This window comes from Cyprinodon tularosa, unplaced genomic scaffold (genome assembly GCF_016077235.1).
Source record: "Cyprinodon tularosa strain WSP-4 unplaced genomic scaffold, ASM1607723v1 ctg6, whole genome shotgun sequence".
In the NCBI taxonomy this organism is placed as follows: domain Eukaryota; kingdom Metazoa; phylum Chordata; class Actinopteri; order Cyprinodontiformes; family Cyprinodontidae; genus Cyprinodon; species Cyprinodon tularosa.
This window is the reverse complement of record NW_024039340.1, coordinates 940001-1041836: the sequence shown is the minus strand read 5'-3', so window position 1 is coordinate 1041836 and position 101836 is coordinate 940001. Positions and strand designations below refer to the sequence as shown.

Sequence of the window (101836 nt, the reverse complement as noted above, 5' to 3'; positions counted from 1 at the left end):
TTGAAGTTGGTGATTGAAAGTGGTAAAAATGTGAAAGGGTTAAACAGGTCCCAAAACATTTGCAAGGCACCAGAAACACCATTAAATAATATAACTAAATAAGAAAAACGCACATGAGAGAATTAATGGGCGCTGCGGTTTACTTTTTTTAACAGAATATCATTTATGAATGCACCGTTTGAAATGTCCAAATGCACCTTTCTTTTAACCGACTCAGGACTCATCTTCAGCAAATAAAAAAATAATAATAATTAAAAAAAATTGGTTTTAATAACGGTTTTGACTTTCCTTTGCCGTTTTTAATACAAATAGTCATCCATTAAAAGCTGGCAGGCTCACTCCAATTAACGCTGCTAATTAACATTTGCTAATATTTCCAGGAGGAATTGACACCACACATCAACAGGTTTGTGTCTAAATTAGGAGCGCGTACAGCTCCACTCACGGTCACAATTTATCACACAGCACTCATCTTTAAAGGGCAATCCCACTTAAAGAGACTTAATGAGACTGAGACTCCATAGACGACCAAAAATAGAAGCTGCAGAGTGAATTCGATTGATCTGAGGGAGCCCTTGTGGAGCTGTCTCCGTTGTGAGTCATGGACGGGAGTTTTGTGCCTTGATGACGTGGGGGTAGGACGGGGGACGCGTGGCTGACACTTATGGAAGAGTGGGCGGCTGAGAGCAGCAGATGCAGCTCTTGTGTTTCCCCTCAGGACCCTTGTCATCCACATTGTATTCAGCTTGTTGTTGCTACGATACACTGAGGAAGATGGTCGTTACACTGAACATCCAAACACAGAAAAGCTGTTTTAGGTTTTTGAACACAGCATGTTTCTTTCCATTTCACTCACAACTTAATTAACAAATAGCTCAGCTGCTAGCATCCGACACATACAAGAATGTAATCCTGGCTACTTTAGTCCTGCAACTGGTATTTTATCCCTTATCTGCATCTCTTTTGGGTCTTCATACATTATTAATGAGGAAAACAGATTGACTTAGATGGCTGTTATGATCATTAGGGAACTCAAAGTTCCATTCTTCTGGTATTTCCTGTGGATTTTCAAAAACAGAAGCTCGTTCACTAAAGCAAAAACATATTTTACAGTTAAAAAAATAAATTAAAAGAGACTATAAAGTCCAGAAGTCACTCAGATGTAATTGAGAAAAAGAACTTGCAATTAAAATTCTAGTAAAGTAGCTTTGCAATGTGTTAACTCTAAATGTAAATGCATGCCACACTTCTAAGATCTTTTTTTTTTTGCAATACCCATCTTCTCTCCTCTCAGGTTTTTCCAGCTACTAGATCTTTCTTTGGAAAAGAAAACCTTTTTTTTTTTTAGTTTACTTAACATTATTATGTCGACACACCATGCAAAAATCTGAAACATCCCAACTATGGAGAGTAAACTTCCAAATGAATAAGAGATACAACTTTAAAAGGCCGTGGGAAATTTTTATACAGGAAAGCGCGGTCAAGTAAAAAAAAAACTTCTTCAAGAAGATAAAAAAAAATGATTACAAAAACATAAAGTTATCAAAAATAATCACAGCAGAGAAACAGAATAAAATCTAAACACACAAACAATTTCAGAAGCAAAATAGGAAGATTCTAGTGAGACCCTGCAGCCTTCAGAAAGTAGACAACCAAACAGAGACATAAAGCAACTGCCAAAGATAATAAAAAATGAAGCAACAATAGAAGAAAAAACAGAGACAAGCCAAAACAAACCAGAAAGTAAATCACAGAACGCTTATTTTTTGTTGGTCTCATGCATTTTTTCCGGTTTCTGTAGTTTTCTCTCTCTCTAAAGACATGGTGGAAAAATCATCAATTCTGTATTTTTTTTAAATTCAGGATCACATTTGAAAGAACATCCTAAAGATAAAATGTTTTTATTTTTTAAAAAGCAAACTGAACTTGATCATCATAATTTAAACTTTCCCTTTTACTTCACCAAAGCTGCAACTTCACAAAATAAGAATTGATCCTTACCAAGATGATTCAGTGCATACATACTTTTACATTTTATTGAATATATTGTTAAACAATAAAATGTTGAGATTAAAATAGACTCAAATGGATGTATGAGTTTTCCGAGCATTAACAGTCTGAAAGGTCATGGAAGAATGAATCAACTCTCCCACTGACTGCACACCCTACCACTTCTCTACAGCAGCAGCATCTCTGACTGCTCTGCTGTTAATAACTGTTTTTTTTCTTGTCTTCCTTCATCTTTATGTTGTGGCCGTAATTATGTCAGTCAGCTTCCATCGCTCAACAGTTTAATAATAAGCAGTGTTACACTATATTTTGTTAGCCATCATATATTGTGAATAAAGTTGTGAATAAAGGATTTTTTGGCCCTGATGCCAATACCCAATCCCTGGCTGTGCAGTATTGGTCAATACCGATACCATCTGTCTGAAATTTGATGTGTGTGTGAATATATGAAGAAGTACATACTACTTGAATGTAAAAATATTTCCATCATGGCTTTGTCTAGCTGCTGCCTACATTTGTGAAGCAGGAAAAAGACTAAAACAAAGTGAATCCAGCAGAACTTTTTATTGCCTACCTGGAATGGGTGACAATAGTTGAAGAAACCTTTGGCTCTCACAATGGTATCAGTGCCCTATTTGTTGGTACTTGCCGATACCAATACCACCATTTTAGTGCTGGATCGGGGCCCCGCCTGATACTTCTATCAGTATCGGTGCAACAGTAATTAGAAAATGGTTTAACACTTACATCCATTGTCCTTTTTATTTTTATTTTCAGCTAAGCTTTATTTAACTTTTTGTGGTGACAGTCACATCTATTATTCTGTAAACTTTGTGCTGCTGGGTTGTTCAGAAAGAAATTAATGACAGAAACCTTTTAATTGTAGCATGAACAATAACAACATAATAATAACAATTAGTATAAAATATATAAATAATGATAAAAAAAAAGAATAAAATCAGGTTTTAACAAAAAATCAGAACTGAGCATCAAGACCTGCTTTGTGACAATAGCTTTAAAGCTACCTTTTGTGTCTCTGCTTCTGTCTCTTTGAACCCCAGCCGGCCTCAGCAGATGGCCGCTCACACTGAGCCTGGTTCTGCTGGAGGTTTCTTCCTGTTAAAAGGGAGTTTTTCCTCTCCACTGTCGCTACAAGCATGCTTAGTGTGAGGGATTGCATCCGAGTCAATTAGTCGATACAATCAACTGGTTTTCCTTAGATAGAAATCTTTGAATCAGTTTGACTGTATGATCTTGTGAACTGTAAAAAGCCTTGAGATGACATGTTGTGAATTGGTGCTATAGAAATAAACTGAAATGAATTGTTGAATTAAAAGTAAAAGGCGAGGGTGTAATGGTGGTGCAGGGGTAAAACATGTGAGCAGTGATTTGGTCCTTTACACTGCAGTCATAGTTTCAGCCCTAGCCTGTTGACCTTTGCTACACGTCACTCTCTTCTCTCAAATCCCATTTCCTGTCTGCCTCCTTTCAAAAAAATAACTAAATAAAGGCACAATTCCAGGCCACACTTTTCAGATTTGTATTTGTCTCATATCAAAATATTGAAAGGTTTAGGTGTGATGAAATGTTTGTATCACAAACAGGAGAATTTAATCTGTTATATCTGGAAACAGGCATAATATTAAAATGTTTTCATTGTTTTACCTCTCAGATATGTGTTGGTTGGTGTAACTCCTGTCCTTCTTGTTTCCTCTATAATGCAGATGCTACATTCCTTCCTTGCCGCAATTTGCTGAAGCACTGCAATCATTGTCCATCTGACCAAACCTTATAATCTTAGATTTGGTCAGAAAGTCTTTGTGGTTAATATACTGAGAGAGAGCAGATTCTGCAACATCATTATTCTTCTTGAGAACAAAAATAAGTGCACTAATAAGTGCACTAATCTCCCACTGCATTGAGACAATTGCAGTTGGTAAGGCCTCGTTTTGAGAATAAATCATTATTTCAAGAACCTTTTGGCTTGATCTAAGATTGTGAGACGTTTTGCAATCAAAGCAAAGACTGAAAGAATTTTCCTGTAAAGACATTTCCAGGGAAAGAAACATTTCTCTAGGGACACAAGAAAGCAGCTAAATCTTTGGAAAACTGTTTCTGTTTCCAGTGAAAGAGCCTCTGCACCAATGTAGCCACAATGTCAGCCAGTCAGATGGTAACTGTTGCTAATTTGCTGTTTTACTGCCACGTGAATTTCATTGGATCACCTGGTCTTTACTTAAAATGAATAATTCCTGCCGAGTTTCTACTGACGTAAAAAGGTCCAGCAGACCGACATTTAAAAACGATATGAAACATTAAATGAATTAGTCTTTGTCCAAATAAATGTATATGGGAAAAGATTTTAAATATAATTCAGAAGAAGATAAAAATTGTATCATAGTAAACACCTAAAAGATGTGGAAAAATATGAAGTTACAAACTTTACCTCCACCAGTTAGGTTCTATTTTGCAGATTCCTGAGGATTCCAAGTTCATTGATCAATTTATATGCCAGAATAAACATCATAGGAATGTCCAGGAGATGGATTATATGTCCCAGGGATGAATGACTGTGACGTGTGCATATGAACTGCAGAACAAAAGAATAAAAGACCTTGTAAAGACCAGAGGTGGAAAGAGTACTAAAAAATTGTAATTGAGTAAAAGTATCTTTACTTTGCCTAAATTATACTAAGTAAAATTACCCATCTCAAAATTTACTCAAGTAAAAGTACAAAATTACTTCATTTAAAATGTAATTTGAGTAAAAGTTACTTAGTTACTTTGAGTTATTCAATGCAAAAAAGGATGAGTCATGAATCGAATTGAGCACAAGGTGTTTTAATTGATTTTTAGGCATATTTCAGTGGACATCCACACTTGCAAAAGATCAGCTGGCTAAAAAACATACTTCCTCACAGCACAAGGACAGTCACAACCTGCGCATAAAGTGCAAACAATTTTCAATCCTACTGTCCAACAGACAACACCATGATAGGAATAAAGAAATTTAAACTACGTTTTAAAGTTTTCAAAATGCACACAAAATTAAATGCCCAAAAGATACCAGAAATCAAACTAAAACACAACAGGATCCCACTGTTATTAACAAGCTCCTCATTTAATGATTTTAACTGACACTTGTTTTACTTTAATAGTGATTTTTAACTGACACTTGTTTTTACATCAATTGCTTTTATGTTTGAATTGTGTAAATAAAGTGCTGTTAAAAGTCAAAAGTCTATTTTTTAATGGCGATTAAGTGTCGGTTCCGTGACACAGGGGTTTAAATTTCCGGCCGCATTTAATTTTTTCACCATCAGTAGTTTTTTTTTTTTTTACTTAGTAACGTGAGGTGGTTTAAAATGTAGCGAAGTAAAACTACTTAGGTTAAAATTTACTCAAGTAAAAGTAAAAATAACATATTTAAAAAACAACTCAGAAAATTACAAATTACTCATAAAAAGTACTCAATTACAGTAACGTGAGTAAATGTAAGAGGGCTGCTCAGTGGCGCAGTGGTTAGCACTGCTGCCTTGCAGCAAGAAGGTTCTGGGTTCAATTCCTGGCCCAGGGTCTTTCTGCATGGAGTTTGCATGTTCTCCCTGGGCATGCGTGGGTTCTCTCTGGGTACTCCGGCTTCCTCCCACGGTCCAAAAAACATGACTGTTAGGTTAATTGGCTTCTCTAAATTGTCCTTAGGTGTGAGTGTGTGTGTGAATGGTTGTTTGTCCTGTGTGTCTCTGTGTTGCCCTGCGATGGACTGGCAACCTGTCCAGGGTGTACCCCGCCTCTCGCCCATTGACTGCTGGAGATAGGCACCAGCACCCCTCGCGACCCCAATTGGGACAAGCGTGTAAGATAATGGATGGATGGATGGATGGATGGATGGAGTAAATGTAATTCGTTACTTTCCACCCCTGGTAAAGACACTTGCTGAATATTGGACTCCTGTAGCAATATGTGACACCAAAGTGGCCACAGATTATTTTAGAGGCGTTTTACTGCAACAGGCACTTTTAAACATCACAGAAATTAGTGCTATCACTATGTACATAAGTAGACATCAATCAGAAAGTTAAAGTTTGGGCTCCCAATTTGTGATCCAACTGGACAATGAGAATCGTACTTCTGATTTAGCTTCAGGACTAAATCAGAATAAAGAGGCCAGAGCTGAAAAGGTGTTTAAGCAAGATGACCAACAAATCTGACCCAGTTACACCGGTTCTGTCGACAGGTCTTTATAGCAAAAACACAAATAATTTCTGACCTAAAAGAAGAAAAGTTTTGTCTAATTTTGTCTGAAGTTCAGTGGGATGCAGTACAAGAAATGATTTGGTTCTAACTGGACGTTTTAACTAAATTGGAACCATGACATTAATGTATCATTTTAAAGGGAGTTGCTGTTTTGACATGAAGAGATTGCTGTTTTGCATCAACATTCCTAAACTTTGTGATTTCATAAATGTCACTGAGATCTTTCTCCAGATTCAGAATTGAAATACGTTTGATTTAAGTAATTTCAGTGTCTTCTTTCAAATGTTTCAAGTCTTTTAGGATAGTTTATCTATAACAGCACATTCCAGTAGCAACACAATTCATAGAAAAGAAAGGGCAGAAATTGAACTTTATTGATCACAACAATAGGGCAGCAGGAAGGTTCTGGGTTTGATTCCCCGCCCGGGCTCTTTCTGCATGTTCTTACTGAGCATGCATGGGTTCTCTCCAGGTACTCCGTCTTCCTCCCACAGTCCAAAAACGTGACTATTAGGTTAAATTGCTTCTCCTCAGGTGTGAGTGTGTGTGTGAATGTTTGTTTGTCCTGTTTGTCTCTGTGTTGCCCTGTGATGGACTGGGGACCTGTCCAGGGTGGACTGCCCGTAGACAGCTGGAGATAGGCACCAGCACCCCTCATGACCCTGCTTGGTATAAGCATGATGGAAAATAGATGGATGGATGATCTCACAATAGAGAAATTAACTCTCTGCATTTAACCCATCGCCTTGGGGAGCAGTGGGCTGCCATTGTGCAGCACCCAGGGATCAGTGTGGGGTTAAAGGTCTTGCTCAGAGACCCGGGGTGCAGGCTATTTGGGATTGAACCGGATACATGCAACCTTCTCAGAGCACAACCACTATGCCAACACTCCCCCTAATTGTGCTGCACATAAAAAACGATAACAGGAAAACACCATGAAAAGTCCATTGCAGTGGCATAGACATAATACAAGAATATTAATTATTTAATTAAAATTATAAAATATCAGGACTAAAATTGCTGATGATAAAATGAAAGTTCGGCTACAAAGTTAATTATGTTTAGACAGCTCAGTCAAGTGCATTTATAAACAAAGACGTTTCAGCATGTTGGGAGTTTTTTCCAGATTAGTGGAACAATAGGAACTAAAAGCTTATTCTTCTTGTTCGGTTCTGCAAAGCAGAATAGAGCCAGAAGACCTGAGAGGTCCGAGAGGTTAGTCCACTGACAGCAGGTCTGTGTTGTATTTTCGAAAAATGCCATTCAGTGATTTATTGACTAACAGAAGGATTTAAAAGTCTATTCTCTGATACTAAGGGAGCCAGTAGAAGGACTTTATAACTGGGCTGAAGTTCTTCACTTTCTTGGTTCTAGTGAGGACGCAGGCAGCAGCAATCTGAATCACCTGCAGTTTTCTGATCCACTTTTTAGGCAGACAGTGAAGAAACCTCTGCAGGGATCAGTTCTGCTAAAGATTAATATATGATTTTTTTTTATGGTCCTGCTGAGACATTAGTCCTTTAATCCTGGAGATTATCTTTAGGTGATAGAAGGCTGATTTTGTTATTTCTTTATGAGCCTCTGAAGGTCCAGGTCTGAGTTTAGAAGTTTGCCCCTGAAGGCTCAGATCTGGTTGGATGTTGAGGTCCCATTACAGTTGGGATCACCTCCTCTAACAGAGCCATAAACCTGTTTTCTGAACTTCCAGTGCCAGTGTCACTTTGAAGTGAAAGCCTGTATTTATCAGCTTAACAAATCCTCATTCTGACACAAAGTCCCATTAAGCTGCGAAGACCTCATCTCACATCTATAATTGGTTGTTGAATCCATCCCTCCTCACCTCCACAATGGAGGTGACCAGAGACAAAGTGGGCCAAGGACTCTGAGAGAAAATAGGCTGTGAATCACAGAGAGGCTGGATCGTCCTGGGAAGGAATGTGGGTTATCAGAGATCCTCTGCACAGCACATGTAGACATCAAGTAGAGAGCTAGCACATGATTTGGCTGATTGTAAGCTTTTTTTTAATGCAGGAAATCCGCAAGGAAGATTTAATTTTGTTGCTTTATTATGTTGAATTGATCCTTTTAAGATTTTGCAGGACTAAACTGAATATTCTGGCATCGGACATTAATTCAATCCAGCTCAAGCCAATTTATATAACCCCCAATTTACAACAAAAGCTGTCTTAGGAAACATTACTGAGACAGTAAACAAGTAAATTTAATATTTTTTAGCAGAAACAATGTAACTTCTGCATTCATACTGTAACACGTAATGGGCTACATGGTTTTAGTTATATTAGGGAGTATCTATATAAAAATGCAACAATTTGATGGAGAGTTTGACCATAAATAAATCACATAAGGGAAAATAAATAACAAAAACTTTATTTTAAGTTTGACTGCACTGAAGGAGGATTCAGGGCTTCAGATAAGAGCCAGAACCGGCTTTGCTTAGGGGTCTAAAGAAGAATCTTAAAGCCACGTCCATAGAGCTTCTGTAACAGTGAGAGCAGGAGGGTTTAAGTGGGGAGTGTTCAAACTGCAGCCCACAGTTCATGGCTAGCAGTAAGCGTTTTTGACAAAAAAAAAAAAAAAAAAACATATCCTGTTGTTGAGCAAAGCTTATAAAAAGGAAACCCAACATTTTCAGAAATGACCCGTCTTTCAACTAGACCTTTTTTTTTCTTTCATATCTCAGATCTCCCAGACTTCATGTGGATAACATTTTCATTTCTGCAGGCGTTTCTAAAATGTTTAGGTTTTTGGCCCCATTAATATTTTCAATCTTGGCCTACATTTTAAGAGGTTTGGAGGTCCCTGGTTTAAGTGAATCTAACCCCACATTGATGCAAAGCCGTTGTGTACAGACTCACCTATGGCTGAGAAAAAAAAAATAGAGACTGGAACTTTGTGGGAAGTTTAAAGAAGGAAAATATTGAGTCATGCCAACAGTGAAACATCCTGATGCTCAGAGGTTGTCTCATCTAAGAAAGCAGTGACGATGATCCCAAAATACTAAAATTCCTCTGGCCTTGCCTTCCACTCAAAGGGAACACCTTTCTCTGGGTGAGCTCCTTCCTCTGAGGATGAGATGGTCCATCCCGACTGCAAACATGACTTGTTCCTGTGTTCAGCAATGTGTCAGAGATGCAGGGCCTTTTACATCATTTGTTCTGCTCATTTTGTTGAACTGTTTAAAGTAAAGACTTTCTTTTGGTCAGCTGTAGTCTTGGGCTTAGAGGTCGCCCATAGAGGCCTGTAGAAAATTATCAAGACCCATGATCTCTTGGCCACTCTATTTTTTTTACTATGTTTCACTGGGTTCCTAAACCTTAGAAATGATTTTCCAGTAAAATATTTGAAAATTGCTCTTGCTCTGATGATCTGAGTGAGGATCTGAAAAAAAACTGTAATGTACCAATGGATGTTCAGTTAGTCCTGATAGCTCCTTGTGTCCATCTCAATTGTTCTGATGGAAGCAGTGCTGAGATTAACTTTCAGTTATGTGATCTGGATGTTAGACTGTAAGAGGAGTGATAAAGTTAAGAATTTAAAAATAAAATGCATTTTGTTTTAATTATTTTGTGCTTCCGTGGCCTTGTTTTTTAAGGTATTTTTCTTGCTTTATTGATATATGTATTAGTTTTCTGTCTTTACTTCTGTTTTGAGTTTTATGGGCAGGAAAGGTATAAGGATTTGTTTGGGTTGGCACTGCCCCCATGTGGTTATATTTTGTTACTACATCAATCACAAAAAGACTCATTTTGAAAACAGTCGCACAACCTTTATTTACAGTCACCTGCATAAAGAAAAAAACAAAAAAAAAACAATAACAAATTAAACAAACTGTGATGACATGGCATCAATGGCCCAGAGGTACAACAGTTAAACCCTCGTACTGCAAAATAAAACAGGAAATTCTCTTGATTAATCAGGACAAGAGAGGCAGATAAAGGAGCATGCTGTGGAAGGTTTACGACACACCCAGAAAAAAAAAAAAATCTGCCTGCAGTTAGATTTTCACTTCAGTCGTTTGTCCAATGAGAGAATGAACGCATTTCCTCTTTAACTAAAACATTTCACTGAGTTCTCTGCTTTTCTACACAGCTAAAGAGAAACCAAGTATGATTTAACACACATGCTAAAAGCTGTAGTGTCAAGAAAGCAGGGATTTCTACTGGGGCTTTCGTTGAAATAGACAGAAATAACTGATAGAGAGGCTTTATTTAGAGAAAGTTAGAGATGGAGGACACCTTTAGGAGAATGTAGGAATAAAAATGGGCTAATGATCTGCAATAAGGCTTCTGAAAAATCTGAGTAGTTAAGTCCTGACCTGTTATATAGCACTCACAATGATGTAAACACAAGTTGTTGCGTAGAATTGCTCGTTTGCTTACATTTTTCACATATGACTTCAAATATCAGTTAGAAGCTTCAACAGGCAGGGAGAGCAAATCTGTTCAGGTTCCTTTCTTCTGCAGTTCAGACTAAAGGATCCATTAATTTATTTTACACACATAGAACACCGCTAACTTCACTTCACTGCTAACGTATGATCAGGCCTCAGGTCAGGTTTCCATCTGTGGTTCGCCAACCGTCAGGAATCTGAATATCAGGTAAAGTTCTCTCAGTAATTCAGCTCCAACAAATGAAACTCATTAATTTATCACACCGAGTGGTTAAGATTAAGATTTTAGATTATCTGAAAATGCAAATACATCAAAGTCTCTTTTAATTCAGGGTTGTGTTTGGGTTCACTTTGTCATGGAGAAGACTGCTGACCTGACAGCCATTGCCATGGGTGTTCACAAAGTACCAAATTATAGAAGCGGAAAGTTGAGTGGAGGGAAAAAGTCTCCTGAGCAACTTTAATAAACATCAAATTTGGGATTTCTGTTGAACATAAGTTCTATTTCATCCCTACTGACCGCCAGAGGGCGGTGCTGAAAGCACTGAATGTTCCCTTCGGGCATGCGCAGTTCGAGTAATTATACCAACAGAGTCACACCTGTGACACCGGATGACCACTCAGAAGCTATATAGCCTGGTGTCATCCTTTGCTCTGCTCCTTTTTTCTTCTCGCAAGCGGTTCGCTAACTTCCCCGTTGTCTGAAGCCCCTGTCTCTTGACCGGAGTTGCGGTTATTCTCCGCCCTCCCAGGGCTGCAACGGGTCGATTCTGAGGATTACGGAAGGTAAGTGAGTTGTTTGCTGGTGATGGTAGCGTCTGCGCCCCCTCTCCCAGCTCACGACTTTAGCTTTTTACCTACAGCTTCGTGCTGTTTTGTTTCGAACTGGTGACGGCAGCGTTTTCGCCCCTACTCCCAGTGTGAATAACTTCACTGCCGAAGTTATATACGGCTAACGTAGTTAGCTTCTTTAGTTTGTTGGTGTTATACCTGGTGACGGCAGCGGTTTTCGCCCCCTCTCCCAGTATATTCCCTACTTTTGCATCCTTTTTTTCACCGGTCTGCGCTGCTATAATTACTGACGGCCGCGGTTTTCGCCCCCTCTCCCAACCAAGTGTGGTCTACTTCGTTGCCGAAGTTGGAGACGGCTAACGTTGTTAGCCTTTTTTGGTTTGTTTGCAGCCTTCTTCATCGGTCTGCTTAGTTATAAATGGTGACGGCAGCGTTTTCGCCCCCTCTCCCAATATCAACCTTTTTTGCAGCCTTTTCGTTGGTCTGCTCTCTTAATTGGTGACGGCAGCGTTGTTCGCTCCTACTCCCAACTTAAGTTTCCATACAGCTAACGTTGTTAGCTTTTTTGGTTTATTGGTTTTATACCTGGTGACGGTAGCGGTTCTCGCCCCCTCTCCCAGTATCGGCTGCCTTGTGCTCGCAACCTCTTTCGTTTCTCTGCTGTAATTGGTGACGGCTGCGTTTGCGCCCCCTCTCCCGATTTTCGATAACTTTCTGTTCTTTAAGCCTTGTCGGCCTTTGACATGGATGGCTCTCACAGCTGCATGGATTGTGGGGCTGCCCTGCAGGCAGAGGATGGCCACGACCTGTGCCCTACCTGCCTTGGACATGAGCACCTTTTGGAGGCGCTGTCTGAGAACCCCTGTATGAACTGCAGCTTTATGCCCCATGCAGTGAGGGCGGCCCGGTTGGCCCAGTTGTGCCCCCAGGAGGGCTCGGACCTTCCGCCCTCTGGGCAGGTGGTTCCCCCCAAGCGTTCTAAGCGCCGCGGTGGGACCACAGCATCTGTGCCCCTCCCCCGGAGGAAGCGGGCCAAACCTGACCAGGGCCTGTCCACAAGGGTGGAGCAGTTGTCAGCAGAGCTGACAGAGATGAAGTCCTTGTTGCAGACACGGCAATCTGATCCCTCGCTCCCAGTGGTTGGGCTCTCTTCCCCACCAATGCCTGAGCTGGTTGTAGAGGATGACGTTATCTCTCTGGCAGCTTCCGCTTCTCATTTTAGAGATGAGGAGGAGGCAGGGTCCTCTCAAGCCTCTGAGGCTGGTTCATTTTCATCTCAGAGTGCGGTTGGAGAGGCCGGTGACGGTTCCATGCGGGAGGTCATGTCTATGGCCCTGAAGCAGCTGCAGCTGGAACTCCCACAAGGAGAGGCATCCAGCTCCGGCAGTGCCTTTTTCAGACGTGGAAGGGCTCCTACTCCTTTTTCTGTACCTCCATCAGAGGAGTACTTGAAGGAGTTACACGCCTGTTGGCGGGAACCGAGAGCGCTGTCGCGTCTCTCATCGGATGGTCGTGTATTAGCTGCCATGCATGAGTCGGTGAAGGCCGGCCTGGACCGTATGCCAGCAATTGAACCAGCTGTTGCTTCACTGATTGTGTCACCAGATGAAGCCCTGCGTCCTGATGTCCGGTGCCCGCGGACTCAATGTCGGGTTACAGATGACCTCCTCTGTAAGGCGTACAATGCAGGAGCGCGTGCTGGCCGCCTTGGCAATTCTCTGGCGCACCTCATGTTTGCCCTGTCTGCATCTGTTCAGGACACTGGTGGTGCAAGTGCGGCGGTTGGTTACAGTGACGCAGTGCTACAGGCCTTCGCGCTGATGACCAGAGAGCTTGGACGGGTCATGTCTTTCCTTGTCCAAGCTCATAGACAGGTCTGGCACAATCTCCTCTGACTGAATCCTGCCGTAGGACCCTCAGGGGTGTCCCGGTTGTACCAGGGGAGCTGTTTGGATCAGCTGCCTTGGAGGCGCTGGAACGGACTGCTCAAGCACGTCAGACTAGCCAGCAGCTTTCCGGCCTTCGCAGGAGCATACCTGCCTTTCCCCAGCGTTCGGGCCGCCCTGCCACTACCCCCAGTGTTCAGCCACGACCTCAGACTGGTGTCAGACCTATTGGTTCCTATCCCCATGATGTGCGGCACAGACCGAGGAGGGACTTTCGTGAGCCAGTCTGCCGCCCTGTTAGACAGACCCGGGCCTCAAATCCTGGACGCCCTCCCCCCAGAGCCCCCAGGGGCTGTGGGGATAGAAGATGATGCCACCGGGCCAGCAGTCGGACATTTTTCCCATCAGCAGCTGAATTTCTGGGCTGCTCATGCCGTAGATCAATGGGTGGTTGCCACCTTGACCAATGGCTACAGGCTCCAGTTCCGACGGCGGCCCCCCCTCTCACACGGGGTCAAGATGACTGTCATCACAGACCCGGTGAAATCTCAGGCACTAGACCAGGAGCTTTCCGCCCTCCTGGGCAAGGGGGCAATCGAGTCTGTAGATCCTCTGTAGTAGTAGCCTCTGGGTTGCCAGAGGCTACTACTACAGAGGACTCCACATACTCCACATACTTCCTTGTGGCCAAGAAGACCGGCGGTTTTCGCCCCATTTTAGATCTAAGGGGACTGAATCGGTACCTGAAGGTCCTTCCCTTCCACATGCTCACCATAACAGAGGTCCTTCAGACCATTGTGGCGGGAGATTGGTTTACATCAGTAGATCTGACAGAAGCCTACTTTCATGTGCCTATTGCTGCAGAACATCGCCGTTTTCTCAGGTTCGCCTATTGGGGGCGCCATTGGCAATTCCGGGTGCTCCCATTCGGGCTCTCCCTTTCCCTGAGGGTGTTTACTCGATGCGTGAAAGCAGCCCTCTCTCCTCTACAGGCCTCCGGAGTCAGGATTCTGCCATACCTGGACGATTGGCTTCTTTGTGCTCCCTCTCAGGTAGCTGCCTCTCGGGATACGTCCCAGCTTCTACTTCATGTGTCACTGTTAGGCCTCAAAGTCAACTTGGCAAAGAGTTGTCTTGTTCCATCTCAGACAACCACCTTTCTTGGGATGCATCTGGACTCTGCTACCATGATGGCCCGTCCATCTGTTCACAGGGTGGACGACATACTCCAGCTTGTCCGTCGATTCAGACTGGGCAGGGAGTTTCCCTACATCATCTTCCTGCGAATGCTGGGCAAACTGACATCAGTCACTCGTGTCGTGCCCTTAGGGCTGCTCCTTCTGCGTCCTTTGCAGCGATGGCTCAACAGCTTTCGCCTAGACGCCAGGCTGCACAGGCATCGCAGGCTAATGGTGACAAGGAGCTGCCTCCATGCCCTAGCTCCTTGGCGAGACGGGACCCTTTTGTCCAGTGGTGTTCCAATGGGGCTAGTAGTGTGTCGAAGGGAGGTGGTCACCACGGATGCCAGCCTCATGGGCTTGGGTGCCGTGTGGCAACACAGAGCTGTCCTGGGTCTTTGGGACCCAAGGGAGCGCACCGAACACATAAATGTGCTGGAGCTGCGGGCTGTGCACATGGCCCTCAGGTGCCTTCTGCCCCACCTAGAGGGAAGGCACGTGCTGATTCGGACAGACAACACCTCTGTTGTTTATCATATAAACCACCAAGGTGGCACCAGGTCAGCACGTCTCTTGAAGGTGTCGAGGGATCTCCTGGAATGGGCGTTTCCCCGTCTGTGTACCCTGCGCGCAGCGTATCTGCCAGGACGGCAGAACCAGGTTGCGGACTCTCTATCCCGCCAGGCACCTGCTCCGGGAGAGTGGTCTCTTCACCGCGACGTAGTGTGCATAATCTGGAACCTCTTTGGGCAGGCAGAGGTAGATGTTTTCGCCACAGAGGAGTCGACCCATTGCCCCCTATGATATTCCCTAACCGGGATGGCGGGCGCACTGGGCCAGGATGCACTGGCTCATCCATGGCCGCAGGTTCTCCTGTATTCCTTTCCACCCCTCTCACTGATTTGGCCGACTCTACGGAGGGTTCTCGAGCAGGGCCACAGAGTGTTGCTGGTAGCTCCGTTCTGGCCAGCGCGGCCGTGGTTCCCGCTGCTTTGGAGTCTGTGTCACGGTACTCCATGGCGTCTTCCAGCAAGGAGGGATCTGCTGTCTCAGTTGGGGGGACAGATATGGCACCCCAACCCTCAACGTCTCCAGCTGTGGGCATGGCCCCTGGGAGGCTGACTGGGTGTTCAGACACCGTGAGACACACCGTATTGAGTGCTAGGGCTTCCTCCACTCGGCTGCAGTATGCTAACAGATGGCGCCTCTTTTCTCAGTGGTGCTCTGCCCACAATGAGAACCCAGTTTCCTGCTCGGTGCCCACTATTTTGGAGTTCCTCCAGTCTCTCCTTGATAAGGGCCGCTCTCCTTCGACCCTTAAAGTGTATGTTGCAGCAATTTCATGTCTTCACCGAACTGTTGACAACCGTACAGTGGGGCGCCATGAACTGGTTTCACTTTTTTTGCGTGGTGCTCGTAGGTTGTGCCAGCAGCCAGCCCAACGAGCCCCAGATTGGGATCTGCCGTTGGTTCTCACAGCTCTGTGCCACCCTCCATTCGAGCCTTTGGCACAAGCAGAACTCAAGTGGCTTTCCTGCAAGACTGCTTTCCTGATGGCTATCGTCTCAGCTAAGAGGGTCAGCGAGCTACATGCTCTTTCTGTCAGCCCTAGGTGTATCAGGTGGAATCCAGATGGCTCTGGTGTTACCCTGTGGCCTAATACTGCGTTTGTGCCTAAGGTGTTGTCTCCTTTTCACCGTAACCAGCCATTGCGGCTGGCTCGGTTTCAGCCTCAATCTGGTACAACTGAGAATGAGTCTGAGTTGTTGTGCCCAGTAAGAGCGTTGGAGGCATACATTGCAGCCACCGCCAATCTGAGACGCTCGGACCAGCTTTTCCTATGCTATGGGGGTCCAAGGTTAGGCTGTCCTCTTTCTAAACAGCGTCTGTCCCATTGGATTGTGAGTGTCATCTGCCACGCCTACGCTGCAGGTCACTGCTCCCTGCCAGTCGGTGTGAGAGCACATTCCACCAGGAGCGTCACCGCTTCCTGGGCTGCTTTGAGAGGGGTTCCGCTGGAAGCTATATGTGCTGCTGCTTCATGGGCTTCCCCAACCACCTTCACCAGGTTCTACAGTGTCAATGTGGCTGCCCCTCATCCCCTGGGTCAGGTCCTTTTACAAGGTTCTGCTGGGCCTCCTCTGTGAGGTATGTGCTCAGGATTCCTTGTGACATCGTTGGCATTAGTCATTCAGTGCTTTCAGCACCGCCCTCTGGCGGTCAGTAGGGATGAAATAGAACAAAAGTTACGTATGTAACTACGGTTCTATGAATCCCGGATGACCGCCAGAGCTTCTCTGTCACTCAGAATCCTTGCTTTTGCGAGAAGATTCTGTAGGAGCAGAGCAAAGGATGACACCAGGCTATATAGCTTCTGAGTGGTCATCCGGTGTCACAGGTTTGACTCTGTTGGTATAATTACTCGAACTGCGCATGCCCGAAGGGAACATTCAGTGCTTTCAGCACCGCCCTCTGGCGGTCATCCGGGATTCATAGAACCGTAGTTACATACGTAACTTTCGTTTTCATTCCTCGAAGAGAAAAGTTTTCAATTTGATTTCACTGTGGGTAATAAATCTTTATGAGTTTCACTTTTTTTTTGCTGAAATAAATGAACTTTTCAATCATATTCTAATAGGAAGAGATGAACATGTATGTGGAATCAATAAAAATGTGCATCATCCTGCAAACTTTGGACCAAAATAATAATAAAAAAAAGCCTCACTTGGAAACTAGAGCTGTTATTTACGACGGAGTATTAGGGCCACACATGAAAAGAAAAAATATTTTTGCCATGACGAGATTAAACTCGACATGTCGACTTTAAAGTCGACATGTCGACATTAAACTCAACATTTTGAGAATAAAGTTGAAATGTCATGTTGAGTTTAATCTCGACGTGTCGACTTTAAACTCGCCATTTCGAGAATAAAGTTGATATATCGTGGCGACTTTAATCTCGACATTCCAAAGTTTGGAGAAAAGAGCAACCGCGCTCCACAGCTGCAGTCTGCGTTTTAAGAGTGAAGGTAGTCTTTGACGTGCTGCAACTGTATAGGATTCTGTGCATGTATCCTGTGCAGCGGTTGGCTCTCTTGAACTAATTTAAACTTTATTGTAGACACGTCGAGATGAAACTCAACATGACATTTCAACTTTATTCTCGAAATGGCGAGTTTGAAGTCGACAGGGCGAGATTAAACTCAATATGACATTTTAACTTTATTCTCGAAATGTTGAGTTTAATGTCGACATGTCGAGTTTAATCTCGTCATGGCAAAAATATTTTTTCTCTTCATGTATGGCCCTAATACTCCGTCGTAGTTATTCAAACATGTTCTAAAAAAGTTCTTTAAACATCTGACATAATATTTGAATCTTTCATAATGAAAATTAACAGCAAAGTCTCCTCACTCGATGATTACAGGCTGGATAATCATCTGTAAAGTAAGCACATTAAGTGGAAAAAAAAGAGGGATCTAACCCGTTGAGTTGTTTAACTGCAGGTAAGATCTTCACTGTAAAACGTAATGAAGTTCCCAGAGGAACAGCAGCAGCTTGGCTTTTTTTCTGACTGGGAGATGGGCGGGATTTCAATCCGTGGGCATAAACTGTACCGGCAAAGGCCTAAAACTGAACATTTATAAAGCTAACGGGAAAAACAAAATGTTCGATAAATATATAAAACGCTCATCCTGTCAGCTTTATCCTGACTTACATTGGAGCAGCAGGATTTGGTTAAATTGACTACTTCCTTTTCACAGCAGCAGAATCTTCATCTTTCAGGACGAACTTTTTCCTCAGAGCTTCTGATATCAGCGTGGCCGAGTCCTCCTCTCTGAGGGAGGTGCAGCCTCTGTTGTACCTAAACAAGGCAACACATCCTGTCAGTAAAAACAGCAAACTAAACATGAACTTCCACCGTTTCTCCACCCCTCACCTGTCTTTACTCATCTTCATTTTGTTCATGTCCTTCAGGATGTCCATGACGTCGGCAAAGCTGGTGGACTTGGACAGGGACACCGTGTCTTCCTCCGCCTCCCGGAAATCCATGCTGGGCCTGTCCAGATCGAAGGTGGCCGACGCCGTCATGGAAACGGGAGGCAGAGGATCGGGAAGGAGCTCAGAGACGATGGAGACTACGTCTTTCTCATCTTCCTCCACCAGTTCTTCGTCTTCTGCCTCCTCCTCTTCCTCCTCAGTGACGTCGCTAATGACGAAGGAAGCGGGAGCCACGGTCGCCGGCTGGAGGGACGCAGTCTCGAATGGGGCCATGGAAAACCCCATGCTGGTGTCATCAGGGGAGAGCAGCTCGGGGGTCAGGGGGTTAGAGTCTGGAGAAAAAGAAACTGTTCATTCATTTACTGAATGTAACCAGGATCATTTGTTTCCATTTTTGTTAAATTCAGTTTTATTTTTCTTATTTCAATTAAAGATTTATTTAAAAATAAAATCCTCTTCTCCATAAATTCTTTAACACAAAGAAAAAGCCAAACGAGATCATTTTGTTCTCACATGGTTGTATGGTTAGCTGCAGCTTATATGGCTGATGAGTGGCAGCCCAGGTAGGAGACTGTGTGACGTTGATGCAGGCATGCTTCTAGTCGATCGTACGCCTCTAACAACTGTCTACAATACTGTCTTCCACTCATATGCCTCTCAACTTTTAGATGCATCCTTGTGGATTAAAACCTTCATCAGATCACAAGGTTTGACAAGAGGGAACTAGTGAGTATTTGTGTTTTGTTCCGGAGCTAACATGCTAGCACTAGCCTCCCAGCAATCGTTCGGGCTCGGTCATTTCCTCACCCGGGTTTAAGCATTTAAACTGGAGGTATTTCAAATTGTAAAACACTATCATTGTATGCTTAAATGGGGCGACAGTGGCGTCGGATGTAGGAGTTTGCCCTGAAATCGAAGGATTGACGGTTCTAGCCCCAGTGTACGGCAGCCTTGCTTCTGTCAGTGAGCCCCAGGGCAGCTGTGGCTACAATGTAGCTTGCCACCATAAGTGTGTGAATGTGTGCGTGAATGACTGAATGTAGAGTAAAGCCTGTACTATATAAGTACAGGCCATTCACCATTTAAATGAAATGATTGAATACTCACTTGAGTTTAATGTTATAATGTGAACTTATTTCACTGCAGTGATATTTTGATGGACAAAACCAAAGATTGATCAATCAGGCCTGCTTTATACGGGCAAGGATTCCATTTCAGAATTTTGTTCTAGGATCTCATTCCAGAATCAGTCCCCAGGACTCTGAATGTCTGGTGGATCAGACTGACGAGCTAGACCCATATAACGCACCAAAGGAAACGGCACTTTCTACCTCCCAACATGGACTGGTTGGATTTCTTGGATAAGGAACAAACCTTGCAATTCATGAACTGTCATGACTGATTTGTCTGTAAATAATGTAAATATTAATACACATCACTCATTTTGCTCCATTCTGTTGTCTGTCAGTGTGTTTATACAATAAAGAATTAAATCTGATTTAATTTTGTTTTTCTTCAATCGTGCTAATATTCATATAAGTAATATAGGTTTCTTGAATAATCAGAGGAACTCATCAGTAGACAGAGAACATTAGACACCTATGGTAGGAATTTTTTTTTTTAAGGTTCGGTGACGCCGGTGCGTGGTGGTTTAAAATCCCCCAAGCTATCAGAGAAAGGCTCCACTGTAGCTACACAGCTGCTCCTGAAGGCAGACGGCTCACTTTTTTAGGAAATATTATCATCCTTCAGTTTCTATAATTCCTACTTTCTTTGACCACTTCACATAAAAAAAGCTCATAAGTTGTGTGATTTAGATGTCAATGGTGGTAAACAGTAACGTCAGTTTGACTGGAGGAGGCTCAATGTTTAATTGAGAGGCATTACAATAAGGTTTTTATTTGCTCTGTCCATAACAAGCAGTCAAGACTTTTTGGAATTATTTCTCAAAAACTCTGAGTCACAGCTTTAAGAATAAGATGTAACATATAAAAGACACTAAACGAGCAAAAAACAATAAAAATATAAGAATTAAAAATCAAATCAAGGGACCCTACTAGTTTAATGAATATAAAAAAATGGGTTCTGGGAATTGGGACTGAAGTGCTGGTTATCCTCCTGCAGCAGTGTGTCGCAGTGAGCTTCTCACAGGTATGACGCAGATATTTTTGCGGGTCCCCGACGGGTCACCCGCTAAAATGCTCTTTTGCGGGTGAAAAATACATAAATAAAAATAAACGGGTCGGGCGGATATTTTTTTAGTGCGGGCTGGTAGTTGGTTATTTTTTTTTTATGCGTGTGTGTTGTTATGGACCTCAGAAATGTTATATTAATCAGGCACTGTCTGGGGTCACCCTTGTTGTAGCTTAAAGCCCTGCCGGCAGTGTGGGCTTCCCTCCAAAAAGGCCACAGTCAGTGCATACACGTCTGCTGCAGTGTTAATGGCGCTGTTCTGCAGCGCAGCGTACTATAGCCTAATAATTGATGTGTTAACGGGTCGGGTTGCGGGTTAAATATCAACGGGTCGGGTCGGGTTCGGATTTGAATTGACGATATCCGCGAGTGACGGGTCGGGTTCGGGTGGGTGCGGGTTGGTAAAACTCGACCCGTGCAGGACTCTACATGAGGGCGAAAAAGAGCGGGGATCCAGTTGGAAAAAAGGTCCCAGCGTTCTTGCGCACCTCGCTCTCCTAGCTGGTCCATCTTCACCAGACGTTTTCCACAATGGTCATACAAACAAAACAAGCCGGTAAGGTACCAAGCAGGAAATAAGCATAGTGTAGAGCACCAATAAGAGGCCTCCTGTCTGCGGTCAACTAAGGTTTTGGAGTGGTGCACCAGAGCGTCTCTGTAAGGGGCGGGGCATATCTGCATTAACAGCAACACACATGCAGATGACCCGGATTCTGAGCATAAACCGGCCTTGAGATGTAATTAGGCGAGGTAGTGTCTGGTTGTTTTTCACAGTTTCTAGTCATTTTGATTTGCCATCCATCAGACTGTGGCTGGGAAGAAGCTGCTAAAAAAAGCGAGTTCTGTGGTTCCTAATACCTTCCGCCCTGCTGCGTCTCAGGTTATACGTGCAGCGTATGATCAGAGGGCGGGCAGGGTGGAGGGAGTCTTTGATGATCCCCCCTGCTTTTTTTTTCCGACAGCGCTTTACGAACAACCTGTCAAAGGAGGGGGAAGTTCTGACCCAACAATCCCTTCCGCAGTCTTCATAACTCTCTGCAGAGCCTTCCTCTCTGCCTGTGGGGTATTCTTATAGAATACAATAACCGACATTTAGAGGCTTTTCTAAACTGTAGCTTGTGCACACTAACACCTTTTCACATGAAAAACAATCAGCAGCCTCTCATAACCAGCTCAGTTTGGGTTATATACAGGAAAGAACCATGAAACTGTACCCAAAAATATTGAAATTATTAGAAACAGTACCAATAAACTAATCTAAGGTCAATCACCAAAAAAAAAACATAACATTTACAATAATTCAACCCAAAGCTACTCTCCTGTTTACTTTGGTATGTTCCACCAGCTTTTAAACTCCACCTGGAGCACTTTCTCCAAACCAGGAAGAACTAGTCGCCTCGATCAAAAATTGCAATTTCTCAAAGTAATGTAAAAAAGAAAAAAAAAAGAAGAAAAAAACTAAGCAGAAATATGAAATGAATACATATGTATATGAATGATACAAGCATAACATCCCAATTAAAGTTGCTTTCAAGGAGCCCTTTGCTCACAATGACTGATTTAGAAATAAAAAAATATATATTTATTTAGAAAATGTGTTTCCATACATTTCCAGACCTGGAAATATGAATCAAATCTCCAGAGTTTTTCAGGCTGTATGGAAACATTTAAAGAAATTTATACGAAATCCTCCAAAGCCTGAATTTTAAACTATCCATCATGTGATGAGCAGCTCCCATAAAACAGCAGGGATAATCTTCCATCATTGACCTACAAATTGGTGCCAAGTCACCTTACTAACAGCTTACAGGGAATCAGGGCAGCTGGATGAGTCACATTAAGACACCAGCTCTGCCATATACTCTTTAGTGTGAGCAACATGAAACCTGCATCGCTCTGAAATGTTTGATGATTCGTTGATAATAAAAAAAAACCCAACAGGTTTTATCAAGCTATATTACTTTCAAACTGCCTCCAGTAACAGAAGTTACAGACAAAAGAGCGTCTCTCATCACAGTGAGCTACTGACCTGAATCGCTTGCAACAATCTTTGCGATCTGAGCTCTCAGTCTGCTGAGCTCTTCCTGCAGGGCTGTGGTTCGGTTCAGCGCCGTCACCCCAGGCTTCCTCAGGCCCTCCATCCTTTTGCCTTCCCGACGGAAATTGGGCACAGATGAGTTCCTGTGGAGAACTAGGAGGGGTGTGGGCCGCCATTCGTGTTTCAGAGGGCGTGTGTCACTTCTGCAAAGAAAACACTGATAAGTGTCAATCGAAAGAAAGAAATAAAAAACATGTTTACCATTTAAAACCTCCAACTTAGTAGAGGTGAAACCACAATGCAATTGAATGGTTAACGATTCAATTACGAAAATGCAAAATAAAAACTGATCTATACGTTTATCTACATGAAATGTCTACTTTAAAATTCCAAAAAGTAGAAAACCATATTGTTTTATATATATATATATATACACTCACCGGCCACTTTATTAGGTACACCATGCTAGTAACGGGTTGGACCCCCTTTTGCCTTCAGAACTGCCTCAATTCTTCGTGGCATAGATTCAACAAGGTGCTGGAAGCATTCCTCAGGGAGTTTGGTCCATATTGACATGATGGCATCACACAGTTGCCGCAGATTTGTCGGCTGCACATCCATGATGCGAATCTCCCGTTCCACCACATCCCAAAGATGCTCTATTGGATTGAGATCTGGTGACTGTGGAGGCCATTTGAGTACAGTGAACTCATTGTCATGTTCAAGAAACCAGTCTGAGATGATTCCAGCTTTATGACATGGCGCATTATCCTGCTGAAAGTAGCCATCAGAAGTTGGGTACATTGTGGTCATACAGGGATGGACATGGTCAGCAACAATACTCAGGTAGGCTGTGGCGTTGCAACGATGCTCAATTGGTACCAAGGGGCCCAAAGAGTGCCAAGAAAATATTCCTCACACCATGACACCACCACCACCAGCCTGAACCGTTGATACAAGGCAGGATGGATCCATGCTTTCATGTTGTAGACGCCAAATTCTGACCCTACCATCCGAATGTCGCAGCAGAAATCGAGACTCATCAGACCAGGCAACGTTTTTCCAATCTCCTATTGTCCAATTTTGATGAGCTTGTGCAAATTGTAGCCTCAGTTTCCTGTTCTTAGCTGAAAGGAGTGGCACCCGGTGTGGTCTTCTGCTGCTGTAGCCCATCTGCCTCAAAGTTTGACGTACTGTGCATTCAGAGATGCTCTTCTGCCCACCTTGGTTGTAACGGGTGGTTGTATGAGTCACTGTTGCCCTTCTATCAGCTCGAACCAGTCTGGCCATTCTCCTCTGACCTCTGGCATCAACAAGGCATTTCTGCCCACAGAACTGCCGCTCACTGGATGTTTTTTCTTTTTCATACCATTCTCTGTAAACCCTAGAGATGGTTGTGCGTGAAAATCCCAGTAGATCAGCAGTTTCTGAAATACTCAGACCAGCCCTTCTGGCACCAACAATCATGCCACGTTCAAAGTCACTCAAATCACCTTTCTTCCCCATACTGATGCTCGGTTTGAACTGCAGGAGATTGTCTTGACCATGTCTACATGCCTAAATGCACTGAGTTGCCGCCATGTGATTGGCTGCTTAGAAATTAAGTGTTAACGAGCAGTTGGACAGGTGTACCTAATAAAGTCGCAAGTGAGTGTATATATATATTAGGGGTGGAACGGTTCACAAAATCAACGGTTCGGTTCACGGTTTCGTGGTCACGGTTTTCAGTTCGGATTGGTATAAGTTGATGGTTAGGAAAATCTATTATGTCTTGTATTGCAGAGTATAACACGTGTCGCACAATGTTTTTTTTTTTATTAAGTCAACATTTACATGAAAAAAAACTCTCAGAGAGGATAGCAAAGGTGAACATGAACAGATAAAGATCAATTACAATAAAAGAAAAACAAAGAAGTAAAACAACTAACGGGATTTATCTTAGCAAACATTTAAAACAAACATAGACAGATGAGAAGAAAAATAGATTTTAAAGTCATTCATAAACCAATGAAAGGAAGGTTTGGAATTTCTCCATTTAGCACAGTGGATATGATATTTACCCAACAGCAGGAAGACATTAATAGTATAAGAAACAGGTTGGGGAAGATGGTCCATATAAAAAAAATGACATCATTAAGTGCAAAAGGGATGTTGCACAATGCTTGCACACTGTTGCACTTTTATCCACAACTTTCTTTCCGCCGTCATCGTAGGTCACTCTAAATGCAAAGTGGTCCCATACAGCAGACCTATTAAGTGCTGCTGGCGCGTCTTCCAACTCCTGTTCTTTCCCACTCGCCATACCCACACAATTCTCCACAACAACTGATTTTTTTCTGCTACACCCGGCTAAGCTGCTTCACTTCTTCTTCTTCTTGTTTACTAATGGTGGTTGGCTTTGGTCGCAGCACTGCCACCTTCTGCTCTGGAGTGTAAACGGTTCACCTATGAGAAAAAGGAACCGCGCATGAACCGAACGCAACACACACGAATCGAACCGGTCTTCATAAACCGTTCCATCCCAAATATATATATATATATATATATATATATATATATATATATATAATGAAATGGAAGCTGTTTTTGCTCTAAATGTCTGTAAGAGCATAAGCATACAATGTTTACATTTAGGTTTTCATGACTTGACACTAAATAAATGTCAGATATTAAATGTCAAATGTAGATTTGTAAATTAAACTGAATGGAAATGGTACTTTGATGTGCTTTGTGATATGAGCAACAAACATTGTATCGTAATCTGAAGAAACTGATATAATAATAATAATAAACTAGTCATTTAAACCACTATACGTTTCTGCGTCTCCGTTTACCTCGCAGCCCCCAAAAAACGTTCAACTTCAAATTCAAGAATAATAAAGCTCCATCGTATATATTAGAGATTTGAGTGTTCCTGATGTCCTTAATAGGATAGGTTGAGGTTAGGGAAGACAATCAGTCCTTGAAAAGGTGGGTATTCCCCTTCAGGTTGGAGGAGAGTTCCTGCCTCAGGTGGAGGATTTCTGGTGTCCTGTTCACAAGCTGTAGCAGGACATCCATCAGTGTTGCTGTTGCTATAATGCAAACACTATATCAGTCTGTTACGGTGAAGAAAGAGCTGAGTGAAAAGGCAAAGCTTGCGATTTACAGTTATATTCCTACCCTAACTGATGGTCTTGATATCTGGATCATGACCAAAAGAACGAGATCCTGGATACAAGTAGCTGAAATGAGCTTTCTCTACAGGGGGTATGCACTCCCTTAGAGAACAGGTGAGAAGCTGAGAGAGGATCTGAGTGGCTAAGACCGTAGTGGATGCCCCCTGGACTTCTCCTAGTGAAATGGGTTAGCATTGAGTGCCTGTCTACTCTTAGGACTAGGCTTAAAACTTTTATCTTCGCTAAGCTTAGTTAGTCTCTACGGTAATCCAGAAACTCCATAGTTATGCTGCTATAGGCTTAGGCTGCTGGAGGATATTGGGATAACTTTTTTTAAGCCAATTTATGCTTCTGACGCATAGCTTCTTCAACGGTCAAATCCGTCTCCGTTGTCGGGCACCTCAAAAAATCCTGACTACGAGTCGGACATTTGCAAACCCGCGCAGACCTCAAGCGGAGGTGCGCAGACAAAAAGCAGCTGTGATTATCCTTGGTATGCCTTTCCGGCTGTCTGTGTGGTCGTCCTTCTCGATTCGGTGCCGGGGCGTGCCATTTTTAAAAACCGGAGAACAATGAGCAACTACGAAGGTTAATCAAGGACGTTTGGAAGTTCAACCACTTGTACGATGCCGCAGACAAATTATATAAATAAATATATCCTCTTTGATGTCTAGCAACTCTAGATCCATGTCAGTGACCGTGATATCTTGCAGACGCGCCATTGTTGTTTTGGAACACTCCTGCCGGCGCCACAGAAGTTCTTGCGAGTTCTCCAATAGGCCCCCCATTGCGCTTTGGCGGGAAACTGCTGTGATCCCTAGAAATTCCCAACCGACGGTGCAGAAGCATACCAGCAAAACCGGTTCGCGACCCAAGCAACATTTAATGTATCCGGTTGCAGGAGTCTAATCTGCCCTTTACTCTGCTACACTCAACTTATATTTCCAATATTTCATTATTTTTTTCTTTTCCTTGTCATAACAGCTACATCTGGGAAGCTGTAACATCCTACAGAGAAGCATCAGCAAGGCAGCTGGCGTTAACTTTAATTACAGATGATTGACCTAGGTCTGTTGGTTAACGTTTAGTCCTGTTTCTCTCATAGGCAAAGCTACAGGCTCAGCTTTTACTGGATGTGTTCTCTTTCACCCTTTAAAAAATGAAAACTAGTTTAGAGATCATCTGCTTAACTGTCTTCCAAGAAAAAGTATCTTATGGAGCTAGTTTAGATTTACCAACCCTTAGAATAGCAAGTATTCCTTGATCAGTGCTTCTGCCTGCCTTCTGTGTCTACTCAAGCCACATTTGGTCACTCACACTGAGACTGTTTCTGGTGGAGGGTTCTTCCCATTAAAGGGGAATATTTCTCCCCACTGTTTTTTCATGAACGCTCTGTGTGAGGGATTGTTGAAAGCCAATGGCACAATGCAATTTTTCCTGTTTGTACATATTGGAGAATGCAAATTTACTAAGTCAATGACTTAAGGAAATCTGCAAAATTTGTTGAAATGGAAAACCTCCAACCACTCTGTCTGGATGATTTGATTGAATTGAATCTGTAAACTGTTTTGAGTAGCTGTGCTTTACATTGGTACTATATAAAAACAAAAATGGAACTTTCAGAAATATTAAAGTGTTGTAAAGCTAAGATTTATAAAAGTAAATCTGTGTCGCTGGGATTTGAATTAAAAATGCTACTGAAATTTAAATGTATGTTTGTACTTACTGTTTCAGTGTTAAAATATATTCAGAACACATTTTTTGAAATTCAGTGTAAAAAGGGAAGGGTTACTTCAGGTCACAGACATTAGCAATGGATTGTGGCTTCCAACACCCAGCCAATCCCGTTACGTTTTCTTAGTCACGTGACGTGACGCTTGTGGCGCTCATATGGAAGGAAAACCAGCATGACGGAGCCAGTCATGCAAGCTAACGCTAACTCAACTACAGAAAAATGAAAGTAATAAACTCACTTTTTACATTGAATTTAGTCGCCGAATTTAAAATGGTGAAATAGAGCCAGTTGAATCTCAGGAGGCTGAAAATATTGACATTGAATTTTGAAAGGTTGAATTTTTTTATATGCAGATTTTTTAACACTCAAAAATTAAACTGAAAAATAAGTATTGAAAATGTGAATTTTTAGCTTGAAGAGAAAATAACTAATGAAATTTCAACTGTGTAGAAATAATGACAATGAATTTTTTTTTAGGTCAAAAATGTGTTCTGGATATATTTTAACACTGAAACAGTAAGTTCAAACATACAACATTTAAAATTCAGTGGCATAATTCAAATCCCAGCGACACAGATTTACTTCCATAAAGATTGAGCATCACAATTTAATCAAATGTGACATCACTAATACACACAGGGCTTTCTTTATCTTTTTCCCTTAACATCCTACATAATTTTTTAGTTTTCATTCCAAAAAAATGAGTGTGTATACCGTATTTTCACGACCATAAGGCGCACCGGACTAAAAGGCGCACTCTCAGTTATGTGTCCCATTTCTGTATTTAACACACACATAAGGCGCACCGGACTATAGGGCGCGTTTTTTATATACAGGTACAAGTCCTCTACTACCTTTAAATACCTCTACTGCGTATTTATAAATACAGCGGGGGCAAAACTGAGTATGACTGTGCTTTATTCATGTATTTATTACAAAGTATTAATCAAACCTGGCAGCTGGCCGTGAGACAGAGACATCGCAGATGACACAGCGCTGTGATCACTCCTAAATTAACTTAAAATCCTGAAACCTGCTGACGGAATATGTTCGCTTTTATTGCCGGTATCCTGGTGCCTGCAGCTAAAATTATTTAGATGAAAAACACCTGCCAGCAGCCGCGGTGAACCCCAGGCTGCCCAGCCTACAGGCTGCTGATGAAGAGATTTCTGCTGTCAGCGCACCGCTGGTATGTGGGGGTCTGAGCGCCTCCGACAGAAATAGATAATCTGGATGAACTGACTGCAATTATTAAGTTTTCAGGTGGACTTTCTCACTTAAAAACATATTAAAACTACTTTATTCCCACTGATCACAGCAAATATAGCTGCAAGATTTAGATTATTTAGATGAAAAACACCTGCAAGCAGCCGCGGTGAACAAAAGGATTTCTCCTGTCGGCGCACCGCTGGTATGTGGGGGTCTGAGCGCCTCCGACAGAAATAGATAATCTGGATGAACTGACTGCAATTATTAAGTTTTCAGGTGGACTTTCTCACTTAAAAACATATTAAAACTACGTTATTCCCACTGATTACAGCAAATATAGCTGCAAGATTTAGATTATTTAGATGAAAAAACACCTGCCAGCCACCGCGATGAAGAGGAGGAGACGTGCCGGGGATGCTGTTGAATTAAGTTTTCAGGGAGAAAAATAGAGCGGGAGCAAAACTGAGTATGATTGTGCTTTATTCATGTATTTATTACAAAGTATTAATCAAACCCATCAAAGTCATCATCCTCTGTTTCTGAATAAAACAGCTGCGCTAAATCAGACATGCCAGTTTCCCCTTCTTTGCTGTCAGTCACTTTCCGTGCAGCGCAGCTCCTCAGAAATAATGCCGGCTTTTGCGAAAGCTTGAACAACAGAGCCAGCAGACACTTTAGTCCAAGCATCTACAATCCATCCGCAAACGGTGGCGTAACTTGCCCGGCGCTGCCTTCTTATCCTGAAACTGTGGTCTCCGTCGGTCATCCATCGCTCCCACGCCGCTTGCAGCCTTACTTCGAACGGCTGCTTCACACCGATGTCGAGCGGTTGAAGCTCCTTTGTCAGACCCCCGGGATAACGGCGAGCACAGCGTTCATTTGATTCACCTTTTTTTCACATCGGCTGTGAGATGGGCACGCAGCGATGGTGATGCGTGGAAAAAACCACCTAGTCTTCTCACATACACCTGCCTCAGCCACGCATCCATCCAGCCTTTTCCATTTGCGTTAATATCATATGTCATCAGAGCGCTGTCTGTCTCGCTGGCAGCTCCCAGATCAGCTTCTCTGATTGGTTGATGCGGCGCGTCCAGCAGCAAAACTTCCATTTTTCCATCTCGAGCAGCAGAAGCGCGGCGCTTCAGATGCTTAAACGCTCCCGACCTGCTGCACCAAAATGCGCTGCGGGACCTTTTGCTGCACCTATATGCGCGTCAACCATTGACTTTGCATGTAAACTCGCTGCTTCTGCTGCACCTGCTGGGTCCGGTTCACACCGATGTCGAGCAGCGTTAATTTGTTTCCCCATGTTTTTCACATCAGCTGTGAGATGGGCACGCATGGAGTTACATATTAACAGCGATGGTGAGGGGTGGAAAAAAAACACCTGGTCTCCTTACATTCAGCCACTCTTTCATCATCTCCTCAATGAGGTGGTCTCAAAAGTCGCAGTTACAACACACATAAGGCGCACCGCACCATAGGGCGCACCGCACATTTTGAGGAAAAAAAAAGACGTTTAAGTGCGCCTTATAGTCGTGAAAATACGGTAATAGTGAAACGTATCTTGCCAACAAAACCCATGTCTTTTTATGGGAAAACAGCAATTTTAGGAAATATTTTTCACAACTGTAGAATTGTAAAAAAAAAATAAAAAAAAATTTTTGTTAGAGCAAAGAACGGGGTTATAATTTATAGTGGTTGCTTAGATCCAGACTTTAGACAAACCTGACTCTGGCATATGTCTCCTCTTCATCTGCAACGATCCAGGCTATGTCTGCCAAGGTGGGAACTGCAGGGCCGTCAAAAGCACGAAGAGGGGGCAGACCTGGGAGCTCCTTTGGTAGAGAGATATGCAATTATAACTCCTCTAGAAGTACATTTATTGGTTTAAAAAAGAACCTTGAAAAAGAAGTGTAGCACAGGATGGGAAATGTACCTGAAAACATGCCCTCTGCGGAGGTTTGAGTGGAAGAGTGGAACCTATTCTTCTAACAACACTACGTGCAGCTCCGTGAGGCTTGTTCTGCCAGATGGGAATCATTTCCTAAAGAAGACATAAAAACACTCCTGGGTTCTCCTAAAAACATAAAGCTGCTGTCTGTCCAATTTTCCCATAGAGTCGGAGTAAAGTCAGGTACAAGAGAGCAGATTATCGACAACTAGAGCGTTAGCTTACTGTTTCTGTCTCCATGATGACGTTGGGTCAGCCTCATTCGCTGCACACCAAAGCTTGTGTGCAAGTACTCTCTTAAGATGCAACAGCTCAGTGAACAGATGTCATGCTCTTGAATGCGCCACTTCCTGGGATTAAAAAAAAAAGCTTTGAGGTCAAATAAACTGAATCAAATCACTGCTTGCCAAATTAAAATGTACTATTTTCAGTTTTAGATTTTATTAATGATTCGTTATCCATACTTTAAAACCCTGCGAACTTGGGCATAACATTTTTTAATATTATATTATATGAAAGACAAATTATTATATTGAAATACATGACAATTACTGAAAATAAAAATTTGAAGTTTTTAAATATTCTTCATAAGATATTTACTTTTGTGGCAAGTGTTAAGATAATGAAAAGAGCATGTTGTTTATGAAAAGTTTTATTAATGTAACAACTTTAATGGGCTCAAAGTATCAAAAACTATTTGTTTCGAACCCAAACCAAGCCACGATTTTACAGTTTTAAATGTACACCAGCTAAATATCCAAATTCTCTTAATAAAATGACACGTCCAGTTGAAACTTCACAAAGAAACTCATAGCATGCATGTGTATTACACCGGTTACTCCGATGTTAAAAGCATGTGTGCAATAGTTTATATTAATAAAACAACATATGTTGATGCTATAGTTTTTTTTTTTTTTTTTTGTATAGAATAGGTTCATGTGGCACATTGTGTCAAATATCTATAAAAATGTGCCAATTTTGTCATAAGCATTTGACCATTTATTGGACAAAAAAAAAAAAATTGCAAAACAAAATTGCTTTTTTTTTAGCTTAAACTTTGTTATCAAGATCTTTTTTTCTATGATGGGGACAAAAGCAAGTGCGTCATATTACAGGTTGTGAGCTGATGTCTCACCCTCAATTGGCTCTCATGACACACAGCCACATCTAGCCAAAAGCTCTTCCATTTGGCAGCCACTTCATATAAATCATTTTAGGAAGCATCATTGCATCAGAACATAAGGCCAGTGAGAAGAGAAGTGGGCATGTGCAAACTGGATGGAAGACCTTTCCAACAACACATTGTACGCCTATTTCTGACACGGTCAGGAGTCACAATTTCAGTCAAAATAGAAGTAACTTTAATGACCTTCATGCTTTATGTACTCCTCTGAACACAGTTGATGATATACAGCAGAAATGCAATGAAAAAAAGGCTCGGTTATAAGCAGGATATAAGCTTTTTACAAGGCAACTCTGCCTGGCACATTGAGAAGTCTATGTTCTGTTGTTCCACCAAAGCAACTAAATACTTCCCCCCAAAAAACCCTGGAGAGCCTTCAGAAAGGGGGATAGAATAACTGTAAGGAATATAGGCCAAATAAGAGAATGACAGGCGGCATACAGGAAGAAACTGGAAAGCAAACTTGAGGAGAACAATATCAGAGTTGTGATGTCAGAGACGATCAGAAGATCACAGGCTGAGTGTGGGGTCATCTGTGTAATAAACCAGCAGCCCCGGACATGTTGCAAAGGTTAATCGTGCAACCCATCAACAGAGGCTTTGGTCCTTGTCGTGGCCGTCACAGGTTGAAGTCTCGGTCCTTTGACCTTTGCCGCATGTCTTTTCTTCTTGTCTAACTACTTACAAGAATAGCAAAAAATAAAGGCACCCAGAGCCTAAAAATAAAGATTTAAAACCAGCACCCAGTAAAGGCCTCAGAGGTTCAGTAGAGAACTTTAAGCAACAAACAGGATCAATGAACAGGGATTGCCGTTTTGGAAGAAGTTGTGGAGCAGCTTAATGTAGAATTGGGTTATAAAAAACATATTTCAAACTTGGAACAAATCACTGAGCTCTGTTCAATCCATCACCTAAAAATAGACTTTGGCACAGCTGCACACTACTAAGATAAACAAACTGGATCAGACAAGAAGGTCAATCAGTGGAGCAGCTAAAGATAAAATGAAAAGAGGCAGAGGTTTATCTTTCATCAAGACAGTGAACCCTAATAATAAAGATGCAGCTCTACAGAATAGTATAGATCAGACCATGTTATGTTATTAGTTACATCTGAACAGCAGATGCATAATTTTGCACCAACTCTTTGAAGACTATTGTAGCTAGGTGGATTTTTATTTAAGCATTTTATATGTTTATTTGTGTGCCTTACATTATTTCCTTAAAAAACTACAATTAGAACAATCTCTGAGATTCTTTTTTCCATTTATAAGTTTTTATTTTTGAAGTCATTGATTTTATTCCTTTATTTGTTTTGTAACAATGTGACAATAATCTATGTACGTGATCTGATAACAAATATGTTCCAAGTCGAAATCAACACCTAAATGCAGGTGAGAAAATGGAGACACTTGAACATAGATGTTTACAGATTCTCTCCATACAGACTGAGACACAAATATAAGCCACACTTTTCAGCTTTTTATTTCTAAAACATTTTCCATGAAATCCTAGCATCTATCACATGAAATGTCTCAAGGTTTAAGGTTATAACATAATCAACCATGTAAAGGTATCCATCAAATTACTTCAAGGTCAGACTATAATTTGTCATTTTGTTTTACTTTCAGTCCATTTTAGACCCAATTTACAATAAAATCTAAATATATTGCACCTACTAACACTGAACTGAACTGAGACACCCAAAGATATAAGAACATCCATACTAATACTGATGCAATTGCATCATGAAGTCATGTCAAACATTATGACAATAAATGATGGTTGTGTAAAATTTTAAATATTTGTAAAATTAATTAAAATGAAAGCAGATCTGGACCCTAAATCACAAAAATAGCCCAAAACTTACAAAGTACTCTCTGAAAATGAAAGTACTGAGGATCTGGGTCCAGATATTGATCCCATTGCTTTAAGTGCATGAAGGTGCATAAACCCCCACAAATATCTCTCAGCAGAGAGAGAGAGGAGAGGCTAAAACTGGTATAAAAAAGGGCTATAAAATCAGTGTCACTGAAGAAATTAGAAATCAAAGTTGGTGGGACAAGGACAGGATAGGCTGTCCTTAATTTTACCAAGAAAATATATTTGTATATATTTTGCTTAATGAGGAAGCTGCACTTTTAATTCTTAGATGTATGACAATCGCTTTACTACTCCAGACATTCATTTAAAAGGATACCATGTTATCATGGGTACATTTCCAATAAAAATATATTTTTTTGGATACCTTAATTTTTCACATGGAAGGGTTACATGTAATAAGGTAAATATAATTGTTATAATAATGAGAACAAAGTAGATTCGAGTCCATTGAAAACAGTAACGCTGCATTATATAATGGGTAGATTTTTGGCAGTGTGAATAAAAGATGTTCAGCACAAAATTATCTACTTTAAACAAGATTCGTTGGACCAGTTTCCACCGGCCGGGGTGGCTATGGTATGCTAGCGTTAGCTGCACCGAGAGCTAACGCGACCACCCGGCTAACCCTAAAATGTCCCTTTACAAAAACTAATGGGTCAATCTGTAAAGTACCCTAAAACATTGCATTGTAAATCAAGACAACAACGTACCGGATATTATTGCAGAATCGTAGAAGGGAAAAACATAACACCGCTGAGAGTAACCGCTTCTTCCCTTCGTCGTTCTTCTTCTTCTTCTTCTTCTATTGAGTTTTCTGGCAGTTTGCATCCTGTGTCCATTACCGCCATCAACTGGACGGAGATGTAATTCAGAAATATAATGTCTATATATCTTTATATCTTCATGAAACTAAATTCTATCTATACTTACACACACGCACATACACACACTAAATTCTCCCAGCTAATTCTGTATCTTTTAAATATTTAATAAGTGCTTTAATTATCTTATCTGATTGATGCTTCCCTAATAAATCTGCCATCTTTACTGAACTCCCCATTACCCTTTCCAGTTCTTTCCTCTCTTTTATATATTTGCTACAATAGATCAACACATGTTCTACTCCTTCGATTTCTCCACAATAACAACAATTACCCGTTGGATGTTTCCCTATTATTTTTAGACCTGCATTTAAACTAGTATGCCCAATCCTTAACCTGTTTATCTTTATGTATTTTATATAAATGTGTTCCTTTTTTTTCTAAATTCCATCTCTTCTGCCATACCTTATTTATTTTATCTTTAATAATTACTTTTATTTCTGTTCTACTTAGCGGGACATCATATTCAATTTCTCCTACTTTAACTGCTTCTTTAGCTAACTTATCTACTTTTTCATTACCTAAGATTCCTTTGTGTGCTGGAACCCATGTGAATTGAATACTTATATTTTGTTGCCTTATACCATACATTAAATAACTGACTTCATCTAAAAGATCTTGACGGCTTTCAGATTTTCCACTTTTAAAACTAGTCAGGCAAGACATTGAATCTGAACAGATAACTACATTTCTAGGCTTCACCTCCAGCACCCATTGCAATGCTAAAATAATTGCCAACATCTCTGCTGAAAAAATTGATAAATTATCTGTTGTTCTTCTCTTGATAGAAATATTTTCTTTTGGAATATATACTGCTACTCCTGTTTTACCATTTTCCTCTTTTGATACATCTGTATATATTTGTGTCATATTTTCATACCTTACTTCTAAATGCTGCTGAATAATTTGATACGAACCTCCACAAGACTCTTCTATTTTTTTAGTTTCTAAATTTACTATTGGCATTTCGAAAAACCATGGAGCAATTTTAGATGTACTTACAGTTTTACAGTGTGTTATATTACTTATCCCAGAATACTCTGCATAAATATTTCCTTCCCATCCAAAACTCCTTATATTATGGCCATATTCCCAACATTCTCTGAATATCTGTTTAGTAGGGTGATTTTCCTCATGCCCTTGTAAATTTAAGCAGTAATTTATTGACAGTTTCATCCTCCTTAAGTCCAGTGGCATTTCTCCAGTAATCACTTGAAGAGCAGGAACTGGAGATGTTCGAAAAGCACCACTACATATCCTAAGCGCTTTGGCTTGGATTCTATCTAAATCTAACAACAAAGAATTTGCAGCTGATTTATAAACAATACATCCATAGTCCAACACAGATCGAATTAAAACATCATATATTCTTTTCAAGGATGAGCTAGTTGCCCCCCAGTCATTCCCTGACAAACATTTCAATATATTAATACCTTTTTTACATTTATCAATAATCTTCTGCATATGTATCTTAAATGAAAGTTTTCCATCAAACCATACACCATATTTACCTGTTTCAATTCATGCCCATATAATCTAAGATCTACTGTTGGATTATCCCTTTTCCTTGAAAAACATAATACTTGTGTCTTCTCAACAGACAAACGAAACCCCCATTCGTGTGACCATCTTTCTACCGTTTTAATTGCTGATTGCATTCTATTTTTTAAATAACTAAGATTTCCTCCTCTCACCCATAATGCCCCATCATCTGCATATAATGCTTTATTAATTCTAAAATCTATATTATCAAAAATATCATTAATCATTATATTAAAAAGCACTGGACTACATACACTACCTTGTGGAGTTCCATTTTGTATATCATAAATGTTTGAATAATTTACCCCAACTCTTACTTCTATTTTTCTATTCTTTAAAAAATCCTTAATCCAATTAAACATTTTTCCTTTGATTCCCATTTTATTCATCTTAATTAATAAACCCTCCTTCCAAAGCATATCATATGCTTTTTCAATATCAAAAAATGTAGCCAAGAGAATTTCTTTATTTACCTGAGCCTTTCTTATTTCATTTTCTAAACAAGCAATTGGATCTACTGTTGTCCGTCCACTTCTAAAACCACTCTGATAAGGGGATAAAAGATCTCTTTTTTCTATTTCATACATTAATCTCCTAGTTATCATTCTCTCCATCAATTTACATAAATTAGAAGTAAGAGCTATAGGCCTATAACTTTTAACCTCTCCTTTATCCTTACCTGGCTTTAATATTGGTACAATGATTGAATGCTTCCAGCTTAAGGGCAATTCACCTTGTTTCCATACTTTATTGTATAACTTTAAAATTATTCCTTTAGCATCATCTGATAAATGTTCAATCATCCTATAACATATGCCATCTTTACCTGGAGATGTATTTTTAACTCCTATCAATGCTCTATTCATTTCAAACAATGTAAATTCTTTATCTAAAATACTTCCATCAATCTCTTTTCTATTTAAAATTTCTCTATTATCTTCAATCATTTCCAATCTCCATGATAATTCTTCATTTGATAAATTTTTTGAACTATGCACCTTCACAAAGGACCTTGCAAACATCTCTGCTTTTTCCTTGTTTGTTATAGCTTCACACTGATCATCTTTAATTATAGGTAAAGAAAAATCCCTTCTAATTCCTCCCATCTTTCTAATCATTCCCCAGATCTCATTTATTTTAACGTCCATTCCAATTGTACTACAAAAACTTCTCCAATAATTCTTTTTTGATAGTTTAACTGTTCTCCTAACTTTAGATTGTGCTTTTTTGTATAATATTAAATTATCAAATGAATGATTTATTTTTAACTTTTTAAATGCTTTATTCCTAACTTTAATAGCTTCTTTACATTCATTGTTCCACCAAGGAACCATTTTCTTTTTCTTCAATCCAGTAGATTTGCAAATGGCCTTTTCTGCAGATTCGTATATTATATTTGTAATCATTGAATTTAATTCTTCAATATTATTGCTTAAATTTGGCATAATCTCCATAAACATGTCACTTGCTATCTTTTTGTACATTTCCCAATTAGCTTCCCTCATTCTCCATTTAGGATACCAATTTTCTTCAACTGCTACTTTAAAATTATTCAATTTAAGCAGAATAGGATAATGATCACTTCCAAGGGAGTTATCATTCATTACTTCCCATTGACTTATTCCTGCTATCTGATCTGAGACTATAGTAAGATCAATTGCAGATTCTACTCCATGCCCTACATCAAATCTAGTACCTCTTCCATCATTTAGACAAGTTAAGTTATAATCATCCATAAATTCCTCAATTATGTTTCCATTTTCATCATTCCTTTTACTTCCCCATAAGGTATTATGAGCATTAAAATCTCCACATAAAATATTTTTAACATTTTCCTTCACATAAATACTATCCAGTATTTCTCTACTTATTTTTTTACATGGATTATAATAATTTATTATATTAAATTTTGATTTACTAATCCATACCTCAATCCCTATTACTTCTATTTCTTCATTTATATTTAAAACTTTATAATTAATTCCCTGCTGAACAAATATGGCAACACCTCCTCCTACATTTGGGTTTCTATCTTTACGTAGTTCAATATATCCACTAAGAATAAAATCAAGTGATGGTTTTAACCAGGTTTCTTGAATACATACTATATTTGGTTTAACATTCTGTCTTTCAATAAAATATTTTAATTCTTGGCCATTAGCAATTAAGCTTCTTGCATTCCACTGTAATATGGATAAGACCATCAATTGTCACCACTCCTGGACTGTTGACTTTCATTAATCCCTGTTAAAACTGCACTGATTGACTCAAAAGACAGGTCTTCCATCTCAAGGTATTTTTCTGCTGCTTTGATTATTATTTTAATTCGCTCTGTTCTACTATCTGTCTGAGCTGAACAATTTATTACTTCCACAATAAATGCAACAAATTTATTTTTATCCACAATCATTGTATTTCCTGAGGTATTCAGGCTCTGGGTTTGCTCTGTTTTTTGAGGTGGAGTGTGAGGCACAGAAATACTTTTAGCATTAACATTTGAGTTACTTACCTTTTTAACTGCATCTGCATAGGTAACTTTTTCTTTGACACGTATATTTTGTACCTGTACTGCTCTTTTATGAGCTTCACATCCTTTAAATGCAGCACTGTGTTCCCCACCACAGTTACAGCACCTTAACTTAGTTCCTTCAGAACATTTCCCATATTCATGCTCCCCTCCACACTTGGAACACCTGGCCTTAGCTCTGCAAGCAGCAGCAATATGTCCGAACCTCTGACATTTGTAACACCTGGTTGGTGGAGGAATGTATTGCCTAACTGTATAGCTGACAAACCCAATCATCATTTTTTCAGGTAATCTATCTTCTTCTAGTACTAACATAACTGATTTACTAGGACTTTTAACTCCTTCTCTTGTAGCAAACAGACGTTTCACTTTAATCACTCGAGCTCCTTTTATATTACCTTTAATCTCTTCCTCCGTCAAATCAGTTGATACTCCATATATTACTCCCATTACTTTTCCTCTTTCCTGCCATATTTGCGGCTTGATTGTTTTTCCCAACAACGTCTTGCTTCTCATTAGTCCCTGCACCTGATCTCTATCTCTGCATAATACCAATAGATTGCCATCTCTTAGCGTTTTGACTGTATTCACTTCACCTACTATTTTATATATTGCCTCACTTATCTTTAACGGATTCAATGCACATGGGTTCTGGAATCTAAGAATCACTTTCATTTCATTTGTATTTTCCTCTCTTTTTTCTTCATCAGATTCAAAGCCTTTCCTTTTCTTATTTCCTCGACTCACTGTTTGCCAGTTTCCTGTTTTACCACTTCTATTACAATAGTCACTACTCAAACTACAATTATCCGAGTCATCTAATTCTTCGCATTCTTCCATCTTACTTCCTTATTTAAAGTTATCTACAACTAACTCCAAATTACACCTCCGTCACTTTAACTTCAACAAAACAAATTTTTGCTCCCCCAGCGTCTGCCGCTAACAGCCTCTCTCACTGTAGACCACGACCTCTTATCAAATGAATGATTTAGTTTTAACTTTTTAAATGCTTTATTCCTAACTTCGTCTTTCACTCTGTTGTTGACGTTTAACAGGCCGGAAACCTGCGCCTCCCTGTCATGTAATCTGATTGGCTGCTGCATCATCACGTGATTCCTTCATAAACCGGAGAGCTCCACCTGCAGACGGGAATGGGTACTTCTTCTGGGTTCTCCAAATAATGTTTATTATGAGCCCATACACTCACCGGCCACTTTATTAGGTACACCTGTCCAACTGCTCATTAACACTTAATTTCTAAGCAGCCAATCACATGACGGCAACTCAGTGCATTTAGGCATGTAGACATGGTCAAGACAATCTCCTGCAGTTCAAACCGAGCTTCAGTATGGGGAAGAAAGGTGATTTGAGTGACTTTGAACGTGGCATGATTGTTGGTGCCAGAAGGGCTGGTCTGAGTATTTCAGAAACTGCTGATCTACTGGGATTTTCACGCACAACGATCTCTAGGGTTTACAGAGAATGGTCTGAAAAAGAAAAAACATCCAGTGAGCGGCAGTTCTGTGGGCGGAAATGCCTTGTTGTTGCCAGAGGTCAGAGGAGAATGGCCAGACTGGTTCGAGCTGATAGAAGGGCAACAGTGACTCAAATAACCACCCGTTACAACCAAGGTGGGCAGAAGAGCATCTCTGAACGCACAGTACGTCGAACTTTGAGGCAGATGGGCTACAGCAGCAGAAGATCAGACCGGGTGCCACTCCTTTTAGCTAAGAACAGGAAACTGAGGATACAATTTGCATAAGGTCATCGAAATTGGACAATAGAAGATTGGAAAAACGTTGCCTGGTCTGTTGAGTCTCGATTTCTGCTGCGACATTCGGATGGTAGGGTCAGAATTTGGCGTCTACAACATGAAAGCATGGATCCATTCTGCCTTGTATCAACGGTTCAGGCTGGTGGTGGTGGTGTCATGGTGTGGGGTATATTTTCTTGGCACTCTTTGGGCCCCTTGGTACCAATTGAGCATCGTTACAACGCCACAGCCTACCTGAGTATTGTTGCTGACCATGTCCATCCCTTTATGACCACAATGTACCCAACTTCTGATGGCTACTTTCAGCAGGATAATGCGCCATGTCATAAAGCTGGAATCATCTCAGACTGGTTTCTTGAACATGACAATGTGTTCACTGTACTCAAATGGCCTCCACAGTCACCAGATCTCAATCCAATAGAGCATCTTTGGGATGTGGTGGAACGGGAGATTCGCATCATGGATGTGCAGCCGACAAATCTGCGGCAACTGTGTGATGCCATCATGTCAATATGAACCAAACTCCCTGAGGAATGCTTCCAGCACCTTGTTGAATCTATGCCACCAAGAATTGAGACAGTTCTGAAGGCAAAAGTGGGTCCAACCAGTTACTATCATGGGGTACCTAATAAAGTGGCCGGTGAGTGTATAATGTAACTATAAGCTGAAAAAAAGTCATAACTGTCAACAATGAATCTGTAAAAAATTAGGATAATTATTCAAAGTCCCTTTCCTCTTCCATATGCAGCTTGCTAATCAAAACAAAATAATAAAATAGAATGGAATAGATAGAATAGAAAATCCCTATATTGTCCCACAATGGGGAAATTCTGGTGTTTACTGCAGCAAAAGGATTCTAGAAAAAATCGTCACTATATATATATATATATATATATATATATATATATATATATATATATATATATATATATATATATATATATATATGGATGCACTGTATATACTGTATCCCATTGGCACCTTCTTCTTCGTTTTGACTATTGAGCCGACGTATGGAGTAAATTTTCTCCACTGTGAGCTCAATAAAGCCAATCAATAAATCAGTCAATCAATTATTTTAGATAGAAAGAATGTTATTTAAGATATCTGGAAGTAAAAGTCCTATACACATGAATGAAAACGTGACGTCATTTGTACTAGTAAGAATCACATTTCAGATATCTGAAATGTTTATTTTCAGACAGGAAGAATGTTATTTTAGATATCTAATATTGAGTCTAATAAATGTCAAAACGGCCTGCCATATATGGCTAGGAGTTTGGGGAGGAGGGGAATTATCTTGACATGGCGGAGACGGCGCGTCTGACAGGGAGGAGCTTTAATAATAAACTTGTTCTGTTGTCTGCAGTGATATCATAACCCCGCAGCATGAAGGTGCGCTCATGTGACAGCTGCTCATCCTCGTCCTCTGGCAGAACTCAGGTCAGTAAGGATGCAGCCCAGTCTTCCTCTTTGATTCCCTGTTATTTATCATCTGCTGCTCGCTGTCGTTTGCTTCTGCCATAGCTGCTCGCTAGATCCCTCTGCGTTATGTCGCCTGAAAAGCTTCCTTCCTTCACAACGATGATGTTAACCCCAGCATTTACAGGAAGCAACTTCTTGCATGATCTTGCTTCTGAATTATGGAAGGAAATTACTAAGCAAACTGAGGTTCTCTTTAACGTCTCTTGCAAATAAACCAGCAGACAGTGAGATCAGCTGGAATACATTTCAGGGCTGTAATATAATGTCATTACATTGTTGTTATTGCTGCATATAAGCCTGGGTTTCATCTGTATTATTTGCTAAATGTGATGATCAGACATAATATTAGGACTACCTGCTTATTACCTACAAGTTGGTCCTCCTTTTGCTGTCAAAACAACCTGGACCAATCCAAGCATCATCCTTACGCCTTGACTGGCTGCAGCACATCCCACAGATTCTACAGAACTGAGATCTGGGAATCAGGAGGCCAAGTCAGCATCTTAAAGTCATAATTGATCTCCACCGATTGTTGCTGAGGCTGTTAGATTTTAGGTGTTTGTATGAAAACTACATGGTGTGCAGCTGTGCTTGTGGAGTATAGAAACTTTTACATTAATTGGCAGAAACTAAGGAACATTAGCAGAAGATGGCCAAAAGCATCACCTCCTCTCAGAGGCATAGCCAGAAATTTTTAATAAGGGTGGCCAGGCAATAACAAATGTAAACTGAGGGAGGGCAGAAACTAGATAGGCACAAAAACCTAAGGGTCAGTCTAAACTGTTCCAAATGGAAAATTAAAGAGAAAAACATCCATATTTTCTAAATAAAGACAAGCTATATTTTCCTACAGCCTTTGCTAACAAATAGAGGAATATATATTTAAATATCCGTGCTTTCTACATAAAAGGCATAGGTTTATAGGTTTTGGGCAAACATCTCTTCCGTCGGCATTACTTACCTACTTTTATCAGTGTTATTCTGCATAAAATTGATATTTACAAGTACTAATATCTACATAAATTGATGATTTAACAAGTTTTTATTTTTCATACTGTAGACTCCCAGATGACTTGCAAAGACACATCATTTTTGTCTTTACCCCATAAAACACAAAATCTATTTCTGAAAAGAGTATGAATTCTGTATTTCTTATCTTTAATGTTAGTATATCGATGTGCAGAATTAACCACGGTGTTTTTTGTTGTCAATTAATTGTTAAAATATGAAAAATTTAAATGCTTAGCCACCATCTGTATTAAAGGGAAATAAATGGTAGGGGTGGCTAATGATTGGCTAAGGAGGCCATGGCCACCCCTGCCCCCCCATCTAGCTCCGCCCCTGCCTCCTCTGGGATTACTTTACTTCTGTAGCACAGTTAGGCGAAATATTCCTGTGATCCATCAAAACTTCTTCCATCCCTCTTTGCAGCGATTAACAGACAATATAGTTTTCCTCTTAGATCGGATCTGACATCTTTCCAACCATGACCCTAAATACTTTTACTTTACAGTTATTGCAGCTCTTAACAGATCCGCCTTTAATAAAAAAAAATTCCTTTTCTTATTAATTCTAACTATTTAGACTACACCCTCTCCCTCCCCCATTCAGGACCTACAAGCTACACCAGCGTAGCATCTCCAGAACTTTTGCGTTACATTAATGCACAGTCTACTGTGTATAAAGTATATAGCTATGTGGAACTGCTTCCGGTTGATCGCAAAGCTGTATGTTCATAAAAGTAGCTTGAGTCAGAGAAAAAGCTAGAGAATGGGGGGAAAAAGGCACATTTCTGTCATGATCTGGCCTGTTTGCTCCTCCTTAATTAGTAATTCCTTTCACCTGTCGTTTTCCCTCCCTGCCTCAATTATAATTTATTCCTCTCACCTGTTTCCTCTTGGTTATATTCAGTTCAGCCTGAGCATTCAGTGCCAGATCATTATTTGTTTTCTGTGAGTCTGTCTGTTCAGTTTTATTTCATGGTTCATGTCCTGGATCCTGGCGGCCAGTGGAAAGAGGTTTTTATGTTTGTCTCATCTCCTGATTGTCCACAGTTCCTCCCCGCGGAGTCCTCTGGGTTTTTGGCTCTATATTTGGGGAGGTTCAGTTTTTATCTCAGTAAGCCTGGCTCCGGGGAGGAGACCAGTTTAAAGTCCTGCATCAAGTTCTGGTTCCACGTCCTGTCTCAGCTACCCTCTTCCACTGAGCCTGCTCAGCTGCACCTGATCCGTTCTGCTCCTGTGCGTGACCACCTGGTCATGCTTTCGGAGCCTGTCAGACTCTGAACCCGCCTGGGAGCTCTATGATACCTGGAAGTCTGGATCCTGCCACCTGTTCTGTTCCTGCCCGATCTGGATCCTGTTCCTGTCTGTTCTTAATCCCTGACCAGGATCGGCTTCCAGCATGTCCTCTAGGACTGCAGCACTTGGGGACATTCTTGGACTGGACTGTTAAACCAGAGTGTCTGTGATTGGGCGGTGCCCTGCTCCCCATCCTGCAGTGTCCGCGAGCCACAGCTCCACTTTAGTTTTTGTTTTATTTAATAAACTTTTTGAACTTTCCTACTGATTGTCTCTCCTTGAATACTGGGTCCATCTGTCCGCGTTCATGACAATTTCAACAAAAGTGGCTGGAAAACGAGGAACTTGGGACATGGCTGCAGCCTGTCGACAGGTGCCTTTTGGTGAAATTAAAATGATTTCTAAGAGCATTAAAAAGCATCAAATTTGAGTTATTCATTCCTGTATAAACCCTTTATATGTATTTTGTCTGTACCCTCAACACAAAGTTCCTTGTAAGTGCAAACCTACTTGGCAATAAACTTGATTCTGATACAAATGTTAAAGGGATCAGGGTCAGTGTTCATAATATTATCAGTGCATGTTGCAGATCGATTCTAGTATTGTAGTAAATATCGATAAATTTATTTTTTTTAAAAGCACTAAAAGTTTGCAGAATTAATTTTAATTTAGCCACACTGGCGCTTTTCATCAGATACGCTTCCAGGACATCATAAAACATTCATGTTGTGCTTTTTTTTTTTTTTTACTTGCTAATGGCCTCTGGATGGCTGACCTGCTTTATAACCAAGAGGAGCTTAATGTCACAAAAACATTTTCTCTTCATATTTTCTGGCAGCGACAGTAATTCATATCAGATCTTGGAAGATTTTGTTTTTCAATAACATTTTGTCATCTGATCCTGCGGCGTTTCTCCAATTTTCCATCTTTCCTCCATAAGAGCTCACTCTGGGCATGACATCTTACTTTTTAGCCTACTACGTGTTGTCAGAGCAGTTCTTTTCACACAATTTATTGATTTTATTTTTCAAGATTTGAAGCAAAAAAGTAAGACAATAAGTATTATATAAAGGGAAGCACTTTGACAGCACAGTAGCTTGCAGCCTTGATGCCTGTATTTGCCGCTCATATTGACTGTGAGAACAGGCCTACATACTAATGACATGGAATGATTGACAGTTTAGCTGAATTGAAAGGCTGACTCCATTATGCTGATGAGCGTCTGGCTCATTTTCTCCCCATGGGTCACATGACTGCAGGTGCATTAAGCTGCCTGCTAAAAGCATGTAAAATTAACACTATTTGTCTTCTGCAGGTGCAGTAACCGGGGCTAAATGGCGGGCCTGGGGAGCAAAAGGAGGAAGAACGCCAGCTGATTCCCCTCTATACGTCCACAGCCTGCTGCCTGCATCCAAGCAGAAAACAGAGATGGCTCAATCCATCCGAAGGCCGGAGAGTTTAGGAGGCGTGAACCTCAAACCCCAGGGGGAAAAGACCAGAACTGGCTACTTCTGCAACGTGAAGAACAGGTCAGGCCTCAAATATGCAGATATGTTAAAGAATAAAGACATTCTGTAGAGGTGATTGAAATGGTCCTAGATTTACATATACAACATTTCAGGCTTTAATGCTAATGTATGTTTTCAAATGCACATTTCCATCATCGGTTTGTGAAGGACTCCATGACAGCATCATGTGGGTGAATGTAGCCCCATCTTGCCAGGAACTCTGGGAAAACTCCTACTCCACTATAAATAGCTCAGTGCAGACTGAATGCTAGACTGTTCAGTAATTCACACTTTAATTTTCCAAATACTTGAAGCTGTGTCTAGAAATAAAGTTTTCTGAAAGAGCTGATTGAATAGTTTAGAGTGAAGCTGAGCTAAAAATGCTTCACATAAAATTAAAGGGAAAAAAAGGTTAAGAATAAAAAAAAATCAGATACTAAATCATCTTTTATTGAAGAGATGCAGTAACCCATAAGATATGAGTTTCATTTAAAGAAACCGACCATAAAGGTTAACGTTGGCCTCGTTTGTTTAGTTCTGGGACCTAGACCTACCGTATGTTGGCATAGTTTATACCTGACAGGTGAGCCTTATTCCAAACTATTGTTATTTATAAAATATTTGATTTTGAAATATGTCAATTTTTATTGGGATGCACTGCAGTTCAAAGACTTGTGTGATACAAGCAACATTACTGTACTTGTTCCTGGCAGGACTCTGGCACACAGCCCATTGCAAAAGTAAACTAAGCTACTGCTTAGGGCCCCAGGGTTACTAAGGGGGCCCCTTGGCTCCCAAGAACAGTCAATTGTTTGGGGGGGTTTTCCGCTTATAATGGTTTCTATATAAATATGATAAAAGAAATAGAGAATTACAAGATAAAACTGTAAATTTTTATATTAACATGTTGCTATCTTGTAGAAATCATTACTTATAGATAAAAGATTAACACACAGATTCTGAAGGAGCGATATGAACTTCTCTAATAAGAGTGCACTGGCTTAAAAAAAAAAGTCTACAAAAAACAACCTTCCAGACATCCTAAAACAGAGATTACCTCATGTTTAATTGCCTTGCTCAAAATGAGATCTGAGTTCTACTTAAATCTTTGGTTGGCTCTGCAGATGGCCTGCATTCTCCCTGTTAATGTTGCATCTGCATAGTGGAGCTTTTTCCAAGTCAAAATTAAGAAGAAAAATCTTCCATGGTAAAAGAATGATGGAGTGAGCGTGCAGTGACTGATAGCCAACCAATCAGTCCTCTTTCTATAATATCATCAGTGACTTTGCTAACAGTAAAGTTGGGATGCAAAGGTTCTAAAAAGTGAGAGGAAAACTGAGGAAGAACAATCTAGCATAAAAAGGTGAGTAATGGTAGCTGGTATTTTAAAATATAACTTTAGTTAAAATATTACTTTAGAGATAGTTTCAAGGTGTTGCTTTATTGTATATCTCGTACCATGTCTTTTGGTTGTGCTGTTCTTTTTTCATCTCGTTACAGGTGATGAAGCAGACTGAAAATGTTTTGTCATTGTCTCCTTTCTATCTCTTCTTTCTTTCATCTTTTCTCTTTTTTTCTTTCTTTTTTCCTTTTCTTCTTCTGTTTTTCTGCTCTATTTACATTGCAGTGTCCATATAAACTGTAAAACTCCCTGCATAATTATAATAAAGAAATTTATATGCATGAAACAAGTGGAGCAGTATAGCAATTGCCATACTGTTACACTTGTGAAAGTAAAATCTGTTGGGCTCTTTTTGGCATCAAGACAATTATTCTTATTGCCACATTGCCAGACAGGACACTGTTAAAAAAATAAAATAAAACAAATATAACTTTTTAAAGCTATATTTCATTTACTACCTGGTTTCCAGTAACTAATGCCATTATTTTGTAACATTCATAATATTTCATTCTTTAATTTTATTATGTCTGTTTTTGTGCAGTTTGGATCATTATTTCTATTTAACAAAGTAATTTTTATTTGTTTGTTGTTCTTGCACTGCAGGTTATTTTTGCACATTTGCTGCTGCTGCAGCTTGAACCAAAAAGTATAAAGCACATGACACTTTTATGTAAATAAACTGCATGCTAATTGATTCTATTACTTTTAGTAACACCAGGTGATGCTTACAAATAGCAGACTGCAAACAACGCCTCCAGAGTTGCAATGAGTTTATTGTGGGTGTGTGAATGATTGGATCTTTGGAGTGTTGGTTTCAGAAATGGGTATTATTTGCAAAAATAAAGGGCTCTAAAATCAAACATTTTGCATAGGGACCTATGGAAGCTTGGACCGGCCCTGCTCTGACAGCAGGATTTGGGTGGGCGGCACATAAATAAGCACCAATAAATTAGTATATAGCTTTTTTTCCCTTCTTTTTCCCCAATTGTAGTCAACTAATAAAGAAGACTTTGACCTTGCATTTCAGGGGTATTTTTCTGCAATAGACCGGAGGAAAGTCTGACCCGTTGAGAACACAGTGACTGTATTGGTTGAATAAAGCTGTTGAATAAAAGTAGCTCTAGAATTGAGCCTTGGAGAACCCCAGTGCTGATATCCATTTCGTCATCAATCAGTGCATCACAAACATCAGTAAAACCACCACAGACTTTTTAGATGTATCTATGTTGAGATGTGTGACATTCAGAAATGTGAATGCAGCTAAGGTTGTGTGAATGCTCCTAAAAGTGCAGAACTCAGTTTTAAGTTAGAGTGCCATTATTTCTTTTGTTGAGCACAGAGCGAGCTTATAGAGTAAAACAACTTTGACAAAGGAAGTCATTCAGTGCCTATGGATGGGTTCAGGCCCATTTCAATGGCCTAGTGGGTTAGAGCAGTGTGCTCCGATTGCTCCCTGGGCGCTGCACAATGGCAGCCCACTGCACCAAAAGGGGATGCGTTAAATGCAGAGGTAAATCTCCAATGGGAGATCAATAAGGTTCAGTTATTATTAGGTCTGTAGTAGGGATGGAACGGTTTATGAAAACCGTCCGAACCGTTCGGTTCGACTGTCTCGGTTCGATTCGCGTGTGTTTCGTTCGGTTCATGCGCTGCTCCTTTTTCTCATAGGCGAAGTGTTTACACTCCAGAGCAGAAGGTGGCGGTACTGCGACCAAAGCCAACCACCAGTAGTAAACAAGAAGAAGAAGAAGCGAAGCAGCGTAGCCGGGTGTAGCAGAAAAAAATCTGTAGTTGTGGAGAATTGTGTGGGAATGGCGAGTGGGAAAGAACAGGAGTTGGAAGACGCGCAAGCAGCACTTTATAGGTCTGCTGTATGGGACCACTTTGCATTTAGAGTGACCTACGATGACGGCGGAAAGAAAGTTGTGGATAAAAGTGCAACAATGTGCAAGCAATGTGCAACACGTTTTGTTTATGCTAACAGCAACATGACCAACATGTCATGCTAACCCCGAAATCCCACATACTCCGTCAGCGCTCCGCCCCGCTGCGCTCCAGACCGCCTGCACAAAGCAAAGCCTACAGCCTCCGCTGTGGCTCCCGTCCCCTCCGCTCTGAGTCCCTTGGAGATGGTAGAGAGCATGCGCGAAATGATTAAATTCAAAGCAGCAAAACATGAGGAAATGATCCAGGGTTTCCGCGGATCATTAAAAATAATTACAATTCACAAATTTGTTTTGATTTTTTTCATTAATTTCATTAATTTTTATGGGATTTCGGGGTACACTGGAAAAAGGATCTAAAAATAAGTAGAAATGCCTTAAATTAAGTGTATTTACGCTTAATTTGAGTAGGTAAATGAGATAGTTTGCCAATGGAATGAGTATTTTTGCTCTTAAAATTAGAAAATTAGATAAAATGCACCTGAAATAAGACAATGCAATTGTGTTTTCTTATTGTAAGTGTAAATTGTCTTGTTCCTTGGCAAAATCTCTCTTTTATCTACTGAATCCAAGAACAAATACACTTATTTTAAGAAAAAAAAAACTTATCTAAATTTCGATTTTTTTCCAGTGTAACAATCAACATATACCGAACCGAACTGAAAATCGTAACCACGAAACCGTGAACCGAACCGAACCGTGGATTTTGTGAACCGTTCCACCCCTAGTCTGTAGGGTAGAGGCAGAGAAACGATTTCAAGTGGGCCTTTTCCATTTCTTACAACATCTTTGAACATTGCTTGACTCTATGCTCAAAGTTCGCTTCATTGCTCCAATAAAGCCTTTTACTTAGTTCAACAGGTTTGTCGGGATTTTTTCCCCTCGTGACCCTTTCATGATGACATGTAGCTGCAAGTCATGTCTGCTTTTTGAACAGTCTACACGCCTCTGCAGAAATACCCTGAATATTTTTTTCTCTGTTAGCCGTGGACTAAGATTCAGCTCAACAGCAGTGCTGCATGCCGTGCATTCTCTTTCTTTCTGAACTCAAATTGATCTCGACAGTTCACATGTCCCGTTTCAACCACAGACAATGGCATTTTCGGCAACTAAATAGATAGACAGCCACCAAGTGGGCTTGCATCGATTAAAGCTGCAGTCTGTAACATTGAGGAGAGAGCAGACTTCGACTGAAAATTTGAAGAAAAACAGGTTTCACGCCACTCCCCCACCCTCTCTGCTTCACTCATGCCCCACCTCCAAGCTCCACCCCTCTCACAGCATCTGCGCGGCTACCGCATGCGACAAGAAGGGGGGGGGGGGGATGCGGGATTCAGCGTGTGTGAGCTGTGATTGACACTCCATCAGACGCTCCTCTGGCTGTGATTGGTTGTTTTGACTCGTCCCGAATTATTCTTTCCAGATTGAAATACAGGCAGTAGGCGGGACCAATTGAAGCAGTTTTTTTCACAGGTTACATATCACATGTACTGCTGTCTGGGCATAGGGACAGTTTTAGCCAATATGACAAAAAAGTGATTTTTAAAAACTTACAAACTTCAGCTTTAATCAGCCTTGCAAATCAAGAAAGGGAAATCTTGCCATTCTGCCATGGAGATAATCATCTCTCTAACTAGAGCTGTGAATCTCTGCAGCTCCTTCAGAGTTCCCAAGGCCTCGAGCTACTCTGATCTATTCTCCACTGGTTTAGAAAGACCTCCTTGTCTTGGTAGGTCAGTAGTTGGCAGGCCCCACTGAAGAATAAAACAACCATTGAACCATCAAACTAGTGAAACTCAACTAAACTGAGCTTCTATGGACACAAAAAGAAGTCATAGAAAATGGTTGAAAACCGTTATCAATAAAATCATGCACTGATATCACAGTTGTGCATGGATTTTATATTTCAGAACCATAGTTTATCTTGAAGAGTATGGGATTATGTCAAATCTGCTTTTTTATCTGTTAACTATATATAAGATAATAACAGTATATTTTATCAAAAATGTGTTCAGAAATCAATAAACTTTAGTTAAATGGTTCTTTGCCTTCTGTGGTTGTGCTAATAGCTTACAGACATGAGGGGACTCATATTAAAGGACTCTTTGGTCAAATATTGGTAAACAATTATGAGCACATAAAGAAACATGCTAACATGACGACTGGAGACAGGAATGGATGCAGTGGATGGCCGGGACGTCCTACATGTCCTGTCACACCCTATGCGCTCCACGACGCATTGCTCGCAATCGCTTTTCAGCCCATTGATCACGAGAAGTAGTTCCTTCGCGCTGTCTGCCAAATCCAGACTTCACACACCGGGTGGACAATCCCCTAACAGTATACTCGCAAGATAGTCACACTCACACCTAAGGAGAATTTTAGAGAAGCTAATTAACCTAACAGTCATGTTTTTGGGCTGTGGGAGGAAGCCGGAGTACCCGGAGAGAACCCATGCATGCTCAGGGAGAACATGGCAGAAAGACCCCAGGCTGGGAATCAAACCCAGAATCTTCTTGCTGCAAGGCAGCAGTGCTACCCACTGCGCCACTGAGCAGCCGCAATTTAATATTAATGTTATATTAGTGTCGAAAACCCTAATGAAATAAAGTGTTTTTTTTTGTTTCATAAACAACAGCTTAAAACATGTCAGCATTGGATATCATGCGGTCACTATTAGCTGCCATTGGCTTCTTGTAAACTTGCTGTACTCAACAGTGTGACAAATGAAAGTTGCCTGTAAACTTAAAGAGAAATCTTGCAGAACTTTCTTTTTTTGCAACAATAATTAGCCAACTGGTCCACTTCACTTTGACTCACATTATATAAACCGTAATGGATTACATTGAAAATGAAGTGAATAATGGTTAGAGAGAATAAATGCGTTTATTTTCTTTCTGTTTTATCACTCGTCTGTCCCAGAAATGCGATTCCTGTCCTACCTCCAGCATATTCGTCGGCTTTTGATTTGTAAATTATTGTTGCCATTTTAAGATTAATGTTTGCATTTCGTTGTAACTGCAGAGTATATAGTGCATAATCTAAAGATTGACACAACTAAAATGCAGGCAAACACAGTGCATCATATTTCACTAGACAATGACGTGAGGCAGCTCTGGGGGATGTTTAATGCTATTTTAGAAGTTAACTTTAAACTCATCACAATGTTCTTTTGGCCTTTTTCTGCTGTGTCCCTCAGTCTTCATCTTGCTTTTTCTTTTGTTCACTACATTTTCTTCTCAAACTTCTTGGGCTTTTTCACAGACCAACTTCATTTACAGTTAGATTGAAATACACACAGGTAGAGTCTATATGTGGGGTATGTAACACCTGAAGGCACTCGGGTGGATTTGAAAAGGGGGTTTTTCTTTTAAAAAGGAGCTTGTCTCACATTTCAGATTTTCTTTTATGAAACGTTTTAAAAGCCGTGTATCATTTGCCTTTCTCTTCACAATTGTCTACTGTGTCTTGCTTTATCTGATACAATCTCAGTAAACTACATTGAACTTTGCAGTTTTGTAAAAACTGTGGGAAAATAAAGGTGTTGATACTTTTGTAAAGCATCATATACCATTGTCCCATACCTGTTAAAGTTCAATTACTCCATTTTCTTGGACTGGAAGATCTATTTTTAACCTTTTCTACATTTGAATTCATTTGAACTATTTTCATAACATCATAGTTTATTTTTTAGACTTTCATTTATCATCATAGGATTGTTGTGTCCGTTAAACTACAAAATTAATTGCAAAGTTTTTTACCTATCCAATTCATCTCCTTTATGAAATACACACAGCAACAGACAACATGGTTCTGCTGTAGGTTTATCTTTAATTCTCAAAAGTTATGTTCTGTTCTATGGGAGAGGATTAGGGCCACTGCAAAATAAAAAAAAAGTTAACTGATTTTTAAATATTATTTCAGATTAATATGGGAAAAAATTCAGAGTTCTGAGATTAAAGTCGAAATTATGTGATTAATGTAAGAATTCTGACTCTTTTCTCATATTAAACTGAAATACTATTTAAAAATCAGTTAACTTCTTATTTTTTTCAGTGGCCCTAATCCTCTTCCGTAATGTTCCCATCAAATCAGAACAGTAAATAAGGCTTTAAACTCCACACACCTTAAAAGTCATCAGAAACAGAACAAAGCAAAGTATTTGTTGTGCAAATTTGCACAGTGAGAGTTTAGCTACACAAACAGTGTGGTATTTTTTTGCAGCTGTAACTAATCTGTCTGCATCTGCATGTTTCAGGTTAGGCTCCAAGCTGCCTGCTGGTGTGTCTCAGCCTCCTCGCTTTGCGAAGCCACCCTGGGAGACCCAACCTCAGTCCCAAATGATGTCGAATACCGCAGCCAGTGGACAGAGCAAGAACGAGCCCGTCGTGAGGCGACCTCTCGACCACATCCCCCACATCAGAAACCCTAAGCTGCGGCAATACTACCTGCAAGGTGCTCCTGTGGTTTGAGGGATGCATGCTTTCATCCTGCAGCATAGCAATGGTTCTGGAAGGACCCACAGTTTGCATGCTATTTAAACCTGGGTTGTGTTTTAAATATTGTTTTGAATCCAGAGAAACTTTGAGCTTGTGATGTTTGCACCTGGCCCTTAATGAAGACTGAATCAAAAGTGAAACAAACAGGTTTTCTTTACTTCACAGGGACCGCATGGGAGCTAAGCAACACTGCAGTGACTGTGGAGGAACCACTAGATGGCAGCTCATCCAGCACTGTGAGTCACTTTTATTACAACCAGTCTAAAGTTAAAGGAGCCCCCTATGGAAACAGATTAGCAAACTGATAACTGGGAAATTATTGCTCCATTTATGTAACACCTTTATTTGGTTGCTAGGAAAGGGACTTTTGGTTTTGGAATGTGTCTTGAGTTTTATGGGACATGTTAGGGTGGCACAGGTGGTGTCCAAGGTTCAGAGTCACGTCGGGCTTCAGAGCAGCTTGGGTTGCTCTCTGACACCATGGGGACACAGAGCCTGTTTGAGAACCTCTGCAGTAAATACAGCCGAAGGAGCGCATTTTCAGACTTTAACTCCAAGGTACCCATCAGTTTCCTTTTTAAATGGACTAGTCTTATATATAGCAATTGAAAAATGTTGATGTTTTGTCTGGTGTAATTTTAATCTTTGTAAATGTAAAAAAATAGGATTAATGTTATTAGAGACTGCTTTTTGTTGTGTCAAACTTTACCATGATAATTTTTTTGTTGCCCTTTCTCAATGCAGCTTTACTGTTGTGCCTATAACGTCTAACATGCTGTGATGGATGAAACAGGCTGTCTTTCATTCACAGTGAAATGGTTTTGGAGAATAGTTTGCAAGCTTTTTGCACTGCTTATTAATGTTGTATTAGTAAACACAGGCCAAACAATGTCAAACGTGGCTATTCAATGAATGCAGTTGTGTCAGATCACATATGACACACCCATGTAAGCAGGACGGTGATTTTCCATGCATACAGAACTATTTTAATCTTTGCAGAAAACACATGTATTTTTTTCAAATATGTTTTCAAATAAGTTAAACAGAACCAACATGTTGCAACTTTCAGAGTATTGACAGATTCACAGACAATAGTACATAATTTGGAAGTGAAGCGTTGATTTAATTACATTTTTACAATTAAATTGATGTGCGCTTCTATTTATCTTCCCGTATCTCAGTACAGCTGATGGTCTATTGGTTCACAAATCTACCCGTTATATTTATTCAAGGATAAAGGTTTTAATCCATAAGTCTTTGCAAAATTACTGCATGTAGCTGCATGTGGTTGAATTTGGATTGAACTTTGACTAGGCCATTCTAACACATGTATATCATGGTGAACCTTCACCCCAGTCCTCTGCAGCCTCTAATAGGGTTTGTTTCAGTTTTTATTTTAGATTTAAATTAATCCAATGGTGTGAAAGAGTGTAGACACTTTATGTAAGTCCTTTAAATTCTGATTTAAATTACCTTCTCCTCTCACCATGGCAGCTTTCCTCCATGTTTGCTGTGTGATCTGAATTGCTATTGACATAATGTCAACAGGTGCTTTTATGGCTTTCTTCTCAGCACGCTTCCATAAAGACCAGATTTGTGAAGTGGATAACAAATGTTTGTCCTGTTAACAGATTCTCCCACCTGACCTGTAAATCTCCGCTGCTCCTCCATAGTTACCATGGGCCGCTCTGCTTTTTATAATTGAAAGTTGAAATTTTCATTGTTTTTTATTTTCTATTTAGTTTTGACTTCTGATTTTCAGTTCTATTTTAGTTTTCCTTTGTTTTTACCATTTGTTAGCTAGTTGTTTTGTTTTTTTTGTTTTGGAAATGCCCAGTTTCATTTGAGTTGTTAATATTTTCAGTTATAGTTTTGGTCTTATATGCAATACAACTTACATAATGGTGACAAGACTGCCATACCTGCCATCTGCTGGCGTCATGTGGTAGTGAAAACAACAAAATGAAGAGAATCTAGACTTTGTAAACTCTTACAAAGTTTCGGTTTGTTTTCGTCTTTTACAAGGTGTAGTTTTAATTTTTATTTCAGTTAACAAAAATGTTAATTATAGTTTTTTATCATTAAAAAATATAGTTTTTATAGTTATAGTTATTTTTAATTCGCCAGTTTTAATAAACAGTGGTATGTAATGACTCTCACATGACTTAGCCTAAAATAAATCATTATTAAAGGCATTAACATTCGAAGCACCGTGTTTTTGTGACGGATTAGACTGAAACATCCAGATATTAATGGAAACCACAAACCTTTTGCTGTTCCTGTTCTTTTCCATGCAGGGTCTCCCCGGGGACACAGTGTTCAGCGTTTCATCACAGTTCAGCTGTAAGGATGGACCCCCGGGGGAAAAGAGCGAAACGGGCGGATCTTTATCCCATAATTCAACACGACCCAGCTCTGATACCTCCATAGTGAAGGAGGTATGAGCCATCTATAAACATGTAAAGGTTGCAGATATGTGACTCCGACAGGTTTCGGTTAATTTGTAATGCAAACTCGTCCTCCCCTCTTCTGTTTTATGACTAAGATATTCAGCAGGAAGTTGCTCTGTTATATTATTTTTCTGTATCCTTTCCTCATTCAAAGCAAACTACTAACCAACTGCATCACACTAAACATAAAATGTGAGCTACTATTTGAATGTCACGCATTTATCCAGCTTTACATTTACAGCCCTCATCCTGAGGCTCAGATGTGACTACAAACACAGAGAGGAGGGGAAATGTAGAAAGAGGAAGTGATCCCTCCTGTCTACACAGTCAATGTCAGAGCTAATATTATCATGGCTGCTTTTCTGAAGCAGCTGGTCTCAAAGAGAAAGGACGCTTCTGTCAGCGGAAAATCCTCCCGACCAGAACTGGACTCCAACGAAAGGAAGGAGGTAGATGCAGATCATTGCTGTTTGGATTCTGTCCCTGCTCAGCCTCAGTCCCCCTCACCGGAGGCAGAATATGACAAACTACTGGTAAGTGGAACAAATGCTGCATTTTCTGCAATTTTCTGGGAAGTATATTTAGTTCACAAGTTTGAAGTTTGTTGCAAAGTGTTAACCCTTCACCACATTTTTTCTAGAACTTAAAAGGAAATAAAACGCACAGTTTTGTTTTTGATCAAATGCAGCATGAGTGGATTTTTGCATCTCTACGTTTGTTTATAGCAACAGATGCACCTGTTTGAATAGTATAGATCTTTATCCTTGACCTTTAAACGGTCACTTATCATTTACTTTGTGATTTTAAAAAGAAAATAATTTAACCTAATACTGTAATGCTTTTACATTTTAGAAATCTGAGATAAACATTTAGGGAAACATGCAAACTGCTCTTAAGAGACGGTTAGAGGATATGGGAAGAAGTGCTTCACTGTGTGAGCGTGCATAAATCCCTCACATGACATCTAAAGCACTATTGGTTGCCATAAGATGTGTTTACAGGCTGGGATACCTGCCAGGGGTGAAGGTTAGATAATATGACTGCTGTAACTTTAACTGGTTCCCTTCTTCTAACTGTGGAGTAGAAAAGAAAAACAGCCATTAAAAACTAACAGATTTCCTTCCCTTCATATCTGGCTAATAACATTCCCCACATTTTGTGATACCTCAGGTCATTTTTAGCCTTTTCCAACATAAAGCAACTGAAACATGTGAAGCAGGTTAATTTAGAGATGTTTCTTAGCCTCCATTAGCGTCCTTCCTATTGTTAGTAATGGTTAAGGTAAATATGGGTCCATGTCATGCCTTGTTTATTGAACTTCCTGCTGTTTACAAAGTCAGAAATTCTGACTTGTTTTTATCATAATATATTTATCTCACATTTAATGAAGTCGTCTCTATGGAAGAGGATTAGGGCCACTGAAAAAAAAAAGTTAACTGATTTTTTTATTTTATTTCAGCATAGTATGGGAAAAAAGTCAGAATTCTGAGAAAAAGTCAGAATTCTGACTTTAATCTCACAATTCTGACTTTGATCTCAGAGTTCTACGGATTTTTTATTTTTTTTTCAGTTTAGTATGGGAAAAAAGTCAGAATTCTGAGATTAAAGTCAGAATTCTGACTTTTTTCCCATACTAAACTGAAAAAAAATTTAAAAATCTGTTAATTTTTTTTTTTTTTTCCAGTGGCCCTAATCCTCTTCCGTACGTCTCTCATTCTTTCTGAATTGGAAGAGTCCACAGAAGAAATGGGGCGCAATGTCTAGACACAATAAACACTAAACAATTAGGGTGTACAGTTAAATAAATACTTTGATTACGTTTATGTTAAAAGATGTTGGAGAAGCCAAAATTTGTTGCACCTGTGTATTAGAAAAAAAAGAAAATATGCAGAATTAACTTGCTCAATTATTTTTTAATGTTTGGATCTTTTAATTAAAAAAATATGATTTATTCAAATTTACTCCAAAGGTGCGCTAAAACATGTGGAGGACGTGGATACATGATGTTAGTCAGAGTCATGCCTTACTTTACAGAAGGAATACTCCCCAAAATGACTGATATTTCTGATCATTTTTAAGGCCTCTTAAGGGCTCGTTTTCTTGGTGCAAATATTGGATGTCATTGGCTCAGAGTACATGAGGTACATCTTTAGTCTGTGCTCAGGCTGACTTCCTACTTATTAAAACATAATTTTTACACTGCAAATATTAATCTACTGTAAAAGGTGTATGAGAAGCAAACCTTATTTTATCATACACTTTCTTCTTCCTTTAGTCCTTAATAATAACAACCCTCTTAATTTCTACCTAACTTTCGAGTCCATGCTGATCCATAAAGTGATAAAAATCAGTTTTTTCATATAAACATATGTGTACTCATTCACAAGCACCTAATAACATCTTCATTAATGCAATCATTACCCATACTCTACATGACTGCCACCAAACATATGTATATACCAATTTACAGTGTCTAAGAGAATCCATTGATGTTCATAACCCTCCTTCCATCTGTTTCAGTCTAATTCTTTAATACATTACTGAGTTTTTTTCCATGCTTTCACACTTGGGTGGATCTAGGGAGGGGGTAGGGGGTCATGGCCCCCAATCAGGTGATCTGTTGTTCCCATGTGGATCTAATTCGCCACCTCTGGAACAAGCAGTCCCCCTCTGAAGCTGCGTTCTCACCAAACCTGCTTGACCCAGCAACAAAAAAAAAAGGTTCCTGATTTATATTTGATGCTTTTCCAGATCCGCTTCTAGAGCATCAACAAAATGTCAGAGTCAGAGTCAGATGCGCATCGGGAGGAGGTACCCTCTTCTCTTTGCCCATATCTTTTAAAATGGCGGCTGAAATTGAAAGAGTGGCTCAACTTTATTTACTAAATAAAGCTAGAGAACACTGTGATCGGGCCCCTCAGCAGCGTGTCTGGATATGCTTTAGAGGCGTTCAGTTTGTGGAGAACTTCACCACCTGCTATCAGAGCTGCACCCTGAAGGAGGTCGCTTCCAGAGCTGTTTTTATCTCAACCTTCTCCCCTTTGAAAACCTTTCCCCCCCGCTTCATATAGGGACTTTCAACTGGTCCCCATATGGTAAAGTTCTCTTCTTGGAGTGTGAATTCAGTTTAAGTTAGGGTTAGTGGTAGGTATATCTTGCTAATGTTTAGGGTAAGGGTCTAGATTAGACCATATAAAACTAATGTACCGGTAAGTCAATGAAATGTCCCCATAAAGCATGAAAACACAGCTGTGTGTGTTTTGTTTTTCTTTGGGGATGATAGCTTACATCTTCATCTTTAATGACTCTGCAGTCGATGGGAGTATCAGAGTACAGGGAGTCGCTTTGTAGCATGATGAGGAAACAATCATCTGATCCTAAATGTGAACAAAACAAGGGAGATGGTTGTAGATTTCAGAAGAAACAGGAACAAGTTGAATCATCTTAACGTCATGGGACAAAATATGGATGTGGTGGAGGAGTATAAGTACCTTGGAGTTCACTTGGACAACAAACTAGACTGGAGATAAACTGTGCAGCTCTATAATAAGGAACAAAGCAGACTGGACTTCCTAAGGTAGCTTAGATCCTTCAGTGTTTGCAGCGAGATGCTACATATCTCCATCAGTCTAGTGTGGAGAGTCTGATCTTCTCCATCATCTACTAGTATAACAGCATCAGAGCAAATTACTTACAAAAACCTCAACTAGCTGACAAACAATTCCAACTCTGTTCTTCTCTAAAATCTCTGGAGATTATTTTACTAAAGAAAATCTTTATAAAATGAAGTTTTTGGAGAAGAGTGAGCATCCTCTTCCTCACGGTGGTAAAAACCAACAGAGGCTTTTCAAGATCTGGTTAAAGACGTCTACAAAAACACATCAGTAAGACTCACAACATTTTATTTCCTTTTGGGATCAACAAAGCCTTTTTCAATGAAATACAGTTGAATTAATACTTTTTTGTAGATGCTTTGCTTTGTTAAATTCTTTATTAAATCAGAACAAGGATCAATAAGATTATTTAAACAAGAATAAAGCTCAACCCTCCTCCACGATTAGTTTGTCTCTTTTTTTGGTCAACAAACTGGAATCCAGTTATTAAATGTTTTTTTTTATGGTTTCCTGTATAAATATTCATTAAATTAAAGAGGGATACCCAAGAAAAGTTTTATTTATAGAGAAACAGTCGTACAATAGAGAAAGAGCATCAATAATAATACAAAACAGAATAAAAGTGTTTAAACCAAAAGGAAGAGAGATTTTTATGCACTAAAAAAGATTTTGTAAAAACATCTTGTTTGTTTTTTTAACCATGCTACAAAATCTGGATTTTTTTTTTTTTATGCTGACAGGATGTGGAGGCGGTGCCGCTGCCAGACGGACAACTTTGCTTGTTGGCTCTGCCTCCTGAGTGCTGCCAGGGCGAGCGGCCAGAGCCCATGCTGTACCTCAAACTCTTCTGCCACCACATCACCGACGGAAAGGTGGGGATGACGATCGATGCCGCTGTGATTTCACATCTGAAAACTCGCCTCACCTCTCCGTCTCTATCAGGGTGTGGTTTCTGGCATCCTGGTGGTGACGTCCAATAAAATCTTCTTCGATCCGTCAAAGACCCATCCTCTGGTGACGGAGCACGGCTTTGAGGACTACCTCCTGTCTTTCACCGTTGACAGCCTGGCATCCATCTCCTTTTTCTCTGATAGCTCACACGTTCACTTCAACACCTCCCTGCAGAGGTCAGTGCTCTCACTGTTGCTTCTCACAAATAAGGCAAACTGATTCCAGTGACATGAAAGGTTCCCACTTTTTATTCTTTTTTTAATTACAGAAGGAAAGGAAAAACAAAGAACATTTTTCAGAAGCTCAAAATCACCAAAAGCAAAGGAGGCAGCGTCCAGGGAGAAAAGCAGGAGGAGTTGCCTCCAGCTCTGGTTTCTGCTGCTCCGTCAGTGCTGCCCAGTCCCTCACTGGGTCTAACCAAGGAGGAGGAGACGGAGAGCAGAGACATGGCTGCTGTGGAGACGGGGCTGGATAGCGGCTCTCTTGAGGTGCAGCCTGAGGACCCCTTGGGAAGTCTGACTGTCCTGAGCAGCGCTGCCACCTTCTGCTGCGGAGGTCCAGAGGCAGAGTTGCCAGACGCAGAAAAATCTGCGGGGAGTGAGACCACAGATGGTAAAATCTGTCCTACTTTTACATCTGCTGCTTTCGATCGTTCAGCTTCTTTACTAGAAGTCTGTTTGCTTTCCAGCTCCTCAGAGGCCATCGGCGGGAAGTCGAGGGAGTTTGATGTTTGTACGACTGCGGGTTCAGTCGTCTGCAGCAAGGAAGAAGAGCTCAGCTAAAACTTTATCCAGAAGGGACACCTGGCTGGCTCTGTCACAAGAAAGGTAAAAAATCCCTTTAATCTATTATCTGCATGCCTCCAAGCAGCCAAGAAGCACATAGTAACCCTGGAGGAGCTGTAGGGACCCACTGCTCGGATGAGAGAATCTGAATGAAGGAAGGAAGGAAGGAAGGAAGGAAGGAAGGAAGGAAGGAAGGAAGGAAGGAAGGAAGGAAGGAAGGAAGGAAGGAAGGAAGGAAGGAAGGAAGGAAGGAAGGAAGGAAGGAAGGAAGGAATGCGGCAACACGATAGCTATTTTGCTAAGATGAAGGTCTCCCTGAACACACCAGCCCCGCACTAAAGCATGGTGGTGACAGCATCATGCTGTGTGGAGGCACCTAATAGAGGAGACTAGATACTTTCTAAAGGGTGTAGATCAGGGATCCAAAACCTCATGAAGCTGAGAGCTACGCTATGCATGCTGAGTCATACGAAGGGCCACCGATACCGACCTATGAAAGTGTCACAGTTCACCTGAACTTCATGGATAAAAAACATTTTTTATTGTTTCTTTAAAGAATTATTCATTTTAAATCACTTTAAATGTGTTTTTGTTTTGTTTTTTAAAGAGAAACAAAATACCATTTAAGGCTCACTGCTGAATTGTTCTATTATTTGATGAGGCTCAAAGGTGCCTCATGTGATCCTTGCGGCCCCCTGGGGCCAGATAGCAGACAAGGAAGCTGAAGATGGTGGTTAAAGCAGCCTGGATCTCGTCTGCTTGATAAGCTCCACTAGTTGGACTGAATCCTTGAATTAAATCACATTGTGAGGATATTCCAGGTTGCACTGTGCCTTGCTGAAATAATAACTGAACTTTATTGAATAAACGTTGGAGAAATTTACCTCTGCATTTTACCCATCCCCCTTAGGGAGCAGTGTGGGGTTAAGGGTCTTGCTCAGGGATCCAGAGTGGCAGTCTGTGGGATTGGGGCTCAAACTCAGAACCTCGGTATTCCAAGCTCTATGCCCAAACCACTAGGCCGCCACTCCCCGGAAGGAAAAGAAAAAGAGGGTTTTGGGTTTAAATCCTGGCCTGGGTTCTTTCTGGATGGTGTTAGTATGTTCTACCTGTGTAGGTTCCCCTCAGTTTGTATTCCAAGTCCAGAAACGATGACTTTAATGTTGATTGGTCCTCCTAGCTGCCCTCAGGTGTGGGCGTGTTTGGTCGTTTGGCTCTTTGCACTGAAGTGAATGAATGATTGTTGGAACCTAATTTAAACTCAGCATTGGTGCACGTTAACAAGTGACGTTTTAACCTGCAGATTTGATTTTTTTTTTCTTTTCTGTGCTCTAAAAGCCTTCAAATAAAATAAATGATTTTAAAAAAGCAAGAAGAAGACACCTGACAATAAATCCTGTCTGAACAAAAGCCTGCCAGTTTCCACGCAGCAGTGTTGGTGCAGCTGCAGCTGTTGTTTACCATCTCAGTAATCCTGACTCGTCCTGCAGATCCGACGAGCTGCGCTCCTACCTGAAGCTTTGGCGGCCTGACCTGTGTATAATGGAGGGGGAGGAGGAGGGGGAGGCAGACCACGACGAAGAGGAGTTTGTTCTCGTCGAGGATAAAGGAGAGGAGGAAGAAGAGGATGAAGAGACGTTGCAGACACTCCGTGGCTCAGGGGACGACTGGGAGGTCAGTGTGTTCAGGAAAACAGAGAGAACAGCTGAGTCTTCAGGTGGATTGTTATACCTGGGGATTAAGATGTTGACTAATGGAGTAACAAGGAACTGATTTGGATCTTTTAATAAAGGATGTTTTTATCTTTGTAGATGGTTTTGATGGAGGAGAATAAAGAGAAATCAAGCGTGGTGATTGACAAGGAACCTGAAGGGATCATTAACGTTGTGGAGAACAGCCAAATTCTGGAGGCTTCACATGTCAGAGAGGTGAGCGACTCTCTGCCATATCAACCAATTCACTCTGCTCACATTAAATATAAAGTTTATCAGCTAAACCTGTGGAAAGGAATTGAGACGAGTAGCCAATGTTTTGTTAAAGGGTTTTATTTGATCAGGATTTTCTTTTAATTCACTTAATTATTTCTACTGTAGCCCAAAATTTATGTATTTTTTTTTTAAATTCAAATCCTTTAGTCTCTTACCTTCAAAATCAATCTGAAAGAGGATTTATTTGTTTTGCAGTGCGGGACCTTTACTGCAAATAAAAAAAATCTACCTGATTTACGTAAACGATTCAAATGCTATTTTCTAAACTTCCAAGAAATGAGACTAAATGTGTTCTCCCGGGACTGTAAATGTGTTTTTAGGCCTAACTTTGAACCAGAGTCTTATTTATTATTAGCAGAAAGCATTTAGGATAACGATCATAAAGTCTCTGAGGCGTCAGACCAGGCGGCTTCTACGGGAAACAAACGTGGACAAAAAAACAGGGATGTTTGCAGCATAATCTGTTAACTAATACATCTTCCATGTGTTTTTTAATATTTTTTTTTTATTTAACCCTACTCAATCAACAGCTTTTTTTTTTTTTACTATAGCGCCACCATGTGTCAAATAATCCTAGACCATCCGATAGACCCCTGGTTTTCAAAGTGGGGGCCGCCAGGGGGGCCGCTGGGAGATGGAGGAGGGGAAAAAAAAAAAAAAAAGGTATACATAAAATTAGTTTTTTGAATATAAATAATTAAAATATTCCTGTCTGGGTATAACTGCATTATGAAAATCATTAACATAAAGCTTACAAATAATACTTTCTGGCTGTATGTAAGACAAGAGTTTCCCACCCTGTTCTGTTTTTGCAAGGTATAAAGAGGCTCATCGTTTAAAAAAAGGTTTTTAAAATAAAGTGGTGGGCCTATGTTATTATATATTTTATGCATTTCATTGAGGAATTAAAGGTTAATAAAATATAATTGTGACTTCAGCTTTACAAAATAAATTTTTATTTTTATTCAGATGGTTTGTTCACTAATGTTTTAATTCTGTCGCTGTAGCTTACACATTAGTGTTTACGCATGTTTCATATGAGTTGAAAATGTACTGGTGTGTAGGGGGGCCTTGGCTAGCCTGACGTAGTCCTACTCAATTCTAGTCAGAATATGAGTCTGATGCTGCTCCATAGAGCTGTGATTATGGGGCGTGTTTCGAACGAACCAGGAAAAAAAATGCCTCTGCACTCAATTGGATAGACCTACAACCAATAAGAGCAACGGAGTGCGTGACGTATGTTAAGCCACGCATGGTTGTTGTCAACAAAAATCAAAGCGTGCAGTTGCACGCCTAGAATAAGAAGATGAGCCTTGATCGCGTTTCTCTGTTCCTCTTTTAAAATTAATTTGCTGTCGATATCTTCTAGAACAGACCTAATAGCAGAATCTACTCACCTCAACTCTCCAGCGGCAGCCATTGTTGTTGTCACCCAAGCTCGCTTTGGTGACATGGTTGATTACGTTACTGTTGATCATCTGTCCATCATCGTATAAAACCCGCCCTGACAATTTGATTGGCCCGCCAGATATTGTGTGAGCATACTCACGCTACTATTAAGCAATGCCAGACCGAACTTCCCGACCTCAAACGTTGTGGGCGGGACTAAGTTCGGAATAGCATCCAGGCTAGGCCTTGGCAAGCTAAAGTTTGGGAATCCCTGCGATAGATCATCCTAGGTCTGGCTTTTATTTGACACCTTTAGAAACATCCAAACGGGTGTTTCTAAAAATCATTTTAAAATTTACATTTTCACTTTTTTTTTTCTATCATTTCACGTTTTGATGCATATTTTATTTTTGTTGACCCATTCAGAAGGTTCAGGTATTTCCTGATGGACTACGACATGAAATAAATCACCAAACCTCAAACGGAGATAGTAGAGCTTCTAGTTTGTAATGATTGGAGGACAAAGTTAATAATTTAGTGCCTTCAGGACTTTTTTAAACACCAGGTGGCGCTAGTTAAACATCTACCTGTGATTTTTTTACCATGTTATTTATATCCAGGATGGCTTTTTAAAGATTTAACTCTGTTTTACCACACACCTTTCTTGGTTACTTCAGTTATAAATCTACATAGCTTTAAGTGTGCCTACTTGATTCTATTGATGTTTTTTAAGAGTGAACCGAAAACCTATTTGTTTAAGAAAACATTTTAATTCTAGTAGATTACCGGTTGTTTTATGACCATGTCTTTTGTGACTGTAAATGTATTTTTTTATTTGTTTTGTAATTTTGTGAAGCACTTTGTGACCTCTATGTCGAAATAAACATTACTTACATATCTAACTGCTGTTGTTGTAAAGCCTTAGAATAAAGGAACTAAGGTCTGGTGTTTCAGCACCAGGAGTTAGGAAAGAACAACCCTCATTGATATCGACCATTATCCTCATGTCATTATCTACTGGTCGTAAGCATTCAACCTTTTAAATGTTACACACTTTTTTACTTTGGTTTGGACTTTAAAAGGCTGTTCTTAATAAAGTTTTTATAAACTTTTTTCAAGTTCAGCATAAAATGACGTCTTTCAACACATCTTGTTCCGCTAAATAGAAATATATATATTTGCTGGCTTACAAAGTTTATTTTAACCATAAATTAAGATGTTCCACCATATGTCAGTCTGGTGAATAGCCTCTCAAAAAAGTACAATAAATGTTATAATATTAAAGTGAATACATCTAAAAGTGTTAAAGGAATACCAAAATACTTTGCTGATCTCTGTGTTTTATACGATTATATTTTTTGTCCTTTTTCTGTATCATTCCTCCTTTCTGTGTCTTTTTCTTCCAGCTGAGTCAGGAGCTTCCCCCCAGGACGGTGGGCCGCACATGGCAGCTGGCTTACAGCACGTCCCGCCACGGCGCCAGCCTCAAGTCTCTATACAGGAAACTGGGCAACACTGACTCCCCTGTGCTGATTGTCATTAAAGACGCACTGGATGAGGTAAAAGCTTTAATGTAAACTAGAAAAATACCCTGCAGCTTATTTGGATCTACTTTACTTTATCTGTGTCACAATTTATCTTCCATCAGCTTTTCGGGGCTTTCCTCTCCGAGCCTTTGAAACCCAGTGAGAAGTTTTATGGTACGGGAGAAACCTTCCTCTTCATGTTGCATCCACGTTTTAAGGTAGGAGAACTGGTAAACATCTTAAGAATGCCAATATCTGCCATGCTTATTAGATATTAGCTAAACGAATCATATTATCGTATATCTAGCACTTTGAGATTTGAAATCAAATGTAAAGTGCATTATAAATAAAATTCATTATTATTATTATTATTATTATTATTATTATTATTATTATTCCAGAGTTAAAGAAAATTGAGCAGTTTACAGTAGTCAGGATGAAAGATATCAACAATTTTATAATTTATAATGTTTCATGGAATCATTTTTGAAACATAAGCAGATTAGTTTACATCAATGAATGAATGAATGAATAGGAAGTTTTCCAGACAATTTGACAAACAGAAATAAATGAATCAACCAAATACACACAAGAGAGAGTAGTTAACATCAATTTCCACACCAAACACCAATTTCCAAACTAACTAATTCACCTGAACAAAAATAGAAACCCTCCACATATTAAACCTGCACTGCAAAAAATCTGAATCTAGATAAGTCATTTTGTCTTAAAATAAGTGCATTTGTTCTTGAATTGAGGAGGTAAAAGAGACATTTTGCCAATTGAACAAGACAATTTACACTTAAAATAAGAAAACACAATTGCATTGTCTTAGTTCAAGTGCATATTATCTAATTATCTTATTTTAAGAGTAAAATTACTCATTCCATTGTCAAACTATCTCATTTACCTACTCAAATTAAGGGTGAATACACTTAAATTAAGAAATTTTTACTTATTTCTAGATAGTTTTTTCAGTGTGTCGGTATATACAGGCAGAAAAATGACATTGATTAATGTAAATTGTCTCAAAAGGGGTATTTTCATACTCCCTCTCCCTCTAATTGCACTTAAGTTAACTTCTAAGTTAATTTAAGTGCAATTAAATTGCAATGAAATGACTTCAATTGATATCCTTTAATAAAATATCATGCAGCACATCTGACCATGGAGAAAATAAACCTACCAAGAAATGAAGGACCAACTAAACTGACCGCCTGGTTAAGGAGAGCAAATAATTAGAGGAGGGACTAGACCAATTAAAAAGTTTGACATTTAGTGTTTGTGGAAGAAGAGCAAGTAAAACCATTCCTAAAAAGAAACCATTAGAATGTAGAAGATGCAACGAACGTAAAAATAAAAATTTGCTCTGGTTGGATGAGACCAAGGTCGAACTTTTTGCTGTTTGTGAGACGCAGGCTGTGGTGAAAAACTAAACAGTGTAGTTAACATCAGCCTGAACACACTGTTCCATGATGAACAGTGTTGGGCATGTTACTTTGAATTAGTTATAGTTACTAGTTATTTCTCCCAAAAAGTAACTGAGTTAGTAACTGAGTTACTCCACAATAAAAGTAACTAGTTACTAGTAAAAGTAACTATTGCGTTACTTTTGCGAGTGTATGAAATTAATAACTGGGGATGTCAAATTCTGAAATCCTGTGTTTGGGTTGTTATAGATACTGCAACATGTAGCTATATCTATCTATCTATCTATCTATCTATCTATCTATCTATCTATCTATCTATCTATCTATCTATCCATCCATCCATCCATCCATCCATCCATCCATCCATCCATCCATCCATCCATCCATCCATCCATCCATCCATCCATCCATCCATCCATCCATCCATCCATCCATATTTCTCTCTTTCTACATATAGGCTAATGATCGTTCACGCTCTCCATAGTTCCCCTGTGGCGCGAGCACAGGACAGCTCTTGCACGCCTTTAGCGAGCATGCACATTTCCTGTCGCTTGCATGGTGAATCGTGCCGCCGCGCTGTGTGGAGATGCAGGGGAAACCGTATCTGATGGGGAAATGCAGCTCGACGTAACACCAGTATTTCCATCTGGAAAGCGCTGTTTTGCCGCTGGAGTCCTCCTCACTCTCCATCCTCCCCTCTCTCATGACGCACACGAGTCCTATCATGAAAAAAGGTTCATTGTGCGACCTGAGTAACGCGCAGTAATGGGGTGTCGGCAATTGTAACTGCGTTATAGTTACACTAAGAGTAATCATTTTGATTACTCATTACTAAAAAAAGGTAGCGGCATTAGTAACGCCATTACTTTCAACGCCGTTACTCCCATCACTGATGACGAAACATGGAGGTGGTCAGTAAGGCTCAACACTGTTCGACCTAAAACAGACCGGACCAATCAGGGAGGAGGGTCCATAATGCAACAGCACTTTTCTACAACCATAACATTCAAGATTGCAGCTGAAACACAGAGATGTTTTATTGCTGCTCTTGATTATGTCCCAAAAATGCTGTTTATATTGTTAAAATTTTAACAACCGGCTGTTACAATAGATTTTCCTTTTTTTAAAAGATGTTTTTTGCATCACATCTGTAGTTATCTGGTTGTTTCTAAACTGTTTCCACGGACTGTTAGTCGCACCTATGGAATCTGGCTCTGGCTCCTCCTTTCCAGACTAATATATCATGTAAACGCCTTAAAATAGTCTGGCGAGGCTAGGTGGTGGCAGCAGTGTGCTGTGGGGATGCTGTTCTTCAGAGACTGGAAAGATGTTGAGAGAAGCATGGAGCCGAATACAGAAGAATCCATTAGAAAACCTTACATAAGGTACAGCAGGCTTTAGACTGGGTACTGTAGAAGGCAAGGCAAGGCAAGGCAAATTTATTTGTATAGCACAATTCAGTACAAAGACAATGCAAAGTGCTTTACATGATTAAAATGTAGGAAAAAAAACGAATCAAAGCAAGTAGGGAAAAAAATAAAATAAAAAATGCAGAAAAAAAGAAGAACATTAAAAACAGCTGGACTAAAGAAAATAAAAAAGTTTAACTAATGATGTTTAACTAGAACAGTCGAAGGCGACCCTAAACAAATGTGTTTTTAGTCTTGATTTAAAGGAACTCAGGCTTTCCGCATTTTTACAGTTTTCTGGAAGTTTGTTCCAGATAAGTGGAGCATAGGAACTAAATGCTGCTTCTCCATGTTTAGTTCTGGTTCTAGGTGTGCAGAGCAGGCTGGAGCCAGAAGACCTGAGTGGTCTGGATGGTTGATACACTGATAGCAAGTCTGTGATGTATTTAGGTGCTAAGCCATTCAGAGATTTATAGACTAACAGAAGTATTTTAAGGAAGGCTCCTTTAACAGCAGGACAACTCTAAACATGCAAGCAGAGCTACAATCAATGTTTTGATCAAATCAGTTATGTATTAGAATGGCCTAGTCAAAGTCCATTCCTAAATCCAGCTGAGAATCTTTGAGTGGAATTCTGAATGTCCAAAGCTGGTAACGGTTTACTCCATCACACCTTAATATCGGCTGAAAGCATTTCTACATTAAAGCTGAAGTCTGTAAGTTTTTAAAAATTACTTTTTTGTCATATTGGCTAAAACTGTCCCTATGCCCGGACAGCAGTACATGTGATATGTAACCTGTGAAAAAAACTGCTTCAATTGGTCCCGCCTACTGCCTGTATTTCAATCTGGAAAGAATAATTCGGGACGAGTCAAAACAACCAATCACAGCCAGAGGAGCGTCTGATGGAGTGTCAATCACAGCTCACACACGCTGAAGTCAGGAGGACGCGCGTGGAAGTCATGGCGGAGCGACAGCCACCAGCGAAAGAGAAACTGCCCTTACTGCCCCTGTAGTAATTTGTAACTTCGGTATTACCCGCATCTTATATCTAGCTGCTTGGAGGTGAGTGTTATCGCTCTTACCGGTTCACACTCCATGCCGCGTACGCTGCTTGGACGCTTCCGGTCGCATGCGGTAGCCGCGCAGATGCTGTGAGAGGGGTGGAGCTTGGAGGTGGGGCATGAGTGAAGCAGAGAGGGTGGGGGAGTGGCGTGAAACCTGTTTTTCTTCAAATTTTCAGTCGAAGTTTGCTCTCTTCTCAATGTAACAGACTGCAGCTTTAAGATAGGGGTGGGTCAGTCTAACATCCTGCCGCACATTTCAGATGTTTTATTAAAAAACCTAAAACATGGAACCATGAATCCCTTTTCTTTTACATCCTAACGATGCCTTACTTTGAGTTTCTGTAAAGCTTAAAATCCCAGAAAAATCCCAGTGGTAGTGAAAGTTGAAATGTTGTGATCCCTGTGTCTGAGAAGCTCCTGGTTTCTTTCCTGTCAGTGCTTCAGGTGGACAGGAGAGAACTCGTTTTTCATTAAAGGAGACTTGGATTGCTTCGCCGTAGGTGGCGGAAGGTAAAATACAAACTTGATATCATTTTTTTTTTCTTTTTTAAAGATTCACCCTCTACTCAGCCACCTTCTGTGCCTCTCTCTGCTCTCCCCAGGGGTCACTTTGGCCTGTGGGTGGATGAGAACCTGTATTTGGGCCGTAGCAGTCCGTGCTACACCTTCAACAACTGCTCCCTCTCTGAAACGGACGACTTCCGCATCATGGAGCTGGAGGTGTGGACATTCAGCTGAGGAGACTGCTGATCATTGAGAAGAAGCTGCTTATCCATCACATCCACATAGATTATCAAACCGGATCTCTGTGCTGTGGACTCTGTCCCTGAGGGGGTTTAGATGGTCGACTCGTTCCTGCGGGTTCGGCAACCTGAACTATTAGACTGCATTCTTTCCATCCATTCTTTGAATGGGGTTGGCTGCCACTCTGAGGATGCTTTTTGCTCCAATTAAATTAGCACCTTCTCATTATTTTATAGTTTAACATTAATACATCCAAATATGATCATCTCCCTGCCACTTTAATGCATGACTGTAATTATCTTAGAGATCTGAAGACTTCACAGGTACCATCCTGCTCTCCATCACAGCTAATCCTCACATCACTGCGCTTGACAAAAAGGAGAAGCTGGAGAAGGAGCCAAATTAAGGCTGTTTTTGTTCTGCAGCTGTAACTGTAGTTTTACCTCTGATTGAACATCCTACCTGTGGATTAATTCATGGAAATCTGCTTAATGTGAATGGAAATGTTTGGAAAATGGATCTGCTGGGTTGGTCAGAGGTTTAAACCCACTCCTCATCATCATCATTATTTGCATGGAGCTCATATTAGTTTGGGTTCCTTTAATGGTGCATTTGAAGCATCCTTTTTTAAAATGAGTTAATATAAAGCAAACAGAATGTTTTCTTTTATAAACCAGAACTTGATTAGGCTCCCTACTAATATGGCTGAGTGTTCATTAGACCTGCAAAGAAACAAATCCATTTAGCATTATTCTGGATGGATATTTGACCACTTAATACATGTAAACTGGTTGATTTCCTAACACTAAAGTATATTTTAAACAAAGTCCATAGATGTTTCTGCAGATTAATTTGAGATTGATTAGTTTTTTTTGTTTGTTTTTTGGAAGTTTATCAATTTAAAAAGCAGTTTGGGATTAATTCCCATTTAGAAAATTCAATTCTGTTTTTGGGTCTTATTTTATTTTGAATCGTACTTGTTCATTGTTCGTAGTTTGTTCATTGTTTTATGGCAAAGGTCAGTGACCTTTAGGACCAATTCTGCCAGTGATCTAGGTATTAAAAGCTGCGCGAGTCTTTGAAGTAAAAACAACTTTGTTGTATTTTCTTTAATTTTTAGTATTAAGAAAATTATCTCCTTGTTTTTAGGTTTTAAAAGACAGAAAATCATTAAATGTGTTCATCTCAGGTGATTAAAACATTTTCATTACTGGAGCTTTTGAAATGGATATTAAAAAAGCTCTTTTCTACATACACTAAAATAGCTACTCCTTAAATTATTACTGCAAAAACACTTTTAAAACTAGAATTTGTTTATTACCTTTCCATTTTAAAACACGGCTCCATGTTGTTAATATCGTTGACAAATGTTATTAAGGTCCAAAAAGCCATTTGTGTCTCCAGAACTGCAGGTTGAAGACCCCTAAGGAATCATTTTTCATTTCTGGTATAAAAAAAATCACTTAATTTCTGTTGTATAAAAGGAATGGTTCAACTGCATCCCTAAAAGCTCAAATCTCATTTCACATCCATACAGATGAAGAGTGGATGAAGACTTCTGACCAAAACTGTATCTTTGATCATTAATAAGGAAGAAGAATTCTTGTTTGTATGAAAAAAACTGTATTTATTATGGAAAAATGGCAATAATAGGTCAGAGAATAACAGTGTTGTTACTCTAAAGGCTTTAGGCAGGAAACAGAAGTTTCTGGAAAGCTGGTAGAAAGCAGCCAGTTTCTCAGCTTGTTTTATACTCAGACGTGAAGAAGAGGAAGATGAATGAGGTGAAAAGTTTCCTGTCTAAGTGCAGAGACTAAAACACTGGCTGTAGAGCCAGTATGATGGCTTTCTAATTTAAACATAGTTTTTGGCTCATAAATGTAAATATGAAGCAGGTGGACATTAAACCAATAAACCTAAATTAATTATCTTTGGTCTGATCCCTTGATATCTAATCCCTACAACAATTCAAACTATCTAAAAATAATCTAAATCTGCATTTTATGTGCCATAGTTTGGCTTTCCTCGTGAATCCGGTGGCTTTGCCCCCCCCCCCAGCTGTGTCAGCAGAAACATCAGGCGCCCCCCCACTTGGAAAGCTTTCAGGTGACGCCTTCACAAACTGCACAGAACACAGCTATGGGTAACAAGAACCCCCGACCACCGACGCAGCAGTCCGATAGAAATACAAAGCCATAAAAAACTCTGCAGTGCTGCATATCAGCTGTTAAAAAGGAGCTGCGAGGTTTAAATATCACAGGTTTTTCTTATTTCACTGAGCAAGCGAACGATAATACTGACATCTGTACAAAAAAATGTCATTTTTAACCACAAAAAATGTAGAAATAAATATGAGCAATGAGGACAAAAGAAGAAAAATGACAGATTCTCCACCGCAGACAAGCAGTGTGACACATTTTACTGAGTCATGAATTCCTTGGCCTTCTCCAGCCCCTCCTTCAGGAATTTGATGTACGTGGACGTAGAGGGGTCCTCAAACCCCCCAGAGAAGCTGAAAGTGGCCCCTTCATCCTCTGGTTTCACTGCCGTCTGGTCCAGGAAGTAGTTAGCATTGATGTGGTGGACCTGAGGGACACAGATGAGAGGCATTTCCCTTCGGCCAAACACTTATCTCATCTGGAAAGATTCCTGGTGACATTACTCGGTACAACAAAGAGTTCAACCTTAGTTCAAACATAAATAAACTCAGGAAAGTCTGCTAAAACTACAAGGCCTAAAATGGGTTAAACTGTGTTTATTAAAAGCTGTATTTACAACTGTTCCATTGGGCAGCGCCACCAGCATCTCCACAGGGAAACTGTACTTCTCCAGATGTAGGCGGGCCTTTTCCCTCAGTGCAGGGTTCCGCTCGTCAGCCTGGAACAGGTTTTAAGACAGAAACAGAACAGTTGTGTTGCTGCACAGCGGTTTACTGGTTTCGCTGGTCTCCAGTTGCTCTGCGCCGCTTACCTGGATGGTCTCCAGCTCTTTGACCAGAGACCAGCTGCTGATGAAGCTCTGGTTGAGCAGAGTGAGAACGGGCGAACTTTCCAGGACCGTTTCCCGGAGAGTCCGCCCTGAACCTGCAGATGATTCAAGAGCAAGAAAACATAAAAAATAAATATGTAACTGATCTGCTGAGATCAAAGTGCCAAAACAAGATATTTTTCTTTAGTCTCGGTGTTTCCGTCATTCGGTTGGATAAGTTATGGGTACGTTTTGAGCACGCTGAAGGACGCTGGCACACGTCGACAAACGCGAGTCGCCAGCCTATGCTCATACATGGGCCATAAGTTACAGGTAACTTCAGGGTTCGTACACCTTTTCCAAAGTCAAAATCAAGCACTTTTCAAGCACTTTCAAGATCCATTTTAAAACTTTTTCCAGCACCTTACACCACCGTAAATAACATAGTCAAAATTATTATTTTGTGTTGTCGGCCGGAACCAGTTTTGCGCGGATGACTGCCGGGGGGGGGCAGATATTCATTTTCTATTATCAGTTTTAATTAACTACTTACCTTTCCACATATAGTTCACCGATGATGAAGACGACAAAGACGTTTTTTCCCCCCACATGTCTCCTCGGATGATCAAAGAAAATTACTCCTCTGCCATGGCGTAGTAATATAACCAACCAGAGGGTGTCGCAATTCAGTATTATCAGCCGTAGAGTTATCAATGCTGTTTTAAGGTCTGGGCCTGTCAATGAATTACAACTTAGTTTTTTTCGTCTAGATAGTGCTGCGGGAAACACTGCAATACTAACATTACATTATCACACCGTACTCTCAGTCACTCAGTAACTTAGCCTGTGAGTTCCTAGCTAGCAGTTACTAGCATAAACAAATACGCGCCAACGTTGACGTGTACTAGGCTACTTCAGTTGGCTTACTTAAAAAGTCTATGACTTACTCTTCATGTGACTCGAGAGTGCAGACTCGCCCATTGTGAAAAGCTGCACATCTTTTTTGCAGACTTTACAAGAGGCAACTCGTGGGGTTTGTCCCCGTTTAATCCATAATTTGTATTTTTCATCTTCCAGCCAACGTTCATTGAAACGACAACCTCCCGGCATGGTGCAGTAGTGGTTTCAAGGGGGCGGAGTCACACATGGAAATAGACTGGCAGATCGCAGTCACACATAAGCGAGCAGGTTTCATTTTCGGGCTCTCCAACATTTTATTTCTCCATTTAATAAACACACGATTCAGTTAGATAGGGATTTGTTGCGAAAGAAATAGTTAAATTTTCAAGCATTTCATCCAAAATATAAGCACTTTTCAAACCTTGAAAACACAACGTTAAAATTCAAGCATTTTCAAGGATTTCCAGCACCCGTACGAACCCTGTAACTTACCTGATTATTGACATACGTTAAGTGTAAATTACTCATAAGTCGTGGCGTCTAGCTTATCCAAAACCTATGAGTAACTTATGAAGAACTTCTCTCCAACGCATATCAACATATCTGACGTGTTCCAGACGAGCGCTGAACGTGTTTCTAACTTCCAGCTACTGTATAATGGCGTATTGGCAGCGTTTTGGTATAAAGGGGGTTCACAGGAGGAAACCGTCAGTTCTCCTCCAGACTTCATGCCCATCATAGGGTGAGAGTGAAGGTGAGTGTGATGATTCTCCCTTCATTCATGCCCATGGCCACGATCAACAAACTTCCTAGCAGACATGACGCTGAATCTCCTGCGACTGAAAACCTTCTTTCTTTCTTTTTATTTATGTATTTATTCTTTTTCTTTGGTGTGCAGGAAACAGCAGCTAGCTTAATACTGCGATCAAGACATCTTTTGATGCTGACCAGGTGCCTCTGGGGACATCGCTGCTCCCCTCAGGACACTGGCTTGTGACATTTCATGTGCATTACGCTGCTGTCCGTTATGCACAAGTTAGGCTGTGGTTGGACATACGCTCTGGACTCGTTATGAATACGCTATGTATACGCCCAGAATAAAAAAAAATTAGGGTTGTCAAAAGTATCGATACTCAAAAAAGTATTGATACTGAAACATTGTATCCAGATAAGGGGTGTGGGAAATAATCGTTTTGGCGATATATATCGTGATATATGCCCAATATAATATCCATCTTTCACTTCTTAGTATCGATTAAAAAAATAAATGGTTACATAAAACATTGATGGGAAAATGGGCTACCTCTGCACCCCCACTCTGGCAGAAAGCGCTGTGGAGCCCTTTAACTGTGCGTGCAGCACCAAATCTGTATTTGAGGCAGTCACAGTGGAAGAAAAACCCCAAACAACATGGATAATAATACCTACCGGTAATCAATATTTTCTGATGAAAACATACAGCACTTGCTGTTTTATCTCATCATTTGATTTTGATAGCTGGGGAAAATATGGCAATATATAGTGATACTGCAATATCGTATCTAGACCCAAGTATCGCGACACGTATCGAATCGCAACACTCATGCCAATACTCACCTCTAATCCGGATACAATATCATTTTCAAAAGTATCGATACAGTGCCACCACCAGTGGCACCTAAAGTGCATCTAATGTGCAGAATAGAGGACAATGCACTTTCAGAACAATGTGTGATTGAATAATTCTGTGCACTTTTCAGTTTCAGACTTTTTGTTGTAACAGGTGCAGCTGCTGAGAATTATTTTTGTTTCTTAACCGGTTTGGCTAGTGTCATTGCTATGTGTGCAAAGCATAGCCAAGTAAAGAAAACTTAATTTTAATATTGTAAGTTTTTTATCAAGCTTGCTTAATATTGTTCACAGCAAACAACTTCAAAATGTTATTATTGTTTATTGTATTTATTTATTTATTGTATTTTAATTATTAATCAAAATATTTCTGTTGAAATTTTGAGTTTTTATCCTTTTGGTATCGAAAATGGTATCGAATATTTTCCTTAGTATCGGTATTGAGTTGAAAAGTTTAGTATCGTGGCAAACATAAAAAAATACATACCGTAGAAAGTTCAGCATATGTCAGCGTTTTAGGAGATTCTGAAAATCGGCAAGGTGTAACATAAAAAATTCTGAAGAAGACGGGAATACGACTCCTCCCCACTGGGAGGTAAAGCAGTCGTTGCCTAAGCTTCCATTACAAATGTGCTCAAAACTATGTTCATATTCTGCTCATTTCGCAGTTGCAGTTTTTCTTTTAAATAATAAACAAAATTGAGGTTTCATGTGAATAAATTTGTCCACACCATAATTCTGAAAACAACATGGCTGCAGTGGATGCAAACACCCTCTAGTGCTCATCACGCTCTTCATCGGAAATTAAATGTAAAAAATACTTGGAGTCCTCATGAATCCAAATGCGCCGCGCCATCAGCCGCCAACCTGTTTCTATTTAGCAAATGTATTTTTCGTAATTACAATTTGCGCAATTTGATGATTAATGGAAACTTAGCTAATGTCGGTTATTAGAGAAGTTCCAGTGCGGTTGTTGATGCGAGGCGTCGAAGAACGACTCAACCACCTGACACATTTAGGTGCTCAAACTCTTGTTCACAGGATCCAGTCCTGGAAAATTAGGCCCCTGGTTCACTAGCTCACCTCAGCAGGACTGATCGTCCAAAGCTCCCCAGAGCAGAATGGAATGCACCAGCTTCTTCTCCGCTCCGGCTCGCTCAAAAGCCTCAGCAAAAGGCAAGTAGGACACCTGCAAAGATGCACCATGTCAACAACAAGCTACAGCCGTCCCCCTCTGCCCATTCAACGCCTCTCATGGATGCTGACCTTCTTGAACGGGTAGAGGGTGACCTCCAGGCGGCGGAGAGCTTCCTCCTGACTGATCTCTGAGGTCCAGTGAATTTCCTCAAAGACAAACTGGATCTGGTCACTGCTTCCGTCCCGACTGTCGAGGACGTTTCCTTTCTCATCCACGATAACAGAGGGAGTGGAGGGCCCCATGGACCGCAGTTCCAACTACAGACAGAAGAGCTTTTTTTAGATACAAATACCACATAGAAGTGCACAGTGAAAAATCCCTCCATTCAGCTTTAAAGTCACATTTATGCTCAGATCTGATAGAAAGAAAAGGCAAAAAGTTAGAGCAGCTTCAAAATTCAATCTATTTGAAATCACATGTTACTATGGGTGCAAGAGGCACACTAATAAAAAGAGAAGATCCATGTGAGGCACCAGGGGCTGCATTGTCTCCACATTTATTTATTCAAGGATTCCCACTAGTCTCGACGACAATAGAGACTAATCTTCCTGGGGTCCATTTTCAAAAAAGGAAGTAAAAAATCATCACAATCAGTACATACAACAAAACTTACAGTAGAAACGACATTATTAGAAAACACAAACAAAATAAAAGCAAAAACATACACTATGTTCTCCCTAATCAAACAAGCAGAATTTCCTTCTTGATTATAGATTTCATTAGAATTAATGTAAAACAACAGACATGATTTTGTATACATCTCCTTTTCTGTGTCATCATATTCCATAGAGAGATGGCCCGGTATACAAATGTGTTTTGAATGCATTAGTTCTTGGAAGAGGCAGAGCAAAAGTCAGATTCAGATGTCTCGTATTAAGCCTGTGTCTGCTGTAAGAAGGCTCTAGTTTAGAGAACAGACTGAGGTCCGGGTTTTATGAGGAGACATCAAAGAGCAACAACCCATTCTATCTTTGACTTTCTAGTAAGGGTGTGCAAAATAATCATCATATCGATGCATTGCGATTCTAATTTTTGTGATCTACTGCATCGATTCTTGAAGGCAAGAACCGATTATTAAAAAAAAAGAACAAATAAAATACATGAATGGTTGGCGCACATCAGCCAAACCAAGTGGAATACAACTTCCAGTCCATCAGATGTCGCTGCGGATGTGTTGACGCCCGCTGCTTTGTGTCACAAAGTCCGGCCGTGGGATACTGAGACGAGTCATATGAAATAAAATATGGAGGACACTATGAAAATTCGCCCCGCAGTTCCATCACATTTCAAGTCAGATGCTTGGATGCATTTTGGCTTTAAAAACAAAGAAGGTAAAAATGAAATTGATATGATGCACGTAATTTGCAAAAGGGGAAATATACATTTGAATGTTTTCGTTTCATTGGTTTAAAGGACCACTGAGGCCATGTAAACGGCACTGATTATCCTTATTTTGTTATTTTAAGTTTGATGAATCCTAAGATCTTTTTGTCAGTGTGTCCACGCCAGTAATAATAATATTTCTGTCCAGTATTTCTTTCCATGGCAACACCTCCAAAAGTCATTTCAAGAAATACAGCTATGTATGAATTCAGTTGCTTTCAGTTATGTATCAATTGAAGACACCATCCAGATCACACCCAGCCAGTCAGCCACTGGTAAGGGCTGGATCTTTTTCTTACAGTGTTCAGTGAAAATATCGCAACGCATCGCAATATTTAAAGTATCATGATGCATCGTGATAGAATCGCATCGTGGCATGTCAATCGTGATTCGAATCGAATCATGACTTCTTTGCCAATACCCACCCCTACTTTCTAGGGGGTGGAACGGTTCACAAAATCCACGGTTCGGTTCGGTTCACGGTTTCGTGGTCACGGTTTTCGGTTCGGTATATGTTGATTGTTAGCATGACATGTTGGTCGTTTTGCTGTTAGCATAAACAAAACGTGTTGCACAATGCTTGCACACTGTTGCACTTTTATCCACAACTTTCTTTCCGCCGTCATCGTAGGTCACTCTAAATGCAAAGTGGTCCCATACAGCAGACCTATAAAGTGCTGCTGGCGCGTCTTCCAACTCCTGTTCTTTCCCACTCGCCATACCCACACAATTCTACACAACAACTGATTTTTTTCTGCTACACCCGGCTAAGCTGCTTCGCTTCTTCTTCTTGTTTACTACTGGTGGTTGGCTTTGGTCGCAGTACCGCCACCTTCTGCTCTGGAGTGTAAACGCTTCGCCTATGAGAAAAAGGAGCAGCGCATGAACCGAACAGTCGACCCGAACGGTTCAGACGGTTTTCATAAACCGTTCCATCCCTATGACTTTCATCCTCAAAATTCTCTGATGCAAAACAGAAACATGGGTTCCAAATGTACATCCCAGAGCAAGTCTTTCTGCCCCATTCTGAGCCATCATTTGACCAGAATTTGATCGGATAATAGCACAATAGTCTCAGTGGCATAAAACTAAAGACTGTATTACCATTTTTCTTGTTTTGATTGACATGTTATTGGCATTGCCTCTAATAAATGTGTTCCCTTTAGGTGAACACAGCTCAGATGTGGTTGCACAGCTTATTTTACCATTGGATTAAACTCTAAAATGTGTCCGTTGTTCTCAGACCTTAACTAAAAACAGTTGCTGTCACTGTGCAGATTAGGAGATAAAGGAGACACTTTATCTTAACTTTGAGCCGAAACAGCGATGCTCAGCCTCACATCACCACTTGCTCATCAGAGAAAGTGGGCGTGTGTTTAACTGAGAAGGCGTGGCACAGTCAGGCTAGGTGTTTGACTCCAACAACTGTAATGACAGCTCTAGCTTGATTTACCAGGACACATTTTTTAAAACATGCCCGGATTAAGCAAAATACCACTCTGGTTATGATTTAGATGAACGAAGCATTACAATATAGTTATAAGCATAAAAAGTAGATTTTGCATGATATATGTGCCATTTAAGTTTGGCACAAAAACACTGAACCTTGTGTTGCCTGTTTGAGGCCTAAAAAACACAAAAAAACATAAATTGAATAAAAAAAATCCTTAATAATAAAAAAAACCTTCATCTACAAGAGAGCAGAAAATGAAGTGAAAACCAGATGAAAGCAAAGGTTTATTCCTACCTGTGGCAGGTATCCAATGTCCACCTCCATGTTGCTGCTCTCGCTTGCTCCATAGAGCCACTCCATGTCCACGTTTAGAGACCTGCGGCGCGGCGGGACAGATTCCAATACGATGTCAGCATCACAGAGGGGAAAGAACGAAACAGAACAAGCAGCAGTTACCTGTTACTGGGAACGTAGAGGTGGAAGTGCCGGACGTGGGAAGCATCTTTAGACAGGACGATGTTACCGGTGAACTGACCCGGAGTAAACCAGAAGGGAAAGTTTGGAACGTCATTCAGCTGGAACTCTGCGTGAATCCTGCAAAACCAGAGGCAGAGTTTTTACTAAGGGAAGTTATTCGATTAAAAAAAAAGCACAAAACTTTATCTGATCTTTAAAGCAAACTCAAGGTGAATTAATGAACATGCTAGTCAGGTGATTTAGACCAGTTGGTAATTTTACAGAATATAATCAATCAGACAATCACGAAAAAAAAAAGAAAAAAGAAAAACAAAACATGACTAAAATGGCCATTTTAATAATAAAAAAATGTATTTTCTGCTACATCAGCCAACCAGGATATCCAATAGAAAAGCAGCTGTTGTTAAAGGTAAAACCATAGTTGTTTGTGTGAATTACACACAAATCATGTAATCGATGGTTCCTGATCTTCCACCTATAACACACCCACCCCCTTACAGGGGAGCGAAGACCTCCCCTATCCAGCCAGGCCAACAATTCCCTTTAACGACCCCCCTTTCAGAGACATGGAGAGGTATGGGGCATTGCAGGCTAACAAAGAACCCAAATGACCCCCATTCCAAAGGGGCAGATCCTTTCGTCCGTTTAAATCTGCATGTTTTATAACCAAAAACAAGGCTTTGTTGGGCTACTGTGTAAAGCCTCGAATTAAACGCTAATTCTGACATTTTGATTTAAAAAAGCTTCATGGATATTCCGTAAAAATTCAAAAAATATCCACTGGACTTGGTTTCAAAGATTTGAAGACATTTCGCCACCTCTCCAGGAAGTGAGTTTGAGTCTTATATAGACAAAGCCTTGTATTGCTTGGAAACATGCAAATGGTAACCGATGAATGGGTCGTTTGGTTCCATCATTAGCCTGTAATATCTGAAACCTGTCTATGATTTTGAGGGTTGGTCGTTAAAGGGGGGGATTGCCGTTAAGGGGGGATTGTCTCCTGTAATACCTGAAACCTGTCTATGATTGTTAAGGTTTGGTCGTTAAGGAGGTATTGCAGAGTCTTGTCCAGAAGGAGGCCGCTGGAGCGGGTAGTTCCCTCGTTCCTCTGTGATGGGGTGGGGGGTTTGGTGATATCTGGAAGGGATCATGTCTATGATTGAATTGTATGTTTTTGGAAGCTGGAATTTGAGTCCACCACCTCTGTTTAAAGTTGTTTTTTCTCTCTTAACATAGATGGCTTCCTTCACGCTCCTCCCAAACCACCTATTTTCTTTATCCAGAATGTGAACATTCTGGTCCTCAAAAGAATCTCCTTTGTCCACAAGGTGTTGGTGTACTGCGGAGTCTTGTCCAGAGGAGGCCGCTCTTCTGTGTTGGGCCATGCGTCTGTGGAGAGGTTGTTTGGTTTCTCCAATATAAAGATAGTAAGTGAAACGTCTTCAAAGTTGAAAACAAAGTCCAGTGGATTGTTTTTTTTTTTACTTTTATGGTACGTGTTAAAAGTGCAGTTGGTATTTTTTTCATGCAGTTCCAGCTGGATGCCTGAGAGAGTGACGTGACTCATCCATTGATCAATGACAAATTTGGTTAGAAAAACATTAGAAAGAGTCAAATCTAAGGTGTTTATGTGCATTTCCAGTAGTTTACTTTGCAGGAACGGATTTCAGCTGCAACTTTCATTGAAACCTGATTTCTGTGATGGATCTACTGCTGCTTTCCAGTGGTACATCAGCAGTGGCTGTCAGCTAAAACAACCAATATAGTAAATACTCATTATATATTCCAAACAGAAGGCACAGGATCTACAAAGAGAAAATAAAAATTTAAAAAATCTGAGTGAACCAAGCTTCCCTCAGACTGCTTCCTTACCTGAAGACGATGTCATAATAAAAGTCACTGCTGGCCCGTATGCAGGCGACCGTGCCCTGTGGTGCAAAGCGGGACTTGATGAAGGGCCGAGGGTGGAACATGCTCAACAGGGAGTGAATCAGAACCTACATTGGGAGCAGAGGGGCTTACAGTACATGATGCATTCAGTTTAAACTCAAACAACCTGAGCAGGAGTGACGGTGCACCTCTTTGCCTTTCGGGGTGGGAGGATAGTAACGGTTGTTGGGTAAGTAACCAGTGAAGATGTTGAGCTCGCTGGGAATCACCCACCAGGTGTCTCCCGCTTCCACTTTACCCTTTGGGGGCAGGAAAACTCTGAACTGGCTGGCGGGGAACGAAGAGGAGGGCAACGCAGGACCTGTCCAGGAGCGCAGACCACTCAGGGAGCTGTGGGAAACCTTCAAAAAATTAAATAAAATATTGCTGGTTTAATACAAATCCTCTGCTGGTTCTGGATATTTGGGCGCTTTTAGCAACAGAATGTAATCGTCATTATCTTACTCCAAGAAAACCATCCTTGCTTTTAGTCATGGAGTCCAGTAAGAGAGGCTGCATTTTGGCCTCCAAGATCAAATCCTCTCCATTTGGGTCGTCAATCACATCCTCCTCCAAATCCACCGGGGGGATGAGCCCTGCAGGGAAACCACTGTTACAATACCTTCGAAAAATATTTACACCCCCTAAAGTTTTTAGAATTTTGTTTTAGGAGAGTGGTGGCCTAGTGGTTAGGGCATTGCACTTGGAATCCTGAGGTTCTGAGTTCAATATATATATATATATATATATATATATATATATATGGTTTACTCGGGATCAGATACCCGATATCTGGCTGTGCATACCATCTGTTTGAAATTGGTGTGTGTGAATATATGAAGAACTGCATACTACTTGGAAAGAAAATAATTGCAATCATGGCTTTACAAGCTGCTGCCTACCTTTGTGCAGCAGGAAAAATAACTTTATTGACTACCTAGCAGAGGTGTCAAGTAACGAAGTACAAATACTTAGTTACTGTACTTAAGTACACTTTTGAGGTATCTATACTTTACTCCATTGCTTATTTTTCTTCCTACTTCTGACTTCTACTCATTGCATTTTCACACAAGTATCTGTACTTTCTATTCCTTATATTCTTAATGCAAACGTTACTCGTTACTCTTGGCTTTGGTTTAATGTTTATAAATATTTATTTCCCGTCATGTGCGCCATCCAATGCAGATCATTGGGTCCATCCACATCTAGTGAAAACTAGTGTGATTGGATGACTCATAGAACGCAAACACTCATTGGTTAGCTAAAGGAAATCGTCAGAAGCAAGCAGGTGTTCTTCAAACTGCAAACGTGAATTGTCTATGCCATGCTACAATGTAGGATTCAGTACGATACTGAATTTAAAAAGTATCGATACCACCGCCCCCCCAACCCCCCACGCTGACCTGCCGCCGCTGCGCCCCTTGTCTCCGATTTATTTATGTATTTATTTATGTTTATGATTATTATAATAAATAATAATAATGAATTTTATTTATCATGCACTTTACATTTGATTTAGCCTTCAACTGCTAGCTGCGGCCAATAGCTAATAATAACATGCTAAAATTAATCAAGTACATATCCAAGTCCGCCCACATGAAATCGGCCATTTTGATTACGTCACCAATAGGAAGATCCCAGGCAAGAAAATACTAATGGCTTCATGGCAATATACATTAATTTAAAAATAGTGAAATTAATCTTTCAAACACTTAATTAAACTCTATCCATAATATTATGTTAAAATAGTGTATGTTAAATAGGTTTGTACAATAAGTCCAAACAAGTTTAACCAAACAATATTTATTTCTCACAATTATGAAGGGTGGAGGGTTAGGGTTAGGGTTAGGGTCATTAATACGGGCCACCAGTCACGATAACATGAGTAACAGGTCAGTTGGAAATGAAAGACACTAACCTGTCAAAATTCAGTTAAATTTTGGGGTCTTTGTTTTTATCCTTGTGGTATCGAAAATGGTATCGAGTATTTTCCTGAGTATCGGTATCGAGTTGAAAATTTTAGTATCGTGACAACCCTAATCTGTGCCCTATTAGTCGTACTCGCCGATACCAACACCACCATTTTAGTGCTTGATTGGAGCCCTGACCGATACTGGTATCACTATCAGTGCAACACTAATATATATGTATAATCCTTTCTAAGAGGTCACATTCACCAGCCTTAATCTACTCAACATAATCTAGATATTTTGCCATTTAAGGGCTTCCAATATGACTTTTCTGCACAGGTTAAGTTTTGGCAATGGCAGTGAATCCTGTTTGAAAATAAATGAGCAAAAAATACTGAATATGCAATGAAAACAGAAAGAGTAAAAGCTGAAATGATGCACCTGTGAGCTTCTCTGCAATGGGTTTGAACTCCTCCGGACTCAGAAAGAGGTCATGGTCTGTGTCCAAGGAGGAGAAGAGAAACAGGCCTTCGGCACCCAAACTCCGAACGCCCTCTTCCTGAGCAGAAACAGAGCTTTACTGTCAAGTTTTTTAATGCTGCACCACAAACTAGGTCATGAAGTCATGACATCAACTGAAACACAAATACTCCAGAGCATAAATGATCACATGTTCAAATCATGGGTGTGGGTTAAAAAAAAAAGGCTTTAGATCAGCCCCATAACCAGCATTGAGAACACCGAGCTCATGTCCTCGGTATTTTTCCGTTTTTTTTATTTATTATTATTATAGCTTTTTTAATTGAGAGAAATTTCAAACTATATGATACAAATTGTTGACAATAATAATAGCATTAATTAATAATAATTCAATATTAATAACAACAATAATAATGTAGTATAATGATGATAATAATAATAAGACTCATACTAACTCACTCATACTCACTTATTCACTGATACTAATTCTCACTCAATTCATTCACTCAATCATACTCACTCACTCATTCTCACTCACTCATACTCACTCACCAATTCACTCACTCATACCCACTCACTCACTCACTCATACTAACTGACTCATTCACTCACTCATACTCATTCACTCATACTCACTGACTCATTCACTCATTAATACTCACTCACTCACTCATACTCACTCACTCATCCACTCACTGACTCATCCACTCACTCATACTCACTCACTCACTCATACTCACTCACTCACTCACTCACTCATACTCACTCACTCACTCACTCATACTCACTCACTCACTGACTCATCCACTCATTCATACTCACTCACTCATCCACTCACTCACTCATACTCACTCACTCACTGACTCATCCACTCACTCATACTCATTAACTCACTCATACTCACTCACTCCTTCACTCACTCATACAAACATACTCATTCACACTCACTCATAGTCACCACTCATTCAATCATACTCACTCACTCATACTCATTCACTCACTCATACTCACTCACTCACTCACTCACTCATACTTACTCACTCCTTCACTCACTCACTCATTCAATCATACTCATTCACTAACTCATACTCACTCATAATCACCACTCATTCAATCATATTCACTCACTCACTCACTCATACTCACTCACTCATAATCACCCACTCATTCAATCATATTCACTCACTCACTCATAATCACCCACTCATTCAATCATACTCACTCACTCATACTCACTCACTCATACTTACTGACTCCTTCGCTCACTCACTCATTCAATCATACTCACTCACTCATACTCACTCACTCATACTTACTGACTCCTTCACTCACTCACTCATTCAATCATACTCATTCACTAACTCATACTCACTCATAATCACCACTCATTCAATCATACTCACTCACTCATACTCACTCACTCATAATCACCCACTCATTCATTCATATTCACTCACTCACACTCACTCACTCATACTCACTCACTCATAATCACCCACTCATTCAATCATATTCACTCACTCACACTCACTCACTCATAATCACCCACTCATTCAATCATATTCACTCACTCACACTCACTCACTCATAATCACCCACTCATTCAATCATATTCTCTCACTCACACTCACTCACTCACACTCACTCACTCATAATCACCCACTCATTCAATCATATTCACTCACTCACACTCACTCACTCATACTCACTCACTCATAATCACCCACTCATTCAATCATATTCACTCACTCATACTCACTCACTCACTCATAATCACCACTCATTCAATCATATTCACTCACTCACACTCACTCACTCATACTCACTCACTCATAATCACCCACTCATTCAATCATATTCACTCACTCATACTCACTCACTCACTCATAATCACCCACTCATTCAATCATACCCACTCACTCATACTCACTTACTCAAATACTTTTGTGAGTTTTAGAAATGTTATGATAAAAATCTTAATATTCACCTCCTTGGTGGGTTTGTTATTAAACTATCTTTACTCACGTTTCCAAAAGATATGTTAAAAAGTCACCATATAAGGATGTTTTTTGTCAAGTGATTTATCCCAATATTTTTCCTCGGTATTTCAAAAATCCTGGTTCCGGCCCTGCTTTGGTATCCAGGAGAGGGGCAGGGTCTTATTGGTCGTCCACTCATTCAATCATATTCACTCACTCACTCACTCATACTCACTCACTCATAATCACCCACTCATTCAATCATATTCACTCACTCACTCACTCATAATCACCCACTCATTCAATCATACTCACTCACTCATACTCACTCACTCATACTTACTGACTCCTTCGCTCACTCACTCATTCAATCATACTCACTCACTCATACTCACTCACTCATACTTACTGACTCCTTCACTCACTCACTCATTCAATCATACTCATTCACTAACTCATACTCACTCATAATCACCACTCATTCAATCATACTCACTCACTCATATTCACTCACTCACACTCACTCACTCATACTCACTCACTCATAATCACCCACTCATTCAATCATATTCACTCACTCACACTCACTCACTCATAATCACCCACTCATTCAATCATATTCTCTCACTCACACTCACTCACTCACACTCACTCACTCATAATCACCCACTCATTCAATCATATTCACTCACTCACACTCACTCACTCATACTCACTCACTCATAATCACCCACTCATTCAATCATATTCACTCACTCATACTCACTCACTCACTCATAATCACCACTCATTCAATCATATTCACTCACTCACACTCACTCACTCATACTCACTCACTCATAATCACCCACTCATTCAATCATATTCACTCACTCATACTCACTCACTCACTCATAATCACCCACTCATTCAATCATACCCACTCACTCATACTCACTTACTCAAATACTTTTGTGAGTTTTAGAAATGTTATGATAAAAATCTTAATATTCACCTCCTTGGTGGGTTTGTTATTAAACTATCTTTACTCACGTTTCCAAAAGATATGTTAAAAAGTCACCATATAAGGATGTTTTTTGTCAAGTGATTTATCCCAATATTTTTCCTCGGTATTTCAAAAATCCTGGTTCCGGCCCTGCTTTGGTATCCAGGAGAGCAGTTGGAGCTTCTCTCCTCCTGGATGAAGATCAGGCAGATGCGTGCCTGCCAGCAGCTGTACAATGGAGGGACTGGAGGGGGGTGAGGGTGCAAGAACAGCTTGGAAAACCAAACCACTGTAGACTTTAAGTCTAGATCTGTTCCAGCAGCTGGCAGGCAGACAGACAGACCCTCCCACCCAATAAAACCACAGAGAAAAATGCTGCTGGAGCTCTGAGATCTGCTCACAGTCTGAGAAACAGCGGGTATGTGAAGGAAATAAGAGAATAAAATCAGGCAACATTTTATCTATTTTTCATTGGATCTTACATGGCGTTTGAGGAGCTGGGAGTCCCGGTAGAACTTTATCCCAAAGGCAGCGAGGGGGGCCCCGCAGACCACCAGCAGGAACCACAAACCTCTACGGAACCAGGATCCGGATCCTGGGCTCCTCAGCCCGTTCCCCCGCTCTCTCTCCGGGACTGTTTTATCCACATCTGCGGCCATCATCGCCTTCCTCCTTCTCCTCCGCTTCAGGAGCGCATTGCAGCCTGAGGAGCTCCTGAAGCCTCAGCAGGCAGAGCCGAAAAAAAGCGGAACAGTCTGCGCCTCTATCCAGCCTCTTCTTGGTACTAGTAGCCTCTTATTTCCCACATCCACACTGGAAGCATATGGATGCGGTCACATGCGTCAAGCTAAACCGTTCAACACGACTAACCGGATGGATGAGGGGAGTTTCAAAATAAAAGCCTCAGTTATAGACAACTAAATTTCTTCATTCTTTGCAGCAAAGGTTGTAGGAAAAGGTCACACAATTTATGATAAGAAACTCAACTTTTGGTGTTCAAATAAACGTTGCTCTCAATATGCAGTTATTACTAACAGGAGGATTAGTAGGAAAATGATGCACATTAAATAATACAAAAGAAAAGTCTAATAATGTATTAATACGATTAATATGAAAGTGGGTCATTAACCCTTTTTCATTTTAAACAATTTTTTTCACCCAACAAGACAGTCTCAAGTACAATCCTCACAGTCTGGATTCCATAAAGGACACCCTTTCCTGGAGAAGTGAGTCTGCAACCTTTTCCTCCTATGCAAAACCAAAAATTCAAATTTCCCACTGAGCCTGAACTAACCGCAGTGTCTTCCCCTCACCTTTCAGTCCCTGTTGAGCAGTGTTCAGAGCAACACTGGACTCACCACATCATTACCGAATAAACCTGTTTAAACATTTCCCTGGTCTCTCAGTTTGGTCTTCTGCATCTTGGGATCAGACCTTAATATAATCATGACACTTCCTGTTAAAAGTTTTTAAGAGTTTTTCCTATCCACTGTCGCTACAAGCATGCTTAGTGTGAGCCATTGCATTTGAGTCAATGAGTGGATGCAATCAACTGGTTTTCCTTAAACTGTTGAATCAATTTGACTGTATGATCTGGTGAACTTTAAAGTGCCTTGAGATGACGTGTGTGTTGTGAATTGGTGCTACATAGATAAAATTAACTGAGTTGAATAAAATATGTTGGGTGTAACCAACATGTCTGTATGCCTGACTACAACTGAAAACAATCTCATGCCTTCAATTGCATTTTTTCGGTATGTGAGCTGTGTTTGATGCTCTGTCAGTATTTTTTTTTTTGCTGGTGGTAAAGATTCTCACCAGGTCATAGTCATTCCAAAAAAGTAAAAAAATAATAAAAAAATAAAACAATCCACTGGACTTTCCAAGTTTGAAGATGCTTCACTTCCCATCCAGGAAGCCTATTCAATTCAAAATGTCTGTCTTGTCAATTCAAATCTTTGTTCTGCTGCTGTTTTCAAAAGTGCTCCACAAATAAAGTTAGAGCGGATTTACTTTTGCCACAGACATACCTAAAAATTTCCACTGTGGGATAATTAAGACTATTTTACTTCAAGAAATACTTGTACTGTCCCTCTTTTACCAAACATACCTAAGAATCCTAAATCAACATGCACGAGAAGAGCCTCACAAGCTGTGAACAGCTTCACAATTTAGTGATCCATGATAGCCTTAAAAAGATAAATTAAGCTGCTGTAGAAATAAAAGCATGGGTTACCACCAGCGCAGAGCTCACCCAGAATGGCAGCAAGCAGCAGCAGGTGTGTTTTTAGACTCTGTGAGGCAAAGAGCTTTTAATAAGCAAAGGACATCAAATAACAGCTTCTCTCCGATATAAAAACATCAAGAACTGAAATTCTGCAGAAACAACCAGAACTGGGCAGCAGAGGACAGAAGTAGAGTTATATTTTGTGTAGAAAGTAATGAGAAAAGCTGACAGAATAATCCTAAAATAATCTCAATCATTATATGTCAAAAATCATATCAATAAGTCGATACTGAATACAAAATGCTGGCAAAGAAGCACCTCGTCACAAGACAACAGGAGTAACAAATGTCTTGGTCAATAATTTAAATGCCAAATGATGAGATACACACAGAGGGAATAAACAGAACCAGGTCATCTGATTTTCTGTTTTCCTTTGAAAATAAACCGGAAGTTATCTTTATATTGACCTAAATAAATATGTCTAACTTGCAAAGCTGGCATAGGACCCATATTTAAAGGGGCAGGGTCTTATTGGTCGTCCAAAGAATGTCTCAACAAGCTTCAATTACACGTTTGGGTGCCAGAAAGAGAACTGATGTTATTCTTTAAACTATTTGTCCACAGTTCAGCAAGGGTACACATTCCTTTATGATCCTGCAGAAATAAATGTTTGAGAATACCACGCTCTGCAAATATGGCATTAAAATAAAAATAAAATGTGAGTGTGAATTTTTATAATGGAAATCTGTCTGCTTTGAGCACTATTAACTATAAACTCTTCAGATTGAGGCTTTGTGGAATGGAGGACAGAAGAAAAAGGGCTGCAGAGCCTGAGGAGCCTGCAGCTCTGAACCAAGGTGTTCTGGTCTGATAAGACCAAAATGGGGCTTTCTGTTAAGCACGGGGGGGGGAATCAATCTGCTATTAATTCCCTTTTACATATATATTGATTTATTAGTGCTGATTTTCATTAATTCAGGTCTCAGTGCTACAAGGTGTCTAATGGAGAGGAGCTGTTTATCCTATTAGGGAGGTTTTGGGATATAAACAATAGTTCTCATAACAAAGTAGACTGTTTCTCATTTCATAACATTATTTCAATCTGAAAAACTCGTACGAAGAGAAAAGACAGTTAGGAGAAATTTATTGATACAATTACTTTGTCTTTAGCGCTCAGACCTCGGCAGGAAACATAGCGCTTCATTTTGATAGATATGCATCAACAGGAGGGGCTGTTTCCCCCCAGGCCTGAAACTGGTGGTGGAGTGCACAGGTTGAAAGAACCTGTGCATGATGAGCAAGCATGAAGCGACAGTGGGGAGGAAAAACTCCCCGTTGGGAAGAAACCTCTGGCAGAACCAGGCTCAACATGGCGGGCCAGTTAAGATGAGACAGGGAACGCAGTAAGAGTCCGGAAGGGATTAAAATCTGATGAAGCTTTAACTACGAAGGTCATCCGCCGCCTGCGCACAGGAGCAGACGAGTGCGTATCGGAGGCCTTTTAAGATGAACTTTGGATGCCGATCGGCGTTCGTGGAGGTGTGGTTCAAAGCGGATTGGCGGAGTCGTAGGTAGATGTAGGCGAGCAATCAGTTTCTTCAGTTGAACTTCCGCCTAGGCTCTATGTGTCGTTTCCAACTGTAATTGTTTAGGTAACGGTATGTGGAAACCTTCACAGCCTTTCTTTAGGGTTTAAATAACTGAGACAAACTGTCCAGGCAGAGCAGGGCTGGACATTATAACATCTTATTTTCTTTTCCTTTGCAAAAAAATAAAGTGAGACCGACTGAGTAAAATTTAAATGGACTGCACTGTTGAATATCTTTTTCCCCACTACAACAGAAAACATTTTATCTTACAAAAGGTAATATGTTGTGTGGGTCAATGATATAAAATCACAGTAAGGTATTGAGATGTGTGGTTATCAGTTGAAAAATGTTTGAGTTTTAGGAATCCTTAAGGTCCTGAAGCGGTTAATTTATACCATTTTTAAAAAGAAATCTGAAACATATCTTAAGGAATAATGGTAATCATTTAAAGTTCTGTAATTTTAAAAATTCTGAATCATTCACACAAAGGAGTGTAATCACAGATCCTTCCTCCCAGCAACTCATCGCCCCACCAACAGTATGTTATTTATTTTTCCGCCACTGCAGCCATTTTCACAGCAAAGAACAGCTACAGGTAGATTTGTTTATTTCTAAAGGATTATACTCAGCTGTACATTTTGTAGAATCTGATCATATTTTATTAATTGTACGGCACTTTTTCTTTCGTTGTAATTTTGTTTTACCTGAATTTTACCATTGAAGGACAATAAATCACAACTCAGCCTCAATAATTTCACTACAGGACTGGGAGGAGATATATAAAAAGGGCATTTTTATGCTTTTCTTACTAAATACTTCCACACATTTGTAGGATCTCTTATCATATTCTTAATCATCAAATGTATGGCCATGTTAATTCCATAAAAATCACTGTGAGAAGCACTTCCATTAGGAATACGGATTTTTATTTTTAGATACAATAAAGAATAGAAACCAAAACATTTTTATCATAGTCTGATTTTATTATACAGATCTGAAAAACAAAAATGATCAAAGCCAACTCTAGGTAGTGATGTTTGTTCAATTTTTGTTGCTAAGATGTTTCGTAACTGAAAGAAAAACAGCAATCCAGAAATCAGAACTTTGAAAACCTTGATTTGAAAAAAGGGTTTTGACAGTATCTTTGTCCTTCCCACTGTTTTGTTTTTTTTTAGTCATTTTTATTTTTATATATAAATTCTTTTCCAACAGATCACATTGTTTTCACTTCAGGGGACGGGCTTTCTTTCATTGGTCTGCATGAACATTAGCAACATCTTTACTGCTCATTGTGCACCGTAAGGTGCCTTCCAAAATATGAAATATAAGCAAATTAAGGTTTAAATAAACATATTTCCCTTGTTTAGGACAGGTAAGTAAGACTGTTTGCCAATGGACTATGATCTACATTTAGAATAATAAAGAAGCATCTCTTTTTATCTTATTTCCGCGGAACCAGCACCCCTCGCGACCCCGCTTGGGATGGGCATGATGGAAAATGGAATAATATCCATTTCTTATTTCAAGGACAAAATTACTGGTTCCATCTGCAGATCATCTTATTTGCCAGTTCTAAGGTCAAATAAAATTTTTTTCATTGTGAGCACTTGTATTGGATTTGAAGTGAAGAGAAAGTATCTGCAAAATGCAATCTGAAAAGAAAGCTAATTGTAAAACCGAATCAGGAAAAAAAACTAGAAAGTAATTTAAGCACTAAAATCTGAGTAGACAGTAACGTTACTCTAAAACATTTTTTTTATTAAGTTTTATTTCTGGATTGAATATTTTTAAACACATTTCCATTTACAAAACCCATTCCTTGGTTGCAATTACAATGGAAAATAATATTATGGTCGATACAATTCAGGATTTAGCAGCAGTGCATAGAAATCCTGACTCCCCCTCACATCCACCGGCAGAATAATCCCGCCTGAGGAATCCGCTACAAACATGAACCTATATGATGTTTATTATTCCGTATCGGTCAGTCATGCACATGTTTACATGACTAAACATTGTAAAACATAGGCCGTCACAAAAATGCATTCATCAATGCACCTGGCTTTGTGACGTAACTGAATAACAGCAGCAGACGCCACCATCCAGGCTTCTGTTATTAAGAGTCTATGCATTAACCTAAACAGCTTTCAGTCCATTTCCTCCTCCATAGGCTGCGTCTTCACTTCAATGGTTTTTGGAGTGATGTAGGAGCCCATCCCTGCAGCCCGCTCTGCCTCAGCCTGTGTGTAAGGCTCCTCTCTGAGCTGCTTTAACCTGCAGACACAACGACAGGTGAGAGACCACGCTCCAGCAATCCCAAATGCTTCTCCTGATGTTTTCTTTGCCGACCGGAACCTACCGTTTCTTGTGCACTTTGGTCTTGAAATGCTCTTTCAATGATCTCATGTCAACAAAGTATCTCCTGCAAGACATAGGGCAAAAATGAATTAAAAGGGTTAAAATGGCTTTAATATTGTGATTAAACTTCTGCATTTAATCTCAATAAATCACAATAACCAGAAGACAGATATAAATTGAAGAACACACTGTAGTCTATATGGGAGGATAAAAGGGCAAAGGTCAAGAAAACCATATTAGGACAAAAAAAGAAAAAAGAAATAATGCATCTTATAAATAGAAATTTTACATTTTCAAATTTAAAAAAAGATAAAATAAGTTAGACATGATAAATGCAACTCAATAAAGTTAGCCTAAATGGGGAAGCAAGAAAAACTGTTTTTTTTTATCCTAATTTAAAGGACTATAACAGGTTAGAGAGAAGAAAAAAAGGCCCTTTATAGAGGTATTAGTTTAAATCCAGCACCAAATAAGATCAATTAATTAATAATTACAATTTATTCTTTCAAGCAATCCTCCCCATCTTTTATTGCATCTTAAAAAGTTATAATTACACGTTTAAAGGCTGAAATTGTCTGATTTTTCAGCTTGATACCTTAAATTGATAGAAATATTTAGCAGATTTTGATCAAAGCTGATAAGTGTTTAAAAAAGAACGGTTATTTTCTGCTCTTCAGTAATCCTACACTGTTTTACAGAAAGCCAATCATTCCAGCTTTTTCAGTGCTTTACATGGATTTTAACCCTCTCGTGCAGGAATTATGATAAACTCAGTCAGGATGTTTTTACTGATTTTATACATCCTTAGGGTTGGAAAATAAGGTCTGGAGAAAAAAAAACAATTTTCTATCTTTATTCTAAAGATAAAAATGTATCTGTCTACTCATGCATGCATTTCATACTATAATAAAAATATACCAACAAAGTAGTTGCATAGATATGGTTGTAATTTAGTTTTACACTATAGGAGCCATTTGTAGTTCGGTGTTCGGGCAGTTTTTGTCTATTTTACTTTGTGTCAATACGTTAGTTCGGTTTAGTGGCGGTATTTGGTTTGTATGTGAATTATTTCTCTGACCTATATTCTTGCTCTAACGCTGGTGGTGCTGTGGGTAAAATCTATGTAAATGTCACGTAAGGGCAGTGAGTGAAGGGTGGGGGAAGGTCACTGTTTTTTACCGCTCTCGGTTTATATTCTGGTTTGCCTCATTGTATCCACATATTGATCAATGTTACAATTTCCTTTGCATTCTGCTATAGACTGCCACCCAGGAATTTGGATGGCATTCAGGGTTCAGTGTGTGCATAATAAAGGAGGGCGTTCCCAAACGCATCTCCCAGTCTGGACATTGCCTTTTGAGCGCATCAGCACCTAGATTTCCCACACCCAGAAGCCACCAAAATTAGAGTCAATTTGATGGTTGCTACAAGTTGTAATAATGATAATAATAATGGTGGTTCCTCTGCTCTACTGTAGAAACCCAAATAGCCGAGGTGTTTGGTCTTTTGACCTGTGTGTCAGCCATCTTGGTTCCACTGACTTTTTTTATTTTTTTTATTGCAATGATCAACAAATGGGAAATTTTCTGCAAGTGATGATATGTGCAATAGCTTCCACTAAATTGGACTATATGCAATATATAATTTCCCAAAACTGAAGATATATATATATATAGTAAATTTCTGTAATGTGAGATTAAAAAAGTTAAATTATTATTATTATTTGTCCTCCATAATATAAAAAGAAAGGATTATACAAAAGAAAGCAATAGAGCAGAGAGAAAAACATGGCATAATGGCATTTAAACTCTGAGATAATATGGAAATACTAAGATTTTTCTACATTTTTCCAGACCTGGAAAAAAATGTATACTGTCCAATGATCAATAACACTCAGGGAAGCCTGAGCAGAGGGTCCAGCACTTACGAGCAGTGCAGGCAGTAATGTTGCGCACATCCCGTCACGTCGTAGTCCACCTCCTGATGCAGCAGTTTGGCTGCAGTCTCTGGCTTCATGTCGGAGTGGATCTGGTCCAGATCTTTGGTTCTCCGCTTCGTTTTCCACTTCTTTGAGATGTTCTTTTTCCTGCCGTTGTTATGGTTTCCCGTTTGTTTGGACTTCCCCATGTCGGATAGAGCAGAACTGGATGAAACAAGAAAGAAAACATACTTTACATTAAAAAAACAGCTGGGAACATGACGTCATGATCAAAGCGTACGTGTTTAAAGGACTAAAAATTAGCTTCAAATCAGCCTTATGGGCTCAGAAATATCATCCTTAGGTAAAGCTTCAGATATAAACTAGAAGATTGTTTAATTACGGAAAAATAAAAGGCAATTTGATGATAAACACCTCCTTATGGGACCGAATGTCAGACTTCGCCTCCTTGCACGTGCAGCAGGGGAAGAAGAGAAGCACTTCCGGGTTAATACTGTACTTCACTCTTTTACCTGTAAAGGGCGCTAAGAGAGCGTTTTTGAAGTTGAAAGTAAATTCTAAAATATAAAAAGTCAAACATTAAATCAAATTAAACCTTTAATTCAGGTAGGATTACAAAAATAATTTCAAAATGCCAGAGGACTGAGAGATCAGAATATTTAGATAAAATTCAAACTTGATTAGTATTTGTTAGAATCGCTTTTTAGCAATGGGTATGTGGCATCTTTCCACAAGCTTCATATTATAGTTTCATGAAATTCAGCTCATTCCCTCTAAAAGTACAGGCATCTATATTCGTCGTTGGATTGCCAACTTGAAGAGGGAGGAATTGCCATCGAACTTCTGGCCAGAGAAAAAACACATAAAATGTAGCCAACATTTTGAAGAACGTTGTCAAGATGACTTGGATAATAGCACGTTGTGACAGAAACCAGATATAGCACTGGGACTTGATCAACAGCCGATACCGCGCCATGACGTCACAAACTGGTAGGTGGCAGTAGTGTTCTTTGACAAACATGGATGCCACCAGTGAAGCACATTCATATGAAAATTACTCTGAATTAAAACACTTATTTATTGAACAGTATGTAATAATTTCATATTTAAAGTATTTTTCCGGGTCATCCGGGAGGGACTCGGAGTAGAGCCGCTGCTCCTCCACGTCGAGAGGAGCCAGTTGAGGTGGCTTGGGCATTTGTTTAGGATGCCTCCTGGACGCCTCCCTGGTGAAGTGTTCCGGGCACGTCCCACCGGGGGGAGGCCCCGGGGAAGACCCAGGACACGCTGGAGAGACTATGTTTCTCGGCTGGCCTGGGAACGCCTTGGGGTTCCTCCTGAAGAGCTGGAAGAAGTGGCTGGGGAGAGGGAAGTCTGGGCCTCCCTTCTTAAGCTGCTGCCCCCGCGACCCGACCCCGGATAAGCGGAGGAAGATGGATGGATGGATGGATGGATGGATGGATGGATGGAAGTATTTTTAGGAGTTTGAATCCAGAAGGGCTGAACAAACCCAACATGGTTTTCTGCAAGGGGATTTGCAGAAATGATCTCAATTCAATTCAGTTTATTTCTATAGCGCCAATTCCCAACAGTCATCTCAAGGCACTTTACAGTTCACCAGATAATACAGTCAAAAACCAGTTAATTGCATCGACTCATTGACTCGGATGCACTCCCTCACACTAAGGCCCCGTCCACACGAAGTCAAAACGAACACGAAACGCTGATATTTTCCAAAACGTTTGCCGTAAAGACGGAGACGTAAAATAAATGTGAGCGTCCACACGAATGCATGAAAACGCTGCAAAATGTATGCCAGGCCTGCAAGTGGCGCTGTGGTGCCAAAGCAAAAATAAGCGACGAAATGTTGGGCATGCGCACTAATATTTATACATGGTTGCCCTGTGGGTCCATTTTCGTGGTTAAGTCAAATTCAGGTGCTGAACTATGTCGTCGATATTGCTCTGTTCTTCCTGGGGATATTCCAGAAGAAGAAGATTCTGTTGTAAGCCCGACAGCAGGGTGAGTAGCATGAGCAGCAACCATTCAACACAGTACGGCGCCATTGTTGTTGTGATACTGTGTCGCGCATGCGTGTTTAGAGGCGACGCTATGACGCATGCGTGTAAAAAAAATATGCGGTTAGAGCGTAAAGATGGAAACGCGAAAACGGCGTTTCGAAATCTTCCCACTCTGAAGGCTGAATAAAAAAAAGATCGTTTACAGACCCCCGAAACGCCGGCTTCGTGTGGATGAGAGGCTGGTTTGGTGAAAAATTTGTGCGTTTAGGCCAGGGTTCGTCTTCGTGTGGACGGGGCCTAAGCTTTCTTGTAGTGACAGTGGAGAGGAAAAACTCCCTTTTAACAGGAAGGAACCTCCAGCATAACCAGGCTCAGTATGAGTGGGGTTCAAGGAGACAGAAGCAGAGATACAAAAAGCAGCTGTAAAAGGCGGGCCCGTCCAGGAAACACACAGCCATGCTGACAAGCTCTGAGCCAGCTCCCATGTCAGAGGATGAAGAGAGCACATCCAGCCAGTCACAGTCAGAGAAACAGGACTACACTGGAAAACAGGCCGATCTCCAACATTATGACACATATAAAAGAAAACATGACAGTTACCAAAAAACAAAACAAAATGAATAGTTAGATAAAATAAATCCTTTCATCAGATAAAACACTGGTTTATAATGAAAAAGGGTTAATGACCCAATTTAGTGAGCAGAAATTTTGAATCAATCATGTATTTATTTATACATTATTAGACTTTTATTTTGTATTATTTAATGTGCATCATTTTCCCACTGAAGCTGCGTTCACGAAATATTCAAGTTCAAATACATCTTCAGCTCAGTCCTCAACTTAGTATTGGACTGAGATCCAGGATTTGTGGATCTGGCTAAATTAATCAGCTTCATTGGATGAAGGGGATTGTCTACAAAAATAAAAGTATTTGTCACAGGGAAGTAGTAATGCAGGAAGAACATAGAAAGTCACCAGGCCAGGATGTGAACTGAATACTTCCTATTCTACTTTGTTCCAAACTTAAGCAACATTAAAGAAAAACTGAAGAAACTCTGCATATGTTCAAACTCATTAAGCAAAGGCTGTAGTTGCTCTGTCTTTTATTTATTTTTTGATAAATAAGGCTCATAAAGTGTTATGAGCCTTTTAGTTGATTTGTTTAAAAAAAAAAGTATGAATAAAGTACTTTCCTTTACAAGAAGGCCAGCTATCCAAATACTGTACGGTGCAACAGTGGATAAGAGGTTAACCTCTCAGTGCTCCATGAGAGGTGAGAAAAAGTGATACAATCATTCGTACGGGTTAATTCAATGTGCTTTGCAACTAAACTAAAGAACATAGGGAAAGATAATTACATAACAGAAAGACTGACTTAGACAACTTTTATTGTCATTTTGTACAGCTCTCATTACATTTCCATTTCTTAAAGTCAAATGTAAACAGTGTGGGAGAAAAAAAACATGTTGCAAAGAACACATTGTTCAGAGCATTAGATATATATTTTGTACAAAAAAAGCAGTTTTTTGGTTTGGGGTTGTCAATGTGATGCAGAATCTTTGACATGATTTATGGATTTTTTTCTTTTTTTTTCTTTTTTTACAGTGTCCTGTCTGGCAATGTGGCAATAAGAATAATTGTCTTGATGCCAAAAAGAGCCCAACAGATATTACTATCACAAGTGTAGCAGTATGGCAATTGCCATACTGCTCCACTTGTTTCATGCATATAAATTGCTTTATTATAATTATGTAGGGAGTTTTACAGTCTATATGGACACTGCAATGTAAATAGAGCAGAAAACCAGAAGAAGAAAAGGAAAAAAGAAAGGAAAAAAAAGAGAAAAGATGAAAGAAAGAGGAGATAGAAAGGAGATAATGACAAAACATTTTCAGTCTGCTTCATCACCTGTAACGAGATGAAAAAAGAACAGCACAACCGAAAGACACGGTACGAGATATACAATAAAACAACACCTTGAAACTATCGCTAAAGTAATATTATTAAGTCTGACATGTACTCTGTGTTACCTGAAGATATGAATGTGGGGTTTCTGTATGGAAGTGAATCTCTGAGTACCTGAAGCCTAGCACCTGTAATTACAAACTGATTTTTTTCAACAGTTAAGCAGTCTGATGGCAGTGGGGAAGAAGCTGTTGCAGAATCTGCTGGCCTCGCATCAAATGCTGAGAAGCCTCTTCCCAGAGGGCAGCAGGGAGAACAGTACATGGTGGGGGGTGAGGGGTCATTTATGATGTTACGAGCTCAGGACATGCAGCGCTGGGATAATATGTCTTTTATGGACAAGAAAGGAAATTATTGTTTGTGTTTGATTAATTTAGTTATTTGATAGGGATAAGTGTGTAACTTAACCATGTATTACTGTATTAGCTGTGGCTATGATGTCATTCCCTTGACAAAAGATTTTGAAAAAAGACCCAAACAAAAGTTTACTAGTTCACATCATACAAGGATCCAATATAAAATCAGTCCATCCCTTTTAAAAACATATTTTAGTTCTGTTTTAAAAGCTGCAAATCAAGGTCTTGTTTCAGCTAAGAAGATAAGGAGTTCCACAGTTTGGCAACATTGTCAGATAAGACTGACTGTCTAAAGATGTGATGGAACTATGATGGAACTCATTCCTCTGAGTGAGACTATGGACTGTCTGTCAAGGGCCAAAAAACATATTTATACCTTAATTTAAAATCAGAAAAACTTTACAAAGTTTAAATACAGATGGCAAAATAACAGAAAGAAAAAGGCATCACAACTACAAGAAAACAAACATTAAGATGCACATTTAAAACCAATGAATGGCTCTTAGATGAGAAAAGATAATTATGGACTTTTTTGTAGAAGCTGCAGTAAGCAGGGATGTTTTCAATCCCGATTTGTAGAAGCCAGAGATTTACACTCTTCAAAAGTGATCAAAGACAAACACAGCATTAAAGAGATTATGAAATAAAGGCTGTTTAGGAATTTGGAGGAGAGGTATAGCAAGGTTCAGAGTGCAGATGCAGTAAGTATCGCCACACAGGTGTACTGTGCTGCTGCTCATTGGTCCAAAGGTTTATTTTCTAATGGAAGTAAATTTAGCTTTCCTTAAAAGGACACAGGCCTTTGGGTCTGGAGGAAATATGGGGATACACAGACAGCAAGATTGATGTATGCTGTAAGTTTTCCACAGTCTGTGAGGACTAGAGGAGCTCTGACATGCTGGGTTGTTGGTCTGCTGTGTTTCATCAAATCCAGAGTCAGCAGAGCTGTCCAGCAGCACCTATTGAAGAACTTCATGCTTCTGTCTGCTTATATCGCACTAGGGATACAAA

At 40.0% G+C, this 101836-nt stretch overlaps 4 protein-coding genes across 6 annotated transcripts; 1 reads left to right on the top strand and 3 right to left on the bottom strand.

The window, feature by feature from the left end:
• Positions 1 to 17872: 17872 nt before the first annotated feature.
• On the bottom strand, positions 17873 to 34667 carry mtfr1l (mitochondrial fission regulator 1-like). The gene is made up of 7 exons (XM_038307051.1): positions 34598 to 34667; positions 31049 to 31173; positions 30809 to 30916; positions 30598 to 30707; positions 22759 to 22970; positions 18475 to 18868; positions 17873 to 18399 (listed from the first exon to the last, which is right to left on the bottom strand). The coding sequence occupies exons 2-7, from the start codon at positions 31061 to 31063 to the stop codon at positions 18282 to 18284; spliced, it is 957 nt and encodes a 318-aa protein (XP_038162979.1). The 5' UTR covers positions 31064 to 31173; positions 34598 to 34667; the 3' UTR covers positions 17873 to 18281.
• A 7232-nt stretch (positions 34668 to 41899) lies between these two features.
• On the top strand, positions 41900 to 73031 carry si:ch211-15d5.11 (nuclear receptor coactivator 7). 3 transcript variants are annotated; one of them, XM_038307021.1, is made up of 16 exons: positions 41900 to 42054; positions 45712 to 45925; positions 53508 to 53704; positions 53914 to 53984; positions 56046 to 56186; positions 56570 to 56731; positions 60553 to 60684; positions 60755 to 60939; positions 61032 to 61375; positions 61452 to 61590; positions 63039 to 63222; positions 63360 to 63476; positions 66332 to 66484; positions 66574 to 66669; positions 70794 to 70867; positions 70960 to 73031. In XM_038307021.1, exons 2-16 carry the CDS (start codon positions 45825 to 45827, stop codon positions 71093 to 71095), a joined length of 2232 nt encoding a protein of 743 aa, XP_038162949.1. In that variant the 5' UTR covers positions 41900 to 42054; positions 45712 to 45824; the 3' UTR covers positions 71096 to 73031. The 3 variants fall into 3 exon arrangements, with proteins under 3 accessions (XP_038162949.1, XP_038162947.1, XP_038162950.1); XM_038307019.1 differs by having other exon boundaries at positions 56567 to 56731; XM_038307022.1 differs by lacking the exons at positions 41900 to 42054; positions 45712 to 45925; positions 53508 to 53704; positions 53914 to 53984 and adding an exon at positions 54145 to 54306 and having other exon boundaries at positions 56567 to 56731.
• A 472-nt stretch (positions 73032 to 73503) lies between these two features.
• Positions 73504 to 89202, bottom strand: selenon (selenoprotein N). Its single transcript, XM_038307023.1, has 12 exons — positions 88853 to 89202; positions 85368 to 85485; positions 83482 to 83612; positions 83166 to 83378; positions 82960 to 83084; positions 81067 to 81204; positions 80905 to 80986; positions 77843 to 78031; positions 77660 to 77765; positions 74072 to 74184; positions 73877 to 73978; positions 73504 to 73687 (listed from the first exon to the last, which is right to left on the bottom strand). The coding sequence occupies exons 1-12, from the start codon at positions 89030 to 89032 to the stop codon at positions 73520 to 73522; spliced, it is 1665 nt and encodes a 554-aa protein (XP_038162951.1). The 5' UTR covers positions 89033 to 89202; the 3' UTR covers positions 73504 to 73519.
• A 4721-nt stretch (positions 89203 to 93923) lies between these two features.
• znf593 (zinc finger protein 593) lies at positions 93924 to 97008 on the bottom strand. Its single transcript, XM_038306994.1, has 4 exons — positions 96898 to 97008; positions 96472 to 96687; positions 94546 to 94608; positions 93924 to 94460 (listed from the first exon to the last, which is right to left on the bottom strand). Exons 2-4 carry the CDS (start codon positions 96669 to 96671, stop codon positions 94334 to 94336), a joined length of 390 nt encoding a protein of 129 aa, XP_038162922.1. The 5' UTR covers positions 96672 to 96687; positions 96898 to 97008; the 3' UTR covers positions 93924 to 94333.
• Between the last annotated feature and the right edge of the window lie 4828 nt (positions 97009 to 101836).

Bases quoted from the DNA above. Each gene is read 5' to 3' on its own strand.
- mtfr1l (XM_038307051.1), bottom strand. The intron at 30,708-30,808 runs GTACATTTCCCA...TCTCTACCAAAG, and splicing joins CGCAGAGGGCATGTTTTCAG to GAGCTCCCAGGTCTGCCCCC. The intron at 22,971-30,597 runs GTTTGTCTAAAG...TTTTCTTTGCAG, and splicing joins GAGACATATGCCAGAGTCAG to AAGTGACACACGCCCTCTGA.
- si:ch211-15d5.11 (XM_038307019.1), top strand. From the start codon at position 45,825: ATGGCTCAATCCATCCGAAGGCCGGAGAGTTTAGGAGGCGTGAACCTC. The intron at 56,732-60,552 runs GTAAGTGGAACA...TTATGCTGACAG, and splicing joins CAGAATATGACAAACTACTG to GATGTGGAGGCGGTGCCGCT. The intron at 66,485-66,573 runs GTAAAAGCTTTA...ATCTTCCATCAG, and splicing joins TTAAAGACGCACTGGATGAG to CTTTTCGGGGCTTTCCTCTC.
- znf593 (XM_038306994.1), bottom strand. From the start codon at position 96,671: ATGGGGAAGTCCAAACAAACGGGAAACCATAACAACGGCAGGAAAAAG. The intron at 94,609-96,471 runs GTAAGTGCTGGA...TATGTCTTGCAG, and splicing joins CATTACTGCCTGCACTGCTC to GAGATACTTTGTTGACATGA. The intron at 94,461-94,545 runs GTAGGTTCCGGT...TTGTGTCTGCAG, and splicing joins ACCAAAGTGCACAAGAAACG to GTTAAAGCAGCTCAGAGAGG.